The following is a 109,082-nucleotide window of genomic DNA, read 5'->3' as shown; positions in this document are numbered from 1 at the left end:
CAGTATAAAAGCATAAAACCAAACAATAAATCACAAAACGTTAAAAAGTTGAAAACCAAAAGAAGTTAAAAGCAAACTTCAGTAGACCTTGTGGGGAATGTATTCTTAACCGTCTGCATCGGAGAAATAGGATAGTTTTACAGCCTCTCCTGATCCAGATGTTCTGGACAAGCAAAGCTGTGCCTCAACATCAGCATCCTGGCGTCACGTTGCTCCCAAACTCCTGGTGCCCTGTAGCGTCATAGAACACTCAGGCAGCAGATGCAAGCAAAGCACTATCTCCTCTGAGGATTCAGCAAATGAAAACAGTTTTTCATTTTTCTTTTGAGGCTGTTTAACAGCAACAACAATATATTAATTTATTACTTGTACTCCACCTATCTGACTGGGTTACCCCAGCCACTCTGGGTGGCTGTTTCATTATTTAATTTGTTGAAAAATAACTTGTATCCTTATACATACATTTCTGAACAATATCTGGTGCTAGCAATGTGCTCCCCCCCCCCTCCGCCCCGTCTTGCTAAATGCTTCTTCCCACAGATTCCCAACAGATGGGCAAGCGCAGAGGATGGGCTTCCAATTTTGCCTCATACAGGCAGCAGAATTACACCGTTCCTCCAGTCAGCAGGATGCCAGCAAAGCACTATCCCCTATTGACTCCACAGGGTGCAAGAAAATGCTCTCTTCCGGTGAAGCTGCATGGTGCAAACCAAGACAGAACAGGCTCAGTACACCCACCTGTCACACTAAGAGAAAAAGGATTTTGCAAGGGGGGCTTCCTTCTGTGGCTGATAGAAACAGGTGATGTTTATCTGGTTCTGAGACAGGAGGAAGCAGCAGCAAGTCTCTAAGGCTCTGGGCTCTTAAGGGTTCAGCCAGCCCAGCTCTGCGAATGAAAGGCTTTTTCTCTTTCTCAAGCAGGAAAGCAGGTCTGTTCCTCCAATGGAAAGACTGGGCTTTTCTGATCCTACAGAAAAGAAGACGGAGAACACTTTTCTCCAGTTACATTTGCAGAATGACATCTGATTTACTGTGGGATCAGCCTCTGAGCTGGGTCAGTTCCTTTGCTGCCTTGGGTCTCACTTCCGGAGGGGGCCCTGGAGACGGGAGAATACGCCTGTAATGAATCTCCTAGAAGAGGCAACCCAGGTATGATGAAGCTGTCCTCTGACCCTATAAATTCTGCCAGGCACTGCATTTCATCCTTCTGGCAAGAAAAACTAAAGAATGAAGGAGGGAGGGAGGGAAGGAAGGAAGGTGAGCAGGCCTGTCTGGATCCAGGTTAATGCTGCATGTACAAGGTCTTAGCCTTGGGCTTTTACGTTAATTAATCTACAAGAGCAGAGTCCGTCTCCCCCCCCCCCCGCGCAGATTAGCCTCTCTTTCCTGCTCCCTGGTCTCCTCACCACAGTCCGCAAGCCCATGAGCCAGTGCAGTGTAGTGGTTAGTAGTGTCAGGCTAGAACCTGGCAGGGACCCTGGCAAGGGTTCAAATCTTCCCTTGGCCATGAAGCTCCCTGGGTGACCTTGCGTGCCACTCACTGCCTATCACCCTGACTTGCTGCACAGGGTTGTTGGGGGGATTAAATGAGATGGGGGGGAGCCACATGTGCCACCTTGAGCTTCTTGGAGGAAAAGGTAGGGTGTAAATGCAATAAAATAAAATAAAAATAATCAAACAAAAACCCAACCTTTGGGTACCTTTTTGAATGGCACTGGTCATGCACAGGGCTAGCAATCAAAGGAACAGGCTGAGCAACTTGTTTGCATGCTAACAACTTCCAGAAGGGGACAGCATTGTTCCCGTGCAGCAAAAGCAGCAGAGTCCTGCTGTGGCACCTTAACCAACTTGATTGCATACCCTCCAAGTGTCACTATTTCCCAGGGACAGTCCAGCAATTACAGAAGCCATCCCAGATTCTGAATTGATCCTGGAATGTTCCTGTTTCCCCTGCCAGAGCTGCGGAGGGTGAGCTGGTCCTCAGTGGTGGGGGCTGCAGGGGAGCATCCTGGTGCCTCTCCACGGTCGCCCCGGCCAGCCGCCTTCCTTGGGCAGCTGATAGCAGCCAATGGAGAGCAAGCGAGGAGGAGGAGGAGGAGGCTTCCACTGCCAAGGCCCAGCCCTGCAGGATGTGAGGTGCAGGCAGCGGGCAGAGCTGCCCTGGACGGGAAGAACAGCGGAGAGCAAGGAGGCTTGGTTTTTAAAAAAGAAAAAAGCTTTGTGCATCCACATCTAATCTTATCCCTTTATAAAATGCATTTATTGGAGTGTTTTTATTTTTGCTAATCTACCAAAGGATAACATAAAATCAGAATTAAGGTGTTTTCTCAGGATGGCGGAGAGCAGGTGTGCTGTGTCTCATCGGTGTCGTGGTGGTGACACTCGCCCTTCTTCTGATAGGAAATGCCGGGGGGGCGAAAATGGGGGGTCGAGGAGGGTCAGTTGCGGGGGAGTGAGCAATGTCCCTATTTTTACCTGAGGAATGTTGGAGGGCATGTTATTGTGGGCTGGGTTCCACTTTGGCACTCATCCTAAGATGCACCCAAACATTCCCTTGCCTTGTCCAGCCGCACAGTGACTGCTGGGGCCTCCTCTGCAGGGGACGCTCCTCTTTTTTGAAAGGCCATCAGAGGGCAGCCCTGCATTTGAAGGGCTGCCCAGCCCAATAATGAACCCTGAAGAAAAGGAGGCATGTAAATTGCCATATGCAAATTTTACGCAAATTCACATGTTCTAAAACCACCCACCCCCAATGTTTAGATGATGCAAAACATGCTGTCCTCCTCTGAATACCTGTGTGCCCCGTTGTGCTTGGGTCCTGCTTGTGGACTTGTTATGGAGGCAGTTCCGGGCCTGGATGAAGCTGGTCTTTGGGCAGAGCGGGTGAGATGCCCTCTGCTTCCTGCCTCTCCCACCACTGCTGCCATGGCCTCCTTCCCCACCCTTCCAGGCAGCTTTCTGGTGACATTCGACAGCCGTCAAAATGGGTTATTTATTCCCCTGAGCTGCGCACACATGCCCTCCTTCCTAAGCACATTATACTGTAAATCCTGTTAAACTAACGTCACCCCGCTTAGGTGCCTGGTGTTCAGGGGCCATTTCAGCCCAAGCCCTGAAACTCACCGCTTGCCAGCCAGCCAACCCAAGGCAAATGCTTGTCCGCTGCCAGTGGAGAAGTGTGTCTGGTGTGTCTGTGCTGGCATGACGTTGCCTGGCACTCGTGAGAAGCTGGTCTCTCCTCTGGCACACCCAGGGGCAAAGGCAGCGGGTGGGTGGCTGCCCTCCCTCCTTGCCCTTGGCCCCACAGATGGGACTCGACTCCCCTGCCAGAGCTGAGGCCTTTAGGCTGCATTGCATACGCAGAAATCTCATTACCTGCATTAGGAGAGTTACTGGCAGGAAAGCCATAAGCAGGCTGGCTTTGCAGACTCCTTTGAACTTTGCAGAGCTGCTGGCCTAGATCTCAGAGCCGCTCTGGTGGGGGCGGGGTGAGGTTCCGCATCAGGAACACGGCTGCTGTTCCCTGGTTTGCAGGGTTATAACTTTACTGGGGAGAGCTGTAGCTCAGCAGCAGAGCACCTGCTTGGCATGCAGAAGGGCCCACTTTCAATCCCCGCTGGCATCTCCAGGGAGGGCTGGGAGCGACTGGGAGCCCTGGAGAGCTGCTCCACTCAGTGTGGACAATATTGAGATAGATGGGCCAGTGGGTCAGCTCCTGAGACTCCTATTATGTATATTTATTTTGACCAAAAATCAAAATTGTTTGGCCTTATCTTTGCAGGAACAGGTGGGAAGTCAGCAGGTGACTGCCCAGGACTCTGCCCTATGCACCATTCCAGCCTGGTTGGCAGTGGGAAGGGCAGCCTGGTTCCTGCCAGGTCAGGGCTACAAGCGCTTTCTACACAGCATCCCTGGCCTGAAAGGGAGGACCAGATATTGCAGCCAGGGTGCCTGGAAGGAGTTGGGTGCCGGAGGAGCCCTGAGCTTGGGCTGACTTGACTCCCCTGCCCGTGTGTCTAATGTCAGTTCTCTTTGATCTCTCCCCAGTCTCCAGCCCCAGCTGACTGTTTCATCTCAGAGTCTCTTCCTCCATTAATCTGCCCCTTTGAAGTGGGGAGCAACCAATGAGAATCCTCAGAGCAGCTCCCGACATATGGCACAGCTCTGGAAAATGCCTGTGAGTTTGCTGGCTGTGTTTAAAAAGTTCCCTCCTTTGGAAAATGGAAGGCACATCTTGCTTCCCCCCCTCCCCGGCCCCTGAGCTCTGCCACCCGCTGCCTGCCTTTGCTGGCACCAACGCCAAGCAGGCCAGGCTGCCTCCTGCGCTGACAAGGAGCAGAGGCACACCATGGCAGTTTCTCCATCAGGGAGACTGGGAGGAGCTCTAAGGGGAGGGGGTCGCAAGCTGCAAGGGCCAGCGGAGGGGCATTGGTGAGGGACAGAACACCCACATTCCCTCCCGGAGAGGATTAACAGAACCGTAAAGTTGGAAGGGACTACCAAGGGTCATCTAGTCCAGCCCCCTGCAATGCAGGAATCACAGTGCTAAAGAATCCCTGGCAGGTGACCACGCAGCCTCTGTTTAGAAACCTCCAGAGGTTTAGAAACTTAGCAAAATAAGCAGAAGTGTTGATAGTGTCAAGGCAGGTGGAAGCTGGCAGGAAGTAGCCCAGAAGGCTGATGTATCTCGGGGACATTTCTCATTTATCTCCCAAGCATCCAACTCTCTCTTGCCAAGCCAAGAGTTGCGAGGCTTTATAACCTGCCAGGGGATAGCAGCATTTTCCCCCTGCAGACCTGGCCTGATCAAAATACAGTCAGGAGGATAAAAATAATTTCAAGGGAAGCATCTGATAAAGCAGGTCTCAGGAGGCAGCTACTGTAAAACTGCACAGCTCAGAAAATAATTTAAACGGGGAGGGGGGAGCCTCCATTCATCTCTCACTTTGATTGAATGTTCGTTTCCAAAATTAACCTTCAAATTTATCTAAAAATAAATTTGCCGCTGTGCTTGGCATTTGCTCAACTGCAAGCTGTCTCTGACTCCTCCTTTGTTTGGGGTGAGCAGGTCTGTCAGCGCTGGCTGGTGGCTGCAGGTCTTTTGAATTGGGGGTTTCAAGGGGGGGGGGGAGTTGTAATCCAAAACATGGGTGGTGTGCCAGGTGGGGGAAGATGGGTTGACTTGGTTTAAGGCAGCATCGCGTGATCTTGTGCATTAGGCCATGTATCTGAAGCGCTATGATGCTCTTTTAGACAGGCACGACTTCTCCCAAAGGAACCTGGGAGCTGTAGTTTGTTAAGGGTGCTGAGAGCCATTCGGAGGTGCCTGTTACCTTCAAAGAGCTACAATTCCCAGCATTCCCTTGGAAGAGGAATTGAGTGTTAGACCACTCTGGGAGGAGAACAGGCGCCCCCTAATAATTCTCACCTCCCAGAATTCCTTGAGGGAAGCCGTGGCATTTAAAGTGTCATCGCAGTGCTTTCAATCCATGGGGTGATGTCATCATTCAGTATTCAAGTACTTTCTCATAACAAGCAGAGCCTGCATTAAAAAAAAACCACTCTTCTATATCCCCGTTAAAGTCTCCCGTCCCCTTGCTCTCTCTCCTGCTGGGGGGGGGGTGTGCTGGCTTTTGCTGTGTGTCAATTTAGCATGGGCTGCAAAGGTCAGTTCACTCCTGCACTGACTATAGAAGATGTCGATACTTGTTTATTACCCAGGACTGTTAATGCAGCGCCATTTTTGTGGCCTTGGGGCAATAGACATCATATTGACTGTGGCCTGGAATGTGCGCGCTTGGCCCAGGCCAAGGGGGAGGGGCCCAGGAAACATCCCCAGGGCAACACCTTTCACCTGCCACAAATCCCAGGAACTGGCCAGAACTGGCCAAAATAAACCCCCACTGCAGTCCCAGAGGCTTTGTGGTGTTTCCTAGGCATCAGGGTTCACTACATTGAGCCCCCAGACCTCTTTTCACAGGCTCTTAGAGGCTCAGACTTGTGTCCCATGAAGGCTTTATCTCACAACCTGACACAGCGGGTGCTCTTCACACACACACACACACACACACACACACACACACACACACACATACCACACCCCGTGGGCTCCCCAGTGAAAAAGCATTGCAAGGGTTAAGGCTGTTGCTCCATTAAATAAATCTTGCCCCCCCCCAAGTCAACTGAAACTCCTAATTAAGGGACTTGGGCCCCATCTGCCCCACACCTTTAAAGCAGTCACAGTAGCTTATTCCCCTTTCAGAGTTACAATTTTCAAATTGGTTGAACATGCCACCTTCCCCTAGAGAACTAACTCTGGGAATTGTAGCTCTGGGAGGGGCGAGGGGAGGGGAGGGGGTGCCGCCTCACAACTCAGCCCCCTGAACAAACTACAGTGCCTGGGATTCCTTGTTTCTGATTAAAGTGGTATGATAAACAGAGGTTGCAGGTGGGGCCCAAGTCCCTTAATTAGGAGTTTCAGTTGACTGACTAATCTACATCTGCGTAAATCTACGCATGAGTAAGCCAACAGTTCTGAAGCAAAAAAGTACTTTTTTGGATTTTACTCTAAGGCTATGAACACACTCCCGTTTACTCCGCATCCGCTGGCTTGGAAAGGGGTGGACACACAATGTTGGCCCCGATTCATATCTATCTGGTGTCCATCCTTTTGTTGCCTATGAAATAGCTGCATTTCAATGCCTTTTCCCCAAAACTGGCTTCGATTGAGAAAAAGAACGACCTAGTTGTTTTAAGCTGGTTTTAAGCCTAAGAGAGAGATGGTTCTTAAAAAAACACACTTAAAAACAAAGAAACAAATCTGACCATTTTTTGGGGGGGGGCTTTTTGTCAAAAAGTTGTGTGCATCAGTGGAGCCAATGAATCAATTTAACACGGCAGCCCTAATTTAAGTTGGGGAAGCAAAATCAGGGGAGGACCCCCTCCCTTCCCCTTCAGAGTTTTGCAGAAGTGAGAATGTGGACGGCAGCAACTTCTCTGCCCCCCCTTCTCTCCCTCTGTCTTTGGCTCCTGCATTAAGCACCCCCTTTCTTCCCTCTGATGTTCCTGCCTCCCCCATCAGTCTGTCTCGCTTTGTTATGCCAGGGGAGGGGAAATGGGAGGGATCCGATGATAATAAAAACGATTGTGTGTTGCATTGACAGGAGGGGCTTTTAAATCCCTTCTTGACGTTCTTAAATTACAATAGGAGAATAAAGAGCTGGGGGGGGCGGGGAGAGAATATGGGACTTTGGTAATGTGTTAATCTTAATTGAACAATTACCTCCGCTCCTGAAGCGTTCATTACTGCAGTGCTTATTGTCAGCTGTTTTTATTGTCTTGCAATGAATGCTGGAGAATCCATTTCTTGAAAAATGAAAAGCAGCTTCAGAAACCAAGCTGCTCCCTGCTCTCTTCACCGCTGTCCCCCCCCCCCCTTTCTCTCAACTGCTGGATGAGGCGGGGGGGGGCATGTCGTCCAGCCTCCGGTCCCCGCAGTGGCCCCCAGGCGCCTCAAGGAGAGCGCAAGAGGCCCGGGGGGTGGCAGAGCCCAGAGTCCTCCAGAGCCCTCTCCTCTCGGAACTGGTCCAGTCCTCTTCCGCTGCTGGGCAGCGAGTGCCCTTCTCTAGGTGGAACATGAAGAAGTCCTTTCTTTCCTCCTCTGTCCTCAGTCTCCCAACCTTCGCTTTCGTCGGACGTCCTCAAGGTCTAGTGTGACGAGGGAGAAAAGCTTCTCTTGGCAAAACGATCTGGTCCGTGGCCTTCAGTAGCAGGAGGGACCTGTTGCGTTTGGGCTCTGGGCACTTGTGACTGCGGGCAATAAATCTCCCTGGCATCTTTCTCTCTATCCTAGAAATCAAAGACATCGTTTCCCCATGTCCCCCAAGTGATTGTTGGGCTGAGGCCTGCTTGGGACAGATGCTTAAGCCCTGCCTGGGTTGGGGGACGAAGAAAGACCTGCTTCACGTCCTCTGGAAGCCCCGGTGTTCTCAGTTACTGGGCAATTAGGCCACGCATGACCAAACTGGAGACAACTTGTTTGGGCAGCAGAAGCATAGCTGCAGAGGCCATCAAATTCCAGGAGAGGCAATCAGGCTTGTTAATGAATACCCTACAATCTGTTCCTGCGTTGCAGCAGAATGGACTGAAACTAAAAACTAAAACTACAGTTTTGCCAAATAATTTTGCCAACGGTTGAGGGAGTTGGGCATGTTCAGCCTGGAGAAGGGGGCCACCTTCAACCATCTGCATGGCTGCCACATGGAAGGGGGGGGGCAAGCTTGTTTTCCCCTGCTCTGGAGGGGAGGATCCAAACCAGTGGAATCTGAGGTCCCTTCCAATTCTAGGATTCTAATCTCAGGTGCCCCCGAAGCCGTTTTATTTTACATTTTCAGGATTCTGAGTGCAGGGTGGTAAAAGTGGCTGCTCAGCTGCTGGGGTGGGGGTGTTGCTCTGACCAGAGTCAAATGTGTCCAATACTGTACTAATGCATCACCTATGTATTTATTTTTATTGCAGCAGTTTGGCTGGCGGAATAATGTGCAACCTTTTGCGTCTCACTGCATTGTTCAGCAGGCCAAGCTGTTAAGCCCCAGATAGATCTCTGCTTTAGAACTCTTCCAAGAGCCAGCGCTCCCTTCAGAAATCAACACGTGTTCCCACACATCAGCCCCGAGTCTTGTTAGAAGCAGGCTGTCAGCCTCTTCCCAGGTCTCCTTTAAGAGAGCAACTGAGAAAATCCTCATCAGTGTCAAAAATGAGATTAACGCTGGAGCTGTAAAGATGCAATTCGGAGTTTTCCTCTACTGCGCTTTGGGCTAGTCAACTGCTTACGGAGGAGAGAGAGAGGGAGGGAGCCTTTCTTGGAATATTTACTCTGCAATTTCACATCACTTGCTTAGTCCATTGCCGGCAGACTCCCCTGACGCGGGCGATTTATGCTGCGCTCCATCATCGCCCAGGCGCCTGTCATGCTTCAACGTGACAAAGCGCCATTGTGACCCCCAGCAGTAATTGACTTTCGTTGGCTTAAGATGCTGCCTCCTCAGCCCTTGGATCCCCACGTCCGTCTCACTCCTCTTCCTCCCCCATTGCCAAACCATCAGGACACAAACCCGGGGGGGGCGGGGGGGCTTATGGGGGAGCTGACAGGTGAAGTACTGTGGTGGGATTCCTTTCTGCAGAATGGCACTTCTGTGCCGTGATGGAAATGCACCCAGTGCTGCCCTAGAGCAACTCTCAAAGAAAGCTGCTTGCTGGTTGGGAAAGGCACTCTGCGCATGCTCAGAGGGACCACCTCTCTTCCCTGGCAGGGGTGGGGAACCCGTGGTCCCTCCAAATGTTGTTGGGACTGAAGCCCCAGACAGCTTGGCCAGCGCGGAGGGGGCAATGGGAGAGGCAGTCCCTAGCCCTGTTTTAACAGGTGTCAGCTCCAAGCGGTCATGGGAATGCCATACCTGTTGGATGCCTGCCTGCCACAAGCTGAGGAAGCGCCAGCAGAACTGCTCTCTCTTTAAATGGATCCCAGCAGAGACTGTACCCGGGGCTGCACTGCCCCCTTGTGGCTCAGAGTTGCAGTTGCAGGCTGACACTGTGTGCTCCTGTCCAAGGCTGTGAGCTATTGCTCAAGTATTTATTTCAACGGTTAATATATTATTAAGCAACATTTATTAACCATTCTAATAGGCAGCAACCCCCCCCCCCCCGCTCCATAGCAATGCAGAGGCTTTGCTGTGAGCTGCTAAGGGTAATGTCTTCTTCTGCCCTAGATATGATTTTAAAACTTCACTGTACACCACGGATGCCAGACTGCCCCCCCCCACTTGGATGTGGGGTTATTTTTTCCTGCCCATTTGTTGCCCTTTAACTAAAGCTGCTATGCAGGCTGAACTAGGAGTGGCATCTCCGCCTGCAAATCCTGTGACAAAACTAAAACTACAGTTTTGCCAAATAATTTTGCCAACGGTTGAGGGAGTTGGGCATGTTCAGCCTGGAGAAGGGGGCCACCTTCAACCATCTGCATGGCTGCCACATGGAAGGGGGGGCAAGCTTGTTTTCCCCTGCTCTGGAGGGGAGGATCCAAACCAATGGAATCCACTTACAAGAAAGGAGATTCTGACTAAGCATTAAGGAGAGTAAGAGCTGTTCAAGAGTGGAACAGACTCCCTGGGAAGGTGGAGGACTCTCCTTCCTTGGAGGTTTTTAAGCAGATGTTTGATGGCCGTCTGTCAGGGATTCTTTAGCTGTGATGTCCTGTATTGCAGGGAGTTGGACCATTATCTGATTCTAGTATTCTGATTCTGGGAATGGCAGCATGCAGCTGAGCCCCACCACCCCATCAGCTGGACGAGGGTGGTGCAGGTCTTGCTGGAATCAACCACCTCAGAACTGCATTGTTTTAGCAGAAGCTTTTTACCAGGCAGGGTCCCAAAGTCCAGAATGTGGATGAGGAAGCCTGTAGGCCTCCTGATGTTGATGGACTGCAACGTCCACCATCCCTGACCATTGGGGTTGGGAGTCCAACAACATCTGGAGGGCCGCAGGCTCCCCATCCCTGGCACACACAACCCCTGCACTATTTCTAAGCATAGGACCACATGATTGTGCTGCTCACAAACTCAGCAGCTGTTGGGGGCGGGCAGACTAAGCAGATCTATTTGGAAGAACAGTGTCTCTGGATAAAAAATGGCACAAAGAAACTTTGGGTTTTCTGTGCAAACTGCGCAGCTGAGAGGGAGAAAGAGGCCTCCTTGGGCTGAGGGGGCCCAACATGGGGTGAGGTGCAGCAGTGTGACTTGCTCACAGTGACCCGGCAGACTCCCTGCCTGTTGCACGCTTGCACCCCACTCTCTCCACCAGGCAAGACAAGGAGGGGCAGCTGACATACTTTGGCTTTTATTACTAAATAAATAATCAGATAAAACCTTGTGCAAAATAAAACTATTTGGAGTAAGAAATGCAGCAGCCCTTGGGCCATTTGCCCCGGCTCAGCATCACAGAAGTTAACCCTGAATTTAGAGCCTGCTTGGACGCAAAGAGCCACTCCAGGAGTCACTGGCCACTTCAAACAGCCCCCGCAAGAGTCACTGTCGCCACCCGGCCTCCTGTAACGTCAGCGCCATGGAGTTCGTAGCCTGACCGCACAGGATGATGTTCCCAGTCACCAGCCTCTGCAGCTTCCACCCACTGGCACATAATTTGGTATCGTGACAACTCTGTTTTTTGTGTTCAAAAGCAAACCCATAAAGATGTGCCTCTGCTGCTGTCCACCTCAAGTTGATAACCTGGGGAAGGCTCCTCCCCCTGCACGCTGCTCTGGAGGAGGCAGGTGGGCCACATTCTGCAGACTACAAGCGGGACCCTCGCGTGAAGGTGCAGGAGCAAGAGGAAGCTCCCTCCACACGGGGTCCAAGCGGTGCTGTGCCCGCCAAGCGCTTGCAGTGGCAAAGAGGCTGGGCAGCTTCTTGATCCCAGTCCAGAGATCAGCTCCCTCTGCCCCTGCTCCTTGCGCATCCATTAGATGTGGGAGTCCTCCTTTCTCCAGCTCTGGGGGTAGCTGGGCTTGTGCTCATTTGCCGCAGGGGAGCGCATGCTGTCCAGGGGAACCACCACCTCATCTGGCTGCGAGTTCTTGTTCAGCTCCACCACCCGCGGCACCACGGTGGACCACCGATCTACAGGGAGAGAAAAAGCATCACAGAATCATAACACTGTAGGGTTAGTCCAATTCCCTCAATGCAGGAATCTCAACTAGATCATACATGACAGGTGGCCATCCAATCTCTGCTTAAACACCTCCAGGGAAAGAGGTTGTCCATCCCACTGTCCAACAGCTCTCACTGTCAGAAAGTTCTCCCGAATGTTTCGTTGGGATCTCCCACTTTGCCATTTGAGTGCATTGGTTTGGATCCCACCCTCTGGAGCAGGAGAAGACAAGTGGGCTCCATCTTCTAGGTGACGGCTCTTCAGATGATTGAAGGCAGCTATCCTATCCTGTACTTCTTTCAGTCTCCTCTTCTCCAGGCAAAACCTTCCCAAATCCCTCAGCCGTTCCCCACAAAGGAGGCTTGGCCCCCTCCCTGGGTTCTGCACAGCCTCCAGCACCAAGTGCCTCTGATTTGGGGCAGGACAGCTGCCTCTGGACTTCTTCATCCCCTCAGCAACACTTTTGCTCTTTCTACCAACCTGGCGCCTTCCAAGTGTTTAGAACTACAACTCCCAACCACGGAGATCTGCTGCAGGGCTCCAGGATGGCAAAGCAATGGATCACATGCCCCATCCAGTTGCCAGAGCCTCTTTAGCCCTCATCTCCAGCAACTGGCATCGGAAATCCTTCCTGCCACCAACTGCAGAGTCAGCGCAGCCGCTGGAAGCCTCATCCTCTTCCATGAATTTGTCCTGTCTCTTTTGAAGCCATCCAAGTGGGGGGGGGCATTGCTGCCTCTTGCGGGAGCAGGTTCCTCCGTGCAGACTCTAGAAGCACCCCACTCTCCTGTGAGCAAACTGACAGTGCCTGCTTCCAGAATGCCCCCCAACCCGTGACCCCTTCCAGCCCCCCCTCCTGCAATCAGCAGCACCTACCTCTGCGGAGGCGGCCCACTGTGTGGGAAAAGCCATAGTACTGGTAGGTGTCATTCTTGCCAGGGTCCTCATTGATGATGCCCAAGTTCTGGTTCCAGTGAGACCAGTTCACCTCGTCCACTCTAGGAAGGAAGCATTGTGGCATTTGAGGTATTGGCAGGGGGAGTGGGGAGAGAAAGGTCATCCTGGGTGGTCTGAAATGTTTAGCAGACCTGGTTTAGCAGACCTGGACAGTGCTATAGAGTGGTTAGAGTGCTGGACTAGGACTCCCTGCTCAACTGTAAAACTCACAGTGTGACCTTGGGACTGTCACAGTCTCTTGGCCTCACCTACCTCACAGGGTGGCTGTGAGGATAAAATGGGGAGGAAGAGAGCCACATCTGCCACCTTGAGCATCTTGGAGAAAATGGTGGGGCATCAATGTGATAAGGGCGGGCAGGCAAGACATGTCGCTCCAGAGTGGAACATCTTCCTTGAATGTTCAGTCTCCAGCAGCATCTCCAGGGAGGGCTGGGAAAGGCTCCCTCTCTGAAACTCTGGGGAGCCAGTCAGTGAGATCTGACTCTCTGCAGAAGGCAATGTTCTGCACTCCTGTGCCAAGAAAGGGCCTGGGACCATCTTCCCTCAAAGCTTCAGACCTGGTTCAGGGTCTAAATCCTCACCCCACCACTCCAATGCCATCCCAAACACCCCTCACTTCTGGCTCTCCTATATCCCTACGTTGCTCTCTCCGCACCATGAAGGGTACTGACAAAAAACAGATGTTTGGGAGTGCTGTCTAATTTAAAACAGGCATTGCCTGCCCTGGTCTTAAAATTATAGGGCAGAATACAAAAAAGAAAAAAGATTCCATTTTGGAGAGCACCTTCTAAATGTTGGAAAGATCTCTCTCTGCTGATGTAAGGCTTTCTGCAAAGCGTCCAGAACCCGCAGCATTTGCTGAGGCAAAAAGGAAGGCTGTGCGTGTCAGAATGGGTGCACCCGAGGTTTTTTTCAGCCGGAACTGACCAGAACTCAGTTTTGGCACCTCTCAAGGGGGCACCATTGCCATTCTAAGAGAACAAGGGAGGCGTTCGTGGCACGTTCTGGGGCCTCTTTTTCTAGAAAAATAGCACTAGGTGCACCTGTGTGCCTGTAGGAGTGCAGAAAAGGTAACCCTAATCCAGGATGCAGTTCCCTGAGTATCTCAAGTGCCTAGTCCTCATGGGTGTGGCGAGATAGGTGGTTGGGAGGGCACGGGCAATGCCTGCTGACACCCCAGGTGGGGGGAGGTTTTCCTTGGGGCAAAATTTGGTTTGTCACCCAGACTGGTGCAGAATTTCCAGCAGACAACTCTGGCTCAAGGGCCTAATCCAGAAATGGAAAGCATTTAGTCAACGTCTCCCTCTCCCCTGGGGACTCTCGCCCTTACCTGAAACACCACCTCCGGTCCGGTCTCCCATCCAAGGACTTCCCAACAGTGACCATCTCTCCTGAGCGGAAGGCTTTCCTGACAAACACGGGGAAGAACCTCTCAATATCCAGAATGGTGGTCGCCCACTGCAAGCAGAGAAGTCAGGAGAAGTATGAGAGTCCACTCCTGACCGGGTTTCAGTGGCTCTACTGATCCAGATGTCAGTCTCAGGATGACACCCTCAGGCTAATCCAAGGGCAATTCAGGCAACCCACTTGGTGCAAAGAACTTGTTAAATTGTTTTTGGTTTTTTTGAGTATTTGAATTATAGCAAGTCAAAACTATGTTGTCGGAAGTGATCTATTGCCTCTGCAGCCTTTTTGGATGCTACCAATGCTGAGGTCATCTTAGCATGGAGCCAAACCACACGAGAAAGTCCATTTGTTGGAATCAACCTTATTCAAACTCAATTTCATACTATTCATGAAAACAGCAAAAAACAAACATCAGCAACAAATCCCCACCATAATGTCTTCTACAACTTTTGCCTACACTATAAAGCTCCAAATTTCTCAAATCATACTAATTTTTTCCAAGAAATGATAAAGGAATCCCGCATTGCAAACCTGTGATTTCTTGTATTGTTTTGACAGTACACTGCCTTTTACTAAGCCACTCCCTTACAACTGGGTTTTGTCCAGGCTTTAATTTAGATCTGAATGGGGAACCGGGGGCCTCTTGCGGGGCTCCCCTCTGCCCCAATCAAGCAGGATGGGAGTTCAAGTCTAGAAGCAATGGAAGAGATGCAAGCTTCCCATTCCCAGGCTATGAAACTTCAACCTATTATTCTCATTTATTACATTTGTTACCTGCCCTTCACTAGCAGATTCCAGGGTGGGTTACAGCAGCTTAGAATTCAGAACTCAAGACAGTTAAATTGTATTGCATTCACGAGCACAGGGGCGGTTCCAGAGCATCAAGGCGTGTTCTGGGCCCTTTGCAAGCCCACCGGCTGACTCCACCGCAGCGACTCGCCTACCTGCAGCTTCCAGATCTGCTTGCTCTCTTTGGACACCTGCCCCACGGTCTCCCCCATGAGGGCGATCAGCATGTTCAGCAAAAGGACGAAGGTGAGGATGATGTAGGTGACAAGGAGGATGACAAAGACCCCAGGGTACTTGGCGTTCTCGATCATCTCCAGGTCCCCCATTCCGATGGTCAGCTTGAAGAGGTCCAGGAGGAAATTGCTGAAGGTCTTGCTGTCCCGGCAGGAAGGGTAGGCAGGGGCTGTGCAGTTGGAGCGCTCCTCGCTGCAGGCCTCGCTGCTGGGGCAGGGGTTCAGCAGGGAGACCAGCGCTGCAGGAAAGCCAAGGAGGCAGCACTGAGCAGTTGCACCAGCCAAGGGAGTCTCCTCTGGGAGAGCTGCTAGGCCGGGAGGTGCCACCCAGGGGCCCTCTGGCTGCTGCACACAGAGCTCTGGCCATTGGCTGACTGGGGCTGATGGGAGCTGGAGTCTAAATGATCTGGAGGGCACCACGTCGCCTTCCTCTGGATGAGAACGTGGTGTCAAGGCTAAACAGTCCCAAATCCAGTCACACTTCAAAAGCTGCATTCATAGGACAGTTTAGTCCATTTTATTCTTATTGTCATTTCATCACTGAATTTATATTCCACCTTTTTTTCTCCAAGGAGCTCAAGGTGCACGGGTCTCCTCCTCCTCCTCCTCCTTTAACTCCCTCAATAATCCTGCGAGGTGGGTGAGGATGAGAGTCACCCAGTGAGCTTCATGGCCAAGTGGGGATTCAAACTCTGGTCTCCCAGGTCCGATCCCAACACTCTAACCACTGCGCCACACCACCTCCCATTTTCCTGAAGTTTTCCTAACTGCTCAATTTCTGCCTCATATTTGGGCTTTCACATGATGTGAAAGCCACTGCCAGAAAACTAATGTGTTATTTGATTCCAGCAAAAAACAAAAATGGCGCCGATTTTCGGGCCTCCCGCCCCCCAGCATGAATGAAATTTAGCACATATTGGTCACAAAGCCATAGTTCACAGCAACAGGCATGGCATGCAGAAGGCTAATCAGAAAACAGGGCAGGAGTTCTAACCTCAGGAAAATTTGCACAATATTCACAATGTCTGAAGGCACTCAAAGTGGTGTTGTCCCTTCTTTGAATATTTTTTTACAGCAGTGCTTCTAGTTTTAAATATTGTTGGATTTAGAAGCTGGGAGGGGGGAGAAACAAGGTTTAAAAATACCAAGCCTGTCATCAAACTCCAAATGTTTATCTATAGGAATTAAACCTGCCTGCCGACTGAGCACCAGAAAAAATTCAACCAATTTGAGCATGAAAATTCACTCTATTGAGCATGCAAAATTCAAATCTCAGCTTTAGGTGGGCAAAAAATAGCAACACTAGGTCATCCCACTTCTTTTGAACAGGACCATTTTTAAAAATGCTTCTCCAAATGATTTTAAATATCGACCAAAATGTGGCAATGCAACACAATCCTGAGGGTGACCAGAGTGGGAAAATATGGAAAGTGTTTGGGAAAATATGGAAAGTGCCCCCCACCCCAATATACTCCATCCCAGTGGCTCTCCCCTTAATTCCATAAACTCGTCCCCAGCACCCCTACCTTACCCTATAGAAAGCATTATTCAGTATAGCGGGTTGCATGACCCACCAAGGAAGGTATTAACAAAATAAAACCCCAAACCACAACAATTAGTTGCGCCTTTATTCAAAATCTATTAAAAACTATTTTGTTTAATTATGTCAATAAATTGATGGACTTGCTGCAGTGATGGCAGCTTACACCTCCAGCGCCCCCTGCTGCCTGCCTGCCTCTTATGTCAGGGACTGGACTGAACAGGAGGAATGGGAAGTGAGGCCTCGTCTGATCGGCTCCTCTCAGAGGAGGAGGAGGTGGGGCGTTTCGACCCTGTGTCTCCAGCAGTTTCAGGAGGAGAGCGAGACAGGTTGATGTACAGATGAATGAGAAAATCCCTAGTTACAAGATGGGGGGGGGGGTTATAGAGCAGACAGCAGAGACCTCCCTGGAGAGTCTGGGAGGCCCTTCTGGTCCAAGGGCTCGCCAGTCCCTCCGCATTCAAGAACAGAAAATGCGGGGATGTGACTCCTGCGACTTCCCGTAGGTTTCCAGGATGTTGTGGGAGACGGAAGAAGAGGGACTCAGAGATGCCAACGTCTCCTATGCGTGGAGACATGGATCCTCTGTCTTGCAACCAGATGACTGAATAAAAAACCATAAAATACGAACTGTGTGTTCTTCTTGCCTCTGAGGCTGCCGGGGGAGGGGAGGATACTCCACGACTGACATCTTAGCACCCCTAGGAAATCCCACGGCCCCCCAGTGGGCACGAGACCCCTCTTTGGACATTCTGAGTTATCTCTCCATTTCAAAACTCCATAAAATACAGAGGAAGGAAGTTATAAGGTTGTCTAGTTACTGAGCTGCTTCAAAACTCCAGCATCAGTAACTCACCCTTTGCAGCTGTCTCATTTCATTTTTAATTTGTATTTCATAACTATTCAATAAATAAATATTTTTAAAACAAACCAGCATCTGCCTGGGTAAGTTCATTCAGGAAAAGCAGTCACAACTTGGCTGTTCAGGAATGTGGTTGGGTGACTGAAATGTTCTTTCTGTTTTGCTGCTAACCAGACTTGTTAGATTTGCTGTTTTGAGTTTTGTGGTTTCCAAATTGTAATTGATTTGTTTTAATTTATGTGCTAATTGATTGCTTGATGTCCAAGTCTCACTAATAAACATTTGGAAGCGCCATAGAGCAGCTTGTCAGAGTCAGCATCTTTTACACCTTGGAGGCTGTTTTTGAAAACCTCAAAATCCAACAGTATTTGTGTCAAGGAATGTTGCTGCCCAAGAAAAGCCTTGGGGATGCCCCTTTCAAACTTTGCAGGTATGTGAGGAGCTTGCTCAGCTGAGCAGCAGGACACAGATTTTCAAATATAGGAAAACCAAGGAGCCCAGAAACCAGCACTCCGAAAAGGGCAGCCATCTTACCAGACGCGTAGCCAATCATGAAAAGCACATAGACCAGCAGGAAGCGGAAAAGGTCCTTGAACAGGATCTGCAACCAGAGAGGGAAGGCAGCCACTCAACACACCAGGCTGAACGTTTGCAGGCAAAGGCTCAAGGCAGCTGCTTCTGGGATGAACCCCACATTAGTCGTCTAACAGTCTGAAGCCAGAGTGAGGGAATTCAAGGACAAATGTGTCCTTCAGTGCCACTCCCTTCGGCCCTGATTCACACCCCCATGTTCCTTCCTGACTGGGATGTGCTCACCTGTTGCAGAGGCAGTAAAGCACACCTAGAAACTGCCTCTTGGCTATGGCCAGAGATGTTGGCAGGCCCTGGGGGGCCAGAATCTGGCCCTCTGTGCTGCTCTGTCTGGCCCTCAGAACCCTCCCCAGGGCACACCTTTCACTGGCCCCAAATGCCTGCCTGGAATGTGTCTTTGACCTCTGGTCAAGCCTCCTGTTTGCCAGGAGAGAGGGGGCATGGGAGCATGTGTAGAAACGGAAGATAAAAATTGCATTTGTTGCTCTGCCCACTTCCGCCTCCAGCTCCACCCATCACTGCCAAGCGGCCCTTGGGAGGCTGTCCAGAAGGGAAAGTGGCCCCTGGGCTAAAAAGGGTTCCCACTTCTGATCTGAAGGAACGTTTGCAGCAAGGAGCCAGAGCGAATCTTGAACGATTGGAGGGGTGGTGGCAACACCCCACATTCCACAAGTGTTCCACAACTTGGGGACCAAAACAGCTGCTTGACACCATCAGTCGAACCAGGGAGTGACCCTCAAGTACTTAACCTCCAGGAATCAGCAGCTGTATATCTGAACACAGGGCATGTGCAGAGGTTTCTTTGGTCCCCCCTGTCAAGCAAGCGCAGGGTGGGGGGTGCTCCACTCTTGTTCTCCGGCAACGCTGGGGGAGCTTCAGGTTCTGAGGATCATGCCAGCCCCTGCGCTGCAGAGTTCAGCACTGCCCAGAGTGGGGGGGGGCAAGGCTTCACAGTGCCCTTAGGATAAAATTTGTTTGAGACTCTGTTTACTAAGGCAAGACGGTTGCCCCAGAGAAGACCCCATCAGCCACACACTCTTCTGAGCAGATTGACAGGGTGCTCTGCTGAAGCTTTTAGAGGGATGACAAAGTTAGCACAACCTGGTTTCTAAGAAACCATGAGAAATTGGTTTTGCAAGGATAAGCACACAGGAATGCAGCCTTGCTGGTCAAAACCCTCAAGCATCCCACGGTCCCTTCAGCTTTTCACCCACCTTCAAATAACCGGCCAGACCTCCTCAAGCCCAAGGTCCTCACAGGCCCCGGACACTGCGCTCTGATTTGGCTCACCTTCTGGATCATGATGCTGTATGTGCCAGTCAGCTTGAGGCCGCGGGTGAAGTAGAGGGCATTCATCCAGCCCAAGACCAGGGCAAAGACCATGACAGCCAGGTAGGCTTCGATGCCCGCCAGGTACAGGGCAGCTGCCACTAACACCAGGACCGAGTAGATGAAGCTGGAGGCAAGAAGCATCAAAGCCCAGTCAGGGGCAGACAGGTGGGGAGCAGTGGGGCAACACTGCAAACACCAGGTAGCCTCACCCAGAAGGGCTTCCAAAATCTATGGGCAGATTCACACCTTAGTTTTCAAGCACATCTAATGTGCATTTAAAGCACATGGTACCCCTCCCATGCAAGAATTGTGGGAACAGTTGTTTAACCCCTGGCAGAGCTGCAATCTGCCAGTCCCCTTAGCAAACCACCCCCCCCCAGGAGTCTTTGGGGAAAGTCATGTGCTTTAAATGTGCATTGGACGTCTTTTCTGGCTCCCTCCCCCAAATGAATTGAGGGGGGAGCCAAAAAGCACCCCAGCAGATGCCCTGGAATGTGTGGCAAAGGGGGCCCCACACTCTTAAATGCAGGGGTGGCTAGCCTTTTGGCCTGAGGGCCACATTTGCCCCTGGTTGACCTGTCGGGGGCCACACACAGGCCGCAAATTTGATTCTGCTGCACTCTGGTTTCTTTCTTTTACTTACTAGAGCAACTGAAAGGAGCCATCAATGAAGAAAGAATTCACCCCGGGGCACTTCTTCATGAAGAGGTCTTTTATCTGGGGAGGAAGAGAAGACAAAATGTCCACAATGGAGAAGAGGCAGAAGCTACTCAAGGAACTTGGCATTTTTAGTCCAGCCTTCGTCCACCTGATGGCCCTCTGGACATTTTGCACAGCAACTTCCACCCATCTGAGCTTAGCCATCCAACTCTCTTCCCAGGGAACTCTGGGAATTGTAGCTCTAGGAAAGGAACTGGGGTCTCCTCACAACTCTCAGGACCCTGAACAGACCACAGCTCCCAGAATTCTTTGGGGGAAGCCATGAATGGGTGGCTTGGGGGGGGGGCAGAGTGTCTTTGTTGACTTTCACCATATAACCCCAAAACCAAATTGGAACTTCATGAGTCAAAAGCATATACCGTATTTTTCCCTCTATAACACGCAGATTTTTTCTCCTAAAAAGTAAGGGGAAATGTCTGTGCGTGTTATAGAGCGAATGTGTGGTCCCTGGAGCCGTTTGTCCCAAGTGCATGGCAAAAATCAGGCAAAAATCATATTGCGCCGTCACGGAGGAGAGGAGGCTGCTGCTTTCCTGCATTCTGCCTCAGGGTCTTACTGCCCACCCTGTTCTGTTTCGGTTGCTGTTTGCTCAGAAGGAACAAAGAGCAGTGAAATCCCCTCCCCTCCAGGCAACCCCTCCCCTCCAGGCAAGTAGAGAGGAAAGCAGAGCGTCCCTGCTCCGGTGCTGCTGCTGCTGCTGCGTCTGGGGACTCGGCAGGCAGCGGAAAACATGCAGATAAGAGAGAGAGAGAGGGCTGGCTTGAGTGGGTGGGTGGACTTTTGCCTTCCTCCCCCCCCCCCTTTAAACCCCTTTCCTGCATTCTTAGCCAGCTGCTTCTCCGCACATCCCTCTCGTGCTCCTTGTCCCTTCTATATTTTTCCTTCCCTCCCCACTTAAAACGTGGTTACAAAGCACAGATCCACATGGATCCTCAGGATCTTTGCATTGGGTCATCCCAAATTCACCATCAGATCACATAGCAATGATCTGATGCAAAAACAGGGCTGCAATGGTGCAAAAACGTGGTTACAAAGCATGGATCCACATGGATCCTCAGGATCTTTGCATTGGGTCACCTCAAATTCACCATCAGATCACATAGCATGTCCATGGCTACAGCCTGCCCCCCAAAAATCACGTACCCACTGTTGCCTGGGGCTGGAATGGTGCAAAAACGTGGTTACAAAGCATGGATCCACATGGATCCTCAGGATCTTTGCATTGGGTCACCTCAAATTCACCATCAGATCACATAGCATGTCCATGGCTACAGCCTGCCCCCCAAAAATCACGTACCCACTGTTGCCTGGGGCTGCAATGGTGCAAAAACGTGGTTACAAAGCATGGATCCACAGGGATCCTCAGGATCTTTGCATTGGGTCACCCCAAATTCACCATCAGATCACATAGCAATGATCTGATGCAAAAACAGGGCTGCAATGGTGCAAAAACGTGGTTACAAAGCATGGATCCACATGGATCCTCAGGATCTTTGCATTGGGTCACCTCAAATTCACCATCAGATCACATAGCATGCCCATGGCTACAGCCTGCCCCCTAAAAATCACGTACCCACTGTTGCCTGGGGCTGCAATGGTGCAAAAACGTGGTTACAAAGCATGGATCCACATGGATCCTCAGGATCTTTGCATTGGGTCAACCCAAATTCACCATCAGAGCACATAGCATGTACATGGCTACAGCCTGCCCCCCCAAAATCACGCACCCACTGTTGCCTGGGGCTGCAATGGTGCAAAAACGTGGTTACAAAGCATGGATCCACATGGATCCTCAGGATCTTTGCATTGGGTTAGCCCAAATTCACCATTAGAGCACATAGCATGTCCATGGCTACAGCCTGCCCCCCAAAAATCACGCACCCACTGTTGCCTGGGGCTGCAATGGTGCAAAAACGTGGTTACAAAGCATGGATCCACAGGGATTCTCAGGATTTTTGCATTGGGTCACCACAGCATGAAGCACAATTGGGTCACCACAGCATGAAGCACAAAAATGATACATCCACTGTTTCATTCAGAATGTTTTTTCCATTGTTTTCCTCCTCTAAAAACGATGTGCATGTTATGGTCAGGTGCGTGTTATAGAGCGAAAAATACGGTAAATTAAACCAGCCCAAACCAAGGTTGGCAGGGGATGTTATATTCACAAGAAGAAAAGATAAAGCTGGTTATCTGGATGTTTGTGATGAGATACAGACAGGTAAGTGGAAAGAAACATCCTAAGAAACAAGAGCTCAAGCAACGTGGCCCACAGGAGACGCCAGAGACACAGAAACATGAACGTAGGACTGAAAGAATAAAAGGCTCTCTATCACATCAAGAAATGTATCAACCAAGCAAGTTACTTATTCCAGATTTTTTGACAGATTTGTGGAAGAGACAAATGCAAATTTTCTTTTTATGTATTCAATAAAATCACACCAAAGTGAGACAAAAGAGGTTAACTTTGTTTTTCCTTTAAAAAAAAAAGGGTGCGCCAGGTAAACCAGGACTATTTAAAGTAGTACCACAGAGCTTTAAAGGCATGGTGGGGATGTAACCTTTGTTCCTTCAGTCCTGCAACTTTGTTAAGAACCAAAGCTACATTATCATCCTCAGATCCAAGCAAGGCCCCTTGGCAGGGGGCAACCAGGTGCCCCGGTGCAAGCATGCATGGTGTGATTTGATAAATCCTATGCACACCGTGACAAGGGACGCAGGTGGCACTGTGGATTAAACCACAGAGCCTAGGACTTGCCAATCAGAAGGTCGGCGGTTCAAATCCCCGCAATGACGGGGTGAGCTCCCGTTGCTCGGTCCCTGCTCCTGCCAACCTAGCAGTTAGAAAGCACGTCAAAGTGCAAGTAGATAAATAGGTACCACTCCGGCGGGAAGGTAAACGGCGTTTCCGTGCGCTGCTCTGGTTTGCCAGAAGCGGCTTAGTCATGCTGGACACATGACCCAGAAGCTGTACGCCGGCTCCCTTGGCCAGTAAAGCGAGATGAGCGCCGCAACCCCAGAGTCGGTCACAGCTGGACCTAATGGTCAGGGGTCCCTTTACCTTTACCTTTTATACACACCATGAAAGTAAAGCACTCTGGCAGCCCTGCAAACAGTCATGGCTAAAGAGGGACCCCTACTTCCCGTCCCACAGAGCTACCATTTCCACAGAGGCTTAACTGTCAATCCTTCTTCCCAGGGATCTCTGAGAATCGTAGGCCTTTGAGGGGGAACAGGGACTTGCACACCACTCAGCAACTACAGCTCCCAGAATTCTCTGGGAGAAGCCATGACTGTTTAAAGCAGTATCAAAGCACTTTAAAAGTATGATGAGAATGCGGCCTACAAGCTCTGTAATCAGGCCACAGAATGGCAGGAGGAACCCACAAAAAGGGAAAAAGAAAAACACATCTGCTAAATTGGCGAGGAAGAAGGGGGAACAGTGGGGGAAAGGAGGAGGAGGAGGAGACCCCTTTGCCAAGTAACGCACGGCTCATACTTACGTTGGTGAAGAAGAAGAGGACGCCCGTGAAGAGTGTGACAATCTCCCCGGCGAGTCGCAGATAGTCGGTGGTGGTGGTGTACGGGTACGGGGGCTACAGAGGGGAAGAGACATTGCTGAGAGGCTGTGCCGAAAGACACCTGCTAAGCACGCAGCAATGGCCACACTCCAACGGGATGGCCAGCTTCAGCATGTTGCCTTCCCAACGGCAGCTGGGTAAAGAGCACCTCTGGGAAGGTCATAAGGTGATGAAAGGGACTCATGGGATCATCTAGTCCAACCCCCTGCAATGCAGGAATCTCAGCTAAAGAATCTCTGGCCACCCAACCTTTGCTTAGAAACCTCCAAGGAAGGAGAGTCCTCCACCTTCCAAGGGAGTCTGTTCCACTCTTGATCAGCTCTTACCCTCCTTAATGCTTAGTCTGAATCTCCTTTCTTGTAACTTGAAGTCATTGGTTTGAGCACACACACACACACACACCCCAGAGCAGGAGAAAGTGATCTCCCTCCCTCTTCCCTGGGACAGCCCTTGAGATATAGGAAGATGGCTTTTGTGATGCTCATGTGATGGAAACAGCTCCCCCTGCCTCACTCTCAATCCCAAGTGTCTAATCAATGTCTAAAGTGTCTAATCAATGGAGGCCTTCTTAAACGAGCAATGCAAAGAAATAGAGGAAAACAATAGAATGGGAAAAACCAGGGATCTGTTCAAGAAAACTGGAGATATGAAAGAAACATTTCGTACAAAGGTTACCATAATAAAAGGCAAAAGTGTAAAAGACCTAACAGAAGCAGAAGACATCAAGAAGAGGTGGCAAAAATACACAGAGGAATTATACCAGAAAGATATGGATGTCTCATACACCCCAGATAGTGCGGTTGCTGACCTTGAGCCAGACATCCTGGAGAGTGAAGTCAAATGGGCCTTAGAAAGCACTGCTAATAACAAGGCCAGTGGAAGTGATGGTATTCCAGCTGAACTATTTAAAATTTTAAACAATGATGCTGTTAAGGTGCTACACTCAATATGCCAGCAATTTTGGAAAACTCAGCAGTGGCCAGAGGATTAGAGAAGACCAGTCTACATCCCAATCCCAAAGAAGGGCAGTGCCAAAGAATGCTCCAACTACCGCACAATTGCACTCATTTCACACGCTAGCAAGGTTATGCTTAAAATTCTACAAGGAAGGCTCAAGCAGTATGTGGACCGAGAACTCCCAGAAGTGCAAGCTGGATTTAGAAGAGGCAGAGGAACCAGAGACCAAATTGCAAACATGTGTTGGATTATGGAGAAAGCTAGAGAGTTCCAGAAAGACATCTACTTCTGCTTCATTGACTATGCAAAAGCCTTTGACTGTATCGACCACAGCAAACTATGGCAAGTTCTTAAAGAAATGGGAGTATCTGATCACCTCATCTGTCTCCTGAGAAATCTCTATGTGGGACAAGAAGCTACAGTTAGAACTGGATATGGAACAACTGATTGGTTCAAAATTGGGAAAAGAGTACGGCAAGGCTGTATATTGTCTCCCAGCTTATTTAACTTATATGCAGAATTCATCATGCGAAAGGCTGGGCTGGATGAATCCCAAGCCAGAATTAAGATCGCCGGAAGAAATATCAACAACCTCAGATATGCAGATGACACAACCTTGATGGCAGAAAGTGAGGAGGAATTAAAGAACCTTTTAATGAGGGTGAAAGAGGAGAGCGCAAAATATGGTCTGAAGCTCAACATCAAAAAAAGAAGATCATGGCCACTGGACCCATCACCTCCTGGCAAATAGAAGGGGAAGAAATGGAGGTAGTGAGAGATTTTACTTTCTTGGGCTCAATGATCACTGCAGATGGTGAAAGCAGCCACGAAATTAAAAGAACCCTGCTCCTTGGGAGAAAGGCGATGGCAAACCTAGACAGCATCTTCAAAAGCAGAGACATCACCTTGCCAACAAAGGTCCGTATAGTGAAAGCCATGGTGTTCCCAGTAGTGATGTATGGAAGTGAGAGCTGGACCATAAGGAAGGCTGATCACCAAAGAACTGATGCTTTTGAATTATGGTGCTGGAGGAAACTCTTCAGAGTCCCATGGACTGCAAGAAGATCAAACGCATCCATTCTTAAGGAAATTAGCCCTGAGTGCTCACTGGAAGGACAGATCGTGAAGCTGAGGCTCCAATACTTTGGCCACCTCATGAGAAGAGAAGACTCCCTGGAAAAGACCCTGATGCTGGGAAAGATGGAGGGCACAAGGAGAAGGGGACGACAGAGGACAAGATGGTTGGACAGTGTTCTCGAAGCTACAAACATGAGTCTGACCAAACTGCGGGAGGCAGTGCAAGACAGGAGTGCCTGGCGTGCTCTGGTCCAGGGGGTCACGAAGAGTCGGACATGACTAAATGACTAAACAACAACAACAACAATCAATGGAGGTGGATTGTCTTTGAACCCATAGGTGCCATTCTTTCCCTATCCATAGATACAATGTCTAATAAAGACTTGTTTTATAAGTCAGAGTTTATTCATTGGTGATTTATTTATCTATCCTGAGCTTGACCCTCTCCAGGGAACTTACAAACTTGTGAGGTAAGTCACACACATACACACCCTCCCCATCCCTTTGAACCCAGGTCTCTCTGTGCTGGAGCTGCTGCACTAAACTAGGGTGTTTAATTAGCAAGGCCAATTAGGAGCCCGTTGCTTGCCTCCCTTAAGCCTGAGGGGCTTACTCCATTTCACTCAACTCCAATACTTCCCCCGCTCCAAGTTAAAGAAGCATTTAGAGATTATAGACTCATAGAATGATGGAATTGTAGACTTCGAAGGAAACCCTAAGGTCCCCTAGTCCATCCCCCTGAAATGCAGGGCTTTTTCACTCCCGATCACTACTTTTCTTGCAGAATTGCCAGACTGAAGTTCTGGGTATAAATAAAGGAAGCTGATAAGTCACGGGTTCCTCATTATTTAACATGTTCAAATGCCTGAGAGGATCAAAGCAAATCACCGTACGTTTACCAATCTCTTACCAGCCCCAGCATAGCACAGAAGTTTTTTGCTAGGGCATCATGGGAACTGAAAATGGGAGGCTGCGCCCCAAACCTCAGAACCCTAATTTAAATCACAGCCACTCTGCCGCGCTCAGTAGCCTTCGTGAGCTCCTTGGTGGAGTGGGTGCAGTACTCACAGTGCCCTCCAGGGGCCGGTAGTAGGCCACCATGGTGAAGATGATCATGGCACAGAGGTAGGAGACCACGCTGATGTAGAATGAAACGGCCCCAAACTTCCGCCACTTGTCCCGAAGCAGCTCGTTGATGGGCTCCACGGCCAACATCTCGTGGCGGTTCTGCGGGGAGAGGGGCCCGGTGAACAAAGATGGCGGCAGCACCCGCTTGCCCCATCAAAGGCCCAGCACCGTCAACCCAAGCTGCCTTGATCTGCAGCTTCCTTCTCTGCCCACCTCCATCTTGCTGTTGTACACCAGGATCTCCAGCACAGAGACCTCCTCCCCACACGTGTCCAGCGAGGAGAGGTCGTAGAGGGAGGAGTAGACAGGGCCATAGGCCCAGTCCTTGAACTTGCGGGAGAGGTGCCGAGCGTCTTCGTCCTTGATCTCCCGCCGGATGATGTGCTGGAAGGTCTGCAAGACAAGGGGGGAGCCAGGTCAGGCAGATGACGGGAAGGCCCTCCCCTCGCAGCGCAGAGTTGAACTGCGGAACTCCCTTCTGCAGGAGGCAGCCATGTCCACCAACGTGGAAAGGCGCCCCAATTGCAGGACATCCTCTGGGACCTGAAACGGAAGATTCAGGACAGTGAAAGAAAGGGCTCCTTCACCATGCAGTGCATAGTTAAGCTCTGGAGCTCGCTTCTGCAGGAGACCACAGTGGCTTTGGACAGGGAGTGGAAAAATCCATGGGAGAGAAAGCTATGGATGGCAACCAGCTGGGAAAGCCAGTTGGAAGAAAAATGTCTTCAGCTGTTTCCAGAAAGTGGGAGCCTGTCCACACGACAAGTCCTGCCCCCGGTCACATGACAGCTAGGGCTGATGGGAATTGTGTTTGAAGGGTGCCTGGGGTGGAAGGCAGAGACTCCCCAGGGTCTCTGGCCGAAAGAGGCCCCTTTCTGTCACCCGCCCGCTCAGAGGCTCCTCTCCCCTGGAGATGCTGCCTGGGCAGCCACCTGCTCCCTTGTGGAGCATGACTCCTCCCCACACCCCTCTAAGTCGCTCAGGACTTTAGGCATGGCTCCCCCCATGATTATTTTAATTTAATTTATGTATTTCATAAAAGTTATATACCCCATGACTGTCAAAGCAAACCCTCAAAGTGGTTTACAAAAAGAATGAAAGAAAAAAATTAACAGGAAAAGGATTTAAATACAGCAGATTTAAATATTCAAAAAGTAATTAAAATCACTGATAAGCTAAAAAACAAACAAACCAGATGTCAACATTCCCCATATCCAAGGAGACTTGTCTAAACACAAATATTTTTGTCAGGAGCTGAAAAGAGTGGCGTGAAGATGCCTGCTGGAATCCATAGTCAGGCAGTTCCAAAGCGGCCACTTCTTACATTCCTATCCTCACAACAACCCTGTGAGGTTGTTTGCCCTGGAGCACCCGGTTTGCCCCCGGGCCTTGGGCCAACAGGACTGTTTTTTTTCCAAGCAGCTCCCCCCCCCCCCCAGGGAGGGATCTCACCCCAATCTTGCCCGTCTTGGCGGCCATCATCAGCGGTGACAGACCGTCGTTGTTCAGCAGAGCCTCCAGGTTGGTGTCTGGGAAGAGCTTGGCGCATTTGATGAGGAGCAGGTCATACATCTTGGTGACAAACTTGGTGTTCTCACGAGTGTTGTCTGCGATGGCCACCAGGGCGTGGAGCACCGTGTTGCCACGAGAGTCCTGGCGCCGCAGGTCGGCCTGCTTGTGGGCGTTCTCCGTCAGGTAGTGGACGATGTGCGGCTGGTTGGTGCAAGCAGCCAAGGAGAGGGGCAGCTCACCTGGGCAGGAAGGTGAAAGGAAAGAGGGAAGATGGTAGACGGAAGATGGAGCAAGCTGGTTTTCTGCTGCTCCAGAGCAGGGGACCTGAGCCAACAGAGTCCAATGACAAGAAAGGAGATTCCGACAAGCCGTTAGGAATAACTTTCTGGTGATCAGACTGTTGCACAGTGGAACAGACCCCCCCAGAAAGGGTGGGCTCTCCTTCCTTGGAAGCTTTTAAACAGAGGTTGGGTGACTGTTGGTCAGCAATTCTTTAGCAGTGACTCCCGCACTGCAGGGTTTGGGCTAGACGACCCTTAGGGTCCCCCTTCCAACTCTATAATTGTATGATTCTATGGAAAAGAGGTTGGACGCGGGTGGTGCTGTGGGTTAAACCACAGAGCCTAGGACTTGCCGATCAGAAGGTCGGCGTTTCGAATCCCCACGAGAGCTCCTGTTGCTCGGTCCCTGCTCCTCCCAACCTAGCAGTTAGAAAGCACGTCAAAGTGCAAGTAGATAAATACCGTATTTTTCGCTCTATAGCACGCACCCGACCATAACACGCACGTAGTTTTTAGAGGAGGAAAATCCATAGGCATGCCACCCGTAGGCATTCCCTCCATAACACGCACAGACATTTCCCCTTACTTTCTAGGAGGAAAAAAGTGAGTGTTATGGTGCAAAAAATACGATAGGTACCTCTCCAGCGGGAAGGTAAATGGTGTTTTCGTGCACTGCTCTGGTTCGCCAGAAACGGCTTAGTCATGCTGGCCACATGACCCAGAGCTGTTCACCAGCTCCCTCGGCCAATAAAGCGAGATGAGCACCGCAAGCCCAGAGTCGGTCACGACTGGGCCTAATGGTCAGGGGTCCCTTTACCTTTATATGGAAAAGAGAAAGACAACCAAATCAGTCACAGAGCACTCTGCTTCCAGGGCTGCTGGATGGATGTGTCTCCACAAAGCCTGGGTGGAAAAGGGACCCCTGGCCTTTGGGTGTTGCAATGCACAGAGGCTCCGTCACTCTTGCAAGAGCCAACTGACTTTTATGGGGAGGGAGATGCCTGTTTCTTAAAATTCTCACTCACTGAATGCACCCCCTCCTCGAATGCTTACAAGGGCGCACTTGAGGTCTTTCCCTGACAAATCTTTCCCCCACAAATCTTCTGAGATCGGGGCTTCCGGAGGCGGCGCGAAGGGTAATGGCTGCCCTTTCCTAACCGGGAAGGGAGCTCCGCGCGAAAACGGGTCGTCCGCTACGGCGAAGCGGAGACCCACATCGGAAAACCGCAGGCGGCAGAAGCCTGCGGTCTTGGGACCCGGCGGGCGCCAGAAGCAGCCCCCAAAACGCAGAAGGAACCCCGTAAGGGGCTCTGGATCGTGGAGGAGGCTGCGGCGCTGAGGGTCGTTCCGCAATCGGCGGAGTGAAGCCGCAAAGCCGTTGCCGGTGAGCGCTGACCTTTCTTCCTTGAATTGGCACCTTGGAAAGCAGCAACCCGTGAGTAATAAGGACTTTTAATTAAGCTTAAAGATCAAAGCTCCTGAATTTGGCTGAAAGCGGAGGACGTAAAAAAGGAAGTCCGTCTTCCGCTCACACTAAACTTCAAAGCAAAGAGCAGGAGGAGTGGAGGCAGTGAATGAACTCTTTTACAATTTGGATTTGAGCATTCAGTGCATCACTTTAATGCAGAAAAGGATTTTAAGCATTGGATTTATGCTAAGATTTGGACTGTAGGATCTTTCTCTGAGGAATCTACATTTTAAAAAAAGGAAACCCAGGTGCTGGAACTGCCTGGTAACAGTAGCAGTCAGCCTGCAGACATAAATACTTTGAAACAAAATTTGGAAAAAATCTGAGGGGCTTGGACTTTGCTACTTTGACATCTTATGAGGTACCAGCAAGCACTGCTTGAAACATTGTGTTTTTGTAAAACCAACTCTGCTGAAGATTTAGCATTTGAAGGCTTTTGGACATGGGTTTTGTTTTCTCTGTGAACTGTATTTATTGATTCCCCTCTGAAAGACTTTTTAAGCTCCCCCTAGAGGTTTTGGACTTTACAGCAGTGACATCCTTATACTTTCTGTTTCCCGGTCTCCTGGTTGAATGTTACCATTTGGGCTGTCTTTTTCTCATGGGAACAACTCAGCTTGACCTTGAGCCTTAGATAAATTTGGAATGAGTGGCGCAAAGAAAAAGGAGCCAAAAGAAAAGGAAAAAGAACAAAGACCGCGAACTAGACAAACAACTTTAGCCTCAGCCTTGCAGCAACGCAGATCTTCGGTACCCACTGTGCTCTCTGAGGAAGCAGCAGCTTCTCTGCCACGTGCAGGGGAAGGAGAAACAGAGGAACTACAATTGGAAGATATGGCCTCAGGAACAGCTGCCTCCATTTTAGAAAAAATATATGAAAAATTGGAATCTTTGGATAAGAAAGTGGAATCCTTGGATAAAAAAGCTGATGAGCAAACTTTTAAAATAGACCAAAACACCGAATGTTTAAATAAATTAGCTGGACAAGTGGCACAGAACGTGGAAACAATTGCAGAATTGAAGGGAGCTACAGGGGAGAACAGAAAATTGGTTGAAGACACCAGCCAAAGGCTGGGAAAGTTAGAAAAAGAGGTGAGGCCACTCAACAAACAAGTTGGTGAACACCAGACATATCTCTCGATGATTGAACTGAGAAGTAGGGAGACCAACTTAAGGATTAGATCGATACCCGAAGTGGAAGAGGACAACCTGGCTGAGTTTCTGACCAAAATATTTTCCAAGCACTGGAACCTAGAAGAGACGGACTTTAAGATTACATCAGCTTTCAGACTTGGAAGACTGACAAAAAAAGACAAGCCCAGAGACTGTTTGATATCACTGAGATCAAAGGAGGAGAGGGACAAGATTTTGGGCCTACACTACGGAAAGTCACTGGACATTTTAGATAAGAGGATTGAGTTATACAAGGACGTTCCCAAACAGCTTTTGGATTTGAGATCGGAATATTTGGAATTAGCAAGACTTTTGAGGAGCAACGCCATCATCTTTAGGTGGGATTTTCCACAAGGACTATCTTTTACTTTCAGAGGGAGGAAGATCAAAATTAGAACATTGGAAGACAGAGACAAATTTCTGAACCAATACGGAGAGGACCTTCATAAAAAACTTGGATTACCATCGGAGCCCAAAACACCAGAGGTACCTGCACCCTTGGATCCTGAAGATTCAGCGAAAAAGGTACCACCCCCAGAAAAATAACCAGATCTATCCAGGATGTCTCTGCAACTTCTGAGTTGGAATATAAATGGCTGCAACATTCCGGAGAAAAGGAGGAAAAATTTTCACATATTAAAAAAGGAACAATTGGACATTATTTGCCTGCAAGAAACCCACGTGACTAGGCTCCACAGAAAAGTGCTGATAAATAAGAGACTTGGCCAAGAATTTATATCTTCAGACATAGTGAAGAAGAGAGGAGTGGTGATATATGCAAAAGAGAGCCTTTCACCTAAATTCTTATTTAAAGATGAACATGGCAGAATTTTGGCAATTGAAATACAGTATCAAGGAGAAAAAATTTTGATATTAGGAATCTATGCACCAAATGATGGGAAATCGGAATTTTATAAGAAGTTGCATGAAAGCATGCTGGAATATCTAGACTATGACAACATCATAATGATGGGAGATATGAATGGGATTGTATCAACTAACATGGATAAGTCGCAAAGTCAAAAAGTTACCAAAGATGGCAGACTACCAAAGACCTTTTTTGAAATGACAGAAAATATGGGCTGGATCGACATATGGAGAATCAAGAACCCCCTAGGAAAAGAAGGAACATTTTTCTCTGAGGCTCAACTGACTTGGACAAGAATCGACCAAATTTGGATTACTAGAGGTCTGGCACCTAAGGTGAGGAAAGTGGAAATCTGCCCAAAAACCTGCTCCGACCATAATGCTTTGAAAATGGACATGACATTATTACCAACCGGCTCCTTTAGATGGAAGATGAATGACAATTTGTTTAGAAATCAGGAGATCATTAAGAAGGCCCAAAAAGTTATAAAGGACTATTTTGAAATAAACCTGAACACCGCGGTGGAAAAAAGAACAATTTGGGACGCAAGCAAAGCTGTGATGAGAGGGTTCTTGATACAACAGAATGCCATAAGGAAAAGGACACAAAATGAAAAGAAAGACAAGATTCTGGAGAAAATTAAAGAACTAGAGAAGAAGCTAAGAGCCAATCCGAAGTCACAGCCGATTTTGAGAGAAATTAAACTTCATCAGGCACAATATTCAAAACTGATAAACCAGGAAATAGAATGGAAGATTAAATCAATGAAACAAAAAACGTTTGAATCGGCAAATAAATGTGGGAAACTGCTGGCCTGGCAGTTGAAGAAGAGACAAAAATTGAACATAGTAACAAATTTGGAAATTGAAGGAAGAAGTATACAGAACCCCGTGGAGATTAGAAAGTGTTTTCAAAAATATTTTAAAAAATTATATAAAGGGCCGCAGAATGAAGTTGAGATTGAACAATTTTTGAGGAAAAACGGATTGAAAAAATTGTCACAAGAAAATAGACTACTCCTGAACAGCAAAATAACACGACAAGAGATTGAACATGCCATTCAGAACTTGAAATTGGGCAAATCTCCAGGGCCAGACGGCTTGACCTCCAAGTACTATAAGACATTAAGTGATTATTTGATCCAACCACTGCTGGAGGTCAGCAATGAAATTATGGAGGGAAAGAAGGCGCCAGAATCGTGGAAAGAAGCGTTCATCACATTGATACCAAAATCAGAAACTGAAAAGACACAGCTCAAGAACTACCGCCCCATCTCCCTTTTAAATGTGGATTACAAAATATTTGCTGATGTTTTGGCAAACAGACTTAAAAGAGTTTTAAGTCAAGTAATTCATAAAGACCAGGCAGGCTTTCTCCCAGGCAGACACATGTTTGCTAACACAAGGAACATTATTGATGTCCTGGAACTTTTGCAAACTGACATAAACACTAAAGCAGTGCTAATTTTTATAGATGCGGAGAAGGCCTTTGACAACATCTCTTGGAAATTTATGAAGGGAAATTTAAAAGAAATGGGAGTGGGGAGGGGTTTTGAAAATGGGATTGACGCAATATATTCAGAACAAAAAGCAAAATTGATTGTTAATAATGTGGTAACAGAAGAGTTCAAAATTGAAAAAGGAACACGACAAGGCTGCCCGATTTCCGCTTTGTTATTTATCTCAGTCCTGGAGGTGCTCTTAAACTTGATCAGAGGGGACCGGTTGGTGCAAGGGATCCAGGTCGGAGCGAAACAATATAAACTTAAAGCTTTTGCAGATGACCTAGTTTTGACACTGCAGGAGCCGGAATCTAGTACGAAAAGAGTTTTACAATTGATTGACAATTTTGGTCGGGTGGCGGGATTTAAGTTAAACAAACAGAAAACTAAGGTGTTGGGGAAAAATTTGACAGATATTGAATCAGAACAGTTTCAGAGAGAAACAGAATTATCATTGGTGAAAAAGGTAAAGTACCTAGGGGTGAACATAACAGCAAAAAATCTGAGTCTATTTAAGGAAAATTATGAAAAATGCTGGTCTGAAATTAAGAGAGACTTGGACAGTTGGACAAAATTGAAGCTTTCTTTGTTAGGCCGAATTGCTGCTATTAAGATGAATGTATTGCCAAAAATGTTGTTTTTGTTTCAAACACTACAGATTATAGACAAGACGGAATGCTTCCGGAAGTGGCAGAGAGATATTTCTAAATTTGTCTGGCAGGGCAAAAAGCCCAGAATTAAGTTTAAGATACTGACTGACGCAAAGGAAAGAGGGGGCTTTGCCTTGCCAGACTTAAGGTTGTATTATGAAGCCGCAGCTTTCTGCTGGCTAAAAGACTGGCTACTTCTCGAAGACACTGATGTGTTGGATCTGGAAGGGTTTAATAATAAATTTGGTTGGCATGCATACTTATGGTATGACAAAGTTAAGATCAATAAGGCCTTTAAGAACCATATTGTCAGAAAAGCAGTGTTTAATGTCTGGACAAAATATAAAGACTTATTGGAAAATAAAACCCCAAGGTGGCTTTCACCTCTGGAAGCTAAGGCCCGAAAAAGACCCAATATGGAAGCCAATTGGCCAAAATATTGGGAAATATTAGAAAAAGATGGAAATAACTGGAAATTGCAGAGTATGGAAAAAATGAAGGATAAAGTGCGAGACTGGTTACATTACGCTCAGATTAAAGAAGTTTTTAAAAATGACAAAAAGCTAGGGTTCCAGGTGGAGAAATCGAAGTTGGAAACTGAACTGTTAGAACCTAAGACTAAGGTACTTTCAAGAATGTATAACTTGCTGTTGAAATGGAACACACAAGACGAAATGGTTAAATCGGCTATGATAAAATGGGCACAGGACATTGGGCATAACATTATGTTTGAGGATTGGGAAAGGTTGTGGACCACTGGGCTAAACTTTACTGCATGTAATGCTTTGAAAGAAAATATAATGAAAATGATATACAGATGGTACATGACCCCAGTTAAGCTTGCCAAAATATACCACTCGTCTGACAATAAATGTTGGAAATGTAAAGAAAATGAAGGAACATTCTTTCACCTCTGGTGGACTTGCCCTAAAGTGAAGGCCTTCTGGGAAATGATATATAATGAACTGAAAAAGGTATTTAAGTATACTTTCACTAAGAAACCAGAGGCCTTCCTTCTGGGTATTGTCGGCCAGAAGGTGTCAAAGAAGGACAGAACTTTCTTTATGTATGCAACAACGGCAGCAAGGATACTCATCGCAAAGAACTGGAAAACTCAAGATCTACCCACGCTGGAAGAATGGCAGATGCAGCTGATGGACTATATGCAGCTGGCGGAAATGACTGGCAGAATTCGAGACCTGGGAGAAGAAAGGATTGAAGAAGACTGGAAGAAATTTAAGATTTATTTACAAAATTATTGTAATTTGATGGAATGCTAAGAAGGATGCTTGATTATAAACAATTGGCCATCACTAAATTAGATGAGTATTAATAGACTATATTGTAATGATTGGTTATAAGATTACAAATAAGATGGTAATTTGCTTGAAAAATTTTATGAACAATGTAAGTGCGAGCGGATGACGCGAGGAAGTCCAAAGATGTTATGAAATTTTGTAAAGACACAAACAATGCTGTTTTTCATTTTTGTATCTCTTTTATTAAAAAAACCTAATAAAAATTTTGAAAAAAAAAAAACAAATCTTCTGAGATCATTCCCTTTGCTCCCTTGGTGGTGAGAGGGTGATCTTCCCACTCCTAAACACAAGAGCATCAGCAGAGTCTGCTGGACCAGCCAAAGGAGGCTCATCTGGGCCAGCACCTGTCCTCACAGTGGCCAACCAGATGCCTCTTGTGGACCCAAGGACAAGAGCCCCCTGCCCACTGCTATGGAGAAGCATGGCTGGCGCTGGCTCCAGCTGTGGAGGCAGAGCAGAGCCACTGGGTCTAGGAGCCATCAAGAGCCATTGCCTCCTCCAAGAATGTGTCTAATCCCCTTTCACAGCCATCCAAGTTGGTGGCCGTCACCGACTCCGATGGCAGGGAGTTCCCTAGTTGACGGATCCAATGGCACTTGCTTAAAATCCAAATGTGCCCATGGCAAAACTTGTCCTTCTTGGTGCCCCTGTCTGCCTCCAGATCTCCTGTCTCCAGGCACCTAAATGCACCTCCATCTCCAGTGAACCAAACCTACAACATCTGTAGGTGTGGTTTGTTCTCCTCATTCTGCCATGCCTTTCTCTCCTCCTCTGTTGTGTTCTCTGCTGGAAAAAGAATCAGATTGCAAGCTCCTCTTTTATACGCTTTTGAAAAAAGAACAACATTCATGAGGCAGCAGCGGCTACTGGCAGAGAATCAGGACAGACCCCACGGAGGGATCTCGAGGCTTCCCTGTCCCGCTCACCAAAGTAGAAGTAGCCGCCCTCATCCTTGGGTTGGAAGAAGCGCCCCCGGGCTTGTGCGTGGACGTCTGCCCCCTTCTCCACCAGCAGCTCCACGTAGTGCTTGCAGCGCCGCTCAATCGCAATGTGCAGTGCAGTCTGGCCTGGAGGGGACACACAACCCGAACCACCATTCAGGCATAAGCCACTAGGCTTCACCACTAGGCTTGCCAGCCAATCTCCCATCTAGTCGCTGCCAAGCCTGTGGCCCCTCTAACATGTTTTCTTGCGATTCCGCCACAAATCAGACCAGAGTGCCACCGCCTGGTCAATTCAGCTCACTTGGAATCTCGCCTGCCAGCGGTAGGTGTGGCCAGAGGGGAAAGTGGGTGGAGCATGAGGTGTGACCCCCCTGCCTTTGTTTATATGGCTCAGTACCCCAGTACCTCAGGGACCAGCTCAGTTCATGCAAACCAGCCCAGAGCCTGTGCTCATCACCTGAGGCCCTGCTCCGTGCGGCAAGACAAGAACGGGGCCTTTTCAGTGGTTGCTCCCTCCTTGCAGAATGCTCTCCCTGGGGAGGCTTGCCTGGCACAGTCATTACACATCTTTAAGTGCCAGGCCAAGGCATTCCTCCTTTAACAGGCCTTCCTGCGTGGGTGGGATGTTTTAGCGTAGACTGGAGTTTGTTTTTTGATGCTGGCTTTAATGTATATATGTGCTTGTTTTTTGCTTAAAATATTATAAGTCGGTTTGAGTTTCTGTGGCAAGAAAGGTGATTGATAAATTTAATAAATACAGTGGTACCTCGGGTTAAGTACTTAATTTGTTCTGGAGGTCCGTTCTTAACCTGAAACTGTTCTTAACCTGAAGCACCACTTTAGCTAATGGGGCCTTCAGCTGCCGTCGCGCCGCCAGAGCACGATTTCTGTTATCATCCTGAAGCAAAGTTCTTAACCTGAAGCACTATTTCTGGGTTAGCAGAGTCTGTAACCTGAAGTGTATGTAACCTGAAGCGTCTGTAACCCAAGGAACCACTGTAATAATAATAGTCTTCATTTAAAAACAAACAAACAAGTTTCTGGCCCTCAGGACTGAGAAACCCAGAAAGAAGTGCCTGGCGGAATCTCAGGGCTGGGCGTTCAGCTCTTTCCCACTCTCCTTGGATAGCAGAACCAAAGTAAAAAGATGGGGGAAAGGAGCCTGTAGAGAACTGGCTTGACCAGGACTCAAGGATGGGACTGAGGCCCCTTGGACAATCATTTCAAGATGGGATTGAGGCCAAGCTCACCGCAGTCGCCAGGCACGGTCCCCAGTGCCCCCCCTTGGAGCAGCTGCCTTCCCCCCCCCAACTGCTCCTGCCAGAGTCCCCCTCCCACCTCGGTAGTAGACGTCCCGGAAGGGCGAGTTGATGAACTCCCGCGTGCTGCCTGTCTTCTCCGCGATGTCCAGCAGGAATGGGATGGTGTCGTTCTTGCCATTGTTGAGGTTGAGCAGGGCCTTGGGGAGGCAGGTCTTGCCAGTGGAGGGCTCTGGGTGGGAGTAAGGAGGGATGCACAGAACAGGATGTTGCACCACAGACAAGGAGCTCAGCAATTACTACTTTAAAATGTTCACCTCTCAACGTTTCACCAAGGAGCTCAGGGCAGTGTATGTTGTTACCCCCAACCTTCTATTTTTAACTTCACAACAGACGTGTGAGGTAGTCTGAGAGACAGTGGCTGGCCCAAGTTCACCTAGCAACCTTTGAGTCCGAGTGGGGGTTTTGAACCCAGGTCTCTCCAACCATCATCAGGAACTGTAGACACTCTCCAGTCGCTATCTAGCAGTAAGAGCCATTTGACAGTGGAATGGTCTCCCTAGGAGGTTTTCAAACAGAGGTGGGATAGCTATCCATCAGGGATTCTTTAGCTGTGATTTCTGCATTGCAGGGGGCTGGACTCTACAATTCCAGCTCTACAATTCTATGGTTCTATATGTGCATTTGCATCACCCTCTGCTGACAAACTGAGGTCCATTCCCCCTCTCTTCTACATGCTCCCCTATGCACTGAGCATGTGCAAAGCACGATGTTCTAGTGCCCTGGCTGCACATCATCAATAATGCTGGGCACGAGCAATTAAGTGCATTCTGAGCCATATTTTTGTGTTTTAAAGCTGCTTTCTACAGCTTATATTTAAAGAGAGAAACCTAAAGCTGGACAGAATCTTGGGCTCAGGACGGACTGTGGCTGTGAAGTGAGCTGAGTGAGAGCAAGGAATTGAACAGCACGACAAGGTATTTGTCAATCGTTTTGCTTTTTAAGAATTCTGATCCCCCTGAGGAAATCTCATTGGAATGCTCTAAGAACAGCATGGAAGCCCTGGCTGGTGCGGCCAGTGGGGGCCCATCTCGTCCTGTTTGCACAGTGGCCACCAGGATGCCCCCAATGGGACCCCCCAAGCAGCAGCAGCAGCAGCAGCAGCGGAACGCAAGAGCATCTCTGCCCTCCTGCGCCTTCCGCAAGTGGCATTCCTAGCGTCCGCCGCCTCAGACTGCCAGGGGGCTAGGAGCCATGATCTAGTAGGTTGGGTCTCTTTCTCTCTCTCCCCCCTCCCCCCCCCCCCCCGCTGCTGGAGAAAGGTTTTTTAAAACAAAACAAAAAACCTGCATAAACAGGGGAAGTGTCTTCGCTTCTAAAGGCAGGCACAGACACACAGACGTCTTCTGCCCCACTGTAGTCTGTGGCCAAGCAGATTTTGAAACAATTTAAAAAAACAAAACAAAAACCTGGCCAACCTGTTGGGCTACAGGGACAAAAGCCCTAGGAGCCTCCACAACACAATCCACAATTGATATTTGAAACACCAGCCATGCTCTGGAAAAGCTCCTGCCCATCTCAAGCGGAGGAGAACTGAGCAAGACTCCCAGCATCCAGTAGGCGGGAAAGAGCCAGTGTGCTGTCATGTCGGTCGAGGACCCAGGGACCCGGGTTCAAAACCTCCGCTTGGTCATGAAGCTCCCTGGGTGGCCTCGGGTGTCCATCACTGCCTCTCGCCCAGACACACCGCACAAGGAGGGGCAGAAGAGCCACCTTGAGCTCCTTGGAGAACACAGGGGGTACAAGTCCCCGCCTCGCAGGCAATTCGACAAGAGACCCTTTGGGTGCCTTTCAACACTACAGTCCTGGGATTCTATGAAATGCAATAAAATAAACAATCCTGCCAGGTGTACCTCAAGGACAGGGATACCCTGCTGCCCCCCTTTTCCTTGCCTTGCTTGGGGCTGATCTACACTCATGGTTTATCATGTTAAGGAAGGGTTAAGGATTGGTTTTCGTAACACAGATGGACACATTACATTCTGCTTGTAACATTCATAATGCATTATTAAAATAAGACACCAGAGGGCGCTGCAGAGGAACCAAGAACAGACCGTAGGAAAACTGTGTTTTTATGGAGAAAACAAGATATGAAATGCTTTTAATTTACCCGTATGCCCTGTGACATTTTAGAATGATATATCTAATTTCATCCTAATAATATTAAACAGGTCAGTGTAGATTCAGCCCTCGTCAGGCTAAAGAAGTAAGTCTGCATTTGCAGAATTCATGCCAGCTACAGGTCCCCTGCCCAGGGAGCACCCAGCTCCCCTGGCAGCACACCTCAGCCACTGGCTGCTCAGCGCCCTCCTTCACCCATGGGTGCCCCTGCCTCTCGTCCCCCTCACCTCGAAACTCCTCGTCTGTCAGGCGCTTCTTGTGGGTCAGCAAGAAGGGCAGGAGTCCGTCCAGGTCTGCGGTGGAGCCCCGGGAGACAATGTCGAAGAGGATGGGCCGGTTGAACACCTTGAGGATGGGGGGCGGGTGGGGGGCAGGCCCCTTGGTGCTGGGGGGTTTCTTCCTGGGGATGGAGCAAGCTGGTGAGCAAACCTCCCTGTGCTCTGGGCCAAACAAGCCTCAGAGGTGGCAGGCAACACAGCCGCCTGGAGGAATTGAAGTCCACTACAAAGTTGCCAGGATTTATCACACCCTGCAGAGTTGACGCCTCAGCTTCCAGTCCTAGATGTGGGAGGGGCAGCTTTGGTTGTTGGGGGCTGCAAAAGGGCACTGTAACCCATATTCCAGGCCTTGCAAATAGGTTTTGGGGCTGATCTCTGGCCTCTGTGTTTGTTTATATACACCCTGTACTTACAGATTGGGAGGGTCAGTCTGGACGATACCCGTGGGTTCCTTCCAAATCCATGATTCTGTATCTGGTAAGGTTTACAGTCTAGCAGAACAAGCCTCTAAATCAGCCACACAATTTTTGTTGCAAGGTAATGGCCTGGCTGGTCAGGATAGTATCATCATTTACCTATTTGAAGGGGTTGCCATAGAGACAAATGGGCAGGCCTTTCCCCCACCGAGTTGGATGCCTCCTCATCCTAGGATGGGGAATAAGAGGCCAAGGAGTTTGTGTGGGAGAGTTTTTGGCTGATGCTTGAAGCTGGAGACACAGAGGCTGGACTTACTCTGTGCTAGACCCCAAAGCTGTGCCTTGGGGCTTCCCTGAAACCCTAAAGGAGAGGCAAGATCTGCTGGGGTCTTGATGCTCTTGAGTCCCTCCTTCCTCTGTTAAGCTTGTATAGAGGTGCAAATAAAACACCCCCGTCTCTCCATCGGCCTTCATTCCCAGGAAACCAAACCTGGGACAGCACAGGCACCCTTGGAGTTTCTTGGCACAGAGGAGCAAAAGGTGTATCTATCGCCTCCCACAATGAAGGCCCCCTTTCTCCACCTCATCCATCTTCTGTCTCCAAAGCAGCCTGGAGGAGGGATGGGGCTGTGCCTCAGAGAGAGAGGGGGGTGCAGTGTGCCCACCCCAGGCCTCCTGGCACCTTGTGGGGTTCTTGGCACCCGCGTGCCCCTGTTCCTCAAGCAGCCCGTTCATCTAGCTGGTGCAACCCTGCCTCTCCCCCCCCCGGCCCATCCGCAGCCAAGGCAGGAGGGCTCAACAGAGGACTCTTTGACCAGGCGCCACACCTGCCCCAAAGAGCCATGTGGGAACAAGATGCTCTCCCTAGCTGGGGAGCGGAAGGAGCTCTTGCTGGGTTTCAACAGGGAGGGCTATCCAATCCAGGTGAGGTGAGGTAAGGTGAGGTGAAGAGAGAGAGAGAGAGAGAGAGAGAGAGAGAGAGAGAGAGAGAGAGAGGCATTCTTCACATGCTCAAGGATCCTCTCTTTATCATCACATCACCAATTACAGGGACCAACTCTTGTGGGCTCCAGTATCGCTTCCTAAAACCAATTCTCCCTCTTGCTTTTTTTCCTCTGTTACCCAAATGACCTCACAACAGGGTACATTTTTAGTGTCAGAATTTGAAGGAGGGGGGAATGAAACACTCTTTTTCATCCTGAATTTGATGTCCTGCCAAGTCAGTGCACACACTTCCTTTTGCAATACGTCCCACCAGAGCCTACACTCTGCCAATTGTTTGCTTAGGTGATAAATGGCCCCCATGGGAATGTATCCCACCACCCAAGGCATTCATTCGGAGAAACAGTCTTGCAAAAATGCCCTTTCGTGGCGAATCCTGCAAAATGCTTGTTTTCTAGTGGTGTTTCAAAACTGCGTTAGCGCTCATTCCTCACTCCCTTCCTCCCACCCCCAATTTTCAACTTGTTCAGGAAATTAACTGCAAAAAGTGGGAAGGTCCAGACGGAAATACAGAACTCCAGGGATCTTCCTTAGAAATTATGCATCTCATACCCAGGACAGACTTTTCAGACATTACAGATACTCTGTTTGTATTTTTATGTTGTGAACCACCCTGTGATCTTCAGAAGGAGGGGGGTATAAAAATTTAATAAGAAAAGAAGAAGAAGAAGAAGAAGAAGAAGAAGAAGAAGAAGAAGAAGAAGAAGAAGAAGAAGAAGAAGAATTATTTAAGAGCCACCCTTCAGTGTAAGCTCCCAGGAGCAGCATATAGTTGCTGCTCAGCAGCCAGATTACTGGCCGGGGCTCCCTTTAGATTTTGTACAACCCCAGTTTGTTTCTGGGCCCAAATCAAGGTGTTTGTGTTTAAAGCTGTAAAGGACTCAGGTCAGCCCAGCTCCTTCCCTACAGACCCTCTTTTTAACTCGTCCTGAGACCTGCTGGTGAAGGGTGAATCATCATTACGCTTTTTTTCTGACTGCTTCCCTGTTCTTTGGGATATATTCTGCAGATGAAAGGAGATTCTGACTAAATATTAGGAAGAACTAAAGCTTAACATAATGCAGAACATTCTGACAGTAAGAGCCGTTTGACAATGGAATGGGCTCCCTCCGGAAGCTGTGAAGACTCCTTCCTTGGAGGTTTCTAAGCAGAGCTTGGCTGTCCACCGGTCACGGATTCTTTAGCTGTGACTCCTGTATTGCAGGAGTCCTGGACTAGATGGCCCTTCGGCTCCCTTCCACCCCTGCAGTTCTGCATCCTACATTCTATATTCTGAGGCTGAACGGCTTGCCCCGACCCAGCACCAGCCAAGGGAGTTCAGCTCCCAGCCCTTTTGCAGCCCAAGAAGACGCCACCATCCAGCCAGAGCAGCCGCCATACTCACTCCAGGGCCTTCTTGCGCCTCCGCTTGTTGTCACTCGGGTGATGGCGGTAAGTGCCGTAGTCAAAGAGGGAGTCCATGGGGGCTTTCTTGGGTCCTGGCACAACCGAAGACTCATAGATGGTGGACTCCAGCAGGTCCATGGGGTTCGGAACACCCTTGCGGAAAGCCCCGTGGAATTTCATCCGGAGGTTCTGCCTTCCATCCCCGGCTCCTGGGGGGCTTCGCGCAGCCTCGGCCGAGGGGGCTCCCTCCTCATTCTCAAACAGGTTGGCCAGTGAGGAGAGTGGGAAGGAGTCGTTCTGTGGGGAAAGCTCCTCACTCGGACTCTCGGCAGACTCACTGGGGCTGGCGTGGGCCGCGTCTTCCAGATTTGCCATGAGGGCTGTGGCGAGGGGCAGAGAGGGTCACACCTGGTCTGGGAGAGGAAAAGGAATGGAGTAAAATACAGAACAGAAGGGAGCGTGCCACAATTTTTGCAAATCTTTCTTAACATTGTTAACAACCCAAAAGGGCAATAACAGGAGATTATGACATACGGTATATACAAAGCAAGCAAGCAATAAATAATAAGAGAAAGAAAAGGTGGCATGTCAATATAAATTGAGACATCCAGATGTAGAGTGTGGGACATCTAAGTCCAAAGTCTTGTGGGTTCTCCACCCCCATGGAAATGTGCAGCTTGTGTGCATTTTCCCCCAAATTAGCCAAAGTCCATAAGTTATATATATATTACACAGCCAAATGCAGATTTCTCAAGCTTTTCAAGGTTCAGAAAAGGGCCACTAAAAGGATCCTATGAAGAAAGGTTGCGGCATTTGGGACTTTTTAGTTTAGAGACAAAGTGAGTGAGAAGCTTCCCCCACCCCCCAATAACAGCTCCTGGACATCCCACGAAGCTGAATGTTGGAGGATTCAGCCAGGACATAAAAGAAAGTCCTCCTTCATGCAGCGCAGAGTTGAACTGGGGACTCCCTCCCACAGGAGGCTGCAAGGGACACCAGCCTGGATGACTTTAGAAGAGGAGAGGGCTGTCGAGGGCTGTTAGCCACCGTGGCTCTGCTCTGCCTCCACAGTCTCTGGAAACCAGAGGAGCACAGGAAGCCCTTGGCAAATCCTGTCAGAACAGGAGGCTGGGGAGATGGCCTTTGCCTCTTCTTATGTCCCATTGACAAGCTGTTGAAATCCTAGCTGCATCCTCACATCCGTGTCCAAAGACCTTTAGCGCATCCAAGCTTTCATGTTGTGTGCTCACATATTTAGTAATGACAGTTGGGGGCGGGGCGTGGTCCTAGGAAGGACTCTGTAAGCTCAGGGAATCCCTTGTCTTCATTTTTTGAAGACATATTCCAGACAAACATAGTCCTGCCTATGGCCCAAATGGCAAAATTTGGATACATCAAAAAAGAAACAAAGGGTCAGTTCCTGCAGTCCCTACGGAATCCCTATGGGATTTCTGCCACAGTCACCAAAATGTCTTGAAATCATTTCTACTAAAAGTGTACACTGGGGGAGGGCGAGAGCCTGTAAATCTGTATGGAACTGCAGTGCCAACTGCAGGTAGACTAATCTGCTTAAAATAAATTGATTTCAATTTTAAAACTTTCAGCGAACTTTCCCCCCCCCCCCAGCACCAAGGGCTTGTCAATCACCTTGGAACTCTGTGGCGGGAGCAGTTTTAACTCTTACCAAGCCATTAGGGCAAAACAACACCTGTTTGTGCCTCCAGAATGAAGAGGACTAGAATCTTGCTGTGTTGGGTTCCTTTGGCTGTTTTAAATGAAAGCTGAACGCGCCGAGGGCCATAGCTCAGTGGCGCAGCACCTGCCTTGCATGCAGAGGAGCCTGGGTTCAATCCCAGGCATTACCATTGAAAGGGATCAGGAAGTTATGGCAAAGACCACTGGCTGCCTGAAACCCCCGAGGGCTGCTACCAGTCAGTGTAGACACCAGGGGTCTGACTCAGGAAAAGTCAGCTCCTGTGTTCCTGTGCCAAGAAAGGGTCTGGAAGATGCCTGAAAAGGCAATGACCCCCCACCCCAGCCTAACTTCAGACCTGGCTCTGGGTGCAAATCCCCATCCCACCTGAAACTCTAATTGCGTTCCAAATACCACCCACCTTGGGCTCGAGTGCAAAGAAGCTGGATTTGCCTGGCGCTCGTCCTCCTGGGCTGAAACGGCAACAATTTCCATGTGCCAGATGTGCTCTGCAGGCACACAGGAGAGTGATGTGGGGAGGAACTGGGGAAAGGAGAGAGGCTGGAGGAGCTCTACGCTGCTGTTGCTGCTGCTCTGTCCCATCTGCCAGCCGCCCCACCAGGGCCTGCTTCAAAGAGCACTGTGGGGAGGACAGTGGGGCTGGCCACCAGCCTACCCACGCCCAGATGTAGTTGCTCTGCGGCACAGACGCCAGCAGGGCAAGGAAACAAGGGCAGCTTTCACCAGCCCAACCCCACCCAAAGTCCAGCTTCCTCGGGATGTAGAAAGGCAGGAGGATTTGAAGTTTCAGGGGGCCCTGAGCTGCTCCGTCACCAAGGCAAAGATTTATGGAACAGCAAATTGTGTGCTAAGGAAGAAAAGGCTGCCTCTGAGCACATTCTGACAGAGGCAGATTTAGGGGGGCATGGCCAGCTCAGTTGCACTGGGCACAAAGTATTGGAGGCACCACAACCACTATTTAGAATGAAGTGTGAGAGGCAGCGGGCGGCACATTTGAGGCCCAAAGTCCAGCTCTGGTTCTGAGCCCAGGGATTTGTTTTCAGGACCAGAAAGGAACTGATCCTACCATCCTTTCCCACCAGAGTCAACTTCTGGCTTAGCTCTCTTCATTTCACCAGCCTAATCCGGAGCAGGGGAAGTCATTTTGAGGCTGATGCTGTTAAACCCTTCCTGCAAGTTGCCCAGAGATCTACCATTACTTCCCAATCCACCTGCTGCTAACCTGTGTCTCTGGTGGATGCTCTGAGACTGAGTGAGCACCTCTACACATCTCTGCTCAGGGCCGACTCCCACAGAGCTGAAAGAGGCCAACTCCCAGGTATTGCAGCTGCCGTCACAAACACCCCCAGGCAGCCTCCCCAGCTCAGGAAGCCTCCCCAATCAGCAACATGTGACCAATGATACTACTACTAATAATAATAGAAATAGTTGTGATTCCTGCATTGCAGGGGGTTGGACTAGATGATGCTTTGGGTCCAGACTTCTGCAAAGGAAGCAGGCTAAATAATTAGAATCACAGAATAGTAGGAAGGTACCCCAAGGGGTCATCTAGTTCAACCCCCGCAATGCAGGATTCTCAACTGAAGAATCCCTGACAGATGACCATCCAACCTCTGCTTAAAAACCTTCAATGAATTAATAAAGCACTTTCAGAGCGTTCAAAACACTTCACTCTAGAGTAAATCCAAGGTGGTGCTTTTAATTTTAACCACTGCTATGGTAATGAGGTCTGAATCCTTGCTAAGAAGTTGAAACCTGTTGCAGTGATGTAGCGGTGATGGGAAGGCCCCTCACATGCTTCTGATCTAGTAACCAGGATTGTAAACAAACTTCAGGGCTGAAACTAGAAATCTCCCCCCCCCCTGGGGGGGTAGGAGAGAGAAGGAGTTTTGCCCTCCAACAGTTGGAGCCGCAAGTCTGACAGTCACAATAAAAGGTGAAGGCGTCTGCCAAAGGGCCAAGCCTTCTGCCTCTTCCCTTCCGCGTGTAATCAAGGCAAATGCAGTTCTGTGCAGGACAAGGAAGAGGGGTGGGGGGCGGGGGGAGACCTGCAAAAGCCACCCCCCCCCCTGTGATTTTCTACTTGGCGGCAGCCTTGTCTGACAAGCTCTCCCCGGGAGAGGCTGGCTTTGCATACTTCTCATTACGCAGCCTGTCATTACACTTGGTGGCTGCCAAGTCCCATCCAGTCCACTTGCCCAAGGGCTCTGCTCATCTGGGGTGGGGGCAGCCTGGGATCCCCCTCCTTTTCACAGGGTGTTGTTTAGGGGTGTTGTAACAGGAGGAGAAGCTGCAGCCCCCCGCAGCAGCCTTTTTCAACTCCCATCACCCCTATCAGCTGGGGAGCACCAGTTTAGCAAAAAGGCTTCTCTCACACAGGACTCCAGTTTTTCTTGGAAAAAAATGCACATTTCAGTGTGCCATGAAGCAGTTCTGCAAAACAAAGCACTTTTTCCTTTTGGCAGGTGTGATCTTATTCGATACACCTTCACAAGCTTTCCAACAATGAGGGGGCAGGGGGCAAATTCTAGAGGTCATCTCCTGCCATGGACAGCCAAGGACCTCTTGGGAAGCCCTCACGCTTGGGGGGGGGGGGACCTAGAGAGGGGAAAGAGGGACTTGGAATCACAGAATTGTAGAGTTGGGAGGGACTACCAAGGGCCATTTAGTGCATCACTGCTGCAAAGCAGGAATCACAGCTGAACAATCCCTGACAGGTGGACACACGACCTCTGCATAAAATCCTCCAATGACTTGATGCAGCAAAGAAATGAGAGTGAGAAGCAGGTTCTCTGCAGAGTCTGGCAGGTTTTGGAAAAGCAGTTCTCTTTTTAGGGGGCAACCTGGGAAAACTCCAGGGCAGCAATGGGGAACCTGTATCTGCCCTTCCGGAGGCTGTGGGGCCACACAGCTCCATCACCAGCAACCTCTGGCCACGCTGGCTTGGGGGGAAGGAAATGGTCAAGTTAAGACAAGTTTATTGCATGCAGCCCAGATCCTTTACAATATATAAAATATAATATTTTCAAAGCAATATGTGAATTGGTCTGGTTGGCCCCTGTGAGAACCAGATGCTGGACTAGATGCGCCCTTGGCCTGATCCAGCAGCCTCTTCTGATGCTCTAAACTACGGGAGAAATTTGTTGTGGAAAGACACAGGACTTCCTGCTATGTCTGCTGCCCTCCAGGGATAACAAAACACTGAATTAAAACCTTGTTATAATTCTTGATATGGCAAGAATGCAAAATTATTTATTATTAGTTATTATGATGATGTTTTCATTCCATTCCTATGCCACCTTTTCCTCCACGGAGCTCAAGGTAGCACACCTGGCCCTCCCTCTCCTCACTGAATCCCCACAACAACCCTGCGAGGGAGGTCGGGCTGAGAGGCAGTGAGAGGCTTCTGGGTCGCTCCATGAGCCTCATTGCCAAGTGCACATTTGAACCCTGATCTCCCAGGTCCCAGTCTGATACACTACACTGGCTGCCCAAATTTAGCCACCAAATGCACAAAGGTTTATCAGCTAGAAAGGGTGGGAAATGGAGGCAGCCCCTGCCTCTAGGGAGATGCCAGGCCGTGAGCTCAGCCTGAAGGCACACAGAGGCCTGTTTGTCCCCGTTCCGTTGGTTTGCTGGCCACTGAAATTTGGGGCCACCCACTGGCCATGCTCCCGTTTGCTTTTCAGACACACCTGAAGCACCGATGATTCATTTCCCTTCCTGTTGCCTGTTGGCCCTGCCTGACTGGAAGAGGCCACAAGGACGGTGCCTCTGGATGACGGAGGGTTTGTGATTTCGAGGGCAGCAGCAAGTGCCAATGCCTCTCCAGCTGCCCAGTCTTATTAAGAATAAAAATGTTAGTTCTTTGTCGAGGGCTGAGAAAACGAGGTGCTGTTCAGAAGGCATCAGAGGCCTGGTCCAAACAGGCTAAGTTACAGTGGAATATAAGCAACATGGAGTAATTCAAAGGCAGTGGAGGCCACAGCTGTCTGCAAAAGACTGCCTGGAGACGAAACAAAGCTCTCCGTCCCTTAGACCTTCCATGGGCCAGAAATGGAAGACACTAAAGGGATTAAACCTCTCATTGTGGTACCAGAATATGTGGACACTGGCTATGGCAGAGAAATGAACACACAAATTACATGTCTCTGGGGGTAAGGAAGGCATTTCTATGCTCTTTGTTGGAATTTCATTTCTTATGCATCCAGTTGTTTTAGCTGAAATTCCTGCATTGCAGGGGGTTGGTCTAGATGACCCTTGGGATCCCTTCTAACTCTACATTTCTATGATTCGATGAGGTTCAGAAACACAAAATATTCTTTCCTCCACTGAAATGGAGAAATTTGGCTTTCACAATGTGATTTGCTGCATTTATTTTTCTACACAATCTTCCCTCTATTTATTTGGAAAGCACAGCTTTTGTGCAGCTCTTACATAATACAACTTTGATTGTTTTCTTCCTAGTAGTTCTGATGCAACATCATCATCATCATCATTATTATTTAAAAAACCTATTATGTATATTTAACGTAAGACGGCCCTTCGAGTCCAGCATCCTGTGGCCCTCCGGGTGCCCCGATGGGAAGCCCCCAAACAGGGCAGGAGTGCAAGAGCAGCTACCCTCCCCACACCTGTGCTCCGCCCCCCCCCCCATGGCTAGTCACTGTGGGGGCCTCTCCTCCACAAGCCCTTTCCCAGCTCAAGGTGTTTTGGTGCTCAGAGTGGAACACACAGGGCTTCAGAGGGGCCCAATCCACCAAGTCGTTCTCACTGAAACCCCTGGCCATTCTTCACCACACAGCCAAAAACGCAGGTGCCTGTCAGGTTGGGCAAGCAGCCCTCTCTCCCTGCACTGGATGACTTTGGGGGATCCTCCCAGCTCTGCAAGTCCCTGTGTTCTGAGCTCAGTCCCAGGGGGACCCCCCTTTCTCTCCGACACAAAGACCGGAGTGGGTGGGGTGCAAAACATGCTGCCTTCCTGCACTGCGTCACGGCTTCCCCACCTCTGTCCCTCAATCTGGGATGCCCTTTGTACCCTGTGCCCAGGGGGCGGGCGGAGTCCCCTGCGGACGCCAGACACAAAGCAGCCGCCTATTGTGACTTTCAAGATTAATGTCCTGCCAGAAACTTCCAGGCTTCCGGTCGTGTTTCCATTCAGAAGGCCTTTGCGGGTCTGAAGTGAACAGCTGTGGACCTGCCTGTTCCCCCCTCACCTGGCTAGATGCCACATCCTCCTAGGACGGAGAATCTGAGGCCCAGCGGGGCATGCATGGGAGAGGCCTGCGCATTTGGGCTGAGGAGACACAGGCATGACTTGCTCTGCGCTTGACCTCAAGGCTGTCCACTGAGAAAGCAAGAGCTGCTGGGCTGTGGATGCTGTGAGCCCCTCGTGAAGGACAGCTGAGCCAGAGCAGGGGCTGGGGCTGCAGTTCCTCAGAACTCCACCAGAGGGCTGGAGCTTCTCTCTGATTGGCTACCAATATAGCTAGTCAGAGGGGGTGGAGCCAGCACTTTGAGAGGGAGTATAAAAGGACTCATTTCTGAGAAAGAGCTCAGATGGAGGGATGGTTGAAGAGATAGAGCCGGAGGGAGAGAAGGAGAGCTGGGCCTGGTCTGTGTGGAACAACCGTGCTCAGGAAAATATCTACAACTAGGAGAAGACGCCTCTGAGCTTAGACTGGAAGACAGTGTGTAATGTCTAGGGAAAGTATTCAGACAGGAGGGAACTGGAGGGCTGAGTCTGAGCCAGGAGAAGTAGAGCTGTGAGGATAGCATCTCCTTGGGTCTCCTGTCAGTCATGAGGGGAGAGAAGAATCCCAAGCCAGGGAAGAGGGATGAGGGGACCCCCTGGGTCTGTACCTCAGGAGCATGATTGCTATAAGGCGGGGAAACTGACAGACTGTAGTGCCTTGTTTAAGAACCAAAGTATTAAGCTGAAACACCTAGGCCAGGGGTTGGCAAAGATTTTGTGGCTTGGGCCGGTTCATGGTCCTGCAGACGCCGCAGTGGGCCACAGTGCGCACGCGCATGAATGTGCAAACACTATTTCCGGCGCTCCTTCCGGCATGGAGGAGGCGTGCACAGCTTCCCATTGGCTGCAGGAGCGCCAGTTTAGCGCCAGGCGGGTGGTGGAGGTCCCCAAATGGGTGGGGGTCCATGGGCCTGTTAAACGACCCCCATGGGCCTTAGGTTGCCAACGCCTGACCTACGCAATTAAGTTTAAGAAACTGAAGTAACAAAATTGGAAATAAGCTAAGCATTTACCATCTAAAACCTAAAAACCTGTAAAATTTACCTGAAGTGAAATAACTGAACAGCAACTGAAGTTTAAAAGAAGCTGTGTTTGATTAGAAGCCTGTCACCTCCTTTTGATTTAATACAATTATTAATAGGTTAACTGTTTCCTGAAAAAACATTGCCTCCTGATGTGTGCTGTGTTTTATCAACTTTGTTCTATAAAATCTTTCTTAATTAGTTCAACCTCTGTCTCAGTCTCCAAGTACCAAAGTTTTCCTTCACACAAAATCCAAAAAGATAACTTGCAGTGTTTATTAGAGTGTGTATGCAGTTTGGATCCGCCACAATTGCTATCCGTAGATGGGATCCACTACACAATTGATGGTAGCTATGGAATCCACTACATTTTTGGTAAACAGAGGTGGGATCTGCTATACCCCTCCATCCTGTCCTCAGATTGTATATGTGTAAATAAAACCATGTTCACCTTCTTTCCAAGGAAACCCAACCCTGGGGAAAGTGCGGGAACTCCTGGAGTCTCTCAGCACTCGGAGATTGGCGTGCTGCAATAGTATTTTATTTTTGTATCGAGGGGCGGGGAGGGCTCTGGAGAGCAGGAAAGCAGGCAAGTTGTGCTTTCCCCCGCGCTCCATCCTTAATATTCCACAGATCTTAGAAGTCACTGAACATGGGTCTTTGCTGGGCAGTTTTAGGGGTTTAAAATATATATTTAGGAACCAATATATGCCTAGACACTCCCACAGCATGCAGAAATCCCTACTATATTTATGGGCTGCCTGTTTCCCCCCCCCCCCATCAGATGTTTTAAAAATTCTGCTGCTTGAGAATGGAATAAGTGCAGCAGTGCGTGTAAGCACACAGTTCTCTCTCTTTATCTCAGTCTTGCTGCTGTTTTTACATATCCTTAACTTGAAATTAGCAGTTGAAGCCAAATATCGGAAATTTGATGGAAGCTGAGCGATTCAGACTCATTGGACGATCACTTGGAGAGTTTTTTGCCACCAGCCTTTCCCAGGACTGCTTCCCAACCTGCCTGACACGGGGTCCTGACCGCACACAGGCCCCTCCCCATATTTGTCTGGTGAAAAGAGGCACGGAGCCCTCCCCATGCCACCTCTGGGGCCAGGGGTCGGTGACCATTGTTCCAGTGTCAGTTCTGATCTGGTGACAAAGAGTCACATAAGTTTAATACCGGGTTGTTCTGCTTTCAGTTGGAGTGTTTCTGGGAATCTGTTATATATTCTTGCTCAGAATTTGAGAAGAGGCTTCGTCCTGTTTCTCCGAGAACACACTTTGTCCCTGTGACTGAGTAGTTCCTCACCTGGGCTCCCAGACTAAGCTGCCTTCCTCCCAGTTTCAATCTAATAATTCCTCCTTTGCAACTATGCATTCCACTTGGCAAGAGCCTGCTCTGTTTTTTCACATTTTACTGTTGTCCAAAAAAACTAAATACAGTAATGATAATGAGTTTACATTAAATGGATTTGGGGGCCTTCTACCTACCCCAATTTTGTGACTTTTGTTGCAAAAAAAGTCCACTGAAGAGGTCATACCAGGTGGACCACTTTAGCCTTGCACAGACACACAGTATTTTGGAGATTGGGCTTCTGGATAACTCAAGAGATGGCCACAGGCAGCTAAGGTGTTGCCACAGATACTAAATGGCTGGAGATCCTTCCAGAAGCAGGCATGTCTGGAGAAGAATGGGCTGGCAATCTTGAAAAAACAGGCCAAAACCAGGCAGTGGCCTGACTTGCCCTCTGAAACTTGCTCTCTGCAACAGTAGTGGTGTTGAGTGTAGAGCAGGATCAATTAGGAGTGTTGATGCTATTGAACCTTCCATCTCAAGCACAGCCTGGGTAGATATGCAAATAATGCCTAACATCACAGAAACAACATCAGCCTCCAGTCACCTTCCTTCCAAGGACACCAAAGTCAAGGCACACGCCGCCACCGCTCAGACACCTCACCACTTAGAAACAGGGGTGCATGGGGACCATATTTTGGGTTGGGCATAGAAACTGTAAGAAAGTAAGAAGAGCCTTCTGGATCAGGCCAGTTTGGCACTCTGTTCTCTCTCTCTTTTTTTATTGCTTTTTAACATACATACATATCATACATATCACAAACATACTTACACAGCCAAGAAAAAAGAAAAAAAGAAAAAAAAGAAAAACGAAACATGTAATACATAAAAACATAGACAACTCAACTTACATTGACAAACACTCATCGACTTCCCTTTATCTCGGTTTCGGAATAAAGTTATCATATTTTTTATCCGCAGTGTCTCATTTTTCAATCAATTTTTACGTAGTAAGCGTTATCTCATACCTACTGTGATTTTTCAAATATATATTTGTTTTTTATCAACATTTTTATTTTCCTTTTATTTCTGTTTCCATATATAACTTAAATTTATCCCATTCATTATTAAATTTTGTACTTTTTTGATTTCTTATTTTCTGTGTCAATTTTGCCAGTTCTAAATAGTCGAATAGTTTAGATTGCCACTCTATTATCGTTGGGATTTTAGACGTTTTCCAATACTGTGCTATGAGGGTTCTGGCAGCCACTGTTGCGTATTGAAAAAATGTCTTATCTTCCTTTTTGATTTCTTCGCCAATTATCCCCAGGAGGAAAGCTTCAGGTTTTTTGCTAAAGGTGTATTTGAGGACTTCTTTTAATTCATTATAGATAGATTCCCAAAAATTTTTAAGTGTCTCACATGACCACCACATATGTATAAAGTCGCCCTCCTTACTCTTGCATTTCCAACACATTTTATCACCTGTTTTATAAATTTTATCCAATTTTACCGGCGTCATGTACCATCTGTACATCATCTGATACATGTTCTCCTTGAGTGTTGTACATGCCGTGAAGTTCATACCTTTACACCATAAAGCCTTCCATTTGTCAAACTCTATATTATAACCCAAGTCCACTGCCCACCTTCACCATCACCTCCTTCACTTCCTCATCTTTGGTGTCCCACTCAAGTAACTGGTTATACATTTTTGATAGTAATTTTGTTCTTCCTTCTATTATTAATAGAAGAAATAATAGAAGAAATAATAGAAATGAAATAACAGTTTGGCACTCTGTTCTCATAGGGCCAGCCAGATGCCCCAATGGAAAGCAGGATTCGAGCACAAGAGCAGACTCCCCCCAGAAGCATTGCTGGAGGCAGACCACAGCCATTGTGGCCAGACGCCACCGAGAGCCCCGACTCCATGAATCTGCCCAGTCTGGTGGCCCATCGCTGTTGTGAGTTCCATGGTTAAACTAGACGCTTTATTTTATCTGCCCTGAATCTTTCAACATTCGACTTCATGGGATGCCCACAAGTTCTAGAGTTAGAAGGGGGGGACTTCTCTCTCTCAAATCTCTCCAGGGCATCTTTTTATAAACTATCAAGGTGGAGTGCATAGTTCTCCTCCTCTCCGCTTTGTCTAAAAAAATGTGTTTCATTGATTTTTAAGAAGGTATATTAATTCCAATAAATGCCCCCTCCCCTTCCCCTTCAGGACAGGGAATTTAGGAAAAGTGCCACCCCACATTGCTAGATGTGACTCTGGTGGATGCCCCCCTCCTCCCCGGTTATCCTCACAACAGCCCTGTGAGGTCTGCTAGGCTGAGAGGCAATGGCCAGTCCAAGGACACTCCGTGAGCTTCGTGGCTGAGTGGGATTCGAACCCTGGCCTCCCAGCCCTTAGTCTGCCACTCAAACCACTACACCACACAGGCTTGATTGCGGGACAGAGATTTCTGTGCTATTTTTCCTGCTGGTAATAGCCTAGAAGCACACATGGGGGTTGGTTAACGGCAGCCTGCAGCTGGGCCTCCCCCCCGCCCCTGTTACTATAGAAAGCAATCCAGAAAACAGCCAGGGTTGCCAATGGTCAGATGGGAGGCGGCTCCCTCCATTCAGCCCACAGAACCACAAGGGGCGGGAGACCACATCAGAGGGAGCCCCGCGGTCTCAGGACACAGGCCAGGAGGAGCGCTGCTGCTTATTTCCAGCCTGGCTCGCCTCCCGCGTGGCTCTGGGGCTGGGCCGTGGCGGAGCCTAATGGCGTGGTACAGCTAACAACCTTCTGGACTGGCTGCCCCTCGGCTGGAAGAAGTTGGCGTCCCCATGGTGGGAGGGGACAGCTTTTGTAGGAGGCAAAGCCACATATTGGAAGAGAGAGGGTGTCCCCTGCCTCAGGGCTGGTGCTCAGCAGCTCTTTCCGATATTTTGAATTACCATGACTTTATTGAATTGCATTAACTGTTCCAATGAATGTGCTGTTGTTGTCTGCTTTGTTTTTATGCTACCCTGCTTGCAATGTTTTCTGCTTTTTGCTGCTGTTGTGACTATTGGGAGCCACTTTAATAATAATAATAATAATAATAATAATAATAATAATAATAATAATAATAATAATTTTATTATTTGTATGCCGCCCATCTGACTGGGTTCCCCCAGCCACTCTGGGCAGCTCCCAACAGAATATTAAAAAACGATAAAACATTAAAAACATTAAAAAGCTTTGAACTCAACATTTGTTGTTGGAAAAGCGGAATCCAAATATTTAATCAAATCAAAAGAAATAGTAAGGTTTATGATGGATCCTTCACCAGAGCCCTGAAAACAGCCTGCAACTCCCAGCCCTTCAGTCTCTGCCTGGGGATCATCTTCCCTAGAGAGTTTCTGTTTGAGAATGGAGGGCATGGGAAGATGGAGGGTGGGGCTGCTGGACCAATGCTTCCAAAAAGTGGCGTAGTATTCAGCATGTCAGACTAGGGCCTGGGAGAGACCAGAGTTCGAAAGCCCCTTGAACCTGAAGCTCAGGCCAGCCACTGCCCTCCTTCGCCTCACCTGCCCCACAGGATCAGGGAGAACCATGTACACTGCCTTGTGCTCCTTGGAGAAAATAGGCAGGATACAAATACAATCATTAAAGCAGAATCACAGAACTGTAGTTGGAAGGGGGACCTCAAGGGTCATCTAATCCAACCCCCAGCCATGCAGGAATCCCAGCTGAATAAACCAATAAGAAGTAGGGGCTTTCAGATGCCCTGAAAATGGAATCCTACCCCAGTGTCAATTCACACATGATCTTCTGCCCTTATCTTTTCTTTCTTTCTTTTTATAAAAGCGGAAACAGACTACAAAACTCAAAACCAAGCACCCTGGGCACTTAAAGGCAGGCAGCCTGACTATATCGGCCACCCCCAACCTGGCAGACGTTTTGAGCAGCAATCAACTGTGATCCCTGCATGACAAGGGGTTGGACTGAATGACCCTTGGGGTCCCACCCAACTCACTGACTAGGTTGCCCTCAGCCCCAGCGTCATCTGGGTGCTGGGGTGCTAGGAGCCGTCTCCCAAAGCAGCTTGAGGACACCAGGTGTGGGAAGGCGGGTGTGTATCTGAGGCCACACCCTCCTGTGCGAGGGACGGGGGGGGGCTGAGGTGGGGCAGGCAGCATCCCAGTGGAGTGGTCAAAGTCCCAGAGAAGTGGCCTGCTCCAGAGGGAGGCAGTGATTGGAGCACTGCCCCAGGCGGAGTTTGCCTGCTCAGCCCCATAGGCAGGAGGGCCGGCCTGCTGAGGTGACGGCAGCACAAGGGACTGATTCAGTTTGGCCTCCCCGGCCCCCTCTCCCTCCTCCTGACCATCCTGTTTGCTTAAGCCGTTTGTAGAATTTCACAGGTTTGGGGATTCAGGCCTCATGTCCAGCTGCACAGAGCCAGGCTCTGTTCTCCAGCTCCAGGACAGCAGCGTGGAGGGAGGGAGGGAGGGAGGGAGGCAACGGCCCAGAGCAAACAGGGAGGTTCTGAGCTCCGCCAGGGAGTCACCATAGGCAGTGACTTCATCGGGGCTGAACGTCTGGCAGCACAGGATGGGAGAAGCAGCAGAAATCTATTCATCAGAGGATGGGGGGTCCCAACGCACCCCTGCAGGAGTCCCTGGCCGGCCAGCCTGGAAGGCTGCTTCCACTGAACCAGTGGATTCAAGTTACAAGAAAGGAGATTCTGACTAAACCTTAGGGAGAACTTTCTGAGAATAAGAGCTGTTCCACAGTGGAATGTGTCAGACTCTCCTTCTTGGAGGTTTCTGAACCCATTTCTCGCGTTATGAGAGAAGGAGAAAACTATCCACTTCCTTCCTGCCAGGCATCATTTTATCAGCGTCTATCCTGCCCCCTCTTTCATTTGCCATCCAAGCTGGTGCTCAGCCCCCAAGCTGCAGCCCTCACTCATCTTCGCCAGCTTGGACCCCTCCAGATGTTTTGGGCTGCAACTCTGGGTGTAGCTTGAAATGTCTGGAGGGCACCAAGCTGGGCCACAGATGCTCCACAATGTTTCCTACACAGAGGTCATTTCTGCAGAGGAAAAACGTAACTTTTGTGCAGCTGCCTAAATCAAGTGTCAGAAGTGGAGTTAGATGGAAAAGAGGCAACTTGACATGGGAAACATCGAGAGGAATACCAACCAGCCTCGTATTGAACTTTCTGCAATAGTGAATGCCCAGCCCAATGAACTAGAGTTTACTTATTACGGCGCCAGCCACCCTTAATCCTTCTTCAAACCCTGAGGAATGCAATAAAATGTGTGGGCAAATTCCAGGTGCTCTGTGACCCTTCTGTGAGTGCTCTTTCAAACTCCTCACTGAAAGTGCTGCCTGCCTGCTTGTATACACCAAACTTGGAACTGAGGGGACCTGGGTTCAGGTCCTGACTTTTTGGAATTCACAGCGCACACTTCCCCATCTGTAAAATGGTTATAGCTGTAACCTACCTGTGGGGCTGTGGTGATGGGTGTGACATTAAATCTAGTTTTAAGCACTTAAGGTCATGATTTGACATATGGGAAGGGGTGTCAAAAGTATGGATGAGCAGATCTGTCCACTTCCTCTGTTCCTCATTTTGCCCATGTGAAATTCAGTTGCATATTATTATTTTTTAAGTCCTCATGAAAATTCAACAGCATTTTACTGCAAATTTATCCTAATAAACTCATTTTTGTATGCACTTCTATCTAATATAGATAGAATTCCAGGCAAAGGCCTGGAAACGATGCCTTATGAGGAACGGCTAAGGGAGCTGGGCATGTTTAGCCAGGAGAAGAGGAGGTTAAGGGGTGATATGATAAGGTAAAGGTAAAGGTACTCCTGCCCGTACGGGCCAGTCTTGACAGACTCTGGGGTTGTGCGCCCATCTCACTCAAGAGGCCAGGGGCCAGCGCTGTCCGGAGACACTTCCGGGTCACGTGGCCAGTGTGACAAAGCTGCATCTGGCGAGCCAGAGCCGCACACGGAAACGCCGTTTACCTTCCCGCTGGTAAGCGGTCCCTATTTATCTACTTGCACCCGGAGGTGCTTTCGAACCGCTAGGTTGGCAGGCGCTGGGACCGAGCAGCGGGAGCGCACCACGCCGCAGGGATTCGAACCGCCGACCTTTCGATCGGCAAGTCCTAGGCGCTGAGGCTTTAACCCACAGCGCCACCTGCGTCCCTGTGATATGATATGCGTCCCTGTGATATGATAGCCATGTTCAAATATATAAAAGGATGTCACATAGAGGAGGGAGAAAGGTTGTTTTCTGCTGCTCCAGAGAAGCGGACACGGAGCAATGGATCCAAACTACAAGAAAGAAGATTCCACCTAAACATTAGGAAGAACTTCCTGACAGTAAGAGCTGCTCGACAGTGGAATTTGCTGCCAAGGAGTGTGGTGGAGTCTCCTTCTTTGGAGGTCTTTAAGCAGAGGCTTGACAACCATATGTCAGGAGTGCTCTGATGGTGTTTCCTGCTTGGCAGGGGGTTGGACTCGATGGCCCTTGTAGTCTCTTCCAACTCTATGATTTTATGATTCTATATACACATTTCTGAAGCAATTTCCCCTTAAATAATACAATTTTTGCATGCTGTTTTCACCAACATACATACATGCATATTTTACCAATATAGACATTTTGGTACATGCTGCTTTGCTGGAGAACTGCACTGTGATCATTGTGATCATTTCAGAAATTGTGAATTAGGTAGGTTCACCGCTAAATGTGAACTGATTCGAATCCCCCTCCCCTCATCAAGAGAGAACGGAATGTCCCACCCCCCACAGCCCCTAGGCTGGTGTGCTCTGTTTTTTTGAATAAGTTCATTCTGTATAACTCATTCACAACCATCAATGGCAAAAGGTAGAATCCACCATTTTACAAGTTCAGACACTCAAAACACTGTGGAAAAGCTTGACGAGTATGGGGCAGGGGTGTCCTATCCCCCAAATATTGCACAGGCAGGTTATTCTCTCGTGGATATAAACAAACATTAATTATTAACAACCACTTATCCATTTGCGTGTGTTTGAAGCATTTCCACAAATTTCTTATGATTTAAATAAGCTATTGGGGGTGGGGGGCTGAGGTAGGTGCAAAGCTTCTGCAGGGTCACCTCATGAGTTGGGGAAGGACTTTGCTCCTTGTTAGAGTCTCCGTTTGCCTGCAGGAAGAAGCCCCAGCATCTCCAGAGAGAGCCCTGCAGGACACCCTGGAGAGCTGCTGCCAGCCAGTGCAGGAAGTACTGAGCTGGAGGGACCAGTGTCTCACTCAGTGCAAGGCAGGTTCCTAGGAGTTTTGGCAGAGGTGAGATTTCAACTGGAGGTCTCCCAATTCACACCTTGTGATCTTTGCTACACCAGCTGTAGTGATGGGGGAACAGGAGGCCAAGCAGAGCTGGCAGCAAAGCTCAAGCCCAGCTCTCCTAGAATCATAGAATTGTGGAGTTGGAATGGACACCGAGGGTCATCTAGTCCAACCCCCTGCAAAGAATGAGTCTCAACTAAAACATTAAGCAACCTCATGGAGCACGTAGGACCAGGAGACAAGGATGGCAAGGAAACAACCACAGCGATCGCCCGTGCCGTTTCTCTTCCTGCCGGAAAATGTGCAAAACTACACCTGCTGGCTGCCTTGCTGGAAGAGAAGGTGCAGCTTCCAGAAACTGGAGGCCTGTCTAGCCACACTTTGACCTACTGGCTTAGATGAGGAATTTTTTCATAGAATCATAGAGTTGGAAGGGACCCAAGTGTCATCTGCGCCGTGCAGGACATGAACCCCTGGAGGAACGTGGCGCACAGAAGCAGGACTGCCAGGAGCCATGCTGTGTCACTGGAGCTCACCTCAGACACCGCTTCTGGGCCAGGTGAGCAAGGACAGTGGTTGCAGACCTCAGAACACACTGGTGTACACTTGTGAATACTTCTATGACCTGGAGCATGGAAGGCAGACTCAGAGTATATGGGTAAAAATTGTAGGAGAGGAACAACGCTGACCTTACTGTGGGTGTCTGCTATAGACCTCCAAGACAGACTGCATTGATGCCTGGATGATGCCTTCCTACAGCAAACATTCATAGACTCATAGAGTGGAAGGGACCCAAGGGTCATCTCGTCCAACCCCCTGCAATGCAGGAATCTCAGCTAAAGCATCCAGGACACAGGGCCATCCAACCTCTGCTTAAAGACCTTCAAGGTAGGAGAGTCCACCACCTCTGTTCCACTGCCAAACAGCTCTTACTGTCAGAAAGTTTTTCCGAATGTTTAGTCGGAATCTCCTTTCTTGTAATTTGAAGCCATTGGTTTGAGTCCTATCCTCCAGAGCAGGAGAAAACATGCTTGCCCCATCCTCCATGTGACAGCCCTTAAGATCTTTGAAGATAGCCATCATATCTCCTCTCTGTTTCCTCTTCTCCTGGCTAAATATCCCCACCTGAAGAAGTATGCATGCACACGAAAGCTCATACCAAGAACTGACTTAGTTGGTCTTTAAGGTGCTACTGGAAGGAATTTTTTTTTGTTTTGACTATGGCAGACCAACACGGCTACCTATCTGTAACTATCCCCACCTCCTTCAACCATTCCTCATAAGGCTTGGTTTCCAGAGCCTTAATCATCTTGGTCTCCCTCTTCTGCACACGTTTCAGTTTGTCAACATCCTTCTTAAATTGTGGCACCCAGAATGGACTCCAGGTGTGGTCTGACCAGGGCAGAAAAGAATGGGACTATGACTTCCCTTGATCTGGACTCTACACGTCTGTTCTCGAGATTCCTTACATGGGGATGCTGGATAGCATCCAAGACTCCTGGCATGCAAGATGACTTTGCCACTTGAGATTCCACTGTTTGATAACAGTTATAGCTGGCCCACCCCCATCCCATCCAGGATTCAACACGGGCGATCTCGGCATGGGCGATCTCTCCCCTTCCCAAATCTGCCTCACTTGTGCTTACCTAAATGTCAGGAGGCTGGCCCCACACACCAAACAGAGATGTCTCAAGGAGATCCACAGAGGGGTTTCCTTGCCTCAGTTTCCCTGTGGCCAAAATCTCATTCCCAAGCGCCACACAGGACCACCAAAGCCGGCTTCTTGCTAGTTGTTCTGCTGTTGCTGAATAAATGTGACTCCTGCAAGCGTCATTCCAAGGAACCAGGAATGCGTCCAAAGTGGGGGGGGGGGAGAGAAGATTTGCCAAAGTCCCTCAGAGGAGATCAGCATTCAGCTCCAGTCCTAAGGAATGTTGACTCCACCTGCAAATGGAATCATCTGTGGCAACTCAGAGAACTCTAGACCACTCCTTGCTTCTATGGGGGCATGTAGGAACACACCGAGGGCGGCACCACCCACTTCCTGGTATGTCCCCACAGGAAAGGAGCTGCTTTCCCCACAAAGCCTACCCTGTAGCAGAAGCCCCACACCTGACCCTGACTCCTGCCAGCTCCCCCAGCAAGCCTCACTTCCTTCATACTGCCTGAACTGAAATGAAACAACCTCATGGAGCACGTAGGACCAAGAGACAAGGACGGCGAGGAAACAACCACAGCGATCGCCCGTGCCGTTTCTCTTCCTGCCAGAGAATGTGCAAAACGACACCTGCAGTAAACCCAAGCTGGCTGCCTTGCTGGAAGAGAAGGTGCAGCTTCCAGAAACTGGAGGCCTGTCTAGCCACACTTTGACCTACTGGCTTAGATGAGGAATTTTTCAATGGAGCAGAGAGAGCAGAGATTACCAAACATTCATAGAATCATAGAGTTGGGAGGGACCCAAGTGCCATCTAGTCCCAGCCCCTGCAATGCAGGAATCTCAGCTAAAGCATCCATGACAGAGGGCCATCCAACCTCTGTTTAAAAACCTCCAAGGAAGGAGAGTCCACAACCTCTTGTGGGAGTCTGTTCCACTGCCGAATATCACTTACTGCTCAAATACAGCCGCAACACATGGCTAATAAGTATGGTAAATGTATTATTAGTAGAAGTTAGAATATAATCCAAAATTTACAAATCATAAACATCATTATATAATGTATGTATGAATCTGTAAACAAGAAATAATCAACGTAACGAATTGCTGTCAGGGAACACCACGACGCAGGCAGAATGCCTTTCGAGAGATAATAATGGATAACAAAACAGCTCTTACTATCAGAAAGTTTTTCTGAATGTTTAGTCGGAATCTCCTTTCTTGTAATTTTAAGCCACTGGTTTGAGTCCTATCCTCCAGAACAGGAGAAAACAATTCTCCATATGACAGCCCTTAAGATATTTGAAGATAGCTATCATGTCTCCTCTCAGCCTCCTCTTTCGCAGGCTAAACAAACCCACCTCCTTCAACCATTCCTCATAAGACTTGGTTTCCAGACCCTTGATCATCTTGGTTGCCCTCGTCTGCACACATTCCAGCTTGTCAACATCCTTCTTAAATTGTGGTACCCAGAACTAGACACAGTACTGCCAAGGGAGAATAGAGTGGGATGATGACTTCTCTTCATTTGTCTACTATACAAATGCAGCCTAGAGTAGCGTTAGCTTTTTTCCAAAAAGGAGTGATGTAGTAAGCATGGGAGACTTGCAACTATCCTGATATCTGTTGGGAGACATACTCTGCCAAGATTCCAACAAATTCCTCCATTGCCTCGCTGACAATTTCATTTCCCAGAAGGTCGAAGAAGCAACAAGGGGATCATCTATCTTGGACCTGGTCCTCACCAACAAGGATGGATGGGACTGATGGATGAAGTGGAAGTACTCAGAAACTTGAGAGGAAGTGACCATGTCCTCTTGGGTTTCATTATAAACTGGCATAGAATGGACTCCCTCAGGAGGTGGGGGGGTCTCCTTCCTTGGAGGTTTTTAAGCAGAGGTTGGATGGTCATCTGTCATGGATGCTTCAGTCGATATTTCTGCATTGCAGGGGGCTGAACTAAATGACCCTCAGGGTACCTTCCAACTCCACAAATCTATAATTCTATATTTCATGGCAAAAATAAAAATTGGAGAAAACCCCCCACATATTCTGAAATAATTTTTTATGATTTTAACAGAAAGCAAAACGGAAATATCAAAGCTTTTGGATCAAAAGCACACAGGATTGTTGTTTTAAAATATATGTATTTAAAAAAAAATACAGAAAAAACACTGCCACAATACTATGCAAACCTATTTGGAAGTAAATTCCCATTTGAGTTTATTCCTGAATGAACATGAATAAGGGAGGTCTGTGGCTCAGTGGCAGAACATCTGCTTTGTGTGCAGAAGGTCCCAGGTTCCTGCCTGAAACGCTGGACAGCCACTGCCACTCAGTGTAGACAGGGCTGAATAAGAGAGGCAAAGATTGCAAGGTGGGGTGTGAAATGTCACAGGAGCCATCTCCCCTCCTGGGCTTGCCGGCAACTGGGATTCAGAAGCATGGCTGCCTCCAGCTGCAGAGGCAGAGCAGAGCCATCCTGGCCACTAGGAGCCACCGGCACCGTCTCCTCCTCCATGAATTTGTCTGAGCCTCTTTTAAAGCCATCCGAGTTGGTGGCCGTCACTGCCTCCTGTGGGAGGGAGTTCCGCAGTTCCACTATGCACTGCATGAAGAAGTAAAGCCATGCTTGGCTTGCAAAGGCTTCATCCCCTCCCAGGCACATGTGTGGCCCAGGGGGGTGGGATCCTTGAAAGACAGAGGCACAATCTGGACACCCAGATACCAGGCACCGTTTCTCTACACAAACCATCTGCTAGCTGTGTACTGTGTCACAGTTAGAGGGATGGACCTGGGAGAGACCCGGATTCAAATCCTCACTCAACCCTGAAACTCCCTGAGTGACCCTGGCCTACCTGGCAGGGGCCTGGTGTGGGTTAAATGAGCCAGCAGGGTTAGCTTGGTCAGAAGAGCAGCACGTGTGAACAGGAAGACTCTAAGAAGAGCGGGGGGGGGCTGGATCAGAGCAGGGGTCCTCCTAGTCCTTCCCAACCGGGGGCTCCATGGATCGGCTCTCCTCCCCTTTCAAGAGCGGGGAGCGGGCTTCCCCTGGAGACGCTGCCTCTGAGCGCGTGCAGAGGGCCCTTGGCTCGCCATCAGCTCAGGTCCCCAGGCAGGCACGTGGCCAAGGCTCGAACGTAAAATTTTGCGTCGGGGGATCGGGCCTTTTCTCCTGCTCCAGGGCTCCCATTCACGCGCCTTCGAGGCTTGGGAATGCGCGGTGGGGGAGGGGCAGGGGCTTGACCCCCCACGCCTTGGCTAAAGCAAGAGGGACCACTCCCCACCCCCACGCCCCGCCGGCCCCGATCCCCTACCTGGAGCCGCGCCGGAGGAGCCGTCGCCAGGTCTGCCCACCGCGCAGGCAGCCAGCCGGCCGGCCTGCCTGACCTTCCGCCCCCCGGACGGGCGGGCCATCCTCCTCCGGGCAGCGCCTCCTCCTCTCTGCATCCCACGTGAGCAGGGGGCGCAGGACGCCTGGGTCCCGTCCTCCGCCGTCGGAGCCTTTGCTGAAGGAAGCGAGATCCGATCCGCGACGGGGCTTCCCTAGGCAGCGATGGGGACTTTGCAGCTTCGGAAAGGCGAGAGGGAGGCGGCACGAGAGAAGCCTCTAAAAGTCTGCCTGGCGTGGAGAACAGGAAAGCTCTTCTCCCTCTCGCCTAACTCTCGCACTCGCGGAAGTTGGACCATTCAGGACGACAGATAAAAGAAAGTCCTAGCTAATCTGTGGAACTCGCTCCCGCAGGATGGGCAGAAAAGAGGACTCGACACCTTCATGGAGGAGCGGATCTCGAGGGCTGCTGGCCAGGATGGCTCTCCCCTGGCTCCGCGGCCCCTCAGTCCCACTTACCAGAAGCTGCCGGGGGGCAGAGGGGGCTCGGGCTCAGGGCTTGGAGCGCGCCTGGCGGGCCACCGAGAACAGAAGGCTGAATCCGCAGGGCCAGCCGGGCGCCTCTTCTCTTCTGACACTGGGAGTGTCAGCCCAGTTCTCCACACTTCTTCCCTGGAAGTAAGACCCACTCAGTTCTGGCAGCTTACTCTCAGGTAAGCATGTGTGGGATCACAGCCTCACCCACAGCACTTTATTGCCTCTTGCCATTGTTGAAAATGGGACCTGGCCTCCCTTTGTTGTTGTTTTAAAAGAGGCTTGATTCTGCTTGAATTTGCAAGCTTGTCAGTTCCATAGGATTCTTTGTCAGGAGGAGGATAGCTGCCTTAGTGGTCCATCTGGCGCAGTGTTGTGGACGCTGGCCAGCAGTGGCTTTTCAAGGTTTTAGGCATGGAGTCTTTTCCAACCCCTAACCGGAGACAGGGCCTTCTGCAGCCCCAGCAGCTGCTCTACCCCTAGGCTCAGGAACATGTGGAGCCGCCTTATGCCCAGTCAGACTTCTGCTCCACCTGCACAGACCAGCAGCAGCTCTCTAGGGCTTCAGGCACGAGTCTTTCCCAGCCCTGTTGGGGACTGAACACGGGGACTTCTGCAGCCCAGGCTGCTCTGCCACTGAGCTGTGGCCCGGTGGGTGAATCAGGGCACCTTAGGTGGGGTTCTGCTTCCAGCTCCCCCTGCCCCCTTTGCACTCTTCTGGGCGATGGCAGGTGCTGGGAAGCTCAGCCCTGCCTTGCCCAGTCCGATCAGCTGATTACAGTTATCCTTCTCCTTCTGTGGTCAGTGTGGGGCAAGGCTTAGAGTGTCGGACCAGGACCTGGGAGAGACCAGGGTGCAAATCCGCACTCAGTCATGAGGCTCACAGGGTGACCTTGGGCCAGCCACTACCTCTCAGCCTCCCCTACCTCACAGGGTTGTTGTGGGGATTAAATGAGCAGTTGGAGACAATCATGTACACCACCTGGAGTTCCTTGGAGGAAAGTGGAGACATGAATTAAACAAACAAACAAAATGGCCTTTGCTCAGGACACGGGCCTGGGTGTCCCCAGTGGCGGAGCAAGCCGATTGGGCGCCTGGCGTAGTGCAAGTGCCCTGCACCCAGGGGTGGGGGCGGGGCAGGATGCTCTGTGGGGCCTCCAAGGAGTCTGCCTGCCTCCTCCCACTCAAGTCGCCCTACAGCTGAGGGGGAGGCAGTGGGTGGACCATTTAGGCAGCGCAGAGCCTGCGGGCACCCAAGCCACCGCGTCACTCCCAGGCCCCACGGTGAGTGCCACCCGGCATTTTTTCACCCCCCAGTGGTGACACCTGGGGCAGCCTGCCCCCACCGCCCCCTTCCTCCACCCCTGGGTGTCCCCCAGCTCTAGATGGGGTCCGATCCCCATCCTGTCCATTGCCCAGCATGGCCAGTGGTCAGGGGTGAGCAGAGCTCTACTCCAGCAATGTTTGGGGTGGAGTCACCACAGGCTCCTCCTTCCAGGCCTATGTCTTGGGCAAGCAACCCACCATCAGCTGGAGGAAGTGAGGGGAGTGTCTCTGAGGACATGCAGAGTGTGTTTTCCCTCACCTCTCAGTAACCAGCACAACTGGTAGCTGCATAATTGGCATTATTAGGTCGCTCTGGGCCTGAGACCCTGGACAGCTGCTGCCAGTCAGTGCTGGCACTGCTGAGCTGTCAGTGGACCCAGGGCCTGCGTTGCTTGGCAGAAGGCACCTGCCTGGGCTTTCCATCTCTGTCCACCAGGCTGCTTCCAAAGTCCCCTCTGGGGCCACCCCAGCCCTGTTTCCAGAGAGCAAAAGGCAAGGAGTTAATCCCCACCGGAATGCAGCCAGAGCAGAAGGATTAGGGCCGACAGGCTGGGAGCCTTGGCAGGACAGAGGCACCAGAGCCTGCTGCCCCCTGGCTGAGTCTGCCTTCCCCCATCCGTCCTTGAGCTTCTTTCCAACCCTGCAGCTGGAGAGAAGGATCCAAACCCCTTTGGAAGGGCGACACCTGGTCCCCTTGCTGGAGGGGGGCTGCTGGCTTCTCTCCCTGAAGTCAGTGCCTTGAAGGCTGCGGGGGAGACAAGAGGAGACTGGAGAGGAGCAGGCGGTGGGTGAAAGTGAGGGAGGCAGCAGGCAGCACCCTCTTCAGGCCCCCAACCTGCTGCCCCTCCCAGCTGCCCAGAGGTCTTAGGGTTGTGGGGGATACCGTAGTGAAAACATGGACTGAGGTAGCATTGTAAAAGGCAGATTTAATGGTCAATATTATTTGGAAAGAGACTGGAAATAAGGCAGCCACTATTGTAATATATTTATGTGCATCGGTGGTCAGTGTTTGAAATTCCCCACATTTTGCTATTGTCACGGGTCCAACTGCAACTACGTGGAGATTTCTGGGCACCCGGTTGGCAACCGACATCTCCATCGAGCCAGGAAAAGGCTTGGCTCCAATGAAATGCTCTTGTGGGCACACTGTACACAGAATATCCCTTGATGGTACTTTCTGAGCCAGGATGGGGTTGGGGACGGCCCTGCGCTTAGCATGCAATGGGCTAGAACTCTCAAGGGAAGGATTTCTTAGTCAGCCCATGGAAGACATTGGTGATGCCGCCCACTGAAGTAGGACAAAGCTACATAGATGATGCGATTAAGCTGGCTCACAGCGCCATTACATAAGTTTCTAAACTCTGGCAAAGAATGCAAAACGAAATGATGCGGTGTTTAAAAATAAACACAGCTTGAAAAGGTACCTGAGTGATGGAGAAGTGGCGCCTGCAACAAAATGTTGCAGTGCAGTGGGCTGCTCCAGTTCAGGATTCCAGGGAGGGATCTTTCTAGGTTACTCAATTCCATTTCCTCTCCACTCCCACAGCCATCCAGCATTCTGAGCAGGCTCACTGGGTTGTTCCCTCCCCTAAGTGTTAGGGAGTGTGGCATTCCTGCCCCCCTTACTTCTGCAGACCTGGGGTTCCCCCAAGCTCACTAGCAGCTAGCTACCCAAAGGGGCAGCTTCACGGGCTGGGGTGCTTCTGGATCCAGCTCAGTCATGGTAGGCTCAGGTGGACTGTGGGTAAAAGTGCCATTTTCGAACTGCAACTGGTTTGACAACTACAGCCAAGTCCTGGACTGGGAGAGCCTGGCCACAGGAGTTCGTGCACTGGTTCTTTTAGACTGGATTACTCTGTGTGGGGCTTCCCTTGCACTTGATCCGGAAGCTACAGTGCAGGATGCTGCAGCATGATGCTGACAGGTGTGACGCCTTGACAGCACCCAACCCCTGTGCTCAAGATATCTACACTGGCATTGCCGTCATATATAAAGGCCTAAATGCCTTGAGACCAGTTTGCCTGCAGGATGGCATCCCCCCATATACACCCACCTGACTGCTTTGATCAGCAGAACTGGCACTGTGGCAGATGCCACAGTCAGGGCCGTCTTACCCATAGGCACTAGGGGTGCGCGGCACCCGGGCGCCAGGCTCTCAGGGGTGCCAGGTCGAGAGTCCGAGGCCCCAGAGTTGAGTCCAGGGAAGAGCCTGCTCGTTGGTCAGAGCTCTGTGGCAGACTCTTCTGCTGCGGGCAGCTCTGCGCCGCGAGTTCGGGGGTGACTGAGCCAGCAAGACGCTGAGGAGGCCGGCTGGCTCCGCACTCCTGTGTGCCTGGGACTGGGCAAGCTGGGGGGGGGGGCGCTGGGCAGATCTTTTCACCCCGGCACCGCATATGCTTAGCGGTCAGGCCACAGTTGTAAGAACTTGAGCTTTGAGAGTTCCAGCACCCAAACTCTGGAACTCCCTGCCTCTTGATATCAGGCAGGCACCTTCCCTGGACTTTTTATGGCTAAAAACATTTTTTGTTTATCCAAGCCTACCCAGATGTTTAGAAAGGCAACACAAGTTTTAAGCTGTTTTCAGTCTATTATTATTTTAATTTTCCAAAAGTCTTTAATCATTGTTAATCCTTCTTATTGATCATTTGTTTGTTTTATCCTTTGTAAAACTTTTTTGAGGGTTGTTTCCCCCCCACAATCAAGCAGTGTATAAATTTTATTAAATAAATAGTAAGGGTCTACACCCAGCACAGAAGGGAATGATAGAATTTGTGGAACAAGTGACAGATAACAAAATGTGCTGATGCAATAAGGAAGTTCAGGCTTCAGGAATGGAGAGACGTCCGCCTGCCTTGGAGATGCCACAGGGCTCTTTAAAGCAGTTTGTGGCAACCAGGTTCCTTCCAGATGTTTTGGACCGAAATCCCCAATAGCACCAGCTCACACATCTGTGCTAGCCGGTCAGAAACATCTGGAGGGCACCCAGATGGCAAAGGCTGATTTAGAGGAAATTGGAGGAGCTCCCCAACATCTTCAGGTCTGCATAATTAAACTTTTTTGCTTTGCCTAAGGAAACAGGCAGCAGGTCAATGAATGGAATTATTTCCATGGAGAGACCAGCTCTGGATCTAGAAGCACCGAGATGCTACAATGGGCGGCAATAGGCAAGCCTTCAAAGAATGCTTGGAGAACTGCAAAGAGGACTGGTCCCTTCTCAGTCACAGGGCCACCCTCCACATTCAGGGACAGCAGACTTCCATGGCTGGGGCTCTCATGAGGCTGTTTGTTGCCAGCAGACTGAATACTGCATTGAGCTAAGCTGACCCAGCAAAGGCAAAATTGTACTGTGCATCACAAATTAACACAATACTCTCCCTTGGCTGTCACCTGGGGCAGCCATTCCATCGGACGGAGAGATAGGAAGCCAGATTCATGCCATCAGCTTTGCTGAAAGCCCAGCTCCATCAGGCGCCTCCTGCCCCTGAACTGGGCCCGCTGCTCATTACAGGAACAAAAGGCTCGTTAGAAACTGGTGCCTGAGCTTGGCTTTTCTTTTCCTTTTCCCTCCCAAGCCCCTTCCCCTTGTGTGCTCTGGTTTTTTTACATTGTAAGCCTGGCGGCAGGGAGCGTCCTGTTGTAAATGTACGTAAATTATTTCCAGAGCCTTTTTGGCCAAAAACCAAATGCTCTCAATAACCATAATGGCTGGATTCTGCACCAAGGAAAGCCCAATTGTGCAGCAGGTGAGAATTACGTAAAATTTGTTTAATTTTGCATTTCTCCCTTTCTCTATTTGTATTGATTTATTTTCTGCTGGTTTTACTATTTGACATCATGCGGGTGGCGCTGTGGTCTATACCACAGAGCCTAGGGCTCACCGATCGGAAGGTCGGCGGTTCGAATCCCCACAACGGGGTGAGCTCCCGTTGCTCAGTCCCTGCTCCTGCCAACCTAGCAGTTAGAAAGTACGTCAAAGTGCAAGTAGATAAATAGGTACTGCTCCGGCGGGCAGGTAAAAGGCGTTTCCGTGCGCTGCTCTGGTTTGCCAGAAGCGGCTTAGTCATGCTGACCACATGACCCAGAAAAACTGTCTGTGGACAAACGTCGGCTCCCTCGGCCAGTAAAGCAAGATGACTGCTACAACCCCAGAGTTGTTTGCGACTGGACTTAACGGTCAGGGGCCCTTTACCTTTACCCTGCTTTTGCCGTCGCCAAAAGTGCTAAAGCCCAACCCCTAATCACTGGCAGTGTGATTCTCCCTACCCCTTTTCCCTCTAAGAACTGGCCCAAACCTTCTCAAGCATATCTTCCACACTTCCGCTTGCCCCCTCCCTAGAAAGCACAGGGCCAAGTGGCTTTCTGCTTTTCCCAGGCTTTCTATGCACAGCTCAGAGCAGTTCTGCCCTTGCTCCGAAAATCCACTCTTTAGTGCTACATCAGAGCAAAGGTCAATCCAGAGAAAACTAGACAAAGTTTGCTCTGATTCAGCAGTAAACAGCAGGTTTTCCCAGGGGAACGCAGAAGTGTGGGTGAGCCCTAACCGTTTAAAAAGAAAGAAAAAGACTGAGGTTCTGTCCCTCAATACCTCCTTCTGCAGGCATGATCTGCTCCTGTGGAACTGCAGCCTACGGACAGCCTTTAAACCTTCCAGGATGGGGGGGGGGGGGACCTCTATAGCAGGGGTTTGCAAAGCCCTCCCCTCAGTTGTCTGCAAAAGACACACAGGCCCCAATCACACCATACACTGAAAGCACTATGATACTACTTTAAATAGTCATGGCTTCTCCCTAGTCAATCCCTCTTCACAGAGAAGTCTGAGAACTGAAGCTCCGGGAGGAGAACAGGGGCCTCCTCCCAGCTCTCAGCCCCCTTAACAGACTACAGCTCCCACAATCCTTTGGGGGAAGCCAGGACTGTTTAAAATGGCATCCTAGCCCCTTAAATGTGTGAGCATGGCTCAACTCTACAAATAAATTCACAGACACACATCTCCCCACATCAGACTTTATATTTTATTTTTTTGTCTTCTCTGTTGCTACTTGAAGAAAATATAAGGCTTGGATCCACTTAAGGCCTAAAATGGTTCTTGTGCCTCAGAAACCAAGATACAGTGGTGCCTCGCAAGATGAAATTAATTCGTTCTGCGAGTTGTTTCGTCTTGCGATTTTTTCATCTTGCGGAGCGCGGATTCGCTGGGTATTAACAGCTTTAAGAAAAAGGAAGCGAACTCGCAAGACGTTTTCGTCTTGCGAAACAAGCCCATAGGGAAAATCGTCTTGCGAAGCAACGCAAAAAACGAAAAACCCTTTCGTCTTGCGAGGCATTCTTCTTGCAAGGTACCACTGTATCTGAAAAGGCAACAATGGGGAAAGTGGGGAAAGGAGGCAGGTTGCAGGTAGTTCAAAGAGTGAGAAGTTATCCCTGAAGTAAACAGTTGCAAAAAGGAGTGAGAAAATATTTCGACTCCGGTGAGATTAAAAATGTCACTCAAGAAAGGTAACTGAAGGCTGGTTTTCATTATTACTTCTTTGTGCAAATCACACACACACACACACACTTTGCTGGCATCTGTTGTGGAGAAAACCTAATTCAGTCAGCACATCAAAAAACCAGGTACAAACAGCCATACCTGCTGCACCATCGAAGCATCTAACTATACAGGAATCCCAAAATATACAGAGATTATAAAATATTAGGAGTGTGTGTATATGTGTCTCTCTCTCTCTGTGTGTGTGTGTGTGTATATATATATATATATATATATATATATATATGGAATACAGTACCACTTAGCTAAGCTTTATTGCCAGGTGCCCCTCATTTCCCGAGACTGGTTATAAATAAATCTGTTAGATAAAGATTATAAAATACTTTTTAAGCTCTTGAACGAGCAGGACAAAAGGTTCAGGAAGATCCTGGAGATGATCTCCAGGTTGTATTGCTTCAGTTTCGGTAGAAACACATTTCTAAGTTGAGCTTCTCCGGAGGCTGAAACCGGCCGGAGGGGCTGCTCACAGTGACCAGGAGACCATCTGCTGGAGGAAGCGGGGGGGCAGAGGGAGGCGCTTGGTCAAGCCTTGTAGCTCAGTTCAGCATTCATCTTTGTGTACATTTCGTAGATTGCATCCAGGATGGGTGTCGCCTTGGAGAGGAACTGGTGGATCTTCTCTAAGGTCTCCTCTTCCTTCACCTCTTTGCCTTTTTCCAGGGCTTTCAGCAAATCCGATTTGTAAGGGAGAGCATACACAGAGCCCTGGGGGAGGACAAAAGAGAGACAGAATAAACCCAAGTCACACGAAGCAAGAAGCTCCGGCTAGCGCAGTCAGAGCGGGGCGCTGAGAACGCCAAGGTTGCAGGTTTGATCCCCAGATGGGACAGCTGCACATGCCCGCATCACAACAGGCTGAACTAGATCAGGCATCTCCAACTTCAAACAGGCTGCGATCTACTCCTCAGTATAAAAAACTGGCGGTGGTCTACCCATTGCCATTGGAGGAACGAGGAGCGTGTGTGGGGTGCGCGTGTGGAAGGAGGTGGCTAACTGGACGCAGGAGGGCAGAGTTTAAGGGGGGGAGGAAAGGGAGGCAAAAGTTCTCTCTTTGAGGAGCCAGTAGGCTTCTCTCTCCCCAAGCCAGCCCTCTCTTTCCTCCCTAAAGCAGCTGCTGAAGCATGGCCAGTCAAGAATTTAACGTGGATTGGTGACCTTTTCCTTCAAAATTATAGGCAGGGCTTCGTATGCCAGCTTCACCATTTCCTTCACTGGGTGCAGGAATTTTATTGTCCGTTTAAACAGGACTCTGTTTTTGCACCTACACATAAACACACACCACTTTTAATTATTATATGAGATGTGGAGGGGAGGGAAAAGGAAAAGCAGGGCATTCCAGGACCAAATCAGAAACCGGGATGGCTTCAGTAATTCCGGGACTGCCCTGGAAAATCAGGACCCTTGGAGAGGATGTGAATCCCTCTCTTTAGCTTTGCACTCATTTGTCATGTTCAGAGTGAGGCTTCCTTCACATCATACATTTAAAGCAGTCTCAGGCCACTTCAACAGCCATGGCTCCCCCCCCCCCAAGGATTCTGGGAGCTGTGGTCTGCACGGTTGCTGAGAGGTGTTAGGAGACTCCTATTCCTATTCGCAGAGCTCCATGTGATGGTTGAACCACCCTGGGAATTGTGGCTCTTTGAGGGGAACAGGGGACTCCCAACAGCCCTCAGCATCCTTCACTAGCTACAGTGCCCAGAATTCTTTGGACTGTGCTTTCAACGTCTGGTGTGAATGAAGCCTGAGTTATCTCTGCCCTCCTCGCCCAGAAGACCAATGCACAGGGCTGCCCTCCCTCATCCTCCCCAGGAAAAGTGCCAACATGCCAACCCAGTCAGACGACGGAAGGTGTGGCAAAACCGCCTGGAGTTAAACACCCACCCCACCTGAACTGCAGTGGAAAATAAATATTGTACAACATGGAGAGCAGACCAACATACCGTACTCTTAGGGATGATCTACTGTTTTGTCTTGTTTAAGAAAAAAAGATAAAAAAGAGGGGGGAGTACTTCTTTATCAGGTGAATGCACATCTAGGGAACTCTCTGCTCCTGGATGTCTGGGCATGTCTGCGTTCTGCAACTGGCAAGCACAGAAATGGATGGCGGGTGGGAGGCCCAATGCTGTGAGAATTTCAGTCCTCATGACCAGCAAGAAAGACTTGAAAGCATGTGTAGAACAACAGCTAAAATCTCAGGAACCAGAGAAGTGGGGAAGGAGAGGAGGGGAGCTGGATTTCCATGATTTCCTGGATTTCCTCAGCACCTTGTGCTGCTTCACCCCTCCTAGTGACTAGCAGAATTACACACACACAGGTGGGGAAAAATTATGCCCATGGCAGAATTCACCTTGTTTTCCTGGTGCAAGACTCAGGTTCACTTAGTGCAGAATTCCTTCAAAATGCAAAACAGGTATAACTCTGGGTTAGATTTTTGCACTGAGAACAGGTTAAAGGTAAAGGTACCCCTGCCGGTATGGGCCAGTCTTGCCAGACTCTGGGGTTGTGCGCCCATATCACTTAAGAGGCCAGGGGCCAGCGCTGTCCGAAGACACTTCCGGGTCACGTGGCCAGCGTGACATCGCTGCTCTGGTGAGCCAGAGCTGCACACGGAAACGCCGTTTACCTTCCCGCTAGAAAGCGGTCCCTATTTATCTACTTGCACCCGAGGGTGCTTTCGAACTGCTAGGTTGGCAGGCGCTGGGACCGAGCAACGGGAGCGCACCCCGCTGCGGGGATTCGAACTGCCGACCTTTCGATCGGCAAGCCCTAGGCGCTGAGGCTTTTACCCACAGCGCCACCCGCGTCCCGAGAACAGGTTAGTCAGTGGCTATTAGCCTTCCTAGCCTGAAGCACAGTCAGCAATGGGATGTCCAGCAGGATTCTCCTTAAGACCCATCTAGGTCAGCATCCAACAGGGGCCAACCAGACCATTCTGGAGCAAATCCACAACCAAGGCATCTCCTGTAGCTCTCCCTGCCCCCGTAGCTGGCATTCAAAGAGAGACTGCTTCAGAAGAAGGAGGTTCCTTCAGCTATCATTTCTGGTTACCTCACAGCTCTGGCCACCTCACCACAAAACAGGAGACTGCAGAACTGGGAAAGGTTCAGGAAAGGGCCACCCAAACAACCAAGAGGCTGGAGTGCCTCCCCATGAAACAAGGCTGCAGTGTTTGGGGCTTTGTAGTTTAGAGAAGAGGTGAGTGAGAGGCGACACAACAGGAAGCTTATAAAATTAGGCATGGAGCCCCTTGGGATCAGGCTGGCTCAGCTGGGTGGCTCTTGTGAGCTCCACTCACCAAGAACAGCTTCTGTAGCATCCAGCCGTGGTACTTCCTCAGTGCCAACTCATAGGCTTTGGTGGCATTGACCCGGATGAGGTTTGGGTTCTCCTCGTCCCTCTCGCCATCACACAGGCTCTGCAGCAGAACTTGGATGAACTTCAGGCCCCTGCGGGAGAAACGGGGCAGGTGAGGCGGGGAGAAGACACCTGCCCTGCAAGAGGCACCTGCAGGCACCGCCAGGAAACACAGCACCCAAACCTTTCGCCACTTAAAACAGGCCTGTTGTGAACTAGAACTCCCACTGCCCCCTGACCGCTGGCTCCACTGGCCGAGGCTGATGGGAGTGGCTGTTATTTGTATGCTGCCCTCCGTCAGACCATCCCAGGGTGGTTCACAACAGAAAAATACAAAATGAGAATGCAAAATACATCGTAAGACAAAAACAAAAACAAGCCAATGACCATCATCCCCTCCCAAAAAACGAGAGCAGCACAGCTTCCTTCATAGTGGAGAAAACGGAGCAGCTGGAATCCTCTGGAGACCCTGGTGGGATTGAAGCCCAGCCCTGTCCTGGTCTCTCTCACAAAAGAAGTGAAATTGGACCAAGGACTGAAGACTTGATTGTTTTCATTCAAAGCAGGAGTGCTCTGGGGTACAAAGATTAAACTGGCTGCATGCTGGGGGTGGGCAGAGGAACAGAGTGAACAGGTGAGCTCAGCCTACTAAGCCTTGAAGAAGCGCACAGCGTTGAGCAGTGTTCAACAGCAGGTTGAAATGGATTAAAATAATAATTTATTTTATTTTACTTATAACAAATACCTCTATGCGCATAGTATCATTTATATCTATCTATCCAACCCTTCCTAGCTGATACATCACAGCTACCTTCCAGATTCTTACAAACCATCCTTTTACTATCGGTATTTCTTTTCATTCTTGTGTCACTATTAGTGCTTCTTTACGCTCCAGCTGATCACCCATCTATACTAATAAAGTTGCCAAAATGGGGGGGTGGGGACAGGTTATCAGTGAAATGGTTTTAATCACGGGTGCTAACATTTCCCACCACAGGCAGTACATAGTATATTGAGACCATTTTTCTTTTGTATTTGTGCAGAGATTGGTCCCGATTAAAGACTTCACACCAACAATTCTGTTCCTATGTTTTCCTGCCAATTCTCATCCTCCACTCTCTCCTAAAGCTTGGATCATATTGTGGCAGGAAACGCATTTTGGAACTCCCTGCCTTTGCCATGCTCTTTTCAGCACTGGCTAAAAATGTTTTTGTTTAGGCAAGACTATCTAGCGATGCAGAATGTTGGCATGTGTCTCAACCTGTTTCTAGCTTTATCATCAGTTTAAATTACCGTATTTTTCACTCTATGAGACGCACCAGACGATAAGACGCACCTAGTTTTTGGAGGAGAAAAACAAGAAAAAAATATTCTGAATCCCAGAAGCCAGAACAGCAAGAGGGATCTGGCTTCTGGCATAGCCTCTTGCTGTTCTGGCTTCTGGGATAACCGCCGAAGCCTCTCCCGGGCAGCGGGATGAAGGCTCCCCCTGCCTGGAAGAGGCTGAGCGCAGCTAAGCTGCCCTCTGTCCCTTCCCCCACCTCCCGCAAAAGCCAGCCAAGAGCCGCACGCTCCTTAAAGGGAGCATAGCTCTTGCGGGCTTTTCTACGAGGTGGGAGAAGCCCTGTCAGCATGCCTGTCAGCATCCGCTCCATAAGACTCACACACATTTTCCCTTACTTTTTAGGAGGGAAAAAGTGTGTCTTATAGAGTGAAAAATACAGTAATTTCTGAAAGTTTTAAATAGCTGGTTTTCAATTGCTTTTTTGACAATTGTATTGTTTTATTCTTCTTGTAAGCTGCTTTCAGGTTTTTCTTCTTACAATCAAGCAGTCTATAAATTTCATGAAATAAATAAAATTATTTTGCAGAGTAAATAAAGACTCTCCTCCACTGGAGGTTTTAAAGCAGAACTCAGATGGCTGCCTGCCAGGGATTCTTGAGCTGCGATTCCTGCATTGCAGGGGGCTGGACTAGATGACTCTTGGGGGTCCCTTCCAACTCTACAACTCTATGATGCCAAATGTTGTCTTTCCCTTTGGCACTCCACACCCAGGTGGAGAGGGAACAAGGGCCTCAGCCATTCCCCCCGACTCCTTGTTGCATTTTCATAGCTCAGGGTTTGCTGGTACCTCTCTGGTCTTTTGGACCAGAACTGCCATCTGCCCCGGCCAGCATGGCTCTCCTGCTGGGACGGAGAGCAGTAGCGAGATGAAATCTTCTGGAGGATTATTCGTTTGGCAGAGGCTGTTGGGTGACCACATTACATCATCCCGTCAGCCCCTCAGGCGCCAGGGAGGCCTCCAAGCCACCACCCTCCAACCCGCAGGCACCTTTTCAGCCACATGAGTGCCAAGGTTGCCCCAACTTTTGGCCAAGCCGCTCCATGCATCTCCTTCTCCGCTTCCAAGATGTTCTGCAGCGTTTTGAACTTGGTTGGATTCGATTCGTAAACAGCTCGTATTTTCTGAAATAGAACCAAACGAAAGGTCAATTCAACAACACAGAGAACGCGGCACAGGTGACAAATAGCAAAAAACCAAGAGTCATTTTTACTCTCTTTGTTTCTACCATCTCCCTCGTACATCTCACTTTTGTTTTGAGGACCGAGGGGAAGACAGTGGCTGCTACCAATTTTGAATTCTCACCATGTAATTAAAAATGTTTTTAAGAAGATGCCCGGTGGGGAGAGGGACTGAACCTGGAAACCAGGGCTGAAGTTAATGGGGGGGGGTAGCCAGAGTCTCATCCCTGGATGAAGCCTAGAGGGACACCACTGAGGTTCCCAGCTTGCAGGGGCTTCCTCTGACCACAGCCCCTCCTTGCGGCTCTGGAGAGTCTTTCATAGAGTGGATCCGGAGCTGCTGAGAACCAGAGGGATGCTAATTTGCTAGGGGATGCAAAAAAACCCTGGAAAAAGATCCTCCTTCCCCTTTCCCCATGCCTGTTTTTGGAACTGTTTGAGAAAGAGAAATCCTGGAGAAGGTTGCTCTCCAAGCAAAGTTGAAAAGGGGAAGCTTTGTTTCTTTCTTTCTTCTTTTGTTTCCCTCAACATCTCAGAGATCAATTAAAAGCGGTGAAGAGATCAGAACACCACCTCCTGCCCTCTTTGGGAACAGAAGCACTTTGGAGTAATGCTTGCTTATGTGTTTGTGTTCTCTGTGTGTGTGTGTTTGGGTTCAGAGGACAACATACATGTTTACACCATGAGAATATATAAAGAGGGCACTGGTGCGTACAATCAGCTACAAAAACTGAGTCCTCTTTATGCTGAAAATAAAATACCTGTAATGAAAGAAATGTGATGCTGATATACAAAGCACTTTGTATTTATCCCTTCCTGTAATTTGGAAGGAAAGTGTAGCCAATCCACTTTAAATTATTCAGCAATTTTTTTAAGGAAACTTGTGGCGTATTTATTCTTTTATTTTATTATTTAGAGCCTTAAACTGCAAGCCTTTACTACTCAGAAGTCCCAATGAATTCAATGGAGCTTACTCCCAGGTAACTGTGTAAAGATTCTGCAGTCTTATACTGCAATCTTAAGCACTTTTACTCAAAAGTAACTCCCACTGAGTTCAATAGGACTTAAGTCTTTGGCGTGTGCCTGATTATTATCACAGTTTCTATCATAAGGAGTAGGAGTAGGAGAGACCCACAGTCAATATCTAACTATAGGCCAATATCACTATTAAATTGTGATCACAAACTTTTTGCCAGTATACTGGCAAATAGGTTTACAGAGGCCATCAATGAAATTATACACCCAAATCAGTCCAGGTTCCTTCCGGGAAGACAAATCTTGGCCAATACTAGAAACATTGTAGACATTTTAGAATATTTAGAAGCCAAAAATGATAAAAAAGCTGCCTTATTATTACTCAATGCAGAAAAGGCATTCAACAATGTTTTGTGGTATTACATTAATAAACAATTGGAGGTTATGGGTCTAGGAACAAAATTCAGAAAAGGAATAGAGGCAATATATGAACAACAAAAAGCAAAGTTAATAATAAATGGTAATCTAACAGACAATATCCCTATAACTAAAGGAACCAGACAGGGGTGCCCCTTGTCACCCCTGTTATTTATATTAGCCTTGGAACCGCTGCTGAATAGTATCAGGAAAGAAGGAAAAATAAAAGGAATTACAATCAGAGAGAAATCATATAAAATCAGAGCATTCGCAGATGATATAATAACAACTCAGGATCCAAATCAAAGTATTCCAGCAGCTATTGGTTTACTTACAAAATACGGGAAATTAACGGGCCTGAAGATAAACCACCAGAAAACAAAGTTATTGACCAAAAATCGAACACAGGAGGAGAAAACTGAATTACAAGAAAAAAATGGTCTGGAAATTAAAAATAAGGCTAAATACCTGGGGATTTGGATTTCAAATAAAAATATAAATCTCTACAAAGATAACTATATTAAAACATGGGAAGACATAAAAAAGGATTTGGAAAACTGGACTAAATTACACCTTTCCCTTTTGGGAAGAATCTCGGTAATAAAAATGAACATCCTCCCAAAAATGATTTTTTTTTGTTTCAAACTTTAACAATTCTGGGAGGAATGAAATGCTTCCAGGATTGGAAAAAGGAATTAGCTAGATTTGTCTAGAACTGAAATAAACCGAGAATTAAACATCAGGTATTGACAGACAAAAGGGAAAGAGGAGGATTTGGATTACCGGATCTGGAATTATACCATGCTGCAGCAGGATTAGTATGGCTAAAAAAATGGATTACATTAAAAGACACAGATGTTTTGGATCTTGAGGAGCACGACAACTGGTTTGGGTGGCACACCAATCTAATATACGAAAAGGTGAAGGTCCACAAAGTTTTCTTAAGCCATCTAATAAGAAAATCACTTTATAAGATATGGAGTAAATATAGAAGAATTTTGGAACCAAAGATACCTTTGTGGACATCTCCAGCGGAAGCAATAGCAGTTAAAAGGAAAAACATGAAGGGAGAGTGGCCCACCTACCAGATACTACTAGAATCGGACAAAGATAAGCCAACTTTTTAAAAATGCCATCTGTCTGATTGGATACAGTATTTCCAGCTAAATCAAAAATTGTGTATAGATAAGAAAGAAGGTCTTGCCAAAGAAACTTCCACTTTTGAAAGAGAATTAATATATAATAAAGGAAAGTATATATCAAGAATGTATGAATATCTTTTAGAGTGGGAAGTGAAAGAGGAACAGGTAAAAACATCAATGATAAAGTGGGCACAAGACTTTGGATATAATATCTATATGGAGCAGTGGGAAAGACTGTGGCAACAAGACATTAAATTTACATCATGTTATAACTTGAGGGAGAATACCATGAAGATTCTTTACAGATGGCATCACACCCTGTCAAAACTTGCTAAAATGTACAAAGGTAGTTCACCAACATGCTGGCGAAGCAAAAAGGAGATAGGGTCTTACTATCCCATGTGGTGAACGTGCATAATTATAAGTGAATTTTGGAACAACATATATGATGAATTTAAGAAATTATTTAAATTCACCGTTAAAAAAAGGCCGGAGATTTTCCTATTAGGAATATTGCCAATAGAAATTAAGCAAAACACAAGACCACTGTTCATGTACACAATCACAGCTGTGAGAATACTAGTGGCCAGAAGTTGGAAATGGAAACAACACCAACAATAACAGAATGGCAGACAGTCATGATAGAGTATTTCCAATTAGCAAGGCTGAGTGGAAAAGTCAGGGGAACCTTAAATCAAAAAGTATACGGAGAATGGAAAATATTTAAGGAATATGTAAGACTATATTGTAAAAATGATACCATCCTAGCAGAATTGAATGATATTTGTGTATAATAAATAAATGGAATAAATATCTTAGAGGTATATATGGAAAAAGACATAAATCAAACTGTGTGATAAAATCAAGACAACAGAAAAAGCATAATGAGAACAACTGGAAGCTTTTCACAGAAGACTTTATTGGATAAGACATGATTTATAAATATCTGGTACTTTTAATTGTTTTTTTCTTTTCTTTTTTCTTCTTGTTACTTTTAAACTTTTTGTACTTTTTGATGTGGAGAATATTTATTTTCTTTTTTCTTTTTTTTCTTTTCTGTGCTTAACTTTGTTGCTTTGTTGTACTTACCTTTATTGTAAGATTGTATTTTAAACCAATACTGTAAAGATGTATTTAAAAACTAAAAAAAAGGAGTAGGAGTAGGAGTTGTAGTATATCATACAGTCATAATACTTCTTAGAATTCCTCAAATGATCTCTGAGGAGACCTACTTAAGGTTGAATGAAAGCCAGATACATACACAGACAGTTTTAGTATTTGGAAAGACTATCGCTTCTCCAGCCTCTTTTAAACTACTTTTTATGCCCTTTATGAACAAATGTGACAAACTGGGTCTTTGCCCTGGGTGACAGCAAGCCGAGTTCTGGCCCTGCTGGAGCCTCCTGCCAGCAAAGCAGCTGCTTCCCCCTGGGCTGGGGTCCGGCTCTGCCCCCCATTGCAGGGCAATTCCCACTTGACTGGCCAGCCTCTCCCAAAGACGCACCAAGGCCCTTCCTTACCTTAATGTTCCCAGAGAGGTCGGCTTTGACTGGCGCATACACAATGGGCGTCCCCAAGCAATCTGAAAGGAAAAGGAGCAGCCTGGCGTTAATACAAACCACTGCTGCCACGGAAAGGAGCCCAGAATCGGTCACTAGGCACTGGAATATAGCTATAATGAAGAAAATCACACATCATTTGAGTTTTTGACAAGGACTATAACCTCCAGGCACTTTTTTTTGGCATTCATTTATTACATGGGCATCTTTTTGAAGACAGCCCTCGTCAGAAGCCTGGCAAATCTGAACCAAACTTGACAACTGAACAACATGAATATTCTTGACTTTCCAATGGTGGCTCAGGATAAGCAAACCCTTTTATATTAAGAGAGTTTTCTGTTTAGCTGTCAGTCACATTGAATCCTGGAATTGTAGAGCTGGAAGGGACCATGAGGGTTGCTCCTGGGATAGCTCAGTCAGTTAAGCACAAGACTCTTAATCTCTAGGTCATGGGTTTGAGCCCCACGCTGGACGAAAGAAACCTGCTCTACAATTTCAGGATTCAATGTGACTGACAGCTAAACAGAAAATTCCTGGCTTTGTTATTTTATCCCATGCGCAACTGTACTCATTCTTCTACGTGCCTCTTTTATAGTTTTGTTTTTCGTCTTTCAATTTTCACCTGTCGTTATAACTGTTCTTGTTTTCTATACATTATAAAACAAAATTTTAACCCAACATTAGACTCCTGCTTACTGGGGTAAGAAGAAAGGAAACTGTTTCCTTTTAAAAAAAACACCCCCTAATTAGGGGGCACGTGAGAAGAGGGGGGCAACATGTTTGCACTAGTTTTCTGGTCCACAAAAAGGTGAAAACTTGGGAAGGGAGATTCTGGCTGAACTTCAATAAAAACGCCTTGCAAGCAAGAGTCAATGGAACCAGGTATCAGGAGGGGTGAAAGTCTCCAAGGAGAGGTACCTAGAATCATATTTTTTATTTTTATTTTTATTATTTAATAGATTTATATACCACCCATGATCAAAAGATCTCAGGGCAGCTCAGAAGATAAAAATACAAGGTGAAAGCACAAAACAACAAAAGAACAACCCCCACCCACAATCACATTTTAAAGGATATATTAATCAGCCCAAGGCCTGGTCGAAGAGGAAAGATTTGCCTGGCACCTAAACATATGTAAAGAAGGCACCAGGCGGACCTCTCTGGGGAGAGCACCCCACAAATGGGGAACCAGGACAGAAAAGTCCCCGTTTTGGCGTTGCCACCCTCTGGACCTCACGTGGAGGAGACACACTGAGAAGGGCCTCAGAGGATGAACACAGAGTCCAGGGTGGTTTATATGGGGAGGTCTTGTGGTCCTGAGCTGTTTAATTTGGGAGAAACTGCAAAAGTCATCTAATCCAACCAGAGATGATGCAGCATGGGAGGTGGTAAGGGGCCAAAATTTTGAGGGCGACTTTAGACAATCAATTTCTCTCAACCTAACTGACACTGCAGGGGTGTTGTGGGGATAATAAGAAAGGAAAACCAGACGCATGACAGCCTGATCTCTTTGGAGAGACAGTCCAAACGTTATAAAGTTGGATGTGCCCACACCCTGTACCAGCTTAACACACGCATTCAGTGTCAGTGCCAACAGCCTTTTAGTACTTCCAGAAAATATTTTGTTGGCCAGTTTCTAGTCGTGAAGAGTTCCACAGTTTCCCCCAACCCTGTGATATCTTCACAGCTCACATCAGTTTATGAAGCCGTCAGGTATTCATACAGTTTTGGAGGGAGAAACATTTTGCTAGATGCCAAGTGAACCAGTTTACCAACATACCCATAAGAAGCAGTCTGGCTCTCAAAGCAGCCTTTGTACAGCTGATCAGACTAAGGGGGTTTGTGGGGAGGGGCTGCAAAGAGAGCTTTTATAATGCATTTCCTAACATAATAGCTCCTACTGTGAAGCCCAGGAGAGAACAAGCCTGCCGATTGTCTGTCGAAAGCATTCTCTGGAGTGATGAAATCGGTCAGAGGGGGATGTCTCTCAACACAGATCCACTAGCTGCATCGCCAATGGTGCTGGGGGGGGGGGGAGCTCCAGCCCTCCAGATGTTGCCAGGCTACAAGTCCCACTGGCCATGATGGCTCTGGTGAACAAGTTGGAAGGGGTCCCAAGGGTCAGCTAGTCAAACCCCACACTAAGCTGGCGCTTGGCACACCTGGGGGCCACAGATTCCCCATCCCTGCCCTCAGCCATGGAAAGAAGCAGCCCTTATTTTTGTGTCTAGCATCCATGTGTTCGCCATCATTCACCAAATCAATGGGGAAATGGGCATCCAGCCTAGTTCTGATGCCCTGCCCAGTGTCCACAGGTGGGGGTCAGGATCCCCGAGCCGACGTGCTCTCCTCCAGATGCTTCAGACTCCAACTCCCATCAGCCGCAGCCAGAATGGCTAGTAGTCAGGGATGATGGATGGGAGTTGGCGTCCGCCTGGCCAGCCGTGGGTCCCCCCCCCCCCCCGCTGCTGCAATCTATCATGTCTGAAAGGGGCTTTCTACAGTTTCAGGCAAGGGTCCCTGTCAGCCCCACCTGGATACAAAGCCCATGTGAAGCAGCGTGGCTCAATGGTTAGAGTGTCAGACTGGGACGTGGGAGACCAGCTTTCAGACCCCCACTCAGCCATGAAGCTCCCTGGATGGCCTTGGGCTGCTCACAGCCTCCCAGGCAAAGCACAGGGTCGTGGTGGGGATTAAGTGAGGAGGGAGAGAGCCCTGGACCCTGTCTTGAGCTCCTCGGGAGAAAAAGGTGGGATATAAATGCAATGAACAAATGACTAAGCAGCCGGCTCCACGTGCCACCTCAGCTACAGTGAAGCGAGAGTCCGGTGGGTCTTCGTGGTTCTGAATGGAAGGGCTGCTTTCAATAGAAACAGGAGATGTTTGCCTTAGATGGGCTTAGGATATTAGTCTGCCCAGGATGGCAGCAGCTGTCTGCACTTTCAGGCAGGAGTCTTTCGCAGCCCAAACAGGGAAAAGCAGGGGATTGAACCTGGGACATTCTGCATGAAGGCAGCTGCTCTGCCACTGAATTTTGACCTCATCCAGGCAGCCTATGGGGGAGTCCAAAGTGCCCCAGAAGGCCAGATGGCGAGACAATCCCCGCCCAACCTTCTAACAGTTCCCAAGAGCTTTTGCTCTTCAGTGCCACCTTCCCATCAGCCAGATGCAAGAACAGACCCAACATTCTTGCCTTTCTGGTTCCGGCCACACAATACCTGCCTGCAGGCAAGTGTATCAGCAACTTGAGCAAGAGCCCTGGCTGAGTGGCAGAGCAGCAGCCTTGCAAGAGTCACCTGCCAATCTGGCCCAAGGGGAGACGCGCTTCCACCCCCACGCCTAGGTGCCTGCACCTAGAGCCAACTGGGTCAGAGAAAGGGCCTGAACCTGAGCAGCAGGATTTTCAGCAGCTGCCGTTTCATCAAGCCGGTCAGGCAGCATCCCATGTAAATGTAGAGTGCAAAAGGTTGCAGGAGGGAGGAGGACGAGAGGAAGACGACTGGGATCTTCTGTGACCCTGAATGATTATCCAACTTTTCCACCTGTTGGAATGAGAAGCCGGGAAAGGCCTTGTTGCCTACAGAGCCCAGAAGAGCAGCCAGCTCAAATTGGGGTTCACAACAATGGCCAGACTCTCAAGCAGACATGCCACCTGGAGGAGACAGTCCAAGTGAAGTCTCAACCTTTTATAGGATATTTTTGAGTTCCACACCAAATTTCCAGAAATATACGCTCCCTTGGTCCACTCCAGGATGTATGGGGATGTTAGGGGAGGGATAGTACCTCTGGTGGGGTAGTTTGCTCATCTTGGGTCCCCACTCAATACTCAGCTCTCACCTGGGGCTCCTAGAAGCTGCTGGCATGCGACAGCAGCCACAGCCTCGACTGGCCAGCTAAACCAGGTGAGGGTAGTTGATGGCTCTCAAACCCTTGGAGAATTAGGGACTTCCCCTGCATGCCAAGACAGGCTCTGGCAGATTGAGCAGATGTGACCCGTGGTGGATCCAATGGTCAAGAGGGTGGTTTCTGCCCTTGTTGTAGAGGGAAGGGAGGGGCAGATGGGGCTCATCCACCTGAGAAAGGAGCCCATCTAAGGGGACATCTCTGGGAGAAGAAAAAGACAAGGAGTACAAATCCAGAGTGTACAAATCCTGTACAAATCCAGAGTGGAGTCCCTAAGATGATCCCTAAAACATAGCAGTTGTATTTCACCCCCAGAGGCACTCCATGGTCTCCAAAGACAGATGGCCGTCAACAGCTGGTCCACTCCTTTGTACTATCCCCCTACTTTACGTTAATTATGGTTACAAACTAGGATTCTAACATTTATATACACATTCATACTCATACGTTTCAGAGATTTGGTCCGCCTTTGCGAGTCTGGAGTGTTGGCTGGGAGCGATGGGAGTTGTAGTCCAAAATATCTGGAGATCTCAGGTTGGCAGGGGCTAGATTAGCTGATCCACTTTGTGCCTCTACAAAACAGCTGGAGGTTTTTTAAATATTCTGTATATTCCAAAATATACAGCCACCAAGGGTTCAGAATTACATCAAAACAGAAGAAGTGCCTTGGGTAGCTTTGCATGAACATTATCTTATTTGTGGGAGAGGAAAAGGTGCCGTGTGCAGAATCTGTGAAACTATCCCAGCATCCCAAGTGCTGTCAAGCACCTCCTAACGTTCACACTACGGACCACCATCAGTTACGCTGGAGGGCTACCTCAGATTAATGCAGCTTAAAGTTTTGTAAAAATGGAAGCGTGATACATGGCAGGGCTGTTGTGAGGAGAGAAAAGACAAGGAAGTGGCAACACAATAGACGTGTAGAAAATTATGCCTGGCCTGGAGGAAGGGGAGAGAGAAAAGTTTCTCATAGCACCACAACTCATGGACAGCCCAGGAACCTCAGTGTTGGGAGATTCACTTATGCATGCAGCACGTAGTTAAACTAAGGGACTCCCTCCCACAGGAAGCAGCGGGGGTCACCAGCCTGGACTGGGCAAATTCCTAGAGGAGGAAAAGGCTCTCAGTGGCCACCAGCCAGGACAGCTCTTCTTTGCCCCCACATTCAGGGGCAGCAATGCTTCTGAATCCCAGTTGTGGAAGCCACAGGAGCGGAGAGGTCTGCTTGCGGGCTTCTCCTTGTGGCATCTGCTGGACTAGATGGGCCACTGGCCTGATCCAGCAGGCCTGATCCTTATGCCCTCATACGGACCACAATCAAGTTCATAGAGCAGGTTGAACTTTCATTAAGCACTTTATGAAATAGCAACAGATCACCCTAAATGGAAAGCTATCCTCTCCCCACCCCCAAAAAACCACCCTGGGGAGAATCCTTCAAGTTTTGACAAAGCTCCCAGAAGAAGAAGCTGCATAGCTGCTGGGCAGATGGAAAGCAAAGATAAGTCTGGGATTTGCCACAGCGGATTTCTCTTCTAGGGTGCAGCACTTGGCAGGAGCCCTTGCTCAAGAAGACGTCTGGCATGAAGAAAGAGCAGCCAGTCACTGCTCCACACTCACAGGAGAGCCAGGGCAGGGCAGGGCAGGGCAGGGCAGGGCGCTGGTCCAACAAGCCAGATCATTGCCTCTGCCACTCCCTTGCCGCTAGATGGGATCAAATCCCCTGATCGCCAAACATATATGCTCCATTTGGCGTCAAGGCCATTGCACGGGGGGGGGGGGGGTCCTGAATTCTGCTAGTTCAACATGACTCCTTCCCCAAAGTAAGGCAATTTCCACAGGCTGCTCCAATTCAGTTTTACATTCTTGCACTCAACCAACCTCCCAAACTGTGTGCTTAACAATTGGCCATTATAAGAACTACGAAACTCCTTTTTGGAGCTGTGTTGCTTTCCCCCTCCCTGCTTTTCCTTTTTGTGTCCTGTCTCTTAGAGGACTGCCTTGTTTCCATTGTTTAAAAATGCTCTAGAGAGGCAGAGAATCCGCCAGGTGAGCAGGGCTGGGCCGTTCTTACTCAGTGGGCCTGGATATACATATCAGAACCCTGCTTCATTGTTCCTGAGTCCCAGCCTTCTGAGCTGGTCCCCAGCTTGATCCCTTCCCAGATTAGGACCTTTCATGAGCTCTGGCTCTCATGAATTTAAGGTTATTATTTTTTTAACAATTGACAGCTCCGCTCAACAGATACCCTGAGGCTGGTACAGTGAGAAGGCAGCGCATAAAACATAATCAGCCCAAGGTGCCCAGGGAGCAAAGAGTTCCAGTTACATCCATTATGAAAGTGCGCTCCTTATTTGACAAGCCAGCGATCACGTTCCTTACGTGGCACATTTTGATCACTGGTGGCAAGAAGTGCAGCCAGCCAGGACAAAGCGCTCAGCGACTCCTTGGCAAACATTTGCTCAACTTCTCGGTTTACCCCATGGCCTCAACACAGAGATTTTCCTTAGACAAACCCCGTTCAGAGGAGCTGCTCCAGCAACTCCAGAAGGCAGAAAAACAGACAACCGCCCCCCACCCACAAATAACCCTTCCTGAAAAATAAAGATATCTAGGTGCACAGACTGTGCCATGTAATACTCAGGATCACAGGAAAATACGTCCAAGCCCAGAAGGCACACCCCACAATTCCAGACGGTGGCTACTCCAGCGGAAAGATACTCTGTGCATGCTCAGAAGGACACCATTTAGCTCAAGAACAGTGTTGAAGATGGGGTCTGGTTATTGACCCCATGAACCAGGGAAGCCATTCCAGGACAGGGCTGGGTGCCAAGGGTCTCAGTTTGAAAGAGAGCAGAGAGAGGAGCTGGATGCTGCCTCAGCTTCACAGAAGTTGGCCAGTCCCTCTACAGCAAGCTCTCCTCCTCCACTGACACCCAGATCATGAAGAGCCGTGTGTTGCTGAGCAACAGGCCTAGAGAGGGATCCCTCCTTCTTGCTAGAGTTGCTTGGGAGGGGTCCGGAGGAAGAGGGCTGGAGAGCAAAGGAGGGCCAGACGCCAGTCCCAGCAACGTCTTCAACTAGGGCAGTTGAGCCTGGGTGAACTCTGCTGCCTTTTCCTTTTGGGAATAAAAAAGCTGACTTCACATTGAGTCTTCCTTCTGACCTGTGGATGAACCTGCCTTTCCTGACAGCCCCCTGACATCCTGTGGTTTCCAACAACTGGTATTCAAAAGCATTGCTGCCTTCCAGTGTGGAGGCAGAGCAGAGCCATGGCTAGGAGCCACCGGCAGCCCTCTCCTCCTCCATGAATTTGTCCAGTCCTCTTTTAAAGTCATCCAAGCTGGTGGCCATTGCAGCCTCCTGAGGGAGGAAATTCCAAAGCTTAACTATGTACTGAGTGCAGAAGCCCTTTCACTGTCCTGAATCTTCCTTCCTCCTGAATCTTGGAGGACTTAATGGCTGCTCCCAGAGGACATGCTGCAATGGAGGTGCCTTTCTGAGGATGTCCAGAGCACCTTTCCATGGTCTGGAGGGATGCAGCCAGTCCCTGGGAAAGCCAGAAGCACAAAGGCTTTGCAAAGAGAAGGTAATGCCCACATTTGTGGAGACTGTGGGCAGGCAGAAAGGAGGTTTCCTCCCTGTCTCATTATACAAAAATCAATTGGGGTTACCCAGTAAATCTCAGTGTTGGAAGAGTCAGGACAGGCTTCTTTAAAGCTTAAAACACTGGAACGTGCTCCAACAAGATGCAGTCATGGCCACCAACCTGGATGGCTTTAAGACAGGATTGGACAAATCCATGAAGGATCATGACTACTAGCCATCATGGCTATAATATTGTTGTGCACACCTCAGGGCCCCCCTATGATATTTGGCCTCTTGTTCTCCATCCTAGAATGACATAGGATCTGCCAGGTGAGGTGGGGAAAGGCCCACCCATTTGTCTCTATGGCAGCAGAGCAACCACTCTGGACATGTAAACAGCAGTATTTAACTAGCAAGCTGAGGCCATTAGCTTAGCCAAGAGACTAGTCAAACTGGATCAGTAGGTTTCCTCTCACTGATTCTAACTCTGCATGCACGGGATTGGAAGGGACATGTTGGTATCATCCAGCCTGAGCCCCCCCCCCCAAAAAAAAACCTATAACAATGCTATAGCCGGGAATCACAGGTGGGGATAGCGCTGTTGTGCTTCTGTGCTTTCCATTGGGGTGGCTGGTTGCCCATTGTGAGAAAAGGATGTTGGACTTCAGGGTGCCCTGGTCGGATCCAGCAGCATCCTTCTGGTGGCCATTTCTTCAGCTGCGTTTAAAAAACCTATTTCTCTTGTAGGGCTGGAGGCAAGAAAAAGAGGCTGCTGGGTGCTGCCAAGATCAAGCCTCTGGATTTAGAAGGAAAGCTGAGTCCCTGCCAGACACACAGCTGCAGGATAAGGCCAGGCTGGCAATTGGGTAACCCAAGTGACAGGGGTGCCACTTCCCCACTGGTTCATCTCCCCAGCCACACATTTGCAGGTGCCCCACGTGACAACAGGCCCAAGGGCACGGCAAAGGCCCTGCCAAAACTTGTCAGAAGAGACAGGTGGAAACCTTAGGAAAGAGTCCAGCATCCTGTTCCCACAGTGGCCGACCAGATGCAACCCAAGCCCAAGAGCAGCTCTGCCCTCCTGCTGTTTCCAGCAACCAGCATTCGCAAGCATTGCTGCCTCCAATTGTGGAGGCAGAGCAGAGCCATCCTGGCTACCGGCCATCAATTGCCCTGCCCTCCATGAATTAGTCCAGTCCTCCTATCAAGCCATCCCAGTTGGTGGCTGCCATGCCTCCTGTGGAAGGGAGTTCCAGAGTTTAACTCCATGAGGAAGTCATTCTCTACTCGGGCCTGAATCTTCCATCACTCTGGTCCATCAGATGCCCCCGAGTTCTACGAGAGAGGGAGAAAAACCTTCCTCTAGCTGCCCAGTCTCTGCAGGCCAGGCATAATTTTATAAATTTCTATCCTGCTGCCTCTCACTTGCCTTTTCTCTAAACTACAAAGTCCCAAACGTTGCAACCTTTCCTCTTAGAAGAGTCCCTCCATCCCCTTCATCATTTTGGATGTCCAACTCTATTCCAACTCTGAAATATATTTTCTGAGGTGAGGTGGGCAGAAATTATAGCTGAATGGCACCTCTTTATTCCTTTGAATGCCAGCTACTGGTGGACCTGAAAGATCTCTCAAGCTCCAGCAGCATTGCAGTGAGAGCAGCCTTGGCCAACCTAGTGCCCTCAAGATGTTCTGAGCCGAGTAACTGGATAGGACAATCCTGTTTTTGAACTGCACCAGCCCTTTTCCTACATAAAATACTCTTCTTTTGCGTAACAGCTGTCTTTGTCCTCACAACAACTCTACTGAAATTAAATCATTTCTTTTCTTGCTTTTTTTAGAGTGGAGAAGCTGAGGCAGAGCACAAAACAGCAGGTGACTCCGTGCCAAGGGCTCCAAAGCTGCTGCAGGACAAATGGTCAAACCCTGGTCTCCCAGCACTCTAACCTCACCACCGGAGGAAGCCACCTTAACCCCGAGTCCGGCCTGAGGTCCCTCTGGCTCATGCTGTCCACATCAGGTCTCTTCAGCCTGGAGTCCCCAGAGTTGTTGGCCTACAACTCCCAATACCCCTGGCCAACTTGGTCAAGGCTCAGGGGTGGTGAGAGTTGCAGTCTTAACAACCCTGAGGGGCCCAGGATGGCAAAAGCTGATCGATACTGAGTGACCGTGGGTCTCCCAGCCCTGCCTGGAGACAGCAGAGACTGAGATGGGCGCTGGGGGTCCAGCAGCACAGAGGCTCCATCCCTGAATTGGCACCATTTACTCCAAGCAGCTCGAAAGAGTGCTGCTGAATCAGGCCAGAGACCTGCCCACCAGATGTTTTGAGCAGGGTGCAAGCGTGATGCCCTCCTGCTTTGCCCCTAGTATTTGGCACAGATACACTGCCTCCTAACATGTCACTCAGGTCTGCAATTCACCCATCAAGCCAGCGGGAAAGAAAAGAAAACCGCTCCTGCTGCCAGGCTGGGCAGTGAAGGGATGTTAAGAGACCTGGGCCAGCCGGGCCCCTCCAGATGCAGAAGGGCGGAACTCTAAGGCCCAATACAAGAGGAAGCACTCCAAATATTCAGTAGCAATATTCAACGCAAGAGGTTTATTTAATGAATTTATATGGCACCTTCCCTCCAAGGAGCTCAAGGTGCCCGCCGTGCCAGCGCCCCCCCCCCCACCGCCCCGTCCCGGTCCCGGTCCCCGCCCGCAGCCAGCGCCGCTCACCGAAGAAGGGCGGCAGGTGCGCCACGGCCTCCAGGAAGGGCTCCGTGTCGATCTGCTTGTCGGCCGGCAGCGCCTTGAACTCGTACTCCAGCAGCAGCGCCATGGCGCCCGACGCCCGCCGCCCGCAGCCCAGCCGAGCCCAGCCAGGCAGCCAGCGAGAGGCGCGGGCGGCCAGAAGCCGCTTCCCGGGGCGGAGCTGGGCGGAGGCGGGGCGGCCCGCCCTCCGGAGCCGGGCAGGGGCGGGGAACTGGGCCAGGGCGGCTGGAGCAGACGTGCCTGCAGTGCCGGGGCGGCCTGGTCGCTTCCAGCTCTTCCATTCCAGGATTCCACGGGGGAAGAGCTGCTGCTGCTGCTGCTGCTGCTGCTGCTGCTGCTGCTGCTGCTCCCGGGGCTTACGGCTCCCATCCCACCGTCGCCAGCCTGGAAGTCAACTTGCCCCGGGACTTGTGCTTCACTTCTTGCCCAAGGCTGCAAGTAAAGCACAACCTCCTGGCTCAACCGCCAACTCCCCACAGGCCTCCGGGCATTTTTTGCCCTTTCTGGGCTCTTTGAAAAGTCCCCTCCAGGTTCAGCGCAATGCACACCGGCACAGTCACACATCAATGGGATGCTCCTAAATTGGTTGGGCAAAAATATATTTCTTCTGCTGTATTTTATTGAAGATGATCAGAGCTACATTCATCCTATGTTACACTATCGTGTTTGTTTCTATTCACTGATGTTTTTACAGTGGTACCTTGGATTACAGACTCTTCAGGTTACAGACTCCACTAACCCAGACATAGTACCTCAGGTTAAGAACTTTGCTTCTGGATGAGAACAGAAATCGTGCGGCGGCAGCGGGAGGCCGCATTAGCTAAAGTGGTACCTCTAGTTAAGAACAGTTTCAGGTTAAGAATGGACCTCTGGAACGAATTAAATTCTTAACCCGAGGTACCACTGTATAACATGTTGCTCTGCTATGTGGTATCTTTGTGTGTAAGACATTTGTGCATAGCAAACACAGGTGCTGAGTGCCAACAGGACTGTAAAAAACAAGGTTGGGCCACTGAGAAACAAGAGGGGAAGTCAGTGCATGTTCAGAGGAACAACTGAGGTTTGCAGCAGTGCAAGAAAACTGCAGGTTCAGGGCTCAGGGTTCTTATGCTCGAATCCTGTCTGGTTTGCCACTGTGAGAGCAGGATGCTGGATTAGATGGGCCTGATCCTGCACAGCTGTCCTTAACCCTTTCCTGTAGCCCTGCAGGGCAGCTCCCAGAATCTTCCTTGCCTCAGCTGCTAGTTCCTGGGATGGGTCTCTGTCCTGGACTGCATGGAACTGGGCAGGCCAAAAAATGTAGTACAAACACCGACAACTGGGAAACACTGGCCTGCGAGTGCTCCAATTGGAGAACGGCCTTTACTAAAGTGCCATGGGTTTTGAAGATGCTCAAACTCCGGACGCAAGGGAGAAACATGCTAAGAGGAAGGCATGCTTGGCAAACCCTCACCAAGATCAACACCCGCCCGGAAACCTACAGTATGTCCCCACTGTGGAAGGACGTGTGGATCCAGAACTGGCCTCCACAGTCATGGACTCCCTGTTCAGACCATGTTCATGGAAGACATCTTACTCGGCTCTGAAGAATCGCCAAAGAAGGAGGAGGAACTGGGCATGGCTGCATACGATACCTCTGGGAGAGTGACCCATGTGCTAGGACCACTGTGGGTGAAGGCAGAGGGAAGGGAAACTGACAAGCGGTGGGAGGGAGCAGCCAGCAGTGGACAGGTGTTCCATGTCTCTGTAGGCCAGACTTCCCCAACCTGGTGCCCTCCATATGCTTTGGACTACAATTCCTATCAGCCTCAGCACTGTGCAGTAGGCTTCCCACCTGCCACGCTGATGGAAGTAGATGGGAGTTGTAGTCCAAAGCATCTGGAGGGCACCAGGTTGAGGGAGTCTGCTGTTACTTTGATTGAGTGGAGGATGAGACCCAAGGGTTGAGGCCAAAGGTGACTATCCAGGATGGGGTGGGAGGTCACAACCAGACTATATTTTGCCCCCTCTGTAGCCCCCAAGAACAATAATTCTTGTAGCTTGAAGTCTGTGAGAAAAAACATCTTACACAAGTTTAGTATAATCCACCTGGAAGCTTGTGAAACTGCTACAGGGGGAGGTTCGCAAAGGTTTTACCTGTTATTCTGCGTTAGGTGGGTGCAGCCATATCATGACTCAGTTTTCTGCTATTTCCACTAACACTCACATGCCCAAGTTGCCAAGCTTTGCTTTAGTGTGGAGAAAAGGGCTTCCTGGGACAACACCCAAGCTCAGCATTTAACCACCTCCAGTGGCCCTGAAGGAAGAACTCCTTGTGTAACGGGGGGTGGGCCTGTGCCTGCCTTCCAGCCCCTCCGTTTTGGAAAGCAGAAGGCAGGCAAGCCAGCAAGAGAGGGAGGCTGGGCGTTGCTATGTGGGCGTCTTTATCAAGCGGATCTAACAGGGTAGGGCAAATGCAGGGGCTCATTAAGCCATCCTATCTGTATTAAAAATTTAGCAACATTCAATAATTCATGCCAGCTGGATGACAACACTTCACAACGGACCTGGGAAGGGAATCACTGTTCCAAAAGGGAAGAAGGGATGGATGGGCATTTGCTGGGGTTCGGGAAGTAGGGGGCAGTTTGACCTAATCCCCCTGAATTAGCCTTTATGTATTTATTTTTCCAATTTCTGATAATTTGTATTTTATTTTGGCAATGCATGTATACCACTTAATCAGAATCATCTTTAACCAGTGTGCAGTCAGCTTAACAAATATGACAGCGTTTTGTTTTGTCTTTTTAAAAAGCCTAACTATATAATCAGGGCTGTCTTTAAATGCCTGCTAGGCACCAGAAGTTCAACAGAGAGAGGGTCCTGTCTGATCTAAGCTCAGAGGGAGTTCCACAGGATTGGGCCCATGCTCCTGAACCTGCTGAATATGAGCTGTGAAGGACTACGCACACAGACTCCCCCCCCCCCCCCGAGACCTCAGGGATCAGGCAGAGGTCTAAGAAATCAGGTGGTCCTTAAGGCATCCTGGACCCAAGTTGTTAAGAGTCTTGAAAATCAATGCAAATACTTTGGGTTGGACTCAGCTATACAGTCACCATAGTGGGGGCCAACACAAAGAGTCCCACAAGCACCTCTGGGACTTTGTCTCCTCTTCTGCCCCACCCCAAAGTGGCTCAGGGGAGGGACCCAGGAGAGCACCCAAAACAGTGCAAGGGGGGGTGGGGGAGATATCATTCCATCAGGCGAGCGGAAATGCTTGCCCCAATGCAGCAAGTGTAACAGTGTGACATGGAGTTCTGCTCTTCCCCTGGCAAGCTTTTAAGCTGTCTGGCCGCAGAGTTTTGCTCCAACTGGAGCCTCCAGCCCAGGTGTGAGGGCAGTTCCACCTAGAGCTCATTCAACAACTCAAGGTTACTAAATAAAGAAATTGTCCAGTAGCACCTTGGAGACCAACTAAGTTTGTTCTGGGTATAAGCTTTCACTTCTTCAGATACACTGAAACAAAAGCCACCAGACCCTTAGTGGGAGTGTTGGGAGGGGAAGGTTTTTCTCAGGAAAACACCACCCCACTCTCCCACAGTATATAAGGGTCTGGTGGCTTCTCTTTCAGTGTATCTGAAGAAGTGTGCATGCACACGAAAGCTCATACCAATAACTAACTTAGTTGATCTCTAAGGTGCTACTGGACTATATATTTTTATGTTTATTTTGACTGCGTCAGACCAACACGGTTACCTACCTGAATCTAGAATCAAGGTGACTAGTGCATGAATCGTTGTGGCCTGACTATCCCCCTCCAAGAACAGCCATCATTGCTGGTACACCAGCCATATCTAATAAAAGGCACTCATCCACTGAGGCTGCCGGAGCCTCCAGCAACAAAGCCACCCCAAACTACAAAGCTGCTCTTTCACATGGAGGCAACTGACCAACCTCCCAGACATGAGAACCACCCACCCAGAGTGTCTCCATCTTCACAGTCCAGCTTATTTATCCTCATCCTGTCCATTATCGTGCTAAGACAGTGGTCCAGGTCATGCACAGCCTCTCTTGACTCAGATGTCATGGAGAAGTATAGATGTGTGTCTTTGGCATACTGGTGGCACGTTGCCCCAAAACCTCTTAACACTGCACAACAACCATATCAAATACTGTAAAAGTATAAAACATGCCTAAGCCTGCAACTCTTTGCCCAGTTTCCTGGCAGTCTGCCACAGTGAACTTTGTGGGACTTACTTCTGAGCTGACATGTATAAGATGAACAACAAAGAGTCTTAAGGCACTTTAAAAACAAAAAGATGTATTATGGTGTAAGCTTTGGTGGATTACAGCACACTTCACCAAATGCATGGAGTGTTGTGTGGTTATCTTTTTGCGGGGGTTGTAACTGGCTGACTGACCGAACCCAAAGGGTGCTCATCAATGGTTCCTCTTCATCCTGGAGAAGAGTGACTAGTGGGGTGCCACAGGGTTCTGTCTTGGGCCCAGTCTTATTCAACATCTTTATCAACGACTTGGATGATGGACTCAAGGGCATCCTGATCAAATTTGCAGATGACACCAAACTGGGAGGGGTGGCTAACACCCCAGAGGACAGGATCACACTTCAAAACGACCTTGACAGATTAGAGAACTGGGCCAAAACAAACAAGATGAATTTTAACAGGGAGAAATGTAAAATATTGCACTTGGGCAAAAAAAATGAGAGGCACAAATACAAGATGGGTGACACCTGGCTTGAGAGCAGTACATGTGAAAAGGATCTAGGAGTCTTGGTTGACCACAAACTTGACATGAGCCAACAGTGTGACGCGGCAGCTAAAAAAGCCAATGCAATTCTGGGCTGCATCAATAGGAGTATAGCATCTAGATCAAGGGAAGTAATAGTGCCACTGTATTCTGCTCTGGTCAGACCTCACCTGGAGTACTGTGTCCAGTTCTGGGCACCACAGTTCAAGAAGGACACTGACAAACTGGAACGTGTCCAGAGGAGGGCAACCAAAATGGTCAAAGGCCTGGAAACGATGCCTTATGAGGAACGGCTAAGGGAGCTGGGCATGTTTAGCCTGGAGAAGAGGAGGTTAAGGGGTGATATGATAGCCATGTTCCAATATATAAAAGGATGTCACATAGAGGAGGGAGAAAGGTTGTTTTCTGCTGCTCCAGAGAAGCGGACACGGAGCAATGGATCCAAACTACAAGAAAGAAGATTCCACCTAAACATTAGGAAGAACTTCCTGACAGTAAGAGCTGTTTGACAGTGGAATTTGCTGCCAAGGAGAGTGGTGGAGTCTCCTTCTTTGGAGGTCTTTAAGCAGAGGCTTGACAACCATATGTCAGGAGTGCTCTGATGGTGTTTCCTGCTTGGCAGGGGGTTGGACTCGATGGCCCTTGTGGTCTCTTCCAACTCTAGGATTCTATTCTATAATGAGGTCAGATGAAAATAATATGTAGTATAGATAGCGATAATTGCATAATTCTCTGCTATATTTCACAAAAAAAGATGATGGTAATACAGACGTCCTGGCATTTATAAGCCAATCAACACATATAATGTGCCAAAGACCCTTTCTGTGTACATACAGCTTTGTGTTATATCATAACAATGGAAGTCTTGAAACACAAAAAGTAGTAAGCAAGACAGGAGTACCTCTAGGCATGTGCAGAATACCCTTTTCACACCACAACACTGAGGAACTGCTCTAGGGCAGAGAATATAAGTTGAAGTCTCAGCACCCCTCGTTTCCGGAGTTAAGTGTTCTTCTGCATTTGGGTCAGAATCAGATTCTTAACAAGGCCTGGTCTTGGGGTGTAGAAGAATTCTTTTACGTGTGGATAAACATACCAAAGCCCTTAATTGAGATGGCTTTAATTCCAGGGCAATGAATGGGACTTAATAATTCATGCTGGGGGGTCGACTTACAATGCAGGCGCCGCTCTGGCAGTTATGAGAAATCCAACTTTTGCAAATGCATCCTCTTGGCAACACTATCCTTCCCCATTAAGCTTATCACTTGCAATGTAATGTTGCCAGGATGGAGGCAACCGCTGAATCCAGGACATTGAAAAAATGGATCTTGCTTGACTTCAGATGACTTTTACAGAAGAGACCCCCAAAACCTCGGTCAAATCACAGATCATATCCATTTCCACTGACTGAACTGTAAAATCTAGACATAAAGTTTTTCCTGACATGGGCATTGCACAAAACCACGATTCCAAGTCACAGAGCCTCAAGGATTGCGAAAAGGCAATCACAGTGAACAAACCCAGGAAGTCAATAGCTAATTAAAGTCTATGGACTCAAAAGCAATCTCCAGTAAACCCTGGTGATGATCAATGGTGTGTTGTCATAAGGAAGGATAAACAAGAAAAATCAATCAGTATTCAGGTTAAGAAGTCTCTCTCTGAGATAATAAAGGAAAGGAAAGCATCATAGAATTTATTTCTGTCAGTTTCATATTTCTTTTCTTTAAAAAAAAAACAATTCATTTGCTTTTTTGTTGATACACTGAGAGAGAGAAAAGGAAGAAAACCAAAAATACAAATGAAAATGATAATGAACACAAAATTATTTACAGAACAATAAAGCAAGATTTGGTCTTTGAACTATAGACCCAACGTCAGGTCTATTCCTTACTTCAGTTATATATTACTTGTTGCCGGTACACACGTCTCTCATAATTTAACTAATCCTTAATTTGTCTTAGGTCTCATGTCTTTCTTAAAGCTACTACTGAAATTATTCGAATTATATTTCACTTTACAAGGTTGCCTTAATCCATCAGGCGGCAGCACAGCTGTGCATACACCGTCACAGGAAGGAAGGAAGGATCCAAGAGCATTTTGCTGGGGGTCTCAAGAGGGCCCCGTGTGGAATCAGGACCCGCTCCTGGGATCCACGCGTTGCATCACAGCCCGGCTGCTACAGAGCACCAGATCCAGGAAGGGTGCAGTTCAGTCAGCGGAGGCAGATGTGATCTGTGATGCGCTGGCCCTTTGGGGGAGATCTCCTGTGAAGATCACGCAAACCCAAGATGATCCATTTTCTATACCCAGCGGCCCCTTATGCTGTGCCCCCGCGGCAGGACTGAGCAGGGTCGCCCCGGACTGCAGCCTGAGAGCCGTTCCAGCGGGAGAGGACTACACTTCCCAGCATGCCTTGCACAGAGCTCCTTCGGCCCGCCGGCTATTCCTGCGGAGGTTAGCGGCATGGACAGACTACACTACCCAGCATGCTTCGGGAGGGAGGCATTTCCGGCAACCTCCCATCGGCATCCGTGTGGAAACCAGCCACTGGGAGGACTATGTTACCCAGCATGCACCGCTGGAAGAAGGGCTGAAGAACAAGCACGGAGCGCGCAAATGTATGCTGGGAACTGTAGTCGCTGCTGCGTGACATCTCCTCGGGAACCGAGCGGCGTTCGACGTATACTTTTTTCCAAAACTGTTACCAAAAATAGGTATTTGATGCGGACCCCCGAGGTCCTCTAGCCCAACCCGCTGCAATGCAGGAATCTCAGCTAAAGCATCCGTGACAGAGGGCCGTCCAAGGCCTCCCGAGGGAGTCTCTTCCACGGCCAAACAGCTCTCACTGTCGGAAAGGTCTTCCGGGTGTTTGGTCAAAATATTGCTTGTAACGTGAAGCCATTGTTCGAGTTCTCCCATCCAGAGCAGGAGAAAACAACCCCAAGCCCGAGTCAGTTCCAGCTTGTCAGTCTCCTCCGTCAAGTGCGGCGCCCAGAACTGGACACTGTATCCCAGGGGTCTGGGGCACTGGGGCTACTGTACTTCCCTTGATCTGCGTCAGATAGGGGCAATGACGCCACACGGTGAGTGGATCGTCTGGGCCTTGGCAGTGGCGTCACCTACCGGCAGCTGTTGGTATGCCTGAGCAAGGTCGAGTTTCGCAAAGCCTTGCCCTCTCCCAGTGAGCGTAGTAAGTGTTGGATGACAGGGGCGGGGTACGCATGCTGTTGGAGCGCCTTCTTTATCGTGCACTTATAGTCAGCACAGATGCACACTGATCCGTCAGGCTTGATGGGCGTCACAATGGGAGTCTCCCACTTAGTTTTGTCTATGGGTTCCAGGACCCCCTGTGTGATCAGCTTGTCCAGTTGTTCACCCACCTTAGGCTTGAGTGCAAATGGTACGCGTCGAGGCTTGACTCTGATGGGTTTGATTAGCGGATCAAGGTTAAAGGAGATGAGCGACCCCACGTACTGTCCCAAGGTTCCATCGAACACTTCCGAAAACTCTGTGATGATGGCGTCGATTTCTGACTGCAAAACACCGTGGATGCCTGTAATTTCCAACCCCAGGGACGCAAACCAGCCCAGTCCCAGCAAGCTGGGCTGATTTCCATCGACCACAACTAACTTCAGCGGTCCCGAAAATTCCATAAAGGTGACTTTGAACTTGCCCACACCTACAACCGGAATGTTATTTCCCTGATAATCCCGCAAATGCAGGTAGGTGGAGTCCAGATGTTTCTTAGATAATTTGGGAATCAACCTTTTGATGGTACTCCAAGAGACGATGGACATGGTAGAGCCCCTGTCAACTTCCATGTCACATGGTTTGCCCTCAATAGTCACGGTGACATAAATTTTCCTGTGTTCCGACCCGTCAGCCCGGCCAACTGTCAGCTTGGTGACAGCGTGGCAGTCCTTGTTAGCATACCCTGCCGATGCCGTCTTGTTTCCCAGTGCTGGTAGAGTATCTGCTGGTGTAGACGAGCAACAAACCCTCGCCATGTTTTCCCGGTGGCGGTTGAATGGTGAGGGATGGACGCTAGCTTCGGCGATATCTCAGCTCTTGAGTGTTCAGCTCAGCAGTTCAGCTCTGGCTGTGTCTTGTTTCATCTGATCCCACCTTCGTCACCAGTGTTAAATAGTGGGAATGATGGACGAAGGACACAGCTCTGTTAGATTCACAGCTCCTTATTGCAGCTGTTAGAACTGCTCCTGGAGACTCGCTGCAGCCTAGCTGGCTGCTTTATATAATACTAAGTAACTTGTAACAGTAACAACTCCCAACTAGCTAACCAATCAGTGAGCAACAGTTCTCAATCCTTCATTTGCATACTGGTGGCCCTGAGTGAGAACTGCAGCTAGTCTTAATACAGTGGTACCTCGGGTTACAGACGCTTCAGGTTACAGACTCCGCTAACCCAGAAATAGTACCTTGGGTTAAGAACTTTGCTTCAGGATGAGAACAGAAATCGCGCTCCAGCTAAAGTGGTGCTTCAGGTTAAGAACAGTTTCAGGTTAAGAACAGACCTCTGGAACGAATTAAGTACTTAACCCGAGGTACCACTGTACATAACAATCTGGACACTATACTTCTGTTGAGGCAGCCTAGATTAGCAATAGCTTTTTCTTCTTCTTTTGCTGCTGCATCACACTGTTGACTCATGTTCAGATTGTGGTCCTCTGTCCTTTTCACATGTACTGCTAGGTGTCCCCCACCTTATATATGTGCAACTGGCTCTTCCTGCCTAAGTACAGAACCTGACATCTACACCCACTGAAATTCATTTTGTTAGCTTGGGTCCAGTACTCCAGTCTGTCATCCACGCTTGTCTTGATGGTGTGATGGTGGTTCTTTTATTGGCCTTTACAAAAAGCCTAAAAGGGGATAGTAATTGTTGTCCTTCTAGAGATAGTTTCTGATGGTTACAAGCACTGCTTTGGATGTATGTGTTGCAGATTAGGGTCTGCTTCCCTAAGAAATCATTTTAGCCACAGAAATCATTTTAGCTGCTTAAGGAAGAAGCATAGAGGAAGGCAGAATTATTCATAGAAGCAAAACTAACTTAAAAACATGGCTTCCTGTAGAAGGGATAGTGGTGATACATTGTAATAGGTAGCATAAATGTCATTTACAGTGAATATAACCCTGTGGACAGACCAAATTGATATATAATGCTTTGTACATTAACTTTTTGCTGCCATTTTTGTGTATTTTTTTGTGCTGCTGAAAATTTAACAAATATCATTTAATCTGAAAAACCCTAAACTTTAATTTTTTCTTCTTCTTTTGCAAAGAACTTCCATCTGAAATTGTGCAGAAGGCATATTGCCTGACTGAGCCAGTTCAGTTCCGCCCTCTCTCCCCCTTTCTATTTTTACAAATTTATTTATTTGGTTTTTCAAATTAAAATTTTACAGAGATATATCAAACATAAATAAATAAATAAATAAAAATAATAAAAACAAGATTCCTAGGAATCTTTTGGACTTCCACCCTCCCCTTTGTGGGTCCTATTATTAATCAAATAAAATCTTTCTTATGGTCATAGACCAGCATAAGTAGGGTGGGGTACAATCATTTAAAATCTGTAAAACGTTTTGGAAAGCTAAAATTATTAAAACAGAAGGTATATATAAAAAACTATAAGAAGCTAAAAGAATCTAAAAGAAGGGTTAGGAGCGTTAAACAGATGTGGGTTAGTATATAAAAGGCTATGGCTATCGATTTACAAAGCACGGCAATATGAGTGTTCATTAAATCTAGTTTGTGGTGCAGGTCATGATCCGACAAATTTTGAGCACTGCTATGCAGAACCTGGCAACTTGTATGTTGTAGCAGGGTTGGTATCTGAAAGCAGCAGGGAGGTATAGAATTGCCCTGTGCACCCTGGGTCCTTATTGGGAGATGAGTGGGTAGATGAGGCTAATACGAATGTCTCTTTAATATAGGCATTGGAGAAGCACATGCTCTATTGTTTCTGTGAAAAGCATGGCCTCCATGGGGCTGTCCCTGAATAAGTTTGGCCCAACTCATAGTCGCGGACATGCCTTAGACCTGGTGTTCACCTCTATGGATGTTGGTGATCTGACACTAAGTAAAAGCGAAACGAAAGAAGTGCCATGGTCAGATCACTTCCTGGTGCAACTGGACTTCTCTGCGACCCTTCCCCTCTGCAGGGAGGTGGGACCGATTTGGATGGTCCACCCCCGCCACTTAATGGATCCAAATAGTTTCCAGAGAGTGATGGAGATGTTTTATCCTATGTTGATGATTTTGCAAAGTTTTTTGCAGATAGTGCTCAGATTAGGAAGAAGGTAGACTCCACCGTGGGAGCAGGGCCAGGGCGGGAGAGTGCTAGAGTTCTGTCTAGTCAAGTTGCATGGGATCAATTCCAATCTGTTACCTCCGAGGATGTGGACAGGCTGCTTGAACAAGTGAAACTGACCACCTGTCTCCTGGATCCTTGCGATCCTGGCTAATAAAAGCTAGCTGGGAAGGGCTGGGTGATGGGCTCTGCGGGATGGTGAATGTTTCCATCTGTGTCCTGCTGCGTGAATCGCCCTGTATTTCGCTGGTAAACATTGCGTCCATAGCCTCATAAAACTTTCCCAGTCCTGGAAGGCATTGTTTTCAGCTCACCCATTCCCTGGCGCCCCCCTCTAAATCAGCAACTACAAAGGCAACCCTCTCCTCGTCATTTTCAAACTCCCTCCTTTGCAAGTCCAGGGCGTATTTGATCTCAGTCTTAAAGGCAAGGTATTTCTGAGGGTTCCCACTAAATTTGCTCACCAGCGACAGTACCTATCTCCCCACCAGAGTGGTCCTGATTTGCTGGTCCTGCACTCTGCACTCCTCCAGTCTGGCTCCGAGCCCTTCCAGGTCTGTGTTTCTCTGCCTCAGGGCTGCTACTTGGTGCGCAATTTCTTCATCCATCGTGCTGCTCTGCACTGCTACATGCAAGCGACTATAGTGACTCCTGGAATACTGTCAGGTTTGCAGGTGGTTGCTTGCGAGTAAACAGCCAGGACTCCAACCTGTCTTTTACAGGTTTTATTTAGAGCAAACTATGTACAGTTCAGGAACCCAAAGTTCATACCTGCCTCAGTCACTTGCACATTCCGGGAGTGCCCCTTTCCGGTTTCCCCCAACATAAGAACTTGGCCACCCCAAATCCCTGCCTCTCCTCCTTCCGTTTCACCCCTCTGCGAAAACTGGGTGACTGAAGCTGCATATCTGTTTCCTGACCAGCCTGGCTAAGCAAAGCGCTTGGGCTCACAGTAACATTGTACTATGAGGCTGCTTGTTTGGTATGGATTAGGGACTGGATAAAACTGGAAAAGCAAGAAGCATTGGATTTGGAAGGCCATGACAACAGATTGGGATGGCACGCATACTTATGGTATGGGAAAGGAAAAGTACATAAAAGTTTTTACAATCATATAATTAGGAAATCATTAATGAGAGTTTGGGAGAGATACAAATAGACCAGAAGACCCCTTGGTGGCTTTCACCACTTGAAGCTTTATTGCTCAAGCCACTTGGTAAAAAAGGAAAATGGCTTACATATAGGGATTTGCTAAAGGATCAAGAAGGAAAATGGAAATTAAAACAGTATGAGGAAATAAAAGACTATTTTCAGAGTTGGCTACATTACAGGCAACTACACGAGATATATAAAGAAGACAAGAAAGGATTTAGTTACACTACTAGATTTCAAAAGGAAGTCATAGAAGGGAAAGTGAAGTCGCTGAAGTATTTTGCTAGAATGGGAAACAAAAGATGAAAAGGTGAAATCAGTCATGATTAAATGGGCACAAGATATAGATCATAACATACTATTTGAGGACTGGGAAAAATAGTGGAAAACAGATTAAAAACCTACAGATTGCTCTCTTTTGAAAGAAAATTATATGAAAATGATGTATAGATGGTATATAACACCAGTACAGATTGCAAGAACGTATAAAACTGGGTCAAATGCATGTTGGAAATGCAAAGAAAAAGAAGGGACTTTTTACCATATGTGGTGGGAATGTAGAGAAATTAATTTTTGGGGGGAAATAATATATAATGAGTTGAAGAAAATGTTTAAACTAACATTTGTAAAAAAAAACCAGAAGCATTCTTGTTAGGGATTGTAGGAAAAACCTGCCGAGGAAATGAAAGAACTTATTTATGTATGTGACAACGGCGGCAAGAGTCTTGATAGCACAAGGATGGAAAAATGAAGAACAGTGGCAAGGGAAATTGATGGACTATGCGGAACTGGTGAAATTGAAATAAACTGCGAGACAAGGACAACTGTAGCTTTAAAGAAGAATGGGAACTTTTTACAAATTACTTAAAACAACAACAAAATGAATTGGACTCCTTGGCAGGTTTTGAATAAACATACACAAATTTATTATTGTTTAGATAATAGATAATTTAAGGATCTTTGCAGTTTCTAATGGACATTGATTTCCAGGGTTCTCCTCTGAGTAGAACATAGTTGGCTACAACCCATAGTGCTGTACAGCAAGATAAAGGCAAAAGTGGCATCTTCGCTTCAGGCTTACACTCCAGTGATACTGTCTAGAGCAGCCTTCCTGGTTCTTCTGGTTGTTAAGGACTCAGTTATGGAAACAGCCATGGCAGATGACCACAGGCGGGAAAGAAATAGCTTGTTTCCTGCCTGTTACAAAGGTTGATGGAAGTATGATACATGCCACCATAACCAACCCACCCTGGGGAGCCCTTGGGGCAATTTCTGAGCCTCAGAAAAGGGGAGAGGGGTGTGGGTGACTCCTGGATACCTAGTCCTATATTTACTGACTTTGCAAGTCATGAAATAGCCACAGGAAGCTAAGGCTGGGCCTATGACCTCTCAGGGCTGTGCGGCAGAATTCACTCTGGCAGCACAAAGGAAACTTCTCATAGCCAAAAGGCAAAAGTTAAAATATGCAGCTCCTTGAAAAGCAGACTGGTAGATTTTCTGCCACATGGTACTGAAATGAGTAGTAAATCCAAGATCCTATTGTGACTAATTGCTGCCCATGGGAGTCATTGTGCTTGTTATGTACTGAAGTTCTCACCCTGGGCCAGCAGGGGGATACTGTAGATAGTTATGCAAATGAAGGATCAAAAGTGACGTTCAGTGATTGGATAGTTTTAGAAAGTTGCTACAGTAACGTTGTACTGGAGCTCTATATAAGCAGGCTGACTGAGCTCTTCAGTTCAGTTATGTTCTGGCCTCTGAATAAACAAGAGCTGTTTGAAGAATCGCTGTGTCGTCTGATATGTTCACCCACAACTTAACACTGGCGACGTGGATCGGAACGATGGACATCAGAGCACAGCCAGATGCGGCCACCCTCTGAACTGAGCTGAATCACTGAGTTGAATCACTGAGCGAAATCACTGAACAGAACCAGGAGCTCCATGTAACATGGAGATCGACACTGGGTCTGCCCTGTCCATCGTGTCTTGGAGCACCATCAAAAGACTGGTACCCAGAGTGTCCAAAAGGCAACTCGACTCTCACCGCGTACACCTGAGAGACTACCAGGGAAACAACATTTCCGTGGTAGGCGTTGGCCGGTTCCAGATCGCCTTCAAGGATTTTTCGGGCCTGCTCCGACTGGTGGTGGTCGAAGGTCAGGGGCCAAGCCTCCTAGGGCTAGACTGGTTTGATGCCCTCGGCCTGGAAGTCACCGGCATCAACTGCATCTCTAACGCAGAGACTGAGGCTCTGCTCAAAGACTTTGCCGAGGTTTTTGACGGCACTTTGGGTCAATATACAGGTACGCCCATCTCCTTTAGCCTTGATCCACAAGTCGCCCCCATCAAGCTAAAGCCACGCCGGGTTCCCTTTGCTCTCAAGGCTAAGGTGGATGAACAACTGGACAAGCTGATCGCCCAAGGAGTTTTGGAGCCGGTTGACCACGCAAAGTGGGAAACCCCCATCGTCACGCCTGTCAAGCCAGACGGGTCGGTGAGAATCTGCGCTGACTACAAGTGCACGATCAAAAAGGCACTTCAGCAGCACGCTTAAGAAGAAGAAGAGTTTGGATTTGATATCCCGCTTTATCACTACCCGAAGGAGTCTCAAAGCGGCTAACATTCTGCTTTTTGACTAGCTTCCACCACAAGTTTATAATTTTCAGTCGTTGCCCCTTGCAATTTTTCAATTGCCTGAGTATGATGAGAAACTTGCTCGGATAATTTAGTAATAGAGGATGTAGCTTGGTCAATTTTTGATGACTGATTGTCCACTTTTTGATTTAAAATTCCAAGTTGTTCCAAGATTTGTTTCAGGACTATTTCAGATCCTCCAGTTGCCATATCTTCTGCAGCAGGCTCTACAGCAGGCTCTTCAATTTCCACCTCCTGTGCTGTCAGCACAGTTGGGACGGATGATCTTCGTTGATGAGATAGGGTTGTTTGAACAAGTTGCCCTGGTTTCTTTTCTTTTTCTTTAGCTTTAGCTGCTCTTGTTCTCCCTGTAGACATCCATGATGAGGAACTCGCCAAATTGCACATGCTCGTTTCGTTTCAGGGGCACGCCATGGTTGGACCAACTCAGCCTTTGTAGGTGGATACAGAGACACTGAGGTAGCTGTGGAGCAAAATGTAAGAAAGGGGTGGGAAGGTGCTGTCCTAGTTCCAAGATGCGTGGTGGACGCCATAGAGGCAGAGGGTTTCCAGCACAGAAGCCACAGAAGGCTTGATGGTGGCTTCTGTGGCTTCTGTGCTGGAAACCCTCTGCCTCTATGGCGTCCACCACGCATCTTGGAACTAGGACAAGAGAAGGCTTGATGGTCAGGACTTCCGGAGGCGGCGCGAACGGCAATGGCGGTCCTTTCTCCTTTGTGAGGAGGAAGCTCCGCAGAAAAAGGGTTGTCCGTTACGGCGAAACGGAGACCCGCTTTGGAGACCCACAGGCAGCAAGAGCCTGTGGTCCTGAGACTCGGCGGGCACCAGGAGCGACCCCCAAATCGCTGAAGGAACCCCGTAAGGGGCTCTGGATCGGTGGAGGGGGCTGCGGTGCTGTGAGTCGGTTCACGATCTGCGGAGTGAAGCCGCGCTGCTGCTGCCGGTGAGCGCTGACCTCTTTTCCTGCAAAATTGGATTTGAAAAAGCTACAACCCGTGAGTAAGGATCATACTTTATTGGAGATTTGAATTTAAATTGAATTTGGCCGATAGCGGAGAGACGAAAAGCAGGAAGTCCGTCTTCCGCTCCCACTGAATATCAAAGCAAAGAGCTGGAGAGTGAAGGTAAAGAGAGACTTTTTTGAGCTACTTGATTTGAGCACCCATTGAACTTTATATTAAGTGGATTTAGAGCTGTGAATGGTGGATTTTTTGTTTTTTATTGGCATGGTGACATCTTCTTCTTATGGGATTTACATTTTAAGCAAGAAACCCAGGTGCTGGAGCTGCCTGTGCAACTGAACTGTCAGTCTGCTGACATGGTTACTTTGAATCTGAACTTTGAAACAATCTGAGAAAGTCAGAACCTGCTATTTTGAAACATTGAGAATACCAGCTAGCACTATTTGAAACACTGTCACTGTTTAACAGCAAATTCTGACTCTGCTGGGAATTATCTGTGAGGGCTTTGGACTTTGAATTTTAAATAGTTATTAATTGTACTGGACTGGATTTTATTTCTTCCTCAAAACTATTACAAACTCCCCCTAGAGGATTTGGAATTTACAACAGAGACTTTTATTTTACTTTCTATTTCCCGGCCTCCTGTATGACTGTTACCATCTGGGCCGCTGCTTTCTCATGGGAACTCAGCCTGACCTTGACTTTTAGATAACTTTGGAATGAGTGGCGCAAAAAGAAGGGGGGGACCAAGAACCAGACAAACAACTCTAACAACTGTAACTGCAGCCTCACAGGCACGCAGATCATCTGTGCCTACTTTACCATCTGAGGAAAAAGCTGCCTCTCTGCCACAGGCAGGGGAGGAAGAAACTGAGGAATTACAATTAGAAGAGATGGCCTCAGGAGCA

The 109,082-nt window shown here is 48.7% G+C and overlaps 3 protein-coding genes across 7 annotated transcripts in view; 1 reads left to right on the top strand and 2 right to left on the bottom strand.

Moving 5' to 3' along the window:
* Positions 1-10,877: 10,877 nt before the first annotated feature.
* TRPV4 (transient receptor potential cation channel subfamily V member 4) lies at positions 10,878-64,797 on the bottom strand. Of its 4 annotated transcripts, none has more exons than XR_014557650.1 (17): positions 64,695-64,797; positions 61,370-61,667; positions 43,114-43,528; positions 40,261-40,433; positions 37,932-38,084; positions 36,576-36,716; positions 28,330-28,628; positions 27,091-27,270; positions 26,818-26,976; positions 23,638-23,730; positions 20,058-20,131; positions 19,373-19,538; positions 18,026-18,092; positions 15,012-15,328; positions 13,991-14,068; positions 12,580-12,701; positions 10,878-11,672 (listed from the first exon to the last, which is right to left on the bottom strand). XR_014557650.1 is itself a non-coding variant. In XM_083710103.1 (17 exons), exons 3-17 carry the CDS (start codon positions 43,488-43,490, stop codon positions 11,515-11,517), a joined length of 2,607 nt encoding a protein of 868 aa, XP_083566229.1. In that variant the 5' UTR covers positions 43,491-43,528; positions 61,370-61,667; positions 64,695-64,797; the 3' UTR covers positions 10,878-11,514. The 4 variants fall into 4 exon arrangements, 3 of the variants coding, with proteins under 3 accessions (XP_083566229.1, XP_083566231.1, XP_083566230.1); XM_083710103.1 differs by having other exon boundaries at positions 13,991-14,118; XM_083710105.1 differs by lacking the exon at positions 61,370-61,667 and adding an exon at positions 64,236-64,315 and having other exon boundaries at positions 13,991-14,118; positions 64,695-64,745.
* A 7,512-nt stretch (positions 64,798-72,309) lies between these two features.
* On the bottom strand, positions 72,310-92,445 carry GLTP (glycolipid transfer protein). The gene is made up of 5 exons (XM_083710172.1): positions 92,291-92,445; positions 82,049-82,110; positions 77,804-77,937; positions 75,412-75,562; positions 72,310-72,821 (listed from the first exon to the last, which is right to left on the bottom strand). Exons 1-5 carry the CDS (start codon positions 92,391-92,393, stop codon positions 72,639-72,641), a joined length of 633 nt encoding a protein of 210 aa, XP_083566298.1. The 5' UTR covers positions 92,394-92,445; the 3' UTR covers positions 72,310-72,638.
* Positions 92,446-98,746: 6,301 nt separating this feature from the next.
* The window catches only part of ALKBH2 (alkB homolog 2, alpha-ketoglutarate dependent dioxygenase), a 32,037-nt gene continuing 21,701 nt past the window's right edge, over positions 98,747-109,082 (top strand). The window contains exon 1 of one of the 2 annotated variants that reach the window (XM_083710169.1): positions 98,747-100,794. The gene's annotated coding sequence lies outside the window, so the exon portion shown is untranslated. The remainder of the gene's footprint in view (positions 100,795-109,082) is intronic. The other variant, XM_083710167.1, reaches the window with a different exon arrangement.

This window comes from Podarcis gaigeae, assembly GCF_964106915.1.
Source record: "Podarcis gaigeae genome assembly, chromosome: 13".
Taxonomy (NCBI): Eukaryota; Metazoa; Chordata; class Lepidosauria; order Squamata; family Lacertidae; genus Podarcis; species Podarcis gaigeae.
The sequence above is the reverse complement of the archived record's forward strand: the minus strand, read 5'-3'. Positions and strand labels throughout refer to the sequence as shown.

Coding starts and splice junctions, on each gene's coding strand:
- TRPV4 (XM_083710103.1), bottom strand. CDS start 43,490: ATGGCAAATCTGGAAGACGCGGCCCACGCCAGCCCCAGTGAGTCTGCC. Junction 18,093..19,372: donor ACAGCATCATGATCCAGAAG/GTGAGCCAAATC, acceptor CTCTGGTTGCAG/ATCCTGTTCAAGGACCTTTT. Junction 14,119..15,011: donor AGCAGATCTGGAAGCTGCAG/GTAGGCGAGTCG, acceptor CTCTGCTTGCAG/TGGGCGACCACCATTCTGGA.
- GLTP (XM_083710172.1), bottom strand. CDS start 92,393: ATGGCGCTGCTGCTGGAGTACGAGTTCAAGGCGCTGCCGGCCGACAAG. Junction 82,111..92,290: donor GCACCTGCCGCCCTTCTTCG/GTGAGCGGCGCT, acceptor TTTTCCTTTCAG/ATTGCTTGGGGACGCCCATT. Junction 72,822..75,411: donor TGCTACAGAAGCTGTTCTTG/GTGAGTGGAGCT, acceptor GTCCTCCCCCAG/GGCTCTGTGTATGCTCTCCC.